Below are 143,001 nucleotides of genomic sequence, written 5' to 3' on the forward strand. Positions count from 1 at the left end.
TTTTTTTATCTGGGTGCTGGTTACAAGGGCGTGTTCTCTTGGAATAATCATCAAGCTGCACACTTGTGACTTGTGCACTTCTCGGTATGCATGTTATATTTCCATTTTTATTTATTATTTATTTATTTTTAAATAGGATCTCTCTCTCGCTCTCTCTCTTTCCCCCTCTCTCTCTGTCTGTCTCTCTCTTTTGCCCCTCCACGCAGCATACTGGATCTTAGTTCCCCCATCAGGAATCAACCCGAGCCCCCTGCAGCGGAAGTGGGGAGTCAACCACTTGACTGCCAGGGAAGTCCAGAATCTACCTCTTTTTTCAATTTATTTTGAAAAAATTCTTTCTTCCTTTCTTTGGTCGCGCCACTTGGCTTGTGGGATTTTAGTTCCCTGACCAGGGATGGAACCCAGACCCTCTGCAGGGGTAGCGTGGAGTCCGAACCACTGGACCACTAGGGAATTCCCTCCAGGCGCTGGGATTTTGTAGTGAATCTAGGCATCCCCGCCTCCCGTTCCTTCCTCGTGATTGGCTGCTCTTCCGGCCAATGGCGTGAGAGTTCACTCCTCTCTGACAGACCTATAGCCGCAGCATCAGCAAGCCGCTGCTTCCTCAGTTCGGTGTGTAGGCGGCGCTGTGAGCTCACCGACGCCTTGGTCAAGCTCAGACCTCGTCCCCACCCTCTGATTCTTTCTGACTGAGGAATGGAGAGAAAATAATGCCCCAGCACTTCCACTCTCCTTGCAAAACTCTTTTGTGGACTTTTCCGCCTGTGCATCTCCCGCGATGCGGGTCCAGATCCCCAGGTTCCGCCTCATACCTACTCCAGCTCCACGATTGGCGTGACCTCCAGTCTCAGCCATTCTGGCCTCTAGGGCCATGCTTAGGAAATCTTGACAGCGACCTAGGCCGGCAGTCGGCACTTCTCTCTGTGGGCTAGTTGTTTACTCGCTTGTCTATTTATCCTGGAGTGGAGGTTAGCCGGGTGCGCGGAGGCGGCTGCCCCCAGGGATGGCTGCTTCCTGTGGTTGGCTTACTCAGCTAACACCCGCCCTCTTGTGCACTTGAAAGAAATTCGGAGCTGGGAAGGCCCTCCTTGATGGTTTCCTTCGTTCATCCAGGGAGATACTGCCTGAGCCTCTGCCTTGTGCCTGGACCTGTGCTAGGAACATCGACGTTGATTGAGACAGTCCCCACCCTGTCCTTTAAGGGGCTCACAGTCTGGTGGGAGAGAAAGACCTATCGCTATACAGGAACAACCCAGGGTGGTTACGGCTTGGTTGGAGGACCCAAAGGCGCTGTGGAAGTCTAGCCGGGGCGTCTGATCCACCCTGGCAGATCAGGGAAGGCCTCCCAGAAGAAGGGACATATAAGCTAGTATCTGGAAGAGGGGTAGGAGTTAGTCATTAAACAAGGACTGTGTCTTAGCTACCATGCCCCCAGTGCCAGCCATCATTCCTTTTGTTTAGCATTGGAATCACTCATTTATGAGCAAGTTTTTTTTTTTAATACTTAAAAAAATTATTTATTACTTATTTTTTGGCTGCTTTGGGTCTTCATTGGTGCACGCAGGCTTTCTCTAGTTGCAGCGAGCAGGGGGCTACTCTTCGTTGCGGTGCGTGGGCTTCTCATTGCAGTGGCTTATTGTGGAGCACGGGCTCTAGACGTGTGGGCTTCAGTAGTTGCCGCACGCAGGCTCAGTAGTTGTGGCTCACGGGCTTAGTTGCTCCACAGCATGTGGGATCTTCCTGGATCAGGGCTCAAACCTGTCTCCTCTGCGTTGGCAGGTGGATTCTTAACCACTGCGCCACTTGGGAAGTCCAGCAAGTATTTATTGTGGGCCATTTTCCAGACTGAGGATGTAGCCAGAATTCCTGCCTTCAAAGGGCTCACACATAAAATGGTGATACCAGTGCAGAACTTCAACCTCTGATGTAGTGCTATCAAGTACCAGGTGTGCAGCTATCTGACCCCAGTTGTCTGGGTTTGAATTGCGCATCTGCCACTCACTAGCTGTGTAACCTCTCTATGCCTTAGTTTAGTAGAATAATAACAACTCTAACCTACTTGTAAGGTGTTATGAGGATTAAGTGAGTTAATGTTTAAAGTGCTTTAGAATGTTGCCTAGCATAAAGTGCCCAATTTTATCAGAATACGATGGTTAGGTCAAATCTGAGAGGCCACCCGGAGGAAGTGACTTTGAGTGAGACTTGAGTGATAAAGCAGAGTTGGTGGGTTCCAAAAGAAGGGGAGAGGGACATCTGGATCTAGAGTGACCCCAGGCTTCTCTCTTCTCTAGGTGCTGCCAGTTCAAAAACTTCCCAAGATTGGAAGGACCTAGAACACTGCATTGGAGTTATAAACACATATTAATTTGAGGTAGGGGAATCCGACATTCCTTCTCCCTAGTTTTTCTGATGCTCTCAAGTTCTGATGATCTCAAAATCACAAACCAAGGCTTGCAGTGGCACCTAAAGAAAATCTGGCCCATGCATTGGATTTGTTTAGATCACAGTGCTAAAAACAAACTTTAAAAAAAGTCATAAACAGGGACTTCCCTGGCAGTCCAGTGGTTAAGACTCCAAGCTTACACTGCAGGGGGCTCGGGATCCCTGAAGTAGGATCCTGCATGTCACGTGGGGCACGCCCCCCCCCCGCAAAAGTCATGAACATCTAAAAATCAAAACATGCATTAAAAGTGTTAAATTAAAAAAAGGGGGGGGAGGAATCAATGGAACTGACCCTCATCAGTAATCAGAAAACTTTCATTTATTGGGATGCTTTAAAACGAGCTCATCTAACACAACATTTTAAATCAACTATACTTCAAATTTTAAAAAAGCAATGAGATATGACCTCAAAAACAAAACAAAACTTGAGCGCATGTAATTTTGTTTATCAGCATTTATAGAGCAAGGCATGATTTTCAGCGCTTTACAAACAGAACTCATTTAATTCTCCCAGCAAACCTTACTAAAGAGCTAAGATTATCATTCCATTCTTTAGATGAGGAGACTGAGTAAAGAAACGAAAAATGCAATAAGAAGCATAGCCTTTCTTCATGCATTCCTTAAATATTGACTGGGCTCCCAGAACGCTCATTTTCCAAGATCCGTACTTCCGGAGGGGTCCCAGAGGAACCCCTCTCTTCAGTTCAGAGGAACTCAGGGGTTACAGCGGTGCCCCTTCCCATCACTATTTCCCCTCTGGGCGCCCGAACTGACAGTTGATTTGCAGTCATTTACACAATGCTGATTTGGAGGCCAGGGCTGCATGCGGGACCAGGCCCTCGCCCCTCTCCCGAGATCAGGCGATCACCGAACCCAAAGCAAATTGTAATAAGGCGCGGGTTGCCTGCAGATTTTCTTCTCTGCCAGGGAAAAGAGCACGCGCTCTTCAGCCCCGCCCCTTCTTCCGGAACGACGATTTGCGAGGCTAGTATTGGCCTGAGGCGGGCCACGCCTCCTCGCCTTCCCCAATCAGTTCTCCCACTGGGTGCGCTCCCTCCTCCTCAGCTCCGCCCCACCGCCCCACGTTACGTCGCTCCCTCTTTCCTCCTCCGTTATCCCGGGGGCTGCGCTCGCGCGGCAAACCCACCTCCCCTTGCCTCTCATTGGCTGGTCAGGTCCCGCGCGAGCGGGATCGCGCCCTTCACCCCCGCCCCCAAAGCTAGGCCATGCCTCTCCCCTCCCGCTTTCTCCGAGTCCGCGCGAGGAGGGCTTCGGCTGCTTCTGGCGCGCGCAAGGGTGCGCGCACCCCCCGAAGACCACTCCCTCCGCCTCGCGCGAGTAGCTGCGGCGCCTGGCAACCCCTTCCGCGCACGCGCACTTGCCCACCCTATTCCTCTGCCCGGTCGCTGGTTGCCTCGCGCTCTGTCTCGTGCCGCAGCCACTGCAGTAGCGGCATTTTCTCGGGCGCGCACGCGCACCGCGCCTTTCGCGCCCGTTCCCTGGACGCGGCCGATGCGGTGGCAGTGAGTCCCTCGGGCAGGCACGCGCTCTCGCTTCTCCGCACCACGCGCCGCTTATCCCCTCGTGGCGCGCGCTCAGGGGCCGTTATCCCCCTGCAACGGTCCCCGCGCCACGCACGCGCAGTAGCGAGGGGGAGCGCGCGCGGGAGCGGCGGCCGCAGGAAGGAGGCGCCGCCGCCGCCGCCGCCGCCGCCATTGCGAAGGAGGGAGGGAGGGAGCGAGTTGAGCGAGCCAGGCTGGTCCGCCCTCCCCCTGGTTCCCGCCCCTCCCCCCTTCCCCTCCCCGCCCCCCGCCCCGAGGGAGAGCAGCGGAGCGGCGGGAGGAGGAGGTGGAGGAGGCGGAGGAGGGAGCCCGCGAGGGAGGGTCCGCCCGGCCCCCCGCCGCCGGAGCTGCCGCCGCCGCCTCAGCCGCCGCTGGACGAGGAGCAGCAGAACATGGCGCCGGGGCCGCCGTCGCCACTGCCGGGATCCCCGAGGCCAGGGCCGCGCTGAGAGCGCCCAGCGGGTGAGTGCGCGAGCTCGCGGGCCCCGGCGGCGAGGCCGGGCGCCGCCCCGCTGCGGGGTCCAGGGGGAGGCGGGGACGGCGGGGCCAGGAGCCCGCGAACAATGGAGGAGCCGGAGGGGGAGGGGAGGGAGCGGCCCCCCAGCCCCCCGGGCCCCTTCGGCCCCGCCGCTTCGCGCTGCGGCTCGGCCCGCTGGGGCCCGCCTGCCCTTCGGACTTGCCCCTACCCGCCCCAGCCCTGTTGTCGCCGCGTCTGCCCCCACCCTCCAACCCACTGGGATCTCGGTGTCTGCCTCGGCCCTCCCCCTCCCCCCAGCTCGGTCTGCTCCCAATTCTGCGCCTCCCCCTTCAGCCCCTCAGTAATGCCCTTCGTCCCTCCTAGACTCTGCAGTGCTCCTGGGACTCTCCTCCTCAGTGACCCTTCCGCATCCCTTAATTCTGGACCCGCACTTTCAGAGTCGTGATCTTGCTCCCTTTTTCGATTCCGCTCTCACCACCCTAGTCTGTTCCCTTTCTTGATCCATCTGCTGTTACCCTCCGCTGTTCTACCCCCAGGAGCTGTCCCTCTACGACCTGCGGTTCCATCTCCTTGGTGATTCATCCGAGACCCTGTTTGTCTCGGCACTACTACCCCCCGGTCTTCTCCTTGGACTTAATTCCACGTCCTTCTTGGGCCCTACTGCCCACTGACAAAATCTACTGCCTCCCTCTCCCCCCCGCCCCCCGGGATATCCCTAGACTCTCTGACCCTTGCCTGCCTCAGTTCAGTTCAGTCCCCTGCCCCCTCTCGCACCGTGCTTGTCTCCTCCCCTACTCAGATCTTGCTCCAGTTTGCCATTGAGATCCTTTCCTCTCTTCCAGACCTTTCTGCCTCCCCACTCTGCCCCTCGTCCAATCTCAGATTTTGCTGTGCCCTCCAGCCTGCTTGCTTTCTGCCTTCGCCTGCCATGAAGCAGCCTCCTCCCTCTTCTCTGACCCTGCAGCTCTCTCGTTACTGCCATTCACTTCTCTGACCTTTCTCCCGAACTCTGCCTCCCCGCAGCTTCACGCCCTGCAGTCCCCAGTTCTGCCCCAGTGTTTGCCTGGCCGTTTCCTCTCTTCCCCACCTCCTTATGGGCCGTCATTTGAGCTGTTCCATTCATTTGCTCCCGCTTTCTCTGACCTGTCTCCCCTTCAGTTCTTCTCTGCTTAAGACTTGTTTCCAGCCTCTTTTCCCAAGTCCTTTCCTCTCCGTCTTGGCCCCTCTTAGTTAGCTTTGCCCTTTACCTCACTGAACCCTTGGTAACTTCTCTCTGATCCATCACCCCCTTCCCTTCCCGTTCTGCACCTCAGACCTGCTCCTAAATCCTTTTTGCACCTGCTCTTTCATTTGTTCACTTCTGCCCTATCCTTCCTATTTAATATTTTCCTCCCAGCTCTGCCCCTTTTGGAGCTGTCCACTCGTCCACCTCTTTTTTTTGGACCCATTTTCACTTTACTACTGCTGTCTCCTCTTGGAGTGGTCCCCTTTAATTCTGGTCATCTTGTGACTGCCTCGCACCTCTGTTGCCTCTCAGGTCGAAGTTTGCCACCTGATCTTCTCCCCCCCCACCATTTTGATTCAGCCCTCAGCCTCCACTCTCTCTTTTCTTGTATTTGTCCTCCCTTTTTTGCTCTGCCTTTTACCTCCTTTTTGAACCTCCTTCCCACTGCTTTGCCCACTATAGAGATGTTTCCCCAGCCATTCCTACCTGTCACTAGCCCCACCCCAGCTTCCCCTTGGAGCTATCTCAGTTCTTGGCTAGAGTCTCTCTCTCTTTTGTGATCCCTCTCCCAGTTCTGTTCTTCATTGCCTTGTTTTCTCCCTTTTCTTTCCCTTTATATCTTGCTAGGCTCCTTCTCTTCCCATTTAGTTCCTATCAGATTTGCTTCTTGCAGCCCCCCCTTGACCTGTCAGTTCCCCACTGGGTGCTTCACCTCTTCAGGCATGCCTTTTTCTGGTCTCCATGCCTCAGCTTTGCAGGGGAAGGGGCTGGGTTAGGCCTGTGCTTCTGCAGGCTCAGGTTTAGACTGCAGATTCTCTAGCGCTCTGACCCTAAGGGTTTTATCTCAAGGGATCCTGTGAGATCTGAGTAAATAGGTGGGGGTTGGTTGATTAGTTACTGCTCTCTGGAGTCTGGGAGTGTCTCCCCCGTTTACCCCACTTCTGCCAAGGTTAGAGGTGGTGGGGTAGATCTCTTTCCATTGCCTCACTTTCTTTCCCACTCCCACTTTGCTCCCCATCTCTTCAGGTCCCTGGGCTTCGCAGTTTTGTGTCCTTTGGAAAGGGAGAGTGCAGCTGCTCACAGGTCTGTCTTCTCTTTCTCACTTTCCCTCTCTCCTCTGAGCTATTGTAAAGAGAGTTGTACCCTCTCCTCCTTTCACCTCCAAGCCAGCACCCTTTGGGATAATTTAGGAGTATGTTTCTTTGTTTTTTTCCCAGCTGACGAATCATATTTTTGTTTTACCTTGGGCTGGGGAAATGCCAGTTCTCAAGTTCTCCCCAGTCCCACTGGGGGTTATGGCCATACTTGGTGTTTACTGCTCCAGGTCTGCAGAAGCTGCCAGTCTTGCCTTCCCTAACGACCTCTCGTTTGCTGTGTGACCTTTGGGAGGGGTGGTGGAAGGTGGGCTTATTTCTTTTTCACCTCTGCCCCAGGAAGGATTCAGCTTCCTGGTCTTCAAAATGGTGAGGACCTGGGTCTGGAAAGCTCTTTGCGGTTGTTTGTTGAAGCTGAGAGTGCCAAGTGTCACTCAGATTTCTGCCCTCTGGTATTGCAGGCACTCCTGGCCACATGAGCTGAATGCCTCTAGGTAGATCCTTGTTTAAGAAAGGGAGGGGGCTCATTGGTGTACCAGGAGTACATGGGTGGGCCCTGACACTCCCCAAGCCTTTTGACTGCCCTGATTTGGTAGAGTGAGAAATGGGTGCCAGGAACTGGCTGATATGATTGCGTTTTTGGTTTATTACTGGCAGAATGTACCTTTGCTACCTTTCCTTGAGCTTCAGTGATCTTATATTGGGGATGAGGTTTAGGAAACTCATTTAGAGGAAGAGGTGGTTTTTACAGAAAACCATCCAAGCATTTTCCTTCCTTAATTTGGTAGAAGGAACCTTTTGTATGTTCTAGGTTTATTTATTTTATTTCTTAAGTAAATCAAAAGCCTGATTTTTTCCCCCTGTGGCCTAGGGCAATTGCATATTAAAACAGCCATCCAGCTGTGAAGGAGCATTTACTGGAAGGACTTTATTTCTTAACTGAGCTATGATCAAACTTTGTTTACTTCAGCATTTATTTAGAAATAGTTCTGTGTGAATACATGTGAAATAAAAAACATTCACTGTCATCTACAGAGTTGGATGGTTGACTCATCAAATGTTAGAGCGTTTGTATATGAGACAGTGATGGGGGCTGGTTTGCAGACCCACATGGCTCCTGTAGCTTCTAAATTCTCAGTACTTTAAGTTTTGTGACAAGCAGAGTCTGGTAATTTTAATTATCTGTGGCATCTGTCTTCACCATTATTGAATTTAAGAATTTTGTTTCATTTATTTATTTTTTTAAGCTAAACGTATTTATTTATTTATTTTTAGCTGTGTTGGGTCTTCGTTGCTGTGCGAGTTGCAGAGAGTGGGGGCTACTCTTCACTGCTGTGTGCAGGCTTCTCAGTGCAGTGGCTTCTCTTGTGGAGCACGGGCTCTACGCGCATGGGCTTCAGTAGTTGTGGCACACAGGCTCAGTAGTTGTGGTGCACAGGCTTAGTTGCTCTGTGGCATATGGGATCTTCCCAGACCAGGGATCGAACCGGTGTCCCATGAATTGGCAGGCTGGATCCTTAACCACTGCGCCACCAGGGAAGTCCCAAGAATTTTGGTTCATTTCTGTTAGTTTCTGTTCATTTCTGAATTTTGGCCTTGTGAGTCATGATTAAATCTCTGAATTTATTTGAGTTTATGTTCCCCATGTTGGTATAGTTGTTTTTTATTCTTGATGTGGAAGTGACAGCTAATTAAGAATAAAAACAACTAAGTACCGCTTAAATTTCTGTCCCAGAGTTTTAACATCACTGGCAGTACAGAAAGTTTCTGCATGCCCAAAGCCTTCGTTTACATAATAGGAAGAGAGGAGACAGAAGAACAAAGAGCTGATTTTTCTTCTTAAACTGGTAACTGATGTTCCAAAGATTGTCAGATTTCTCTGATGGTAGCAGAGGGGCAACCCCTGTATCAGCATTTGCTTTCATGATGGAATTGGATGTTACAGAAATCTGAGGTGGGAGCCTTGGTCCTCTAGAACGCTTAATGTGCCATTTGGGAGTGGGGTGTGGAGTAAGGGACGGCTGTTTTCAACCTAGTAGTATGTCTTCAAGGGTTCTTGCCCTGCCTAGAAAATCTTTGCATTACTGCTCTGATTAAAGTTCCTATCTTCTTTTTTTATACTAGCCTTTCTTTTTTGGCTATGTCTTCCCTCCCTTACCCACCACCCCTTTTTCTTGCAATGATGAAGGCCAAAGACTTAGGACAGTGGAAAGATCAGAAAATAGTCATTCCCCTTGATACCGGACACATGGAGGTTGTCCATGTGCAGATCCATGGGCCTGATGGTGACTTTTGACAAAGGACAGTCTGGGAGGACTGAGGGTTGCCTAAACTACATAGTGACTGTAATCTACAGCCTCATAGGTGTTTGGTCAGTCTGTATGTGATGAGGAAACACATCAGGTCAATACAGTTGGAGACTGAAAAGGTGAGACTGGTTGTCTGTTTTCCTCTAGTCTTGTCTGCTTTCCTCTCTTCTGTTTGCTGTGGTGTTCTGAGAGGTGTTAGGCCTCTTATAGGGCCTTCCTGTGATCTGCTCTGACTATTGTCATTCACCAACTGGCAGTCTAAACAGTGTGTTAATATACCTAGTCACTGTGACATTTTATTGATCATCTAGTTCAGTCATTTAAAATTTCTTTTTCACATTATATGAAATAGATAAACTTGGGGATTCTCTGCTTGAAGAGGGAAAGTGACTGGCAGAAAACCCTTGGGTTTGGAACAGCAGTTTGAAGATCAGTGCCTAGTCTAGCCTTCTCATTTACAGCTGGGGAAATGGAAAGCTTGCACGGGGCATGATGAAGGCTTCCTGTCATGGTTGAAAGAGTACTGGGCTTACAGGTAGGAGACCTGCTGGTTTAGGCCATAACCTAATTAGATGGACACCTGGACAGAACGCTTTACCTCTCAGGCTGTCACATTCCTATAGCCTAAAGCCTTGTGTGCCTGGGCCCAGCTCTGGTTATAGATTCTTGTCCTGGATCACATCCCGCCTCAGAGCTGGGGTTGGGACTGGACTCCTGGTGCTACTCTTAACCACTGCACCCCCCACCCTGCCCCCGGCCCCCATCAAATCCTGTAACCCAGAATGGGCCAGGCAGCAGGGGTACTCTTTCCCTGGGGGATGCAGTAAAATGAATTGAATTACCTTTGTTGTATGCTTTTTCAAACATAAAATAAACACTTGCCTCCTTTTCAGACATTCACATGAAGATTAGTTTATAATTTGGGGAGAAAGGGGCATCCAGATTGTATTAACTGCATAACTAAAACCATATACCTCTTAAAAACAATATGGAATTTTTCAAGCTGAGTCATTGTTGACCTAGGCTCTCAAATAGCAGTGGTCTGAATAGTACTTGAATTGCTGGTATTAAGAAATGCAAACAAATCATTCATGTTCATCTTCCCGAAAGTTTATTTCTATTTAATTTTTGATACAGTGCTTTATCAGGCTTCATCTGTGAATTCTTGAAAATTGCATTTGGCATCTGTCAGTCTAACCTTCATTTATTTGCTTCGCTGATGTTAAGAGACACCATTAAGTTGATTATATTAACAGAGAACCAGCCATGAAGCATCCTCACAGGAAAGTAATATTTATTTTAGTCAAAAGTAGCCAGGCTTGCCTGTGTCCTTCATCTTCCTTTATTGAAATGAACATTTTCATTTTATGAAATTTGCAACAGTTGTGGTGTTGCGTTATGCACCTATAGGTATTTCATACTTTTTTTTAATGTATTTATTTTGGCCATGTTGTGCGACATGCAGGATCTTAGTTCCCCAACCAGGGATTGAACCTGCGCCCCTGCAGTGGAAGCTCGGAGTCTTAATCACTGGACTGCCAGGGAAGCCTTCATACTTTTTTTGCTCTTCTGGTGTCTGCATTCTTATTTGGACAGTGTTCTCTTGCTCGTCACTATTGTAATATTTGCACTTGGTAATCAAACTTGAACAATTGAGAGGCAGCTTCCTATGGCGTAAGAGTGTTGAATTGATGATGAATAACTGTGGGTGCCGGCCCTGACTCTGCCGCTTGCTAGCTGTGTGACTGGCCGGCTCATTTTCACTTCTCTGGGCTACAGTTTCTTCATTAGAAAAAGGAAGGGATTATGCTAGTTGGTTCCCATTATTTCCCATCATACCTAGAAATACCTTGTACATAGTAGGCCCCCACTGCATACATGCTGATTAAAGCCAGGCTGGTGCCAAAGACTTCTTTCTTTTTTGGAAGGGGGAGGTCAGGGAGATGTATACACTGACCATGATGGCCCATTTTTAGGCTTGAAACTCTTAGCATGCCCTCTTGGTCAGCATTTAATCCCCATACCACACATGCACACATATATCATAAGTGCCTTGACCAGGGCTACGCAGCTAGTAGGTGGTAAGGCTATGTTATGAATCCATGCCTGTCTGACTCTAAAATTTGTGTTTATTTTATTAGACTGCCTTGCCTCTCTGGGATATAAGAATAAGCTGTAGTTCAATCCCTTGAGGAATTTGTAGTCAGTTATAAACAATTAACTATGTATAATATGGGATGGGGTGAGGGAAGTAAATGTTGAATAGACTGTTATTAATTTCTAGCTGCTTTGGAGGCAGTCCCATATTAATTTTAAAGATTTTCATATTCAAGGCTCAGCACACATTAGGTTCCATATCACAGTATTTTAAAAGGAATCCACAGCCACAAGTACCAACTCGTTTTTCTAGTCAGCGTATTGAAAAAGTTGAGCATTTTATTTCTGACTTGGATTCACACCCACGCATAAGTAAATTTGTCTAATAGAAATAAGATAGAAGTGTTTGGTCATGTAATGACCTTAAATCTGTATTTTCTTTGGTAAATAGGAAAGTATCTGAATAGCTCCTAATTGAGAGATTTTCTTCTGAGAAAACTCTCTAGGCAACTTGGAATGTATAGATAAAAATATACTTGGCCCCTTATTTGTGTGGAGCTCCCTATAAGACTTTTTTAATTGCAATTTAAAAAGTTATTAAATAATGTTGGGGTGAAGGAATGTTTCCCAGCTATAGCTAATAGCCTCCTGAAGTGTAAAAAAAAAAAACTGTTGCATCGTATTTCTTCCCATCTCTATTTAAAACAAAGGTCAAAACCAAGGCTTCATCTATTGCAGCCTGCACTACTTAGGAATAAGACAAAAGAAAATGATTACTGTTAATTGCCATAGGCAATTAAAAAGCATTCTTTGTTCATTAACAAATTGTGTACAAATGGAAGTCAGCATTGCATTAATACAAGATTATTAGATTCTTGACATCAGCATCTTCAGCTAGAGTGGCTTTCACTTCAAGGGAATTGTTTCACTGGGAATAGTGTACCTAAATGCTTGGTGATTAAAAGTATCACTAGGTTTTTATTTTTCAAAAATGCTTATTAAGTTTTTAGGTGGAAGGTTGGTGGATAATGCTTTTGTAATATTTTTAGTGAACTGATATCATTGAATACTTTATTTTAATGCTGCTGACCTATAGGAAATTTCTTCCACTGATTGCTCAGTCAGTTGAGGAATGCAGATAAAACCTTTGATAAATGAGGAAAAAGGCCCCTGACTGCTACGGAAGTGGGTTGTTGGCACATGCCTAGTATTAGTCAGCAGCCACAAAGGCTTACAAGTGACCACTTCAGCTAAAGTAGTTGTGATTTGATGTTATGTGTGTATATAAGGAATACATATTTTCTTATGTACAGATCCCCATTTTCTTTGTTTACTTTTTTTTAAAATTAAGGAGCAACTTGTAGAAAAGTACATGAATATTAAGTGTATATTTCTGAATTTTCTACAGACCTCTTTTTCATATGATGGGGCATAATTTCCTTTTCCACACAATTCTTAAGTAGTGGAAACTATTTGAGAGTCTCTATCTGTAAGGCACTTCAGTCATGACTTCACTCTACAAATGTGAATGCGTAGGAGTGTGTGTATAACTTTTCCAGGTGTGTTCAAGGTCACATACCTGATGATGAACGGGGTAAAGTGATCTCGTACAAATCCCAAGTGTCGAAAGCATCTTGCCATGACAGGTCTTTCCTATTTGTGTTGCAATTCCAGATTTTTTGGGTCTCCGTTTACTTGGAATTAAAAGGAAATAGGTATGGTCACTGCAATGACATCGTGATTGCACTGTCAGGCACGCAGACTGGTGTGACCTTTCTGGAAAGCAGTTTGGCAGTGTTTTAAGAGACACACAATCCTTGATCTAGTTACAGGTATCTGTATGGATCAAAAACTAGAGATGAGGACCAAGATTGTATACAAAGATGTTAAATATAGTGATGTGTATTGCGAAGAAGAGAAACAATTTAAATGTTTTAACTTTAGGGGAATGGTCACATTGTGGAAAAAAGGATGTTTATGGAGAATTCTTGACATGGGAAAGTGCACAGAAAATAAAATTAAGTATGAGAAAAAGCAGGATATAGAACTATAAACAGTATGGTTCTAGTTATTTTAAAATATATATGGGAAAAAGTGGAAGCCATATGCCAAAGTGCCATTAGTGTTTATCTCTATGCTGCAGAATTTTGAGTGATTAAATTTTTTTCCTGAGTTTTCCCAAGTTTTCCACAATGATTTTACTATTTTTGATTCAGAGAAAAAAAAGGTTAAACAATTTTTTTTTTTTTGCAGTGTGGTTGTATTATGTTTGGTTTTTCTTGAAAACGTATGAAGGAAAAATTGAGCTAAAAAGCAAGAAACTAGTAATAGATCTGTTAGACTCTAGTACCTTTGAAGGTAAGGCAGTTACCCTTTCTTAGAACAGTAATTGAATTCATTATAGCAGTATTACCAGTTAATGACAACAGTATGCTTATGGAGTACCAGGAGACTCCTGCGTGTTCCCTCATATCCTCCTCCCCATAATCCTCAGCTCTGCGGTAGGTGGTATTTCATTTTCTAGTGGGGGAACTGAGGCTTTCTGAGGAACTTACCCAAGGCCAGCGGGCTGATAGGTCCCTGAGGCAGCCTGGTTCAGAGCCTTTGCTTGGAGCCCCTGCTTTCTACCACTTTCTCTGGTGTTCACTTTACAGAACTGATTTCACCCCAGAGATGAGGAGGATAAAAGTCTACTTCATGGCTGATAGCTGTAGCTATACCCTCCGTTCTCTTTTCAGCAAGGTATCTCCCACCCCCAACCATGCTTGTTTTAAGGGCACCATTAGTATATTACTTTTTCCTTTTCTTGGTCAAAATCAGGAATGGACATGGAACTAGTTATATCGTCCCTTTTATGGGCCCAAAAAATCTTTAAATAAGATTTAAATAATTTTATTTATTTAATATATTTGAGTAATTTTACTTAAATATTTAAATGACAATTAAGGACTATTAGGCAGAAGAGGGAACAAACCAGGTCTTTGCCGCTCCAGAGGATAGAGGCATAGGGAGACAAGTTTTATTTTCCCTTTTCATCCCTATTCTACCAGTGTTTGGGTGTCTACACTGTTTAGAGTACCAGTTGTACAAAACATGCCTCCTCTTCTTGAGAGTTTATATGCCATTTGTGAAACACACGCAATTCTTCCCTTATAGGTAACACAAGGAACACTCTGTTTCTGTACCAGAAGGTAAAAAGTTTAGGATGACAGTGGCCTGATTTTTTTTTTTCCCTGATCTTATCTTAAAGAATGAAGTGTGATTGAACATTTCAACACAAGAATGCATTGACTAGGAAGATAGATTTCATCTTATTATGAGAAAGAGTGGTCCAAGTTCTTGTTTTAACTTGAATAAGGAATAAGTTAGAAATTTAAGATTTTATCTTCTTTGTTTTTATTGTTGTTGTTAACAAGATATTTGCATACACATATATCTGTTCATTTCCTGGCCATTCTATCTTTCACGAGGGAGAGCACTGAAGACCTGATGTTCATTTGTAGTGTGAAGGGCTTACATTTAGACATCAGGAAGAAATTGCAAAATAGCTTGGAAGCTCCACAGGATTTTTTTGTTTTGTTTCCCCATTTATTCTGTGAACCCATCACATTTATCCTAGAACATGTCAATAGGAGCACAGTACTTGTTGAATTAAAGATACGAATATTTGAGAAAAAACAAGAAAAATAAAGTCTCTGGAATCTTTCAGTCGTTAGATTCTTGGGTTTCCTCAAGTGATGTAAAAACCCCTTTCTGCCATTAGTTTTCATTTTGCTTCTTACAAATTCTGTGACCTTGGACAAGTCATTTATCTTGAGTTCTTATCTATAAAGTGGGTCTAAAAACTTGTTCTGCCTGCTACAGAGGCTTTTTGTGTCCAGATTTTTTTTGGAGAACTAAATGCCAACAGTGCATGTGGACATTCTGTAACATTGGACAGCCTTTCAGTTTTCTGGGAGGATGAAAAAGAACAATTTGATTAATTGAACTGTTTAGGTAAGCCAGCATATTAAGAGTGCTACAGAGGAAGCCTGATGAAATTTTGAATCAGTGGAGCAGCACCTGTGATGATCTGTAATCTTGTAACTGGCCCCAGATAGCAGCCAGTTTTAGGGTCTTACCAGGGTCTCACACACCTAAATGTTGTAGGGCTGAGGCCAAGTAGCAGTTGTTGCAGTCTGTTTGGTATTCACAGTGTTAGGACTGAGGCCTCAGTTACTGTTTCTCCCATCATGACACATGGCCTCGGATTGAGTCCCAGTCCCACCTCTTGGCAGCTCTGCACCTCAGACAACACACTTAAACTTTGGTGCCTTCAGGCACTTCTTCTATAAAAAGGGGAATGTAATAGTGTCTACTCATAGGGTCACTGTGCAAATTAAAACAGATAGTGTGTTTAAGAAGCTTAAGATCATGCCTGGGTCATGGTAAATGCTCTGTAATGTTGTTATTTGTGCAGTGGTTCCAGACTTGGCTTTAACCAACCAGTTGACAGTACGGTGGTTGGGGAAAATATTAATTTACCAATTTTTAGTTTTGCCAAGGAGGACATTAAAAAAAAAGAAAGGGAAACTCTACTCACCATTATTTTGTTGAAGAAAAAGGATCCATTATCAGAATAAAAGATAGCCATTTTCTTTTTTTTTTTGGCTGCGTTGCTTGCAAGATCTTAGTTTCCAGCCCAGGGATCAAACCTGGGCCCCCTACAGTGGAAGCGCAGGGTCCTAACTACTGGACCACTAGGGAATTCCCAAAAGATAGCCATTTTCAAGAAAATTGGCAACTTTATGTGGACATATGTATATGCGTGTTTCTAATTCTTATTTTTATGTAGACTGGGGAAAACTGCCACAGGCCAGCACCAGTAGTATGTGGGTAGGTATTAAATAGACACATTCCTGTCCCAGTTCTTCCATTTGTTGTCACCTTTGTCTGTCTGTCTATCTATCTATCTCTCCTTTCCTCCCTCCTTCCTTCCTTATTTGGCTGCGTCGGGTCTTAGTTGCAGCACACAGGATCTTCGTTGCTGTGTGGCCTTCTCTCTAGTTGTGGCACACGGGCTTCATAGTTGCGGCACAAGGGCTCTCTAGTTGTGGCATGCAGGCTTAGTTACCCCTTGGCACGTGGGATCTTAGTTCCCTCTCAGCACATGGGATCTTAGTTCCCCAAACAGGGATAGAACCTGCATCCCCTGCATTGGAAGATGGATTCTTAACCACTGGACCATCAGGGAAGTCCCTATTCTGTCACCTTTAAACAAGCTCTTCTCTGAGCCTTAGTTTTCTCATGTGTAAAATAAAGATACTAATAGCTATCTCACAGGGTTGTTGTGAGAAACCAGGGTAATGTATGAAAAATGTTTGGTGTATAGTAAGTGTTCAGTTGATAGAGATTGTTATTCTCCAATGGTTAGTTAAGTATTAAGCCAGTTAAGCGAAATCCCCTGTGCTTTGTGCCACTGGGAGTTCTGAGAAGTGGGGTGTTGTGCTTGACTGCCGAAGTCTCCTACAAAGGTGTCCTTCTCTTCATTCTTTTCCTCTCTTGTTTATTCTCAACAAGTCACTAGAAGCACTAGACAAAAACCTGGCTGTTGCTCCCCTGCTTTAAAACCTTTAGTGCTTTTCTGTTGTCTATAAAGTTAAGTCTAGATCACTAGTGTGGTCTATGGATTCCTTTACACTTTGGCCCATCTTACCTTTCCAGCCTCATACTTCTTGGTCTCCAGAACATGCACTATTCTTTTTCTGTCTCTGTGTTTTTGATGAAGCTGGTTCCTCTTTAGAGCTCCTTTACCTATCCTCTGATTGGTGAATTTCCTGCTCATCTCTTAACATCCTCTGAAATGTCCACTATTCTGAGACCTTTCTTCCTGGGGTTTTTCCTCAGCTCTATTCCATTAGCACTTTGCTGGTGATGTTATACATATCACTTGTTTTTGTGTAGGGACATGTTTGTGTGGTTCTGAATCAGCAGTCACAAAACACTCATACTGTTCCCTTATCCCTGTCCCCCAGCCACCCATTTGTCCCCTTTGGAGACATCAGTGTTCTACCAGAGATATTTTTTTCCTTCCAGAGATACTTTATGCATGTATAAACAAGCAAATAGAAATATGTATGTGCTCCCCCGCCCCTTTACATGAATAGTAGCATACTGTGACTACTGTTCTGCAGCTTCTTTTTGTCCACTTAATATTTTGGGAGATGTTCGCTGTTAGCACAGAGGAAGCTTCCTTGTTCCTTTTTACAGCTTCCTTTTTACAGTTCCTTTTTACAGTGTTATTCCACTACATAGATGCACTGTAATTAGCCAGTCTCCTATTGATGGTCATTGGATTTGTTACCAGTTCTTTGCTTTTGCAATCAGTGCCGTAGGGGAAACTTGAATGTATGTCATTTTGCACGTGTGAGATTATATCTGGAGGAGAAATTCCTAGAAGTAGAATAGTTTTCTTCTTCTTCTTCTTCTTCTCCTTTTTTTTTGACCTTGCGGCTTGTGAGATCTTAGTTCCCTGACCAGGGATTGAACCTGGGCCACTGCAGTGAAAGTGCCGACTCCTAACACTAGACCACCAGGGAATTTCCGTCTTCTACTTCTTAAAGCTGGGAATTTGTTCTTTTTTGTTTTCTACTTTTCCTCATAAAGTGTCTGGTTTGTCTGTCATTGGTGCCTAATAAATGCCTGAATAAGGGATAGACTAGTCCAGCTGGTAAGCCAAATAGATTTTTGAAAAAAATTGGACTTTATATCCCAAGTCCTGATATCAGGGTTCCACAGCTAAATCCTAACGCTTACTAGGTTATGGGAGCTGTCACCCTGTGGCTTTGAGTGTTATAATAGCCCATAGGACATGGTTGGACGAGGTCTGTGTAGCTGGCTCAGCTTGGGACAGATTTGACTTTTCAAAACGTCCCTCCCAATATGACAGTCAGTACAGCATCCCTTTCCCCTGTGAGCTCACCCATAGGGGAATCCTTTTACTCTCCACCAAGTGAAACTAGGTCCTCAGAGACTCCTGCAGTAATAATAGCCAATACTTCTTTAGTCATTTCTATATGCTAGGCACTATTTTATGCACTTTACATGTTTTAACTCAGGGAATCCACATAACAGACCTCAGAAATAGGCTTTGGTACTATCCCTGTGCCCATTTTACAGATGAGGGAGCTGAGGCAGCGTGTGTTTAGGTAATATAGGTAGATTCAGAGAAAGGAGAGTAAGAAAAAAACACCTGCCCCTTAGAAAGTATCAAATTGTTATACCGTTTTACCAGGCTGGTTTTGTGTGTGTGCTCTCTTTATTTCCCTGTCTCTGCAATTTCACCTTGATTATTGACCTCAATTATTGGGAAATGTTTCTCCCCCTGAAGGGTATTTGGATGAGCATAGTGCGTTCTTTCGTTTGTCCCCTTGATCCCTGGTTTAACTTACCTGTTAAAGATTTCCAGAATGATCTTGCAGTTAATTCCAGTTCCATTTTCCTTTCCGCCTTTTTAGTGAGGCCCTAATTGGACTTTATAATCTTGTTTTTTCATCTGATCTTATCTTAGCAAAATGCAATCAAAGCCTGTTACCCAATTCTTTCTATAATGCCTCCTTGAAACATTTTGGTTTTTGGGGACTAGCCCTGGAAATTTTGGTATTGCATGATGTTCAAGGGGAGGGCCAGTGGCATGTGTTGTGTGTCATCAGCCAGCCTGGAATGCTCACTTTAATAACCATGTCAGGGCTTCCTAGGTAGCTCAGTGGTTAAGAATCTGCCTGCCAATTCAGGGGACGCGGGTTCGATCCCTGCTCCAGGAAGATCCCACATGCCGCGGAGCAACTAAGCCCGTGCGCCCCAACTACTGAGCCTGAGCTCTAGAGCCCACGAGCCACAACTATTGAGCCCACGCGCCTAGAGGCCGTGCTCTGCAACAAGAGAAGCCACGGCAATGAGGAGCCCGCGTACCACAACGAAGAATAGCCCCCACTCACTGCAACTAAAAGAAAGCCCACACACAGCAAAAAAGACCCAACATAGCCAATAAAATAATAACCATGTCAAATGCATGTCTTCCCAGAAGCCTTGCCCATATCCTTCCTCTATTTCCAAGATCAGAATTAGTATCAGGGCTTCTTTTAGATCAGCCCTGTCTAATCAGCACTGTCCTTTACAACAGCCACTAGCCACATGTTTCTACTTGAAATGTAGCTAGTGGGACTGAGAAACAGAATTTTAAATTTTATTTAATTTTGATTAAACTTTAAATGGGCAAAGTATTGGGGAGTGCAGATATCCTCCCCAGGGGAGAGATTTTTCTTTTCCCACCTCTCCAAACTCTGACTTAGGGCCATGCTTCTTATGTATTTGATGAATGTTTGATAATATATAACATGCAAGTGGCTGAAATATATAAGGGAAGTTAAAATATTCTTTAAATTCTCCTTCCTAGGGATAGCCGTTTTTAAGAGTTGTATTTTAGTTGTAGAAAAAATTGCCAGTTTTCATTGACATTTCAGTGATTTCTGCAAAGGATTCATCCTTGATTCTAGAAATTGACATTAATCAAGGTTGTTGTAAGTTTGGGAATTTTAGGAGATGGAGGCTTCGAATAAATGTAATAGGGTCATAAATTTAATAGAAGTATGACTAATATTGGTCAGGTGGCTTTATGAAGATTGTCGTGACATAATGGAATTCTGTCCTAATGATTAGAGTCCTTAGTGAAAATCTAAGAGGGTAAATCATCATTCTTTCCATTTCCATATCCCAGATGATTTTGCTGGCATTTTGTTTTGAGGGTGAGTCGGATGTTCAGGTGTTTTTGGCTTGATTCCTTCTTGGGGTGGTTGGGGTATTTGAAGAGAGAGAGATTAAAGGATTTATTACTTGCTAGGAAGACTAAAGAAGCAGAAATGGATCTTTTGGAATTTCTTTTCTCTTCAGTAGTGGAAGCAGCACCATAGGCCAAGTTCTTTTTGTAAAGGGAGAGGCTAAGGGTGGGTGGGTGGGTGGGTGTGCGCATGTGCACACGTGCCGTGCTCATGTGCATATGCTTCTTTCCCATGTAAAGATGTCACTGATTTAGTTTTTATTAAATTTCCTTGAATCCCTAATAGTTTTCCCTACTCTAAGTCATTTGTTTTGGGGAACTTTCATTCTGTTCCAAAATGATGTAGTATTTACATTCTGAGTGGGCTGGTGATATTGGGGCATAGTGAGGCATAGATAGAGTGATGAGAAATTATAAAACTGCAGTGCTCTGAAGTAAAGGAAGGAATTTTTAAAGTCTTTGAATTAAGTGGAATGTGGCATTGGATCCTGGAACAGAAAAGAGAATTAGTGGAAAAACTGAAATCCAAATAATGTCTGCAGTTTAGTTTTTTGTACCAAAGATAATTTCTTTGTTTGGACACATGTACCATGGTTATATTAACATTAGGGGAAGATGGGTAAGGGCATATGGGAACTCTCTGTAATATCTGCAACTTTTCTTTAAGTCTAAAATTATTCCAAAATAAAGTTAAAAAAACAAAACAAAGCAAAAGCAAGGAAGAGCGAAAGCATTTAAGGGCTGTGACTTTACTAAGGGGGGTGGGGTCTATATAAATTTGGATTATATAAGGGCCCTCAGGGAGCTCTCTCTCTGTCCACGTCCCTCCTTAAACTCAATGTTCCAGCCATGTTGGATGACTGTAGCTCTCCCAGAGAGCCTTGCTTCTGACTTTTTGCACATACTGTTTTCTTTTTTATGGTATATTTTCCTGCCACTCTCTATCCCCAACCAAATCAAACCAAAAACAAAACAAAAAAAAACCCCTAAAAACAAACCAAAAAACAAAACAAAACCACCTAACGTGACTAATTCCTTTTCATTCTTTAGGTCTGCCTTAGGTTTGTTTTTTTTAAATAAATTTATTTATTTATTTATTTATTTATCCATTGGCTGTGTTGGGTCTTTGCTGCTGCACATGGGCTTTCTCTAGCTTGGACAGGTGGGGGCAATTCTTCATTGTGGTGTGAGGGCTCATTGCTGTGGCTTCTCTTGTTGCGGAGCATGGGCTCCAGGTGTGTGGGCTTCAGTAGTTGCTGCACATGGGCTCAACAGTTGTGGCTCGCAGGCTCTAAAGCGCAGGCTCAATACTTGTGGCGCACGGACTTAGCCGCTCCGTGGCATGTGGGATCCTCCTGGAGCAGGGATCGAACCCGTGTACCCTGCATTGGCAGGCGGACTCCTAACCACTGCGCCACCTAGGAAGCCCTGCCTTAGATTTTATTTCCCTCAGAGAGCCGCCCCTGACTGCAGTGGTCAGCCCCTTGCCTGAGTTTATCCCTAATGTGGTCCTTATTACTCTGTGTTCTGATTGCCTGCTTTCTTTTCTCTTTATGCAGCCACACCTTAAACACCTTGAAGACAGGGGCTGTGCTTTTTCATCATTTTATCTGTAAGCATATAACCCAGGAATCATTGATGTTCAGGAAATGTTTCTTAAATAAATATCTTTACAACAAGAAGCAAGACTCCTGCTCACACCCCCTCATCCCCCTCAGACCCCACTGGCAGTTTCCCTCATTCCCTTAGGGAATGGTGGCTGTAGTTTGCTGTATAGTGGCATATATACCTTACATGGTCGAATCCCTGCCATAGGGAGAGAAATCAGGACTATAGAGATGAGAGAGCACATTTTAAACAACTTAGTCTTGTATTTCAAGCTCTCAGGGGTCCAATTTAGGACAATATATTTTTTAAAAATCTGCTAGTTGTGTACCAGATTATCTTTTCCTGTACTGCATTAATTTATATCTCACTTTGCAATAAGAGATAATGTCTAGGTTGTTTTAAATCTGTTCTTTAAGTAAACCGTTATCTAGATAACTAATATTGTCAGATATGACCCCTGCTTTTGAATTTCTTACATTCTATTTGGGGGAGAATGAACATGCTTATTACCCCACAGTTTATTACTGTGGCATAGTAACATGAGTCAGGTAGTGGGAGGAGCAGGGGCCCTTCATTGTGGTGGGCGGTGAGACGTTGCCAGTGCTAAAGCTATCACCCCTGTCTTCAATTTCTCGTATGTCGGCATGACCTCTAACGAACAAAAAGGTTGATGAATTTCGGTTGCTTCTAGTTAGATGGGGCTTAGAGATGCAGATTCTAAGGAAAAGTTATGAACTCAAGGGTCTAGGGATCCTTAAGGGATTGAGATGGGGGCGTGTCCATGGTGCTGTCAAGAGTATGTGCTGAATTTTGGTTCTGTTTATTTTCTGTGAAGAGAGGATCTAGAGGACCTGTAGCTTTCATTTAATTCTCAAAGGAATCCATGACCCAAAAAAGATTTGAACCACTGGTTTAGAGTAACACTGAGACCCATGGCCTCATTTTGTCTCCCTTTTATTTCACCGTTTTAGATTGGACACTGCATTTTGCTTTTCCCTGGTATTTATTTGGAGGCATCTACTGTTGAACATCTAAAGGAGGAGTGTATTAAGTTTCCTTTTTGGAAGCTTGGTTTATGGCTCTTAGAAGCCTTCATCTGTTCTCTCATTGTTTAGTAAAAATGTCTTTGTATTTGAAATATGATTACTACTTTCCTAGGTCTAAGTAGCTGAGCAGTGGTCATATAAAGATGAAAATGACTAGGTTCTGGCCTTAAATAGGCTTTCAGTGATATGCAGTGTTAAGTGCTCAGAAATGGTAGCTAATAGTCTCATGGGAACAGCTATCATGTAGTATCGTGGCTGCAGTCTTGGAAGATGTACAGGGTAGAATAGGAACATGAGGGGAAATTATCCAGGTTTATTTTATTGAAATTTCACTGTTGATTTATCTCATTACCTCATGGGTATTTTGCAGACCTTTGCATGCAAGGGTATAACATAGATGAGGTGATTAGGGTCATTGACAAGCTGGAGAGGCCCAGTTGGAAATACAGCAGTGACTGAGGTTCAAGCTGTGACACACACGTTTGCATGGAACTCTTTTAAAGACTGTTGGCACCGTTTCTCCCCTTCTGTGGACAAGGTTCTCTTTGCCCTTGCTCACTCAACAAGTATTTATTGGCCACCTGTAGGGTGTGTAATACTGGACTGGAACCTTGGACTGGACTCTTTACTTATTGGTAGATGGCAGTATCTTTTGAACGCTCCCCATAATCAATATGGTGACAAGGTCCTTTTTGCTGAGAGGCAGTATAGATGGGTTTTGGAAGTCAAAATGCCAGAGTTCTAAACCCAGCTCTGCCATTTTCCAGCTGAGTAGCCTTGAGTCAGGTCATGACCCGTCTGAGCTTCACTTTCCTCATGTGTGTAACAGAGATATAACTATTATATAAGACTTTTGCATTATATACTTCATATCCGCTGCTTTGCAGAGGGCCTATCATGTAGTCAGGCCCAGTAAGTAGAAACTGTTTTGTTACTAGCTGATGGGGATTATAAAACTTGGAGAAATTCCCTCATTTTATTCATTCACTAAGGATAATTACTGTGTCACTCAGAAGAGAGAGAGTCTACATATGTGATTGGGGGGAACTGGGTACTCCAGGTTAGTAGTAGAAACAGTGGTTGTTTCTTTTTTTTGGTTGGCCCTGTTTGTTACATAATTTTTACCAAGGAAATATTAATCTGGGTTCCTGAATTTTTTTGTGTAGTGCATTTTTGTGAGAGAGAGGGTCCATATTTTCATCAGATTGTCAAAGGGATCCTTAACTGGCAAATCATTAAGAATTGATTAATTGACCTGTTAGATCGGTATAGAGTCACAGTTAGTACCCCGATCTGAAATTACCCATTATAGTAGGATACTACTGAGAGAACTTTTCCAAATGAAAAGAATGTAATGAGGATATAGAGTGAATACTCAAAAGCTTCTGTGTGCTACCATTTATTTATTTATTTAATTTTTGGTTGTGTTGGGTCTTTGTTGCTGAGCACAGGCTTTCTCTAGCTGCAGCGAGTGGGGGCTACTCTTTGTTGTGGTGTGGGGGCTTCTTATCACGGTGGCTTCTCTTGTTGCAGAGCATGGGCTCTAGGCATGTGGGCTTCAGTAGTTGTGGCACTCAGACTCAGTAGTTGTGGCGCCCGGGCTTAGTCGCTCTGCGGCATGTGGGATACTCCCAGTCGAGGGCTCAAACCCATGTCCTCTATGTTGGCAGGTGGATTCTTAACCACTGCACCACCAAGGAAGTCCCTATTTATTTATTTTTTAAGCCGGGAGGAAGTGGGACTAGTGGGAAAGGAAGAGAGGTACAGAGGGAGTAAGAAACTCCCTGAAGAATTAAATGCCAGCTTCATGCCCACATATTCCACAGATTGATGCTAGGTTATCACACAACCTCCTCTTCCCTGTACTGCAACTGCCAATCAGACTGGATCACTTGTTTTCCTCTAAACATGTTTTAAGGTTTTATCAGCTCGTGTTGGTCCCTCTGCCTAGACTCTCCCTTCTCCCATAATTTGCAGGTCCCGTCCTGTGTGCTTCAGAGCTCCTTCCTGATGCTGCCTTTCTTAATTGTCATCAGCTTATAGATCCCTTGAAAGCACTCGCTCTCGTTCATCTTTTGTCCTCCAGAGGCACAGTCCTTTGTATAGAGTTAGGCACTGAATAAAGGGTTGTGGAACTAAAGTGAAGAATGATACGTAAGATGGGACTGAATATCTACTTAAGGAAGGAAAAGGATATAGGTTAAAATTATTGAAAACAGAAAAAAATGATCAGATGCTAGTGTGAGTTCTGAGTTCTGGAAGAGAGTTTGGGAGACCCTTTTATAGCCTCAGTGACAGCTTGGGGTAGGGAGAAGAGCCCACCCTGAATTAGGAAACAGGAGTGTGGGGAATAGGTAGCCAGCGTGATGGCCTTGGTGGGTCATATCACTTCTGGACTGGAGTTGTCTTCTCCGGAAAGTGGAGTGGACTTTGCGAATGTGTAATAGTGATGGTGTTGAGGAGCATCTGCTGTGTGCCAGGCGCTGTGAGAACATTACAGGGAACAACCAGACAAGGCCCTCGGCTTCTCTTCCCGTAGAATGTGTTGGGTGGGTTAGTCCCTTCACCAGCCTTACAGTTCTGTGTTCTGCAGGATGGGGCACCAGCCACTGCTTGGGATTGTTGTGAGGGTTAAATGAAAAAGTGCTTGGAAGATTATAAAGCGCTCTTTGTTTATTTATCAATATTTTGAGTACCTTCCACCCCCTTCTTTGACCTATAACTTAAGCAGATTAAAAATGTTTAAAATGTGTATGAAGGTCACTGCCAGCATTTTTACATTAGCCAATCCCCAGTGAGGTTTTCATGCCATATTGTAAGCACATTAGCATAGGAAGATTGGATAGAAGCTTTTTGCACCAGTAGGAGTATGAACTAATGATCCCAGGGTTTAGGTAGAGTCAGGCACTTAATTCTTTCCATTTTAAGTGAATCCCTTAACAGGATTGAGATATAGATTTGTAATACCATCTTGCCCAACTACAAATATATTTGAGGAGAGTGCGTTTACTTATGAATGTTTTTGAATTTTTTCTACATTGGATTTGTTTCTCCCTTTTAATTGAGTTCTTTCCTTTTCCCCCCTAAAGATTTCAGGCTATCTTTCTTCTTTTTTTAATTAATTAATTAATTTTTTTTTTAAATTTATTGGCTGCATTTGGTCTTCGTTGCTGCGCGCAGGCTTTCTGTAGTTGCAGAGAGTGGGGGCTACTCTTTATTGCAGTGCGCAGGCTTCTTATTGCCATGGCTTCTCTTGTTACGGAGCATGGGCTCTAGGTGCATGGGCTCAGTAGTTGTGGCTTGCAGGCTCTAGAGTGCAGGCCCAGTAGTTGTGGGGCACGGGCCTAATTGCTCTGCGGCGTGTGGAATCTTCCAGGTCTAGGGCTCAAACTCGTGACCCCTGAATAGGCAGATTCTTAACCACTGCACCACCAGGGAAGCCTGAGGCTGACTATCTCTTAAATTCTTAAATGCAATTTCATGCTGGTGAAAGCTGCATGTTGGGGAAAACCAAAACACTCTACAGATATGGGACTTTTTTGACCTTAAATTCAGGAGACAGTTGTTTTTCAAGTGCTTCCATTTTGTGATTAGGGTGAAAATGTTAAAGTACAACTCCCTTGTCCTTAAAATTGTACCCAGAACCCTCAAAACAAAGAGCAAATGATGCAATTAAGATGCAATCCTTTGCCTGTGGATTTCAAGGGAAATTATTTTCTACACAACTCGGAAGCTCATGGATAAAGTCAAGCTTCCTTTTAGGTCTGGTGAATATTGTCAAAAATGACTTGATACGGTGAGAGTCTTACCTTGAGGTTAGAGTTTTTGAGTGTTACACAGTGCTGTGAAATTTCTAAGATAGTGCTGATTTATGAATAAAATGTCAGTTCTGATTCATTCTTTGAACTGTTTTTAATCTTTTTTCCTTGAAACTTTAAATAGAATTGACTTTGTTTACACTGTATTCTGGTGTTTTTCACTTTAGGTGAAAGGAAAGACTTCAATCCTTTCCTGCTGGCTCCTGTGTTACGTCTACTCTACTGTTTTGTGAGTCCTCAGGATTGAGATAAAAGATGAATTTTTACCTACCCACTGATTTTTAGTATAGGTATTTTAGTTCCTTTAAATTTGAAACTGACTTTCTTTCCATAGAATTTAATTTTACGATTGTCCTTATTGGGGGCCAAACCCCTCAGGATTCATATGAACATTGCTGTCTGATCAGTAAGAGAGATACTTTTTCTGGAGCTTTGAAAGAGTATTTCTGTAATAGTGGAGTCACGTAATTGCTTTTTTGGGGGTGACTTTTCAGGTGTACTTTCTGTGTGAGTAGAAATGATTTTTGCTATGGGTTGAGAAAACAATGAGGTTAAAGTTAAGGGCAGAAACTTATAGCATCTTCTCCCATTGTTTGAGAACTGAAGGTGCAAGTTAGTGTTTTCTCACAATTTAATGCTCAGATGACACGTCACATTCTTAATTGCAAATTACTGAAGTTTAAAGACAACATTTTCCATCAAGTCTCATTTTGGAAATGGTCTTTGTGGTCAAAACCACGGGAGACATTCTGTTTCTTCTGAGTCTTGGGTGACATCAGTATGCCCATTGAGGAGATAGCATATTGAATCCTGACCGACCTTCCCTTCCCAAGTGGGTTTAAGAAGCTGTAAGACAAGGTATGTAATAGGACCTTGAGCAGCATAAGGTGCACGCACATTTTCATGGGGAGTGTATTATTAAAGTTTTTCCTCTAGGCAGATAGAAGACTGTCCCTCTTAGAGTGGAGAGCTCTGCTGAAATAGCAAATGGATTATAACCATAGTAGCTTCTGTTTTCTCCAGAAAGCTCAAGCTGCACAGCTGTTTTTGTCCATTCTGTCTTTGCAACACTGCAGTGTTGGGGTTAAGCCACGTGCAAAAGTTTCAGAAGCAGGCAGCTAGGGCCACATGAAGCTGGGTGATCTAGAATGAGTCACTTGACCTCTCTGAACCTATTTTCTCATTTGTAAAATGGGGATTATAATAGTACCTGACTTGTTGGGTTATTGTGAAAAATGAAATGAAATCACACGTGCATATTATGTATTTGGTACTGTGCCTGGCTCTTGAATATTTGCTATTATTACTTATATAAAAGAGAGATGACTAAATGGGAAAACAAGTAGTTTAGGCATGTGTATGTGTATTTAAAGCAAATTCTAGGGCATCTTTTTTTTTTATAAATATTTATTTATTTATTGGTCTTCATTGCTGCACACAGGCTTTGTGTAGTTGCTGCGAGCGGGGGCTGCTCTTCATTGTGGTGCTCGGGCTCCTCATTGTAGTGGCTTCTCTTGTTGTGGAGCATAGGCTCTAGGCGCGTGGGCTTCAATAGTTGTGGCTCACGGGCTCTAGAGCACAGGATCAATAGTTGTGGCACACAGGCTTAGTTGCTCCGTAGCATGTGGAATCTTCCCAGAGCAGGGCTTGAACCTGTGTCTCCTGCATTGGCAGGCAGATTCTTAACCACTGCGCCACCAGGGGAGTCCCTTTTTTTAAAAAATTAATTTATTGGCTGTGTTGGGTCTTCGTTGCTGCTCAGGGGGTTTTTCTAGTTGCGGTGAGCAGAAGCTACTCTTCGTTGTGGTGTGCGGGCTTCTCATCGCGATGGCTTCTCTTGTGGAGCACGGGCTCTAGGCACTCGGGCTTCAATGGTTTTAGCACACAGACTCAGTAGTTGTGGCTCGAGGGCTCTATAGAGCACAGGCTTAGTAGTTGTGGCGCATGGGCTTAGTTGCTCCACAACATGTGGGATCTTCCCAGCTCGAACCCGTGTCCCCTGCAGGCGGATTCTTAACCACTGTGCCACCAGGAAAGTACCTAGGGCATCTTCTGGTCCATCATTTACCACACTTACTGTGCAGTGGGAAGACTTCATGTTGACATGGGACTCCTGCTCAGATTGTCCTTTTATTTCTCATCTGGCCCCAAGAAGGCATTCAGTAAATGTTAAATAAGTGATGAACCTGAAGCCCCTCATTGTGAAGTGCTGGCTTGTCAGAGAAAGATGTGATTTTTTCTGTGGTAATTGCTAGATATATTTTTGTAGATTCCAGTTTGTTGAGAGTTGATTATCTATGAAGCATTCAGTAAATCGCATTTTATCAGACCTTTTCATTTTCCAGTCTCTGAAAGGAATTTATTGTGCCAAACACTTGAAAAATGCTTATATCGGGTTGTACAGCATGGTTTCCTGTGGTAAGATTGTGAGAAGTAATAATGGACTAACTAAAAATGTTCACGCATTTACCTGTTAGCATTATCTATTGTATGTTGGCAAATGAGGTGTGAAAATGACAACAACTGATGGCCCAGTTTCATCAGTCAGCCTGGAAATCAGCGAGAATCAAGCTTCTTTGTGCTCTGGTTGGAGGTTATATCTTCTCTAAGGTTTCCATTTCATGAAACTTTTTTTGTTAATGGAAAACTGGGTCAGCAGATGATGTGATGAAGGGCCATAGGTGTGGTTTTAGTAATTGTTAACCTCCAGAGTTACTGGGTTTTTATTTAGCTTTTTAAAAAATTTACACACTCTAGCACTTCTTACCCTTATCTAGGTTCAAAATAATACCTGAAATTGAATTTAAGACCTAGAGATGTCTAAAAGTGAGCTCTGAGCAGGTTGGAAACACACAGACTTTCAGGAGCTGGAGGTTTGCATCTGTTCTGGATTAAGTTCTTCATCCTTCTAAGAAAGGAAAACTGTGTTCTGGACAGTTTTTTGTAATGGGGTTTTCAGGCTAGATGTTTAACCAAAGAATAGAGACACTCATCAGAAGTACAGGTTCAAGGGTGGCTTTGACAAGGAGGAGGTGAAAATCTCCACCTCACGTGCCAATTGAAGTCCTTCGCCTTCCTTCTTTAGTGGCTGCATTTCAGGATTTGAAAGAGCTTTGGAATCCTTTGTTGGTTGCCTTGGATGAGATTTGTATTCAAGTTGCTTTTTAGAACTAGGTTGACTATTTGCTTGGCCTTCACCCCCAATCTCTATGAATTCCAAAGCTATATAACAGACATCAGTCAGACACCAGATACCTAAGAAGTACCTCCTGTGTGTGAGGTTCTGGGGAAACAGAAGGAAACACATAGAAGGATTCTCTCTATTCGCTAGAAGCTCAGTGAGTCAAAGAGAAAGGTGATACTGACTTCCTTTAAAAAAAATGTGCCGCTAAACTATGCTATACCTAAATAAATATACGGCTAAACTAACATTTTAATCTTTAGAACTCAAAAATGACATTGTAATATACCTAGGGAGACATTTTCTAGGATTTCATTTTATGAAATTAAAAAAAAATATGGTGGTCTTCATTCTTTTGCCATTCTGTGTTTTTTCATTTAGTTGATATTACTATTTGTATCTCTTCATTATCTGCTGTTGTATCAGTTATTGTCCAATCAGGAAAGTGGGAACCACTCTAGATGCTTCAAGCAGAGAGGGATTTAAATGCAAGGGATTTGTTACAGAGGTGGTGGAAGGGCTGGAGGAGCAGAAGGAGGAAAGGAGATGTGTGTGGAGGAGCACAAGGGAGAAGAGGGTTTTAGCCAAAGATCAGAAAGCTGCCTTTGGGCTGGAGCCCAGGAGTCTGCACTCACAGATGAACTTGAAGCCATATTGCCACAGTTCAGCAGGAACCCAGAAGCCAGTGCTCCGCTGATGCTGCTAGAGCCTGTGGTGTGTACAGTTGCCTGCAGTCCTCCACAGTTGCTCGCTGCTGCTGCAGATATACCAGAAGCAGGAAAAAAGTGTTGTATCCCTCTTCCAGCCATCCAGTCTCTAGCCTTTGGCAGAATCTTAGTTAGAAACCAGCTAGCAAAGGAGTCTGGGAAATGTAGCTTGCAGGCTTTCAGTTCTGGTGATACATAGAAGAGTATAGGAAGTGCAGGTGTGGCCAAATGAATGCTATCATTGCTTGGGGATGATGAATTTGTTACAGTGGGCCTGAGCAGAGAAGGGATTATTTTAAACCGATAACATTCAGATAGGTGGAGAGAGGAGAAAAAGATGGCTGCGAAGTAGAGGGATGTGGAATGCATCCCTCTCCACAGATGCATTGGGAATGCACCGAAGGACATAATAATTCCCACAGAGAACCAGCCGAACACCAGCAGACGGCCTCGGACACCAGAAAGGACCTCAAGGAGCCCGACATAACCGCTAGGGAGGCATCTACAACGGCAGATAGGTGGAAAAGTGTAATGGTGTTCCAAGTAAGGGATATAGCCTGGGTAGAGGTGTGAAAGCAGGAATGTACAAGGCATGTCAGGAAACAGTTTATCTAGAGTTTGGAATTCTTATTGAAAGCTGGAAATAAGGTTGGGAAGGTAGGTTGGAGTCAAATAGGGGTGGCAGTGTTGTGAGGAAACTGTTTTAAAATTAACCGAGCAATGATTTGGTGTGGGAGAGACCAGTGAGGAAATCCACATGATAGTCCAAGTTTTGGAATGAAAAGGACACAACTAAGGCCATGGTAGTGGAGTTGCAGAGGAAAATGCAATCCAGGATAAGCTTTTAACTGGTATATATCAGTGGGTCAGGGCAAGCCATTGGAATAAATAATGAATTCTCATTTTCTGTTAGTTTTTCCACATAAATGGATTGTTTCCTTTATGATCTTTGAAGTTCTCTGTTCTCTACTTTTTATGCTTTTCTCTCTCTCTGGGATGGTATCTTAGTAAGACATCATAATATTGGGTGGATCTCTCAAAGTGGCACTTACTTAATTCTGATCATAAACTTTAGTAGTAAAATCTGAAACCTGTGTAACCTTTGCAGTGGCCTTGATAACTTGAGGTGACATTTTTATTACCTCGGGACACCTTTTTGGCTTTTTCTTTAGACACAAGTTCACTTACCTATTCAGCAAGTAATTATCGAGCCAGGTGCTATGTGCAGTACTGAGGTTGAATGGGGAGCAGAATAGATATGACACTAGGTCCCCATCTAATTGGAGTCAATGATTTAACAAGAAACACATTAAAGGAAAATATTGCTTAGCCTTAGAGTCTTTGTAGTTGCTGTTTACTCTGCCTGGAACACTCTCCTCTCAGCCTCCCACGTTATTAACTCCCTTACTTTTTTGTTTTGTAATTGTCTGTTTCCCTTTGTTAGAATATGAGCTCCATGAGGGCAAGGGTCTTTGTCTCTTTTGTCCATTGCTGTATCCCCAGTGCCTAGTATAGCACCTGGCACAATAGTAGGTAATTTACAAAGGCTCAATGTTGTTTTGTTGAATGGTTAAATGAAAATAAATGAATGGGGGCATCCAGGGAACTGAATAAAGGCCACAATGGCTAGAGTCTAGCAAGAAAGAAGTAGAATGGTGGAGATGAGATCACATAAGGAGATATAAGAATTTGGGGTTTTATTAGAAGGGCAGAGGGAAGCTCTGAGGGGTTGTAGGCAGGAGATCAACAAGAACAGATCTGTACTTTCAAAAGAAAATTTGCTGCTCTACAGAGTATGGATTGCAGAGGGCAAGAGTAGAGTGGGAAGGAACACTTGAGGCTGTGGGATCTAGCTTCCGGGGCAGCAGACGCGTTTGCTCACTCAGCTGTTGAATTTGCGTGTCTGCTCCGGGGCGGGGGTTGATTGTTATCAGTTTGTGATAATCGCGCACAGGCACGTAGCTTATCATCAGCCCCAAGAGGCCTACCTGTCTCCTTGAAGAACATCATCGTCCAGTGATCCTGCTGACGGATGAAAGCTTGGCTCTGAGATGCCATTTAGCTAGTCTGTATCTGTGTGTGCCTCCCCTCCCCTCTGTGAGATTTAACGACCTAGTTAGGGAGAAAGTCCAGGCCTCTTGGCTACCCTCCAAGTGTTCTACCACTAAAATGTTGATATTACCTTTCTCAGAATTCTTCTGAATCATTCGCAGGCACTGTAAGTGGTTTTTAAAACTTTGATTTTGCCACTTTAAAGACTGTTTGTGCTGGTACTTTTCACTGTAGGAATTTGAGTTGCTTTGGTTACTTGCAGAAGGTCTTTTCACTTGCCTTTGCTTTTAAAAATGGAGTTGAGTAGCCTGTGATAGGTAGGAATATTTCTGCCTCCTGACATATTAGTTGGCAAAGTAGTAGAGGCAGCCCTTAATAAAGGTCACTTTGGAAGAATATTATTTAGGTACTTGGCATTCTTGGCATTCTTGTGGAATGATACAGGTTTATGGCCTTTTTATTAAGTTCTTAAAATCGAATGGTCTTTAATTAGAGGCAAGCACATATAAAACTTTGTGACTCCAGACAACACTGGCCTTACTGTATTAGATTATAGATTGTGGTTTGTGCCTGTAGGAATATGGGTTTGGGAGGAGGAATCAAGAAGGGGTTTGAAAAGTCTGTATCGAACACATTCGAGCCCGTCCAGGCCACTGGCTTACTCAGTCTTAGCTGTGTGGAATGTGGACATGCAGCTTTCAAGCTCAGTTGCCTTTTGATTGCTCCTGACTAGGCTTTTAGTTCTCATGATTCAACTGGTTGAGTTGAGCTTTTGTTAAATAGTCAGTATGGAAAATGGAGTTCAGTAGCTTAAGTTTTTTTTTAACTCATGTAAGTATAAGACTTGACAAGCCATGATTACGTAGATTTTGTCATCTTTGAAATGGTCGGCTCTAATGTTTTAAATAGGACAGTGGAGGAATATATAAAGACAGGTTACTACATTCCCCCCCCCCCCCGCCCCCAGACCAAACAAAAACAACCTGACAGTGAGAGAAATCTCACCATACTGTATGTATTGTGTAAGATTCTTCACTGGGCAAAAAGAGCTCAGGAGAGTATATATCATCTCTTCATCTGAGTGTAACTCAGGATGTCCTTAATGAGGAAGACTAAAGGGTTGGTGTGTTTGACAGAGCATTTTGGTATAAACAAGTTATATAAGTTTACAGGCTGACACCTGTGCTCTTTAGGGGAGTTGATAGCCACAGGGATCATCCTGTTATGGACAACGAAATTAAGCCCTGGGCAGGCTCTCTTACACAGTGGATTTTCTGAGCAGAAAGTTGAAATAACAGTTGGATTGCCGAAGCAAGTGAATGGTCTGTGTTGGGAAGATATGTGCAGAAAGTGAAGGAGCTGGGTTGAGTCACCCTCTGTTCATCACCAAATCCTCTCTTCTGCAGACTGTAGTAGTCACATGAGCCATGTTATAAAAGTTTTCATTTAAACATAGCTGATGCTGTAGGTAGGTAAAGTCAGTCTTCTGATGAGGTTTTAAAATGGTGGTGTATTTTTCTATTCCGTTCTTTCTAGTGTGAGGTGGAAATCAGTAGCTGTTTGTTGTACATTGATTTTAAGATTTTTTCCAAAGAAGGTAGCTGTGATATGTTCCCAGGGCCATGTGTAATGGGGCATGGGAGGTGAGGTCAGCGAGGGAAACAGTCAGTGGGTTTATGTTGGGATGAAACAGTGTGAGTGTTCTGTGCACAGGTAACTGAGAAAGGAGTGTTGTCACCTAATGTGAGTATATTTTTGATAATTTGAACTCAAGAGACATGGTTTTCTGAGTAGCAGTCAAATACATGAGGTCAAGGTGATTTCCTCTTGTAGGTGGGACAGCTGTCATGGGAGAGTAGGCTGGACCTGTTTTCCTTCTTAAGTCTGAGGGATGAAGTAGTGGTAAGAGATGACTCATTGGTTTTCATGAAAATTACTGGGCAAGGACTTTCAAGGAATGGTGGTTGACAAGGAGGAACTAGTTACTATTCTGGTCTGTTATCTAAGGGAAAATCATGAAGCTAACATTTTATAGAAAATGCCATTTATTAAATTCCTTAGATGACCACAAGTGTTTTCTTAGTTATTTTTGGACGCCCCAACAGGACATGTTACTTTTATAGTTTGAAATTTATCTTGAAGTAATGGGTAGTAGATAGGTGCTATATGGAACATATAGCAGAAGCTCATGAAAGTATGCATATGGTGAGGGACAGAGATGGTAGCTGTAATAAATGGTGCTAGTTGAAGCACACTCCTTTTTGTCCCCTTCCTGATCATTTTGATTCTAGGATTTGATTAACCTTATCATCAGTGCCACTCACCCGTGGCAGAGAGTGGTATGTGGACACAGCCCTGGGGTGGGGGTGGAGTGGGGAGAGGCCTTAGAGCACAGGTCTGATAGCAGCTTCTGTGACTTCCCTTTTCCTCTTCAGCCTCCAATTCTGTTACCTGAAGGAGCTGGCTGACAGCTTCCCACAGCTCTGCATTCAAGGGGCTTTCATTTGGAGAGACAACACATCAGTTCATCCAGAAGTCCTTTTCGTTGTTAATCCCAAGAAGAATCTTCGGAATTTTTTTTGGGCCAGTTTTCTTCAGATTTTGCTTCTTATTTATCTGCCCTTTCCTCTTGGCCGACTCCCTTGACAGTGAGACACAGGGTCATCGGTTTAAGTATGGGAAGGAAATTATGGCCTTGAGCACAGTCAGAAAGAATCTGGCTCTCAGGCACTTCCTGTGAGCCACCACTAAATTACAAGGACTGGGCCCTGACAAGGCTTTTCAAAGGGGCCTCTTACACCACCACTGTGTCAGCATTTCCATCATAAGCAGTTGTTTTTCATGGTGCTTATTATGACCAGGTTTGAAGTGGCCTTTACATGGAAAGCATTTACCCAGTGGGGTGAGGGTGAAATAGCAGAGAGATATGGAGGGAGGGGGAGAGTACAAAGCTTGTTTTCAGAATTCCCTCTTTCAGCCTAGGCTGACCATGCCATTCTTGCTCAGAATCCTGGGAGTTCTTCAGAGGATGAAGTCCAGACCCTCCTTATTGTGACAGGGCCCACCATAGAACCGGTTTGCCCCCCGACCTCTCCCACCATACATGCCTTATGCTCTCCATTCCAGTTCTCTGGCCAGGACAGCACGTTAAGAATGGGAAGACAGGCCTGGGGGGTGGGGATGTATCAGACCTGGGCCTGTGAGACCCGGCTCCATCCTTTGCTAACCAAGTTGTTTCCCTTCTCTCTGTCTCAGTAGTCACTAATCTTTGTAAGTTTCCTGAATGAGAGGAGAAGGGGGCCTTTGGGGGGCAGACAGGAGACTCTTTCTGACTCTCGTCTTTTGGCAAATCTTGGGAATTAGACCACCAAATGTATGCTTATTAAATTGGTTTTCGAACCATGCAGTTTTTTTGAGTTTTGTTAAAAAAAACTATAGAGTTTGAAAAAACTTTTTTCTTCTCATGTGGAATCCCAACATATAAAACAGGTCAAATGGAGTTGCTCTGTTTTAAGGCTGGAAGGTCTGATGTTCCACCTGTTCAGCCTTCTCCATATTCCTCAAGAACTACCCATTGCATCCGGGGCCCTCCAGGGCACTGCTCCTCAACTGTTCTTCTCATTGGTACTTGAGGATTAGAGTCACCTGTTTGACAGGACCTCAGGCAGAGGCCTAGTATAGAAGGGGGAGAATGTATCCCAGTTGTTGAGAGAGGGCCCTGTTCAAATCCCAGCTCTACTTGCTAGCTGTGTGAACCTCTTTCATTTCTCCGAATTGTATCCTTTTTTGAAACTATAGCGAGAAGTGTATAAAGCATGTACACTAGAACAATTATTAAGTGAATACCCAACTCAAGAAATAGAAGCTCTGCTCATGTCCTTTTTCTGTCACAGCTCCTTTCCCAGCCTCAAAGTAGCACCCTGAAGTATGCTTTTCAGATAGTGAGGTGATAAATATTTGAATAAGAAATGTTTTTCATAATACCTTTTTGCTAATAGTGCCTACATGTAACATCTTCTCATGCAGAAAATTCATTTTGTGTTAGACATATTAATTCATAAATCCATCACCTCTAGAAGATAGGGATAAACACCTTAATTGAGCAGATTTTCAAGTATGATGAATTGAGCCTATGACATGATTTTATGCTAATTCCAGGCTCCTTCGCATGTTCTGTCTTGTAACTGTTCATTTTCTATTTCTCTTTTAACTTTACTGGAAACAAGGTAAGTATATAAGTAAGCGTGGAGGGTAGAAAATGGAAAGGAGAAGTATAAGTATTGGTTTTGCTAGTGTGAGTCCTAAATAAATTCTTTAATCTGCGAGTTCAAGTTGTTCCCTACTAAAATTTGCTGGATTTAGAAGTTGTTCTGTTCTCTTTCTGTGTGGCTGTTGTTGTTATCTTCAGTACAGGTGAATTAAATAAAATAAAACCAGCCATTCTTATTTAAAAAGTTTATACATGTGGCATTACTTTTATTATTAGCAGTAGTCTGTTTTAGGACTGGCAGTATATAGAATAATGCAAATGAGTAGTGAGGAATAATTGGAAGTGAATGGGCTGAAAGCCTCATGTCATTTTAGACTGCCACCAGGGGAATAGAATAGTAAGGCTTACTGTTGGACTTGAAAACAAGCCGACCTGTTTTTCCCAAGTGACAGAAATGCCTGTTTCTTGCTCTGCAAGACACATTTGGCTGGATAGTGCCTCCACTCTTGCATATTCAGATAAATTTTTACGGAGAACATTCTTTGAAAAAACCTTTTTTTTCCCTGCTGAATTAAAAAAAAAAAATGCATAGATCCAGAAGTTCTCAGAAGCAACTGCTGAGATAATTTTATAGGTTTGCTTTACCATTTCAAAAATCAGTGATTGGCCTGAATGCCAGGAAATTTCAAAGGTAAGATGTGGCTGTGTTTTGTATCTTGGTTTGGCAAGAATCTCAGCTCACTCTGTTAATAGTAGATAGGCTGTGATAGCAAGGTGGATTCGAGTAACTTCAGTTTCCAGTTGGCCTTGGTGTTGCATTTCCTTTGGTGTGGAATATTTTTGCAGGTTATCAGAAATTATGTGGTGGTGTCGTTCTTCATACAGGTAACCCAGAGAAATTGTGCTGCATCAGTGAGAAAGATTTCTCAGCCTTCCGTTTTGTCTTTGTTTATAGTTGCTTTGATCAGATAGCCTGATCAGAACTCCAGAGTTACCTGAGAGAAAGCTGCTGAGGATAAAGTTTAAGGAAGTGCTTTTGCTGAAAGCAACTCCCTTCATTCATCAGGGGAATTTGATTTCATCCTGTGAATAACTTGGCTTAGAAATTGTGTTTCTTTGGGACCAGCTTGTAGAGTTCTGCATGAGAACTGTGTCGTAGTGAAAAATGGGGTATTTGCTTTATACTTTGTGGGCCGGCTACGATGGTAAGATAGCATAGCTATGTTTTTCTGCCCTGGAATTTGGGAGGTGCCTTTACCAGGCTTTGGGGGGGAAATGAATCAAGAGGAGCATTAAGAGATTTGTAAAAAGTATATATGTAATGTCAGAGTCTTTCATAGCTGTTCTTTAAAAAATTAACTGTGGGCCAGATTATTTTCAAAACAGACGTCTGAGTTATCAGTCCTTGAAAACTGTTTTTGATCCCTTTGTGTTGTCTTTATTTGGCACTCTGGAGAGAGTGCTTGCTCTCCATTGAGTTTGCATAGGGCATAGTACGAACTGAGTGCACGTACATGCCCCGTGTCCAGTATGAGATTACAGGTTTCAAGACCAGTTGGTTAAACACTTAAATCAGTCTTTCCAAAGATCCAGATGACCCATTTCAGAGATTTCCGGTACCCAAAGCCCTGGGGATATAGTGAGATTCTGTGGCTGTGAGGAAATCCTCCCTCCTACACCAAACAGGAGTAGGTGTATGTAGCCTGTGTTAGTGGGAGCAGCCACCAGTACTGTTCCGGCCAAATATTTGCTGTTCGCTTCCCTTGTCAGTCCGTGGCTTTCTGCCCCTTCCCTACCTTATTATTTTAATTTGTGTTGGACTGAACGGTAGATAATTGCCATATTCAAATGGTGTTTTTTTTCATGTAAGAGGATCAGCTCAGACTGCTAATTTGTTGGGTGAGGAGTTGAGGCAGTAGTTTATCAACAATAAAACACACTACCGGAATAAAAGATTATTTTCATATTAGATTCTCACAGGTGAAAAAATACAGTCTGTTCATAGTCTGCTCACTGCTGCTGTTCTCGTCTTCTACCTCCTATGCACGAAAACTCTGTGCCAGTCAGTGTGTCTCAAAACATAATTTGCTGCTTTTCCATTTTGGTCACCATTATTCATACCCTTTCATGTCTTTAAAATACCTGGGCCATCTCTCCAAGCCTTGTCAGTCTTTTATGTACCAATTTAGATTTTACTTCTGCTCTGACACCATTCCCAATCTACCCCCCATCTGAATGACCTCCTCTTCCTTTCTCAGGATCCCAGGAAATGGTCTATGCCATTTATTATCTGTGGTCTGATTTTTTTAAGTTAAAATATTGTATCTCTAGTAAATTCCCACCAGCAAGGACAGTGCCCTGTTTCTTCTTTGTTTCATCACATTGTCTTAGATATAAATATGTATTTGATTTGGTTGATGGACAGTTCAAAATGGTAATACAAAAACGGTTAACGTCTTTTGAAATATTATGAAGGAAGGAGAGAATTTAGCTGCTCTGTAACTGGGGCCATCAAATGGCTTACCTTTCTCTCTTATTCAGTGTTAGAGGCTATGTTGTGCTTGTTGAGTTTGATGTTATTTGAAAAGACACTTCTCATGTGGTAAGGAGATAAGCAGAACAAGGGCATTACCGCATGTTTCGACAGAAATCACTCCGAGGAAATGAAGACTTCCTCTGTATTTTGGTGTCAGGTTCATAAGGATGATAATTCTTATTTATAGCCAAGTAAATACATCATTTGTGCACATCACAAACTTTCAAGTTTCTGTAAATTTATCTGGATTTCATAGATGAATGAATTGGATAAGTGAGGACCTCGGACTCCACTTCCAACTTTTAATTTCTTTTTGTAAAGGAAAAACCAGCAAAAACCTCAGGAAATTTTAACATTTTATAATGTGAAAATAGAAACATTGGGTTTTTAAAGACTATTTTGTTTAAATTCAGTAGACCAGAGAGTAGTCTACTTCTCTTCTTACTGCAGCTTTTATATCGCATCCTTCCCAACCTGTTTGGAAAGTAAATTCTTCTGAAAAGTCCTCCTTAAGGAATTTCTCTTACAGGGAAAATGCTTCCTGGTTAGATCCCTTTCTTTTATTCTTCCCCTCCCCTCTGTAGAGCAGTGAGTCTTATCATGTGTCTACTTAATGCAGACATTTTAACCAGCTGTTGACGGTGATTCATAGCTTTGAAAATCCTTTCGGCAATTTCACATGTTGAGAAGTATGAGGTGTTAATTAGGGACATTCAGAAAATGCTCTGCTTTGTGTTAGATTACAGTGCATATTTCCACTCCTTTCTCCTATTGGAATGAAGAAAAATTATGGTAACAAGGATTTTGCTTCCTTTACTAGTGGCTCGCTATAAAATTATTTCCTTATATTATCATATAATATATAATTATTGTACAGTGTCAATTATTAGTTTGGTGTATGGTTGTTCAAAATGAAATGCATTTTCAGAATTTTCTCATAGGTAGAGAGAAAAGTTTTGATTATGAATAGCGGTGATAGATCTGTGTCTTACAGGGCGTTCCACATCACAGAGCCCAGAAACATTTCCTCTTGGTGGTGGGGGGGGCAGGGGGTGAGGTTGCGGATGGGAGGGTGAAACACACTGATAGAGCTGTTGACAGCATGAACTTGAGCAGTCATAGTAATGCTGGATCACAGCGACATTTCTGTGTCCTATGAAATGTGTACTGTCTTGGGAATGTTACCACTTCTTGCCCTGGGTGTTTTATAGAGGTGTTAAAAAAGAAAACACCCCTCCTCCTACCTTCCAGTTGAGGCGTTCTTTGGAGAGCTAGTGTCTTGGTTAAACAAGTCAAATAAACAACTCCAGAAGCTTGGTGACAGGTTCTAAAAAACTTCTCAGATGTTTGCATTATGTTTTAGTTCAGCATATATTTGTGACAAAGAATTGAAAATACTCCTGGAGTGTTTTCCTTTCTGAGGTAGTTGATTTAGGTCTTCAAATGTGAAGCTAAATGTTAGGTTCTGTGTTTTTATTTTTCTAATACAAGTAGCTCAGTAAAGCTTAAAGATAAAAGGAGTTACTGTTTTAAAGAATACTTTTTTCCCTCCTGTACTGTAACTCTTCAGTTTTAAAAGGATTATATTGGCAAATTATTAGAATGGGGGTTCAGATTTTGCTGCTTGAGTAGCTTAGTTGCCCACTAAGAACACCAGTTCCCGTCAGATTTAAACTCTAAAGACGTTGGGAAGTCTTGAACATGCCCTGTCTTCTACTTTCTCTTTCTTTGTGGCCTTCAGATCATTAAATTTAGTGACTCAGCTAATTTTTTTTACCCACCTCTTAGAAAAGTTGAACGTGTTTGTGACCAAGCACTTAAGGTTATTTCCTTTAAACCAAGTGTTTGAGACGTTTTTAGATTTATAACAGTCTTTGTTTACCGTGTAATTCAGTCCAATTGAGGAACTAGTAAAACTGCATTATCCAGACATCAAAGACAGATGTGTAAGAAGAGTATACTTATACTAGGGAAACTATTAGGTTTCTAATAAGTGGAAAGTTACCAGGTGTACAAAAATTAACCACTCCCATGCCAGCTAATTCTTATTTCTTGTAGCTTTTTTACTTTAGCCAGCAGCATTCTGGGTTAAAATATCAGTTACTACATTCTTGAGAGGTGAGAGTGTTTTCTTTTCTTTAGCATCCTTCAGGTAACTGAGACGTTGACTTGAATGGACTAAATAGAATATCTTGCCATAAAATAAATTGTGAGTAACAAGGTGTGGAATGGACTATACATTTTAGTTTAGTACAAAATTGAACCAATGTCTTTATTTCTTGTGGTTTAAGAGCAGGTTAGGGTTTTGTTTTCCTGAGACTTCTGTGAAGAGATAGATTATTCTGCCTACTTTACAGAGCGTAAGTGGGATGACTTGCCAGCTGCCTGCAGCAGTTGCTTGAAGTAGGACCTGTGTCGCCCAGTTGCATTTCCAGATTGGTCAAGTGGGTGGCTTTGAGTCCTGCCAGACTCTGGGATGAGGAATTGTAGAGATGGGCTGTGTTAGGTGAGCACCCTTGACTTCCTTAAGTCTTCATCAGCGTTCCTACCTGAGGCTCTGTTAAAGTCTAGTCTCCTCATTAAGACAAAATCGTATATGTGTACTACAGAGTAATGTGCAAAAAGCACTTTGATTTTGTAGAGATCATTCCTTTTCAGGTATTTCAGAGAATGTGTGTAAACATGCTTTAAATGTTCATAAGCATCTTATCATTTTACTTATGTAAGCAGTCACCTAGGGAAGTGGGGGATGGGGAAGGTTGGGTTTTTTTCTCTTTCGCATAGAAACCCCGCTTGCTCCTGCTGAAGTCTGGAGCTCGGCTTCTGTAGGAGCACACCATTAAGTTACCTGAAGGCGATCGCTTGTAGGCATTGAGATTTCTCTTTTGAAAATGGCCAATTTTTATATCCCATCTAGCCGCATTTGGTCTCCGTAGAGGGTTTGGCTTTCTGGATTATCAAAGGAAGATAGGGGTGTTTGGGAAAGGTCTTTGACCTTTCAAGGTCATCATCATGGGGGAGGGGACAACCGTGCTCTCCCATTCATTGCCCCCTTGTGTCGGTTAGAATGACGTGTGGTGAGCTGACTTCCTGTGGCATTTCTTGTGAGATAAGCTCACAAAAAAATATTAAGGTTGTAGAAATGCTGGGTTCCTACCAAGCATAAATGAGATTCAAAAGAAAATTGCTCTCTTTGTTTATTTTAAATTCTTCTCTTTGGGAGTGTCTCAGGAGACTGTTCGTTTGGCTGCAGGTTCAGCACTTGCACAGCCATATTTATGTGTAAGTAGACTGCAGTGCGGTATCAACTGTAGCAACCAGAAGCCCATTTATGTAGAGGCAGCCAAAGACTACATATTTTACTTACCTTAGCTGGAAAGTTGCTAGAGACTTTTTAAGATATCATCATGACATTTCATCACTTCAACTATTCAGACTTTAGATCCTTTAAGGTGCCGCATCTCAGCCAGTCTGTGGCTCCCCATAGCCGTTGGGGAAGAATCAAAGTTCTTTGAAAGGAGCTTAATCTGGTCCCTGTTTACTTGCTGATACAGCTCACCCATCTCCTCCCTACACACGCTTCAGTTCAGCTGGTTCTCCCATGGGCCACGCCCTTTTCTGGGAAGAGAGGAGTCTTAGCACATTTCATCCCCTCTACTTTAGGTCTCACCTGAGATGGAACTTCCTCCAACAAGGCTTTCTGAAATCTAAAAGGCTGGATCTGGGAACTTTTTAATATGCTCTAATAGTCATTCATTTATTCATTCCTTCAGTAAATAGCTGTGTTAAACGTGTCGTCATAGCGTGAGGACACAGAAGTGCACAAGGCAGGGGTGGGCCTTATCCTCAGAGAGTTGTGTTCTTGTCAGGGAAACCACCCCATATTCACACCCTTTAAAAAAAAAAACTTTCTATGTGGAAATAATTACAAACTTAGAGAAGTTGCGAAAATTAAAATAACACAAAGGAATATTGTGTGCATTTTACCCAGCTTCACCTATTGTTAATATTTTACCTCACTTGCATTGTTACTCTCTCCCTCAGTGTGTAGATGTAATTTTTTTTTGGACCAGTCACATAAATTATAGTCTTTTCCTTCTGAATACTTCAGTGTGTTTCCTAAGAGTAGGGCTATTCCCTCACATGAGAGCTATAAACTTCATAAATTTACATTGATAAAATACTTTTACCTAATTCCATTCATAGTCCAGTGTTATTAATTGATTTAATGATGTGCAGTATAGCCTTCCTCCTCCTGCCCCTCCATCCCCACCCCATACAGAATTCGGCCTAGGATCAGATAATTGCACTTAGTTATGATGTCTCTGTAACCTCCTTTAATCTGGAATGTTTATTTACAAAGCCATTGTTTGTCTATTATGACACAGATTTTTTTTTTTTTTAAGTACACCCCCCCCAACCCTCATAGTAAAATCTTGTTCATTTTGTGTTTGTCTGATGTTTTCTTGTGATTAGGTTGAGGTGATGCATTCTAGGCCATCATACTGCATAGTGATGTTGTATCCTCCTGGGGTATCACGTCAGGAGGCCCATGATGTCCTTCTGGCCCTCTTTGACAGTGATAATTTTCATTACCCAAAGTGTTGCCGGATATCTCCACTGTATAATTAGTGTTTGTTTGTTTGTATTTCTTCTTCCCTTTGCAACTAATAAATAGTCTATCAGGAGACACCTCATTTCCGCACAAAATCCTGCTCCTAATCACAATTTCCCCCCTAGATTAGCAACAAGTGATGATTCTTGTCTGATCCAGTATTATGAACTGAAGTTTCTATTTTTCTCAGTGGATTGTAATTCATTACTGTACTTAATTATTTTGATGTTCAGAGTGTCCCAGATTTGACTAGTGGGTGACCCTTCAAACTGGCTGCTATGTCCTTGTGAGGTGCCCTATCATTTTTTCAAGCATTTCCTTCCTTCCTTGTACAGCAGGGAATTCCAGGCTCATATTGTGCCAACTCTGCCCTAGCCCTGGAATCACTCATTTTTCTAAGGAGCTTGCAAACCCTTGTTTTAGCCTTTAGCACACTGCTTACTTATGTGTCTTCCTCCATTAGATGATATTGTACTTCTCTGAGGGTACACAGATGTCAGTCTTACTTATTCTTATATCTTTACCCAGTTTAAGGCCTGGTACATTTGATGTTTACTGTAATTGTTATTTTATATATATATGTTTAGTTGCACTGGGTCTTAGTGCAGCAAGCAGGCTCCTTAGTTGTGGCTTGAGGGCTCCTTAGTTGTGGCTCAACAGCTCCTCAGTTGCAGCTCACCAGCTCCTTAGTTATGGCAATGTGGGCTCTTTAGTTGTGGCAGGCAGCCTCCTTAGTTGTGGCATGCAAACTCTTAAGTTGCAGCATGCCTGTGGGATCTCAGTTCCCTGACCAGGGATCAAAGCTGGGCCCTCTGCGTTGGGAGCATGGAGTCTTAACCACTGCGCCACCAGGGAAGTCCCTACTATAATTATTTGTTGAATAATAAAATTGATTTTTGCTATTGTTCAGTGATTAAAATTAGAGTTCAAAATTATGATGCTGATTGGTTTTCTTTTTTCCTCCCCCGTCTAGGAAGAAATGTTGACTATTTGGCAATGAGAAGAGGCAAAAACTGACTTCGTACTGGTATACAAGCACGATGAAATCTGACACTTTCGCTTTGTGGGCGGCCGGCCCCCACTGATAATGTGGGGAAGCCACTGGGTCCACTGGAAAACACTAATCTGATCTTGGAAGTGGCTGATTGTGGCAGGATGTGTCGACGATGATGATGGCAAGAAAGCAAGATGTCCGCATTCCCACCTACAACATCAGTGTTGTGGGATTGTCTGGGACAGAGAAGGAGAAGGGCCAGTGCGGCATTGGGAAGTCTTGTTTGTGCAACCGCTTTGTGCGTCCAAGTGCTGACGAATTTCACTTGGACCATACCTCTGTCCTCAGCACCAGTGACTTTGGTGGGCGAGTGGTCAATAATGACCACTTTCTCTACTGGGGAGAAGTTAGCCGTTCCCTGGAGGATTGTGTGGAATGTAAGATGCATGTTGTGGAGCAGACTGAATTCATCGATGACCAGACTTTTCAGCCTCACCGGAGCACAGCCCTGCAGCCCTATATCAAGAGAGCTGCTGCAACCAAGCTCGCATCAGCTGAAAAACTCATGTACTTTTGCACTGACCAGCTGGGGCTGGAGCAGGACTTTGAGCAGAAACAAATGCCAGATGGAAAGCTGCTAATTGATGGTTTTCTCCTTGGTATTGATGTTAGCAGGGGCATGAATAGGAACTTTGATGACCAGCTCAAGTTTGTCTCTAATCTCTACAATCAGCTTGCAAAAACAAAAAAGCCCATAGTGGTGGTCCTGACTAAGTGTGATGAGGGTGTTGAGCGGTACATTAGAGATGCACATACTTTTGCCTTAAGCAAAAAGAACCTCCAGATTGTGGAGACCTCAGCAAGATCCAACGTAAATGTGGACTTAGCTTTCAGCACCTTAGTGCAACTCATTGATAAAAGTCGGGGAAAGACGAAAATCATTCCTTATTTTGAAGCGCTCAAGCAGCAGAGTCAGCAGATAGCTACAGCAAAGGACAAGTATGAGTGGCTGGTGAGTCGCATTGTGAAAAACCACAACGAGAGTTGGTTGAGTGTCAGCCGCAAGATGCAGGCCTCTCCTGAGTACCAGGACTACGTCTACCTGGAAGGGACTCAAAAAGCCAAGAAGCTATTTCTCCAGCACATCCATCGTCTCAAGCACGAGCATATTGAGCGCAGGAGGAAGCTGTACCTGGCAGCCCTGCCGTTAGCTTTTGAAGCTCTTATACCCAATCTAGATGAAATAGACCACCTAAGCTGCATAAAAGCCAAAAAGCTCTTGGAGGCCAAGCCAGAATTCTTGAAGTGGTTTGTTGTGCTCGAAGAGACACCGTGGGATGCCACTAGCCACATTGACAACATGGAGAATGAGCGGATTCCCTTTGACTTAATGGATACCGTCCCTGCAGAGCAGCTGTACGAGGCCCACTTAGAGAAGCTGCGCAACGAGAGGAAAAGAGCTGAGATGAGAAGGGCATTTAAAGAAAACTTGGAGACCTCTCCTTTCATAACTCCTGGAAAGCCTTGGGAAGAGGCCCGTAGTTTTATTATGAATGAAGATTTCTACCAGTGGCTAGAAGAATCTGTATACATGGATATTTATGGCAAACACCAAAAGCAAATTATAGACAAAGCAAAGGAAGAGTTTCAGGAGCTGCTTTTGGAATATTCGGAATTGTTTTATGAACTGGAGCTGGATGCTAAGCCCAGCAAGGAGAAGATGGGTGTCATCCAGGATGTTCTGGGGGAGGAACAGCGATTTAAAGCATTACAGAAGCTCCAAGCGGAGCGTGATGCCCTCATTCTGAAGCACATTCATTTTGTGTACCACCCCACAAAGGAGACGTGCCCTAGCTGCCCGGCCTGTGTGGATGCTAAGATCGAGCACTTGATTAGTTCTCGGTTTATTCGACCATCTGACCGGAATCAGAAAAATTCCCTCTCTGACCCCAACATTGATAGAATCAACTTGGTGATCTTGGGCAAGGATGGCCTTGCACGAGAGCTGGCCAATGAGATTCGAGCTCTGTGTACAAATGATGACAAGTATGTAATAGATGGTAAAATGTATGAGCTCTCCCTGAGGCCGATAGAGGGGAATGTCAGGCTTCCTGTGAACTCTTTCCAGACACCAACGTTTCAGCCCCATGGTTGCCTCTGCCTTTACAATTCAAAGGAGTCTCTATCCTATGTTGTGGAGAGTATAGAAAAGAGCAGAGAGTCCACACTTGGCAGGCGAGATAATCATTTAGTCCATCTCCCCCTGACCTTGATTTTGGTTAACAAAAGAGACACCAGTGGAGAGACCCTGCATAGCTTAATACAGCAAGGTCAGCAGATTGCCAGCAAACTTCAGTGTGTCTTTCTCGACCCAGCTTCTGCTGGCATCGGTTACGGACGCAACATTAACGAAAAGCAAATCAGCCAAGTTTTGAAAGGACTTCTGGACTCCAAGCGTAACTTAAACCTGGTCAGTTCTACTGCTAGCATCAAAGATCTGGCTGATGTTGACCTGCGAATTGTCATGTGTCTGATGTGTGGAGATCCTTTTAGTGCAGATGACATACTCTTTCCTGTCCTTCAGTCCCAAACCTGTAAGTCTTCCCATTGTGGAAGCAACAACTCTGTTTTACTTGAACTACCAATCGGACTACACAAGAAGCGCATTGAACTGTCTATTCTCTCATACCATTCCTCGTTTAGCATCAGAAAAAGCCGATTGGTCCATGGGTACATTGTTTTTTATTCAGCCAAACGTAAGGCTTCCTTGGCTATGTTACGTGCCTTTCTTTGTGAAGTGCAGGATATTATCCCCATTCAGCTGGTTGCACTCACTGACGGCGCTATAGATGTCCTGGACAATGACTTAAGTCGGGAACAGCTGACGGAGGGGGAGGAGATCGCTCAAGAAATTGACGGAAGGTTCATAAGTATCCCCTGTAGCCAACCCCAGCATAAACTTGAGATCTTCCACCCGTTTTTTAAAGACGTGGTGGACAAAAAGAACATCATCGAGGCCACTCATATGTACGACAATGCTGCCGAGGCCTGTAGCACCACAGAAGAGGTGTTTAACTCCCCCCGGGCAGGCTCCCCACTCTGCAACTCAAACCTGCAGGATTCAGAAGAAGACATCGAGCCCCCTTCTTACAGCATGTTTCGAGAAGACACATCACTGCCCCCTCTGTCCAAAGACCATTCTAAGCTCTCTATGGAACTGGAGGGAAATGATGGGCTGTCTTTCATCATGAGCAATTTTGAGAGTAAACTGAACAACAAAGTACCTCCACCAGTCAAACCAAAGCCTCCTGTCCATTTTGAAATTACAAAGGGTGATCTGTCTTATTTAGACCAAGGCCATAGAGATGGACAGAGGAAGTCTGTGTCTTCTAGCACCTGGCTACCTCCAGATGGCTTCGATCCTTCTGATTACGCCGAACCGATGGATGCTGTGGTCAAGCCAAGAAATGAAGAAGAAAACATATACTCAGTGCCCCACGACAGCACCCAAGGCAAGATCATCACCATTCGGAATATCAACAAAGCCCAGTCCAATGGCAGTGGGAATGGTTCTGACAGCGAAATGGACACCAGCTCTCTAGAGCGAGGCCGCAAGGTATCCATTGTGAGCAAGCCAGTGCTGTACAGGACGAGGTGCAGCCGGCTGGGGAGGTTCGCCAGTTACCGCACCAGCTTCAGTGTGGGGAGTGATGACGAGCTTGGGCCCATCCGAAAGAAAGAGGAGGATCAGGCATCCCAGGGTTATAAAGGGGACAGCGCCGTCATTCCATATGAGGCAGATGAAGACCCGAGGAGGAGGAATATTCTTCGCAGTCTAAGAAGGAACACTAAGGTAAGCCACAAACTTAGGAGTGAGTTGTAGGAGTGGCTTGCACAGTGTCTTGGTGAGAGTTCATGGATGATGATGAAGGTTTTCAAGGACAGCTTACCCTGGTACAAAACTGCTCTGGGTGTGGGTCTTTCCTCTTTGACTTAGCATTGAAAAGTAAGCAGTGTCTCAAATAGCTGCTGCCAGTAGCTCTCAAGTGGTAAGGACTTTGGATGGATAGCCCGAGTTGTCTTTGTCCAAAACAATAGTTAGGTAATTACCAGAACAAGCAGATCATGTCGAACTTGTCAGTGTCCTGACAAGTAGCCAAGCCAGTGACGATGTGCCTGGCCTTTCTTCGCTTAAACACCGGAATCCAGAATCATAGGCCTCAGTCTTTGACTGAGAAACATTTCATCCATACACCTCTTAAATGCTCCTGTTTCCCCTTGCTAATCTGTGAAGGTTGCTGCATTTTAGATTAGGACAAATTGGATGATTATTTTATTTGCACACATAAATCAGTGAAGGGTCTTCAGATACATAAATGAAAAACAATTTTGCCTTTGCGAGTTATAAACCTGTCCTGTGTTTGTAAAGTTGGAGTGCCCTCCAGCTCCTTCAGTGAGTTGCTGCTGCTGTCAGTGAGAGCTTCGGATTTGATTTGGGGACCACGAGTGGGGCAGGAAGGGGAAGGAGAGAAAGAGGAAGTAAACCGTGCGTGTTAGGAATGTCAGGCCTGCTGTCAGATATGGAGGAAACAGCCCCAAATGCAGCAGCAGATGAAGTCTCTTTATCTTTTTTTTTTTGGCGCACGGGCTTAGTTGCTCCACAGCATGTGGGATCTTCCTGGAGCAGGGATCAAACCCGTGTCCGCTGCATTGGCAGGCGGATTCTTAACCACTGCGCCACCTAGGAAGCCCTGGTCTCTTTATCTTGTATGGAGTGTCAGTGTTCAGGGCAGTGTACCTTGTCCTCTTGGACTTAGGCTTTGAGATGGAAAAGGTGTTTCCCAACTTTATTTTTTTCCCATTTAGAGTAGGGGAAATACTCTTTGTTTTTCAGAGAAAGACATCTTGGTGAGACACCACGACAGAACTCTGTTACACGGCGGCCCTCCCCCAGCATTGTGCATACTGGATGGTTTTTCTGCATTGAAAGCTTTTGCTCCTCTCCCTACCATGAAATGGCAGAGAACAAAGTCACTTGTCTGAAAGTGTTTGCGAGAACTTTGGAAGAAAGGTTGCCCAAAACTTATGTTATTATGAGACACACCAAATCAGAAGGATCTTGCTGTTTTGAGAGCTGACAGTTCTGTTGTAAAGTACTATCCGGAGGCCAGTTCTGCAGCTCATGTTGGTTAGGAGAGCCCTTGGAGATGGAGGGACGTGGTGCCATGGCCCTCACAGGGAAAACCTATTCACTTTGTGTTTCCTGATAGCATACAGCATGCTGCTCAATGACTACTGGCCAGAGCTTCCAGAATTTTCTTACATATGCAGTTTCAGAAAGGGCAGGGCAGTATCATCGTGTGTTCTGTTCCCCTCCCACTCTGAGCTGAATATTAATAAGTATCACAGGCAGTCTTCTGTTTGCTCTCCCTGTGGTTTGTTTTTACATTTGTCTACCTTCATCTGCCTTCAATATTTTGTTCTTCAAAAGTTAGTAGCGGGCAGACGAGTGGAAAGCAGTTCTTATTTAGGAAGTCAGAAAGTAGCCTGACCAGCCTGCCAGTGTTTCCCCAGAGCTCTCCTGCTTGATGATATTGGAATCCCAACATTTTGAACGTTTTGACTTTCTTCTCTTCCTCCTCCACTGCCAATGAAGACTGATGCCAGCACAGCTTATCTAAATGCTGACAGTCTTCTGATTGTGGGGGTGTTTGCACACCTGGGAATTAGGAAGGTGGCATAATATCACACTGTGAATCATAACTTTTTCTGACTTCTAGCTACATTTTTAATACTGTTGAAAATAATGCTTTTAAAACACATTCCCAAACAAGCTGTGCTTTAAAGGGTAGGCTCAGCAGAGAACGATGAGCCTCTGAGGCGCTGCCTCCACGCTGGTAATGAGTGCCTCCTAACCTAGAGCTGCCTCCTGCTGGGTTGCTGGGTCAGCATGCAAGACGTGATCAACTTCCTGTCTGTCTTGTTACGTGGGCCACACCTCTTCAAGTCAAATAAAAATGATACCTCTGGCCCAAGAGCAGTAGCGTGCCAGAAGTCATTTAGGAGTATCCTTTGGAAAGACTGAGCAAAAGGTGAAATTGTCTTTTCCTGCCTTGGAAAATGGTGCCTTAAAATGAGCATAGCTGCTTTGTCATCCTAGTGCAGCGATGAGTGTAAGTCTTCATTCTGTTCCTGGTTGGAGCAAACCTCCTATTAAAATTTGCTGCCGTTAAGAAATCCGACTGACACTTGTTTTACTGGAAAAGCAAGATACCATGAGGCAGAGAATGCCAAGCCAGCCCCTCCGTGGGGGATTTGGCCTTTGATTTTTACCGGCATGACAAAGCAATACAGTATTTATTTGAAGTGAGTAGAGAGCCAGTGGATAATGGAAAACACACTTAGTCCCTCCTGCATGCCAGACACCACTGGGGACATGGCACAGATCCTTCTTGCTCAGACCTTAGCACCCAGTTGAGGCAGCAAGACCTACACAGCTTCTGAAAATAGGTGGTCTGGCTAGAAGCGCGAGGGGAAGGGGTCTGTGTTGGGGTAGAGCAGATCTCTGGTGCTGCGGGCGGGGGTGGGTGGGAGGTGGTTAAAGTAGTGCAGTGTGTGGTGATCAGGAGCTCAGGCTCTGGGAATCAGGGGGCCTAAGTCAAAACCCAGCTCCTCCTCTTCCTTACTGGGCCTCTGGGCACGTGATTCACCTCTCCACGTCCCTCAGCAGAAGGGGCGAACGTGGTAGCACCTTTCTCATTCAGTGTGAGAGATGGAATGAGGTTGTGCATGTAAAACACGGAGCATACTGCATGCTGGGTAAGCGTTAGTTGTTATTATTTAACTTGACCTTGAAGAATGAGTAAAATTGAAGAAGTTGTGTGAGGTAAGGAAAGGCTTGAAGGTAAATACGCACGTTGTATTCAAGCACAGGAGAAAACTGGTCTGGTCTAGCTGAGAGCTTGAGGGACCCCCATTGTCCCTCCTTTTTGTACAGGTTGTAATCGTGTGTGTGACTTAGCTGCTTTCTCAGCCCTTACCCTAGCAATAGCCCTAACAACAACCAAAAAAGCTATGCTCCAGATACCTGTGTGATATGGAGAAAGAGAAATTGCCCAGTGCCCTTGGCTAATATGCTAGATTAGCTCCTTACTGTAAAATTGGAGTTGGGGTGAGGGAGTGGTTTTCATTTCTGCTAATGAAAGTGCAGACTGTAAAGCAGACTCCCATCCTGGATCCTTTTCCCAGCCGGGCCATTTAGCAACCCACCCTCATAGTGGGAGCCTTCCGCACTCAGCTGAGTGAAATCGAAAATCTCCGCTTGCACCTCAGTGGGGTCCATGAATAGATGCTTTGTCTGTAAAGAGTTTTCGTTGCACATGGTCTCTGTCTCCCAGTGCCATGCGTTTGCAAAGATGCGATCAGAACCAGCAGGGTCTTATTTTAAAGCCAAAAAACAGGCTGGGGTGCCTTGCTCCACAAAGTGTGCTGTTGGGCAAGCTCAAATTGCTGAATTCAGTGTGCTTGACCACAGATTTTAAAGAGAAGACATTATTGGCTATTTACCCTTCTATCTGATGTGCTCTTATTTTGTGTTTTTTAAAAAAAGACAAAACAGAATGATAAAGAAAATCTTTCACTCACTCTAGCTACCACATGACAAGACAACCTATTGAAAAGCAAACCAATTCAATCACGCATTGTTTGGTCTATAAGGCACCAAGTAACCAGTTTGACAGTTTGTGTGTCCCCCCCCCCAGTGAATTGGCTTATTTCATTGGATTCAGTGAATTGGCTGGTTGTTGTGGCTTTGTGTGGACACAGCTCTCATTTTGTGAGGCCTAGAACAGAGTTAAAGTTTCTAGTGTGAATAAAAACCAGCTGGGGAATTGGACTGCTGGCTCCACAAGGAGGGATGTTGCATTTTGACAAGTTGAATGGTTTGAAATATGAGCTCTTTGTAAGCTGCTGGGGAAAGACTCTCAGTGTGTGCTTCAGAAAAGGCTAGCCCTACTCCGTGAGCTCTAAGGCCAGATTAATACCTTGGTCTTGAAAATGGGGTAGGGGTGCCGACTTGATGTTGGATTTTCTGAGTCCCGGAAGGATTTTATCTTTTAAAAGAAGTACTCTTGCTCCAAAGCACATGTTCATTCATTCTTTTAGGAAGGAAACATTCAACTCCATGCACCGGCGTTTCCTGAGCACTTGTATGCCTGGCGTTGTGCTAAGTATCATACGTGTGGTAGTTGCGTTCATCTAGTTTATGGCAACAGAGAATGGTAGAATTTATACATGTATTTACGTGCATTTTGAATGTTGCCGGAGCGGAGGTACAGGATGCTAAGGAATTGTATAGCAAGGAGTTTTACCCTCAACTGGGATATCTGGAAAAGCTCCCGAAGGAAATGATGTATAAAGCTGAGACTTAAAGCGTGAAGCAGGTAAAGTCAGTGAAGATGGAGGCTTCCTGGGGTGAGCTTTTGAGAAAACAGCGTGGAACTTGGAGCTGAAAAAACGTGGCATGTGCAAAGACTTGAAAGAGACCTAGAGTGGCTACTGCAGAGAGGGAGGGGGAGCTGGGCAGGATACCAGCGGGCGGCGGATCCCGTGTGAAAGATTTGGTACTTTCCTTCATTTATTGAATACCTACTGTATGCCAGGTATAGTACCAGGCATTTTCACATCCATTTTTCATCTATTTCTCTCACCAGTCTTAAGGAGGTGATTTTTTAAAATCCTGGTTTTTAGAGATGAGGAAACTGAGGCTCAGTTAGTGCCCACAAGTTAGTGTAGTTACTGAGTTGGAGGAGTTGCGATTTTGGAACCCCAGTCTTCTGATTCCTGCTTCCAGTAGGTTTTTAGAGTCTAGTCTTCAAGAAAGATGGTAATATTCAATAGCCAGGCACACATCTGGAGCAATCCAGTCAATTTGTTCCTTTCAGGCAAAGGACTTTGGTTATCATCTAAAGACATCTATTTCTCCATACTGCCCCCTAAGAACAGCATGGTGCTGTTTGTTTCTAACTTCAGTATCTTCTTGAGTAGAGGACAAAATAGGCATGGAGACACTGAAATAGCAACTGGAACTTTGGGAAATTGTTTTGGACTGGTGTCACTCAGTTCTCAGTTTATTTTAAGCCCAAAGAACTGCTGTAGTTTGTTTTTGGTGACAAAAATAGGCTATCTTTAACTATATGCTTTAGCTTAGAGCACACCTGTTCTTTAAAAAAAAAAAAAGAAAAATTACAATAGGCAACCCAAATCTATTTTTCAAAGAACAGAGAATTGCTCTGACCTTCACTGGGCCAACTTGTTCTCCTCTACCACCTAGTGATACTGAAATATCTTTGTAGGAGCAGATAATTTCAGCTCGAGTCAGGGATCGCCTCTACTTCTATAGAGAAAGGCCTTCTGAATACTTTTTATCCAGTAACTGAGAGGAGGCTAGCAGGTAAAAACTGAACCTCACGTCTCTGGGAGGCGATACTCCCAGAGACCAGATTCAGTGAGTGTCAAAGCAGGCAGAAATGTTTATGAACATTTTCTGGAACTAGTGGACCCTCCTCTCTGCTTATTAGCCCCCTGTTGCATTGGCCATTCAGTCTGAGAAGGCAACAGGGATTGACCCAGATTGCTGCCTTTATAGAGCAAAAAGCTTTATTTCGGACCTATGCGGGGATGACATGCCTTTCTTTTCCCACCATGCAAGAGGGAGGGTTAGGGATACTAGGAGACTTCGTGCTACTTCCTGGTACATCCCTAAATAAAGATGCTCCAAGTTGGAGAGTGACCAGGTCATAGTACTAACTGCTAGCTTGAAGGAGACAAGGCTAAGCATTAGTGCTTTCATAATAGACTTTGCCAGTGATAACAGATCCATGCTCAGGTTTTCTCTTAAGGTTGGGCTTAGATTTTTTCAAAGCCAGAAGGGGGAGCACCAGTCAGCCAAGAATACATTTGGGACATGAGCAAGTAACTTAATTGAAAAGGTCCTTTTGAAGCTGTGTTGGAAATATGAGAGAATCATCACCAATCAGAAAGCTGTAATGTTGAATATAGAATGCAAGAAAACACTTAGGGGAAACCTAGAGTAATGTGGCTTTTCTAAGATTCCTACCAGTTACAGTTAGTTCAGGGTGTGCCGCTATACAACTTGGCAAACCACGTGTGTGACCCTCTAGGGCTTTGCTTATATCATTTTCACTCTCAAGAGGGAAAATTGCTCCATTCAGAGGACACTGTCCCTGTTCTAGACTACGTTCTGTATATGGCATTCCTCCTTACAAAACAAAAACACAGACTGGATTCTGTTTTGTATTTACTTGATTAGGTGTGTTACCAAGCATTTAAAAGACTGTGCTAGGTGGTACAACCCCAGTGACCATGTTTTCTGACCCTGAAGTCTGAATAAGTAGTTTGACATGGATAAGGGTATTTATGGAGATGAGGAGAGAATATTCAAAGTTGACAGTTTAGGATCACTAAATTGCTGTACTTGCTATTCCCATAGGAGATAGAATATGCTTTATCCAGAAAGGGTGGCTGACCTCTCCGCTGAAGCTACGGGAGACAGTTTTTCCCGTGTGACTTGCTGTTTGTCTGATATCTAGATCACCTTTGCTTGCTGTAGATGTGTAGCTTCTCTAATACCGATTAGAGTGTAAGTTCATCAAGGGCGAGAGGTGACTTTGGTCCTAGTATTAGTTCTGCTGCTAGTCTGTCATGTGACCTTGGGTATAATTCATTAAAAAGGAAAAAATGCCTAAATTTCCGCACACGGGAAGGTTAGCCCATTAGGAAAATTGTCATATGTGTAAGTAGATGACTCTCCCTTGTTCAGTGCTCACAGAGTGATAAAGGGAATTGATTACCTTATCTGTTTTTTTAAAACGGAGTCTGTGATATAGTACTGTCAGTATGAACAAGATGTTCTGAACCCTAACCCTAACCCTCCTCACATCCTAGTAAGAGCAGTACAGTGTTAGAAGAAGAAAAAAAATACTCTGCACCCACAGAGATGGTGATCATCTCAGCTAAATTTGAAAAAAATGTAAAGAAACATTGGCCTTGTACATTATTGGAAACTGTTTTTGTTCAAGAAATTTATTGAGTGTCAGTTGCACATCAGGCTTCGGAACCCAGTCATCTTACAGGCTGCTAGAAGGGGTCCTTCTTCTTTGGCTGGCATTCTAATCTTTTTCTTGCCCCTTGGACTTAGAGGAGCTGTGGAGTGGGCTTACTGCCAGGTAGACAGGAGTTTCCCCTTTATGCTGTTCTCTTGTTTCAGAAAGGCCAAGAGGCCAGAGGCAAATTCCAGTCACCATTTCTCTCCAGTGCAACACTGGCGTAAACTATTGGTTTGTTTCTTTGCTTCCTTTGCCACCTGGTTAGTATCAAGACTAAGAATCAGGCATGTTTTTAAGGAAACTGTGAAATAAAGAACAATAGAGTATGTTATTTATTCAAAAAATAGCTATCCAAAGGACAAGGTGAGGATGATTTGAGCTGACCCAGTCCTTTGTTTATGTCATTGGTATTTCATCATGGAGATAGTTCATGTACAGGGAAAGAACATGGGGCTTTGACATTCATAGATCACTGGCCTCTGAATCTGAATCGTGGCTCTCTCAGTGCTGGGAGTGAATCTCTCTGAGGCTTTGTTTTTGCATCTGTAAAATGGGATTAATAACTCTTATCTTGAAGGGTGGTTGTGAGGTTTCAGATAACTGTACAGAGCACGTAGCACAGTGTGTCTAGCACGTGGCCGCTCCTGATTAATCATTATTTTCCATTTTGGACCCAGTCAGACTCTAAACTCAGGCGTGCAGATGTGAAGCTTGTTCTCAGGGCTTGGTTTCCTCTGGCTAGATGCTTTTTTCAGTTCAGCCTGCTACTGAGTGAGCCCAAAAGAAGAGAGATGTTGGGATGGTGTTATTTTCTTCTCTCCAGGGACCTGCTGCTGAGAGTGCTCCACTGACTCGCTAATGAGTGGCACATGTCTGACCTGGGACTGAGACATCTGGCAGGCCACTCAGAAGAATGGCATTTCCATCTTGACATGTGCCCAGTAACCCTTCAGATGCCTGAGGTGTTGCTCGTTGTATCAACAATCCGGCCCAGCTCTTGGCATGCACCACAAAGTCTGATTTCCTTCCTAGGAAGGTTTAGAATTAGTTGTGCAAGAGTCCCTGCCTGATTTTGTGACACCCTGGAGAGTCTTCAGTTATTTCAAGGAAGATTTTGACATTCCGTAGAGCAGAGTTTGTTTAAACCTTAACAGAGAGAATGAGAATGAATATCCATGTCATTCAACAAGCGGAGTTGCTGCTGTTGCCAAAGCTCACTCTCTGTTTGGTAAGTTGAAGTGCTGAACTAGGTTAGATCTTATTAGGCTCTTTGAGGTAAGAGGGATAAGACCAGCTCTCTAATTTAGCCTTCTATCTGACAGCAGAATCTCTTTGACAGTGAGCATGGTAGGTAGGTTGCAGCCTCTTCTTTGAATACTTACAGAGCAGTCCTTTCATTTTAAACAGCTGGGTTTTTTTGTTTTGTTTTGTTTTTTAAATTTCTCTGGCCAAAATTGCCTCTTTGTCTTCCCCTTATCTCTCCCAACATGACTGTACAAAATAATCTGCTCTCTTTCCATGAGATAGTCCTAGAGCTATTTGAAATAGCTGTCATCGTGCCCCATTCTTCCCTTGCCCCGCTTACAGATCCCTGGTATTTTATGTGAGTCTTTACTATCTTTAAAATTTCTTCAGGTTGTCATTGTACCCTTAATCATTATTTAATCATCCATTTATTTATTCTGCATATCCCAAGAACTTTCAGAAGAAGGTAATGAACCATGGTGGTTAAGAGTGCAGGTTTTGTAGTCAGAACTGACTTGGCAAGTAACAGAATTTTTCTGGGATTCAGCTTCTTCCTCTGTAAAATGGAGTTTTAACACCCACACCCACAGATCTGTTGTGAATCTGGAATGAAATAATTACATATAAAGGATTTAAGCAAGGATCCGGTACTTAGTAAGTATTCAGTTGATGGAGGCTAAATTTTCTAGCTAACTCAGATTGTTAGAACACACCTCATTGTCTTGTTCTGGTATTGAGAGGGTGGAGGAAGTATGAGATTAAGATTTACTGTCTGTTTACTAGAACTATGGTCAGAAGGCCTTACAGTGATTAGAAATAGCTTCCTGGCAGCTCTCTTAAAGTTCCTTTTTTTTTTTTTTTTTTTAAATTCTTTAACAACAGTTTATTTGGAAGCCTCAAGGTTTTATTGAAGAACAATGCTATTGTTATGTTAGTTTTGACTGGCAAATTCTGCTGGGTTGGGGTTGGCCAAAAGAATGTCGCTTAAATCCAGATGGTCTTCCTTGTGTATTCAGATTCTACAGCTAATGATTTAAATGGTATGGCGTTTTTAAGGGAGAGCGCACTTGACTCATTGTTAGTTGTTACGGGTTGCTACACTGTGTAACAATGGAAAACACTCAGCCCTTCTCTTTCTTTTAGTAACAGCTCACATTATTGGGTGACTACTGTAGGCACTGAGCCGCTTCCAGTACATCGTTTCATTTCACCCTCAGGACCACCTTGTGAGGAGGGTACAGTCCCCAAGGTGCTAAGTTACTTGACCAAAGTCACAGAACTTGTCAGTCAGGATTCAACCCCAGGTCTGTTAGATTTGGAAGCTTAAATTCTTTATGCTGTATGTCATGTAAGTAGAAGATGCTAGGGAGAGTCTAGATTGGTTAGATTATTTCACGTAAAGATAAATTGTAAATCTTTAATTTGCTTTACCAAACTTCTTTGGTAAAAAGTGTGAAATCAGAGCTTGTTTGCCTCAGGCAGTCTATGCGGGAGAGATAGCAGCAGCCACTCCCTGCAGCCTGAGAGGCTGTGTCACTGGTTTTACCAGGAGCGGGCATATTGCAAAGACAGGGACAAGCAAGCTTTGTGGAGTGCGCGTTCTTCTCTGCGACCCTCGGATCCATTCACATTGCACTACCGTCCTCCACACCACCGTGTGAGTGGGCTGTGTGAGGACTGGATCTGCTCTGCCTTTGGGTTGTCGTTTCAGATAGTGTCAACCAGCAGCCCAGACATGGCCTTGTTCCTTCTTTCATGTACATTTTATTCTCAGCTGGGTTTTTGTTTTTGTTTTGCCACTTGTTTGCACAGGAAGTCCCCAGCTAATCTCAGACTAAACAGGAAGTGATTTGTTCCCATATAAAGGGGGTACCAAAAGGAGTGAGGATGAGTAGGATAAGGAAAGGGAATGGTTGACTGACCTAGAAGCTAGTTAGCTGTCCTCTTTTGTGGGTTTTATGCAAAGATCCCTAAATACTTTTAAGTTGGGCATATTTGCAAATAAACCTGCCCATCTAAATTAGTCTCATTAACTTGGAAATGAAACTGAATTGTTGGAGGTACACCTGGATCCATTTACCTTGATCCTATTTGGTTATCCTCCTCTTTAGTAAATGTTTTAATAAAAGACCAAAATTTTAGGTATATTTCTGTAGCTTTAGGAAATTTACCATTGATTTAGAGAATTTTTGCCCCCTCATGGGATCTTCAAAATAAAAGGATTGAATAATTTTGGAGCAAAATATCTCAATAATGCCTATGAGCATGGGCTTTGGAGACAGATTCTCCTGAGAGACAGATTCTTCAGCACTGTCACTAGTTGTGTCATGTGAGACGTTTTTCCTTGGTAAAATGGAATGCCATAAGATTTAATAGAAATCGTATCTGGGACTTGCCTGATACGTAGTAAGCGCTCCTGCTACTCCAACTACATGAGGAAGGTGACTGCTAGAAACGAAAAGACAAGGAATTATCTTATTTGTCATGTCTGATTAGTTGGTTTTACCCTTTCCTAAGGCAGAAGCCATTGGGAATTAACCCCAGGCTGATGTATCAAAGAAAATTCTTCCTTGGGGCTTTCAGCAGAATGCGTGCTCTCTTTTCTGGAATGAGGAAATTATAAAAAGATTTTAGCCATCTTTGAGTGTATAATATCTATTATCTGTATGGAATGTTTGGAAAGTTTCCTGTTTACTCCATTGCACCCCTGATAAAGGATGTTGGACAGTCATCTCATTGTTACGAAACAAACATGGCCTGCTTCTTATAAACACCTTTGTTCTGATAATGCGGTTTCACACTCAAGGTGTGACTACGTGGCAGCTTGCCTGCATCTTGTGTGATACTTGGAGGAATGAGATGAGTAAGTGGGTCTCTTTATCCTGCTTGGAAACTTTCTAAGAGTTTCCACACCACTATGAGTTCCCTTCTGGAAGCCTTACTGATGTTTGAGTTGTATGTTGAGATTCACTTTGTTTTTGTGCTTTCTCTTCTCTTTCCTGGACAGAAACCAAAGCCCAAACCCCGGCCATCCATCACGAAGGCAACCTGGGAGAGTAACTATTTTGGGGTGCCCTTAACAACCGTGGTAACTCCAGAGAAGCCGATTCCCGTATTTATTGAGCGATGTATTGAGTACATTGAAGCCACAGGTAAGTGTTACCTAAGAGCTGATTATAGCTTTCACTGTCTACAGGATGATTTCTAGAGAGCCAAGCCATCTGGAGATTCTGGAATCATTTCTTGTTTCCGTAAGATGCTTTCTGAGAAAGAACTAAGTAATCCCGACAGCTGTCAGACTTGTGGATCCTCCAGCTTCATGTAGTTTTGAGGCTGTCGTGCAGGATCTTTCAGTGTGTGGGGGCAGTCCTGTTGTCAGGACTGCAGTTGTGGCTGGGTAGAATACCTTCTCTGTGCTCCCCGAGCTCCCTGTCATAGCGAGCAGCCTGTTTGCCCCTGCAGGTCTCTCAGCAGGGACAGGGTTTTATGTACCAGTGACCTCAGCGCTATACTGGATGCAGATGGTAACACATTTGGTTTAATAAAAGGAATGTGTAGTTGGTCATTGATCAGGTGCCTGAAATTCATATATTGATAGAATTTTTTTCCTGCAGTAAAAAAACAGCTAGGATGCTTAGAGATATCATCTAGTCAAGCAGCTGCATTTCACTTCCATTGACAACTTGGGGTTATCACAAAGGCTTGACGGTCTTAAAATTTTCTGTATTATTGCTCTTGAAATGATAAAATTTTACCTGTGTTAAAAACATTTATTTTGTTCATTTAGAGATTCCATAATGTGTCTCCTTGGCATTGTCTTTTTTTTTTTTTTTTTTTTTTTTTTTTGACCGTGCCTCATGGCTTGTGGGATGTTAGTTCCTAGACCAGGGATTGAACCCAGGCCCCGGCAGTGGAAGCTCGGAGTCCTAACCACTGGACCGCCAGGGAATTCCCATGCTTGGCATTTCTTTTGTAAACCCTGGAGCTTCCAGTTTCATGTCATTGTTTCCCTTGATTTTCTCCTGGGTACTTTCAAAGCTGATGAGTTTTTTTGTTTGTTTGTTTTAAGAACTTTTATTGAGATACAATTGACATACAATAAACTGTGTATATTTAAAGTGTACAATTTGATATTTTTTTATTAGTAATGTGTATATGGCAATCACAATCTTCCAGTTCTTCCCCCCCCACTTTCCCCACTTGGTGTCCATATGTTTGTTCTCTACATCTATGTGTCTATTTCTGCCTTGCAAGCTGGTTGATTTGTACCAGTTTTCTATATTCCACATATATGTGTTAATATATGATATTTGTTTTTCTCTTTCTGACTCACTTCACTCTGTATGACAGTCTCTAGATCCATCCATGTTTCTACAAATGTCCCAGTTTCATTCCTTTTTATGGTTGAGTAATATTCCATTGTATATATGTACCACATCTTGTTTATCCATTCCTCTGTTGATGGACATTTAGGTTGCTTCCATGTCCTGGCTATTGTCAGTAGTGCTGCAATGGACAATGGGGTGCATGTGTCTTTTTGAATTATGGTGTTCTCTGGGTATATGCCCAGCAGTGGGATTGCTGGGTCATATGGTAACTCTATTTTTAGTTTTTCAAGGAACCTCCATGCTGTTCTCCACAGCGGCTGTATCAATTTACATTCCTACCAACAGTGCAAGAGGGTTCCCTTTTCTCCACACCCTCTCCAGCATTTACTGTTTGTAGATTTTCTGATGATGCCCATTCTAACCGCTGTGAGGTGATACCTCATTGTAGTTTTGATTTGCATTTCTCTAATAATTAGTGATGTTGAGCAGCTTTTCATGTGCCTCTTGGCCATCCGTATGTCTTCTTTGGAGAAATGTCTAATTAGGTCTTCTGCCCATTTTTTGATTGGGTTGTTTGTTTTTTTGATGTTGAGCTGGATAAACTGTGTATATATTTTGGAGATTAATCCTTTGTCTGTTGATTCGTTTGCAAATATTTTCTCTTATTCTGAGAGTTGTCTTTTCATCTTGTTTATGGTTTCCTTCCCTGTGCAGAAGCTTTGAAGTTTCATTAGGTCCCACTTATTTATTTTTGTTTTTATTTCCATTCCCCTAGGAGGTGGGTCAGAAAAGATCTTGCAGTGAGTTATGTCAAAGAGTGTTCTTCCTATGTTTTCCTCTAGGAGTTTGATAGTGTCTGGCCTTACATTTAGGTCTGTAATCCATTTTGAGTTTATTTTTGTGTACGTATGGTGTTAGGGAGTGTTCTAATTTCATTCTTTTACATGTAGCTGTCCAGTTTTCCCAGCACCACTTATTGAAGAGTCTGTGTTTTCTCCACTGTATATCCTTGCCTCCTTTGTCATAGATTAGTTGACCATAGTTTATCTCTGGGGCAAAGCTGATGAGCTTTGAGGAGGTGATATAGTGGGTACATGATTATGTGGATTCTTGAGCATTAAGAGTTGAGCTCAAGAATATAGGTTTATACTAATTTGAAACCAAGGTAGGGATTATAACCTCCCTATGTGTTCTAATTCCGGTATTACCTGTAATGATATTAAATGTTGTGTGGTGTGGACAGCCTACGGAGCTCTGCTAAGAATTTCAGCAGTGTCATATTAAACTGAGTGATGGTATTAATATTTACTCTGGATATGCCAAATCAGGGGAGATGGGTTTCAAATTGAAGCTCTCTAAAGGCTCTGTAGTTATTTCCAGGGTTTTCTCATCAGCACACCAGGACTGAATCACAGTAAGCACTTTGCATAATCATATCAGGTCTGTAGTTTGTTTAGTCCTTCTGTACCCGAAGTCTTTTGTCAGTGTCCATCTTGACCTTGGTTTTGTATCAGTTTCTTCCTGGCACCTCTGCCTTGGGCAAGGAGGAAACCTGCAGGAAGCAAGCTTGAGCCATTCAAGCTTCTTGTTGACCCAACACTTCAGAGAGATAGTTTGCATCATTTGGGGGGGCGGGGTGGGGGCTAACTTTATTTTGAAGTGATTTCAGATTTAGTAGGAAAGTTACCAAAATCTCAAGTTGTAAGAAGTTGAAAGTTACAATTCCTAGGTTCCTAATGTTAACATTTTACCACGTTCCCTGTATCCTCTGTGTGTGTGTGTGTGTGTGCACGCGCACACATGTGTTTTGTGTGTGTGTGTGTATCTTTTTTCTGAAATGTTTGGAAGTTGCAGATATGACGCACCTTTACTTCTAAATACTTCAGTGGGTATTTCCTAAAAACATTCTCTTCATGTAATCACCATGCAATTATCAAAATTAAGACATTAACATTGACCCGGTAGTAACCATCTAATCTGTAGATGTTTTCATTTCATCACTTGTCACATTGACATCCTTTGATAGCAAAAGACAATTTTTTGGTCCAGGAGCTAATCTCAGACCACATGGTACATTTAACAATCAAGTCTCTTTAGTCTCCCTCAGTCTAGAACAGTTCAGTTTATCTGTTTTTCAGTTTTAGAAAATACAGACCAGTTATTTTGTAGCAGTTTCCTCAACTTGGATTTTTTTTTTAATGTTTCCTCATGATTAGGTTCATATTTGCACTTTTTTTTTTAAAATATTTATTTATTCATTTGGCTCCGCCAGGTTTTAGTTGCAGTGTGCATGTGGGATCCATAGCTGCGGCATGCGAACTCTTAGTTGTGGCATGTGGGATCTAGTTCCCCGACCAGGGATTGAACCCAGGCCTCTTTGCACTGGGAGTGCGGAGCCCTAGCCACTGGACCACCAGGGAAGTCCCTTTTTTAGGGAGAAAAAAAAAAAATGTATTTATTTATTTATTTATTTATTTATTGGCTGCATTGGGTCTTCGTTGCTGCACCCGGGCTTCCTCTAGTTGCCTTGAGCAGCAGCTACTGTGTTGCAGTGTGCAGGCTCCTCATTTGAGTGGCTTCTGTTGTTGCGGAGCACGGCCTCTAGGCACACGGTCTTCAGCAGTTGTGGCGCATGGGCTTAGTTGCTCTGCGGCATGTGGGCACAGGGTCTTCAATAGTTGTGGCGCATGGGCTTAGTTGCTCTGCGGCATGTGGGATCTTCCTGGAGCAGGGATCGAACCTGTGTCCCCTACATTGGCAGACGGACTCCTAACCACTGCGCCACCAGGGCAGTCCCCATATTTGCACTTTTGGCGGAAACAGTAGGGAAGCGAGGCTGTGTCCTTCTTGGTGCATCATACCAAGTGGCATATGTTGTAATTTGTCCCCTCGCTGGAGATTTTCTCTTTGATCCCTTGATTAAGATAGTGGTGTCTGCCAAGCTTCTCCACTGTAAAGCTACTCTTTCCCGCATTGTATGAGTAAGTATTTTGCAGGGAGGTGCTTTGATACTGTGTGTCTGTTTTCGCCTAATATTTTCCCTGACTAGTTTTAGCATCCATTGATGCTTCTTCCCTGAGACAGTGATCACCCTAATTCCTTCCTCATTTATTAGTTAAGCTTCTCCTCCTGTCAGAGTGTGCTTCCCTTTTTTAGTGGGAGCCTTTTATGAGTGGGCTCACATGTGGTAGCACCAAATGCCTGAATTTTACCTACATGCCCTCTTGCTGAGCACATCAGTGGGCTTGATCTTTCATACCCACCTTGCTTCTCTGACTCTTAGACTGATTAGCTTTTTTTTTTTTTTTTTTAACATGCACTACCTCTCTTCTATCTGTGCTTCTACAGGTGCTCTTCTACCTGTGAATCATTTCTTCAACCCTGTCCCCAATTCCCCACCAGCTACTACTGAGCTGCTGCTTCTGTGTTAGACTGCACCTCTGCTCACCCTGACACCCAAAAGCTTGGAACTTCAGGGTCCTCTCTGACTTATCTAATCAGTTCCCAAGTGTGTCGCTCTCCTTTGTCATCTCTTGGCTCTGTCTCCTTCACTTCATTTCCACTGCCGCACTGTTACCCTCCTTCTCAGTCCATCCTGATTACGTGACATTTCCTCTACTATAAACCTCTTCTTGCTTCTTCTTTGCTTACCAGACGCCGGCACACTCTTGACTCCTCCCTCCTGCACGCAGTACTGTAGTACTGTTATGCTGTGATTGTCTACCTGTCTTCTTTCCTCTGTCCTTTCCTCTTTCCCTCTCTCCTTCCCCTCCTTCTTTCTGTTTTATACTACTGCATGCATTAATTTTAAGATTGTTTTACAAGAAAATACACAGTGTATTAGAAGGATATGGCCAGAGCAGAATTTCTTTGTTTCTCTGCTTTGCATATACCCTTCGTGTGGTTTGAAATGTGTCCCACATTCCTCCTTGCCTCTGGAACTTGTCCTCATTCTTCAAGGCTCTTCCACCCCCAGTAGCACTTTGAATGTAACCTTCCTGGTAGTTCTTCCCAGCACATTTCAGTCCTGAGAACAGGATTCTCTGTTCCCCTTTGTCTCTGAGAGCCTGGCACACAGTATATATTAGCTGTTGATGGAATGATCGGTTTTCAACCTGGAATACCTTAATTCCATTGTTTTCTTTTTCTTTCTTTCCTTCCCCTTTTAAATTCTGGTCATATGCTTTCCCTCATTGGCATTAGTTTGTACTTTTACAGAATTTCAGGAAAATAATTAGATGTGGTATCTGTAAACTTAACATGTATGTTGGGGGCAGTTGTCTTTTGTGTACTCAGTTTCCTAAAAGAACTTGTTTTCCTCTTCATAAAATTAAAACATGTTCATCGTAGAAATTCAACAAAAGGCCAAAACTGTGGAAAAGAATTTAAATATTCATTGGTCTTCCACTTAATGAAAACCACTGTTGGTATTTTGAGCCCTGAGTTTACCAGCTTACCTACTCCTGTTTTCCTGCAGAAAAAAGAACTCAGTAACTAACAGTTATGTTGGAGGATCATTTTTTGAGAACCATTGCTTTTCTTTTTTTCTTTTTTCTTTTTTTTTTTTTTTGAAATGCATCGTTTATACCTTCTCTCTCTCTCTTTTAAGCTTTTATTGGAGTATAATTGCTTTACACTGTTGTGCCAGTTTCTGCTGTACAACAGAGTGAATCAGCTGTATTTATACATATATCCCCATATCCCCTCCCTCCCGCGACTCCCTCCCACCCTCCCTGTCCTGGCCCTCTAAGGCATCACCCATCATCGCGTTGATCTCCTTGTGTTATGCAGCAGCTTCCCACTAGCTATCTGTTTTACATTTGGTAGTGTATATGTGTCAGTGCTACTCTCTCACTTCATCCCAGCTTCCCTTTCGCTACCCCCACCCCATGTCCTCAAATCTGTTCTCTACATCTGCATCTTTATTCTTGCCCTGCCACTGGGTTCATCGGTACCATTTTTTTTTAGGTTCCGTATATATGAGTTAGCATACAGTATTTATTTTTCTCTTCCTGGCTTACTTCACTCTGTGTGACAGACTCTGGGTCCATCTACCTCACTACAGATAACTCCATTTCCCTCCTTTTTTTGGCTGAGTAGCATTCCATTGTATATATGTGCCACGTCTTTATCCATTGATCTGTTGATGGGCATTTAGGTTGCTTCCATGTCCTGGCTACTGTGACTAGCACTGCAGTGAACATTATGGTACATGTTTCTTCTTGGATTATGGCTTTCTCAGGGTATATGCCCAGTAGTGGGATTGCTGGATCATGTGGTAGTTCTATTTTTAGTTTTTTAAGGAACCTCTGTACTGTTTTCCATAGTGGATGTACCAATTTACTTTCCCACCAACAGCGCAGGAGGAGAACCATTGCTTTTTAAACCAGACATTATTTTGTTGAGCATGTTCCCCTGTCATGTGAAAATATGACTTTTAATTACTGTACAGTGTTCCATTAAATGTCTGCATCACAGATTATTTAACCGTTCCCCTGTTGTTGAGCCCCTGTAGCATTTTCTCCTGATGTACTTAAAACAGATTCACTAGGAGAAGCGTGTGGAAAGAGTGATACAGAGCTTCAGATCTGCAGTTAGATGTATTTAGAATCTTTGTTCTGCCATTTGCTCATCTGTAAACTGAGGGTGATGACAAGACCTGCCTACTTGGGCCGCCGGGGCTCAGGGGAACTTGCACGTTGGGCGCCGAGTGTGGTGCCTGGCATAGGGAAGTGCTCAGCGCGTGCTGGTCGTCGTGGTTAGCTTCACCTGTGGTACATTTGGTCTTCCTGTTGTTGGTCAGACTTCACCGAGTTATGACCTTTTTCTTTTCTCCCGAACTTTTAAATTTGAAAATGATAAAATCCATTGAAAGAGTAGTACATTAATCACCCGGTATTCACCAGTGGTTAACGTTTTGCCATATTTGCCCTTTCTCCCCACGATTTGTATTGCTGTTAAACCATTCAAAAGTGAGCTGCGGACACCATGTCACTTTACTCCTAAAAATCTTAGCATATATCCCTAAGCTTAAGATCTTTTTCCTCCATAACTACAATAGCATCATCACTTTTAAGAATATTAGCATTAATTCAAGAGCATATCATATATACATCTATGTTTACATGTACTCCGTTGACTTCAAACTGTCTCTTACAGCTGAGTTTTTTGTTCTAGGATCCAGTCAATATTCACAGTGCATTTAGCTATTGCCTCCTTAGTCCCTTTCAGTAGAGAACAGTTCTCTCTGCCTTTTCTTTTTTCCCCAATAATGACCTTTTTTGAAGAGTCTAGACGGTTGTCATGTAGACTGTACCCTTGTGTGGTGTGCTGTCTGTACCTCTCCAGTGTCCTCAGCCCCCTTCTGACACCACCCATAGCCACCTCATCATGCTGCTCCTGTCTGAGCAGAGGGCTGGGACTGCAGACACGGATGGGGCAGCAGGAGCACTGCCTCCTTCCCTGGACAGAGCACATCAGTGCATTGGGCATAGGGACTCTCTGAGAGTCCGGTGAATGATTGAATGAATTATGGGTCAGGTTTTTTCCTCAGCTCCGACTGACTTATACTGAACTTGTACTTTTCCCAGGGGAAAGCCTATGCTACTACCTGACCACCCATTCCATTTCTCCTTCTCTTACTCACGGTAGAAATTGCCACACGACTCAGTTTCCACGTGGTAGTCCGGGCCGTCACTTCTAGCCGATTAGAGATGATGTTCCAAATGAAACTTGTTTGTCAGGACTGCCCCCACGCAGTTCAGAGTTGGAAGTCATTGTGTCCCTGTTCTTGTGTCCATTGCATGCGCCTTGGCACTGAGCTGATCCTGGTAAATAGAATATTGCATCATCACTTTCAGGGTTGGGAGTTCGCATTCCTGCCAGCCATCATGAGGCCTCTCGTGCCTCAGGGCCTGCGTTGCTGCCCACCTGCCACTTCACAGCCAGTGTCGCAGTAGAAGCCAAACCAGAACCTTGCAGTAGAGAGGAAATGGTGTGACCGTTGTGAGTTGGGATGACTTAAACTATCCCATCACCTTAAAAATATTTTTTCTGGGCCTTCCCTGGCAGTCCAGTGGTTAAGACTCCATGCTTCCAATGTAGGGGGTGCAGGTTCGATCCCTGGTCAGGAGACTTGAGATCCTGCATGCTGAGCTGCATGGCCAAAAATTAAAAAAAAAAAAAAAAATCTTACTATAAGAGTAATATACTTGCTCCCTAAAAAATTTGATCATTATAAACATAGGTAGGTGTTCTGTAGGTATATAACAGAAAGTGAACGTCCCTCATAATCCCAAGTCTCCAGAAGTGATCTGCGTTAATGGTTGGATTATGTTTTTCTGCTAATGTTGTCCTCCCAAAATATTTAAAAACATGAGATCGTGTACCTACTGTTCCACAGCTTGTTTTTTATTTTAATATAACACTATGTATCTTTTGCATTATCTTTTAAAATTTCACCTCCAAACCAACTGCATTTTAACCTTTGACCTGAGGAGGGTGGCAAGAGTTGGGCTCAAAGGGGATCTACTGGGAATATGGGGAGAGAAGCTCTGTTTACAGCCAGTTCCGCCTTCCAAGGGTGGCAGGTTCCTGTGACTGCCGAGTCCCAGTCCCAGTCCCATGTTTTGTGAGTAAATTGCTGACTCCTCCTAAACAGGAAAGGATCGCTGCTGTCTCACCTCAAAATGTGCTGCTCCTGCTGTTGCCAGGACTCTGTTGGAGCTCCCTCCCCCATATTCTTAGGTTAGCTCATAACATTGAGGCTGGAGATTGGTTCTGGTTTGCACCTGTTTTGTTTTGTTTTTTTCCCCTGAGCTTTCTGACCAGTTCATGTATCCTTTTTCCATATTTTCTAAAATTGGAATGTGTTCAAGAAATGGCCAGTAGGTAGAACAGCTTTCAGATTGATTTGCAGATGCTTTTAGCCCAGCCCAGGGACAGCCTCTGTGCTTGCTGTGCTAATAGGATATTAGATTTTCACTCTTAGCTCTGGTTACATGGGAGGGCTGGAAAAGGGCATGTAGCTACTGCAGCTGCTCTGGGGTCACCATGACTGTGGGGTGGAGGGACTGGGGGTCAGACTGACTTTATATTTCTGGTTAGAAAGCTTTTTCTTCCAGTTTTCATCCACGTGGAAAATTGGTCAGGGCAGTGGAGTCACTGCTCCCCTTTGATAGCACTGTGACTCCTCAGTGAAGGAGAACAGTGGCCAAGCTAATCTGAGATCTCTGATGCGTGGCAGGAAGTAGGAATATTCAATTCTGGACAGTTTATCTTGCTGGAGTTGGGCTAAGGACTTACATTTAGAGCCTGCTCACAATCCTCCTGAGAATAATGTCTCGGGATAAGTATACTGTCTTTACACCTCACTGTGGTCACAGAACTAAGGTTTTTAAACTCCAAGTCTCTGGGCCAGTTTGAGTCAAGGCTTCCTTCCCACAGTTGGCTAGAAGTATCCTCGTCCTACACTTCTCCCCACCCCAGAAGGTCTGGTATCCTGGAGGCTGAATGCCTAGGGTCCTGCTCATCTGGGCTCTGCTGCGTGTATTCCCCAGGCCCGCAGCCTCCCATGTCAGCCATTTCACTAAAAATAGAGTTCTGTAGGAATGAGTTCTTTGAATAATGTGTGAGACCAAACCTCCTTGCTCCCTCTTCCTGTGATTTTTTTAACCTTTTTCTTTTGGCAGTAGGAGGGGGCAGGGTGACAGTGCCAAAAATTATTTCGCGTCCAGCCATCCTTTTCTTAATTACTTTGCTTACTGAGAGGTGACCGGTCCCCAGCACCTCTAGCAAGTGCTGCAGAAGGCTGAGAATAGGAATTATTCCCAGGGAGAAGCATTTTCATTTGGACAGATGGGCCCCTCTTTTGCATCTTAAATTATGATGTGTTCAGACTGTATCATATAAATAATTGGTAGGCCATGGTTTTGTTAGTGCATCTTAATTCCTGTTGGTCCCTGCAGAGTGAAAAACTCTCTGTAGTCCAGGAAGCCTGCAGCTGTTTAAAATAATAATGCCAAAGATGGTCTGCCGTCACGTTAACACTCCCGTTGTCTATTCCTGACACACTTATTGAGTGCTCGCTGTGGTCCAGGCATTGTACTGGGCACTTGGCATATGTACCAAACAGTCTCTTCACAGGGGATTGTTTTGTTGCTATAAGAACCCAGATGTGGGAAGGTGGCCGTTGGGAGGCGGTCAGGGTACATCACAGTCTTTTATCACTGTAGGAAGGACCTCGGTGTCAATAAAGTGCAGGGTTAGCTTGGCTGGAGAGAAGGCTGCAGCATTTATATTCTCTTTCCCTGCTCTCTGGGAGGAATCCTACCCCAAAATTTGGTAACAAAACCAGGACTCTGCCTTCAAGGCAACGCCTACCTGGGCACAACCTTACTCTTGAAGTTCTCACTTGTTTTCAAAAGCCCTTTGCTGGAGGGCCTGGAATCGAGCCACACTACCCTGCATTGAGGTTTGAGTGCCTGCCCTTAGTAGGCCATGTATCTCAAGAGGGGCTTTTTCTTTTTCTTTTCTTTTTTTAAGATTTCCTTTTTTTGATGACCATTTTTAAAGCCTTTATTGAATTTGTTACAGTATTGCTTCTGTTTTATGTTTTGTATTTTTGGCCACAAGCATGTAGGATCTTAGCTCAGAGCTTCCCTGACCAGGGATTGAATCCACACCTTCTGCATTGGAAGGCGAATTCGTAACCACTGGGCCACCAGAGAGGTCCCAAGAGGGACTTTTTCTGTTTGCCTTCCAGGGGCACTCCTTGATGGGCAGCAGAATCAGGTCAAGCTTGACCTCTCATCCCTGATGGAGTGGGAAAATCCAGATACAACACCAAGTGGTTGTAGAAAGATAGAAATGTCCTGATAAGTCATTAGTAGGTTTAGAAATATTTAGCTTACCATCTTTGGTGGGGTGGATGGATGGATGGATGGATGGCAGATTCCACCCATTCAGCAGATATTTATTAGATTAATTTATCAATGTACTAATTAATGCTAGGCATTGTGTTGAACTTCAGTTGCCCTCATGATGTCCAGGGGTGGGGGAGATAGACATAATCACATGAATGAATAATTAATTCAAGCAAGGAACGCTGTTGGGTTTTAAAATCACTGGAGAATAAATGACTGACAGGACCAAGTGACGATATGGAGCAGTTAGAACCCTCACTGCTGCTGCTGTTCTGGTGAATAAACAAACTGGTCCATCCATCCCCTGGAATACTACTCAGGGACCAAAAGGAGTGAATTACTGCTACACACAGCAACATTGTCAGGTCTCAGAATCATTATATGCTGAGAGAGATTGAAGCTGGACACAAGAGACTGCAAATTATGAGTCCGTTTATATATGGCTCTGGAAAATGCAAACTAATCTATAGTGACAGGAAGCAGATCAGTGGTTGCCTGGGAGCTGGGATTGGCAAGAAGAATTGATTGCAGAGGGGCATGGGAAAACTTTTGGGGGTGATGGAAACATTCCATATCTTCATTGTGGTGATAATTTTATGTATGTATACATATTTCAGAATTATCAAACAGTACACTTTTAATGGATACAGTTTATTGTATATAAATTATGCCTCTGGTTGATTTTTTTTTTTTTTAAAATCACTGAGGAAAGGTGTTGAGGGAACTTGATATTTACATGGTCTCAAAATACCACCCAACACATTAATTACTAATTACAAAGGAGAAATGTACCTTTATAATGGAGAGATATGGGGGTTACCACCTTAACAGAAGGTGATCAGGACTGGCACCCCCAGTAACAGTTCAGCCCAACATTATGTGCCTTGTTGCCAAAAATATTTAATCTTAATATTATCATGAGGAAATAATCAGACAAATCCAGAACATGATACATTTTACAAGACAACTGGCCTGGACTCAATAAAAAGGTTAGTGTCATTGAAAAGAAAAAAGTTTGGGGGCCTAGTACAACTTCGGTTTATAACCTGAACCCCTTTCCCATTCAAGTAGCCAAGTGTTAAGCCCATGAGCTTTTGAGTCACCTCTGGTGTCCTTACTTTCCCATGCGGTAGCTGGCATTAAATTGTCTAAGCCTCATTTTCCTGTTCCTTCAAATTGGGAGTAAAAACAATAGCTCTTGGGACTTCCCTGGTGGCGCAGTGGGTAAGAATCTGCCTGCCAATGCAGGAGACACAGGCTTGATCCCTGCTCCAGGAAGATCCCACATGCTGCGGAGCAACTAAGCCTGTGCACCACAACTACGGAGCCCATGTGCTGTAGCTACTGAAGCCCGCGTGCCTAGTGTCCCAGCTCCCCAGCGAGAAGCCCACACACCACAATGAAGAGTAAAGAGCCTGTGTGCAGCAACAAAGACCCAGTGCAGCCAATTAATTAATTAATTAAAAAATATTAGCTCTTTCAAAGGGAATTTCTTTAAAACTAAATGAACTCCTGTTTGTAATGTTCTTAGCATAATGCCTGCTACATAGTAATCACTCAGTCCATGTTGGCCACCATTTGGGTGGCTCCTATTACTGTTACACTGTGGTTGTGGAAACCCAGCAGGACATTTCCCCAAAACAGTAATGGATGAGATTAGACAATGTCTGTAGGCAGGTATTTTTTTTGTTTTTGTTTTTGTTTTAATGGAGTGGGAGAGGGGGCGGCAGAATCAAGTGTTTTATTTTTTTTTTTTGGCCACACGGCTTGCGGGATCTTAGTTCCCCAACCAGGGGTTGAACCCATGACCTTGGCACTGGAAGCACAGAGTTCTAACCACTAGACCGCCAGGGAATTCCTTCTGAGCTGTTTTCCAAATCTTCACATTGAAGTAGAGTGTCCATTAAGGAAAGTGTACTCATCATAAGTACAGCTCAATGAATAGCCACTGATGGAATACACCTGTGTAACCAGTACCCAGACCAAGAAACAGAAGATGACCAGCTCCGTGCAAAACTTACCAGGGGTAGCCACTGCCCTGGCTTCTGTCCCTGGCTGCTGACAGTTACCGCACGGTTCTGCCTGCTTTTGTACCGTAGTGATGCGTAGTTGTGGTCTAGCCCCTGTCGCTCGGCATTGTGTCTGTGAGATTCATCTGCAGGTGGGTCTGTAAACTCACTCGTGGTTGTATGACTCATTCATTCTCATTGCTGTATACTGTTCCATCATGTGGCTGGCCCACAGTGTATTCAGTCTGCTCTTCGTACATATTTGGGCACTTCTCAGTTTGGGGCTGTTGTGAATGGTGCTGCTGTGAACATTCTGGTACGTGAATTTGGGTGCATATATATGCGCTCATCTACTTTGGGTATGTACCCAGGAGTGAGGCGGTTTTTAATAATTAATTTTAGCATGTTGAACATGTTGGTTTAAAAGATGTCTTGAAGCACATATTTCCTGAAGGGGCAATAAGTCTGTGAGGCTGAGAGCTAAAGCAATAAGAGGATCTCTGCTGCCTATGTATAGCTCTGTGTTTCCTGTCTTTTAAGGGTAGGGGTGGTTCTGGCAGGGACCTGTGTGGGCGCACAGAGCTGTGTCATACATTATTTTAGCAGCTAGATCGTTCCCATTTGCAAAGTGTGCTTGGCTGGAAGAATCTTGAATTCTTCCAATACCTAGTGGTGTCGCCCTTTTCTTTGCTGGGGCTCTCCTTGTGGTTCCAAGTTGAGACTGTGGTTAGCACAGATCTTGATAACCCCATGGTTTTTACTTGGCGGGCCATCACAGGGCATTGCTCCCTGATTCAGTTTTGGCATTTGTAGCACAGGTGAGTAGATGTTCTTTTTGACACCTACCAGTGAGACTCTAAAATGAAAGGTTCAGCCCTGCGGGCAGTTTGTGAAGGGAGGAAGGATGAGGCAGAGTCTGGAAGTGAGGCTCTTCCCCCAGTGTCTCTGAGGGTGAGCGTGGAGCCCTGCAGCCATGACTGGAGATCAACTTGTCTTCTTTGTTCACGGGTCAGAGGTGGCCCATGGCTCCTCTGCGCAAATGGAAGCCCTCTGTAAAAATGCTCTTTGACAGAATACTTAGAGCTGTGACCTTCCTCCTGATTGAGCTCGTTTGCCTGGGTAAATGAGCAGAGTGCTTTCTGCATGGCAGATTTAAATTTCACCACTAATTGAGGGTAGCATCTTTGGGGAGAAACGCTTGCCATTAGATCAGAGGCCTTTGGGAGACAGCCTGGCAACAAGCACATCAGGACAGATGAAGGCAGGGGATGGAGATGGGGAGAGGACAGAGTGCAACTGTTATTAATAACTGGGGGACAGTCCACAGAGAAGCCAAGTGAGAACTTTTGCCATGTGCCTGTGGGGACTGTGTGCATGTGCACATGTGTCACATATGTTTTGGTGGCCTTTCCCCCCCTTTTTTTCTTGCTACTGACTAATCTGTACAGGATGAACCTGGAGCCAGACTGCCTGGATTCAAATCTCTGTTCTGCTGCTTGTGAACAAACGTTTAACCTCTCTGTGACTCCGTTTCCTTGACTGTGAGATGAGGATAATGATAGGGCTTTGAATCACTGAGGTGATTCAGTGTGTTAAAAACCTTGTAACAGTGCCTGGCAGGTTGTAAGTGATCAATTCGCATTTGTTACTGCTGCTTTTAGCACTGACACTGACATGCATCTTCCACTCTACTTGGGCCTTTCAGCTTGCTGGAGCCCTCATTTGCCAAGCCCTGCTGTCTGCTGGGCTTTGTCCCGCCCCGGTGCAGAGGCCCCTCACCTTCCAGGCTTCTCCCTCCAGGAAGAGTGGCCCTTTGACTCATTCCGCTTTCTGAGTTTCAAAGGGCTTGATAGCCAGGCAGGTCAAGCATAGACTTTGGAACTAGTCACACCGGGTTCAAAAACCCAGCTCTGTTACTTTTCTTAAACTGCTTCACTCTCTGAGCTCTGTGCTTCCTCTGTAAAATGCAGCTAATGATAATACCCACCTTATTAGGGCTGTGAGGATTGAATGAGTTCATGTGTATGAGATACTTGGCCTGGCACATACTAAACATTTAGGAAAGGGGAGACCTTGTCATTGTGTGGTGAAATTTTCAGTGTTAACTTCTTGCTTGTCCTCTGATTATTTCATGGGTTGGTTTTGATTCCCTGTTTAGATGTTCACCCTTTACACTCAGGGATGTTTGTTACATGTTTTAGACCTCCTGGGTGCTCACTTGACCTGTGATAAATACTTGGGAATCTTTTTTTTCCACAGAGCCATCTTCACCTGCATATTACCTCACTCTTTAGATGACTCTTTGCATTTATTTCTCTGCCTGGTTCCAGAGTGCCAGAGGACCGGAGTGCATCCAACTGTGAGGATCCTGTCCTTGTCTCATTCATTCAGCACATAGATACCGAGCATCTTCTATACTGTTCAAGATGCTGAGGATACAATATTGGACAAAAGAAAGAAAAACCCTTGCCCTCATGCAGCGTTCATTGCAGTCTAGTGGGGGAGACAGTGACAAGCAAAATAGAGAGAATCTTAGTGCTTGAGAGGAGGAAACGAAGTGGGAGAGTGGTATGCAAGCTTTCTGGGATGAGTGTTCACATTTTAGATACGGAGAGCTTGGGGAGAGCGCCTTTAGATGAGGGCCTGAAGTAAATGGGGGAGGGAGCCATGTGATTACCTGGGGAAGAACCTTCCAGACCAAACAGGAAGTGTAAAATTCCTGAGACTGGACCATTCCTGGTAAGGACCTTGGCTTTTTCTCTGAGTGAGGTAAGAAGCCATTAGAGGGCCTTTGTTTAATACAGTAACTCTGGCCACTGTGTAGAGAACAGTTCTGACCCTTGAGGACTTAAGTGCGCTTGATCTAGCTGCCTTTCTGCACATCTTCGTCCGTTCTGCCTTTCCTTTCTCTGCATGTGTACCCAGCCCCCCATGATGCTGGCATGGGTTCACCTAGACCCTTAGTTTAGACCCCAAAACGTGGAGGTATATAACTCAGCCAAGGGGGCGGAGGGCAGCCTGGATTAGAGCCAACACTGGACGAATGCAGGAAGTGGTAAACAGGTCGCTTCCTGACCCTGACTGGCCATTCCCACCTCATCTTCCTTTCCACCTTCCGGTTCCGCCTCCGTGTCTCTGCTCAGTGCTGCTCTCACTGCCTCGTGTGTCGTTTCCCCTCCCGCCTGACAATCCCCACTCTTCCTAAACCTTTCCTCTCTAGACATGCTTCTGTCACAGCAGGGTTTCCCTTGAATTAGGGTTAATTGAAGTCATAAGGGTAGGGCCCTGGTCTAATTGGACTAGTGTCCTTATAAGAGGTGACATGAGAGAGCTCTCACCAGAAACCAGATTGGCCAGCACCTTGATCTTGGACTAGCCAGTCTATGGTTTTTTGTCATGGTGACCCAAACAGAGGAATACAGATGGCACAGTGATTGACGCAGGCATCAAAACTCCTGAGATCCTTAAGGTATGGGCTAATCCTTTCTTCATTTATGCATCCCCATGGGGCCTAGCTCTCCAGAGACCTCAGTCGGGGATCTTTGTGTTCACATGACCAGAACAGAGCAATTGGGTCAGTAGGAATGGGAATTGAGGCAACAGAAAGTAAGAAGGACTGAAGCTGGTGGAAGAAGACGTGGAAGACTATCACTTGAGAATCCTGGTCAAAAAAGATAAGCTCACTCTTTTGTGTTGTACCTGGCTCCCAGGTGGTTTATTTGTTTGAAATGTAAGATGACTTGGGTATCAGACAATTGAATCCCACTTTTTCAAACAGAGGTGGTGCAGGGCCTTGTGATTTCACCCCCGTTTACGTTCTTTCACTCTTGGCTGGAATCTTTGTCTATTTAAATTTGGTGGCCTCCTAACAGTTTAAAAACAAACTCACACAATTTATCTTTTCAGGTAAGCTGCAATTTGGTTGAAACAAGACCTTTCTAGTATGTAGCTCCTGATAACTGCAACTACAGTCAGTGTTTCTGTTTTGTCATCTATTTTTTGTGTTTCAAAAGCCACAACAGAAAGCTCTTTCTTCTTTTGTGGTTGTCAGGAGCCAGCATTTGGGTTGTGGCTGCAAAGAGTGGTTTTGTGGAAACTTAATCTGTAATGAGGTGTTTCACTTCCTGACCTGGGCTCTCTACGAAGAACATGTATTCCTTTATAACCCATGAAGGGAGTGAAGGGTCCCAAATGTTGGTAAATTCAGAATTCTTCAGAGCCTTGAAAAATGTAGGTTATGTAGTTGTTGTTGTTTTAGTATCACTAAGACTAAATGAAGAAAAACAAGGTGAAAATACCAATCTGAATTGAATTAAATACAACTATTGGTTCTAAGAACCCCCTTGGTTCTGAGCTGTCCCCATCCGTGTGGTAACAGCTACTGGGGGAAGGATTGTGGGGCAGTACACTAAGTGTGGGTATTAATGGTACGTTAACCTAGTGTGGAAAACATGAAAATGGGCCGAGAGACACATCATCGGAGGGAAGGAATGTGGTAGTGGCTGCTCGAACAATAGTAGCAACAGCAACGAGGATGATTAACATTAAGGAGGCCCGGTCCTAAGCTCTTTATAAGCCTCATTTCATTCCTTCCTCACGGTGCGGAGTTGTCCCTTGCCCACGCACAGCTAGCCTTTCAACAGCCTTCTTGGCAGCAATTATGTAAGGTCGACAACATCTTCCTAATCTGAACATCACCGTCGCGTATTTCCTGTGTTTTGGGTAAGGAAAGCTCTATCTTCAGAGTGATCTTTGAAGGGAAGGGCTTACGCAGCATTTAAATAATATAAGCAAGATTATAGGGGAACCCCTTAAACCATTTAGAAAAAACTGGTTGTCTTTTTTTACAAAATGGAAATTGCTTTATTATTGTCATACTTTTCTTCTTGAAAGATGTAAAGAAGAAAGTAAAAATGAGCCTTAATGCTGTCACCCAGTTATAACCATCGTTTAACAGGAGAGATAATACAACAAAGTGGTTAAGTACAACCCCCTGGAGCCAGTCTGCTTGGATGCCAGGCTTATTAGTCCTGCCACCTCATTACACCTGTGATCTGGGGCAGGTTACTTACCCTGTCTAAGCTTTAGTTTCCTCATCTGTTAAATGGGGGTGCTGATAAAAACAATATTTTGATATACCCAAATGTTCTTTTAGATTTAACCAACTATTTCTGAGCATTTGAGAAGTACTTATTTATAGCTGTACTTTATACTAATTTATACTAATCACAGATGACCTTTAGCTGTTCTTAAAACAGACCTTCTAACACTGCTATTCAGATGGTACCATCCTTCATCTTTTTTTCCCCAAAAGTCTGATTTAAACTATTAAATATGTAGCTTAGATATTTTATTCATCCAAATAGACTTTCTCAGTTACTTCAAATATACAAAGTTGGGCATAGTAATCATTTTGGTACAATGGCACAATGATAGATGGCAGGCATCAGAACATCTAACTTCTGGATCTGTTGCTCACTCATTCAGGCCGTGAGGATGTTGAATGAGCATCCTCAGTAATCCAGAAGATGATGACTAGAACATGGCCCCTGCCCTCAGGACTTAGGGAATGAGAATGGGGGAGGGATATGCCTGGGTTCAAGACTGTGAGAGCCCATCAGGGGAGCTGGAGTCACCTTCTCTCTCTTATCCTTGATTTCTTCAGTGCAGAATGGAGGAAATATCTGCCTTACCTGTGCTACATGGTGTGTGATATTGAAGATCAAAGAAGAGACACATAAAAGTGTTTTTAAATTATGAAACTTTGCGACTGCTCTTGTCTTGAGGTGTGTTGGTCTCATAATTTGAAAGGTAGACGTAAGGGCTTCCGTTATGTGTATGTGTAAGGTGCTGCATCATGTATGTGTAAGGTGCTGTATCTCATCTAATCTTTACAGCAGCCTTGTGAGGTGGCCCATCTAATAATGCCATAGAGATTAGAGGTGACTGGCAGCTGTGCCTTCCCAGGGAGGGAGCGGGGTTATCACAACTTTGGTCTTAACATCTTGCATATCTTGCCTATTAAGAGGTTGTCAGTTTAATCGTGGCCGGTACTGCAGCAGCTCCCAGACTTTGTGATTTGGTGAGCTAGTACTGTTACCCTCAGCATTTTGGGGGTGACAGGGTTGCCAGCTTTTTGTTCTGCCAAGCAAGGATGTTATGGTTTTTAAAAACATCTTTCATGACTGTTATTTCATAAAAGAGAGAATACTTTATCAACCTCAAAGTAGTAAGAAAGATGATTTCCAAATATGTTAGCCCTCCATTCATTTTTTTTTCTCGTGTGTTTGGTGTGAAATGCAGGACAGTACGCAGTGAAAAGTAAGTCTCCCTCTTAGCCTTCTAGCCCAGCTCCCCTAAACTAGGAAGCTCCCTTTGTCTGTATGTGAGCTGCAGTTATCTCAGTTGTTTGATTTATCTATAATCTTTGTTCTTTATAGAATTTACTCATTTGTTTGTTTTTACAGTTGAAATTTTTATTGTTTCTTTTGCCTTCCGGGCTTTTGATATACGTAGTTAGAAAGGGTTATTACCCCACTCCAGGATTATTTTCGAAAGAATACCATAGCTTTTTCCTAGTGTGTTTTGGTTTTATTTTTATCTGAAATTTATTTTGTGGAAGATGCAACATTATCTCAGATGTGACAACATTATTTATTGCATCTTCTGTCTTCTACTGATTTGAAAGCCACTTGTATATATTACAATATACACTACTGAATTCCAGTGTGTATTGGGGTGTCTTTTTTTTTTTTTAATATTTATTTATTTGGCTGTACTGTGTCTTAGTCACGGCACTTGGGATCTTCATTGCCTGTGTGTGGGATCTTCGTTGCCACATGCTGGATCTTTTAGTTGCGGCATGAGAACTCTTGGTTGTGACATGTGAGATTTAATTCCCTGACCAGGGATGGAACCTGGGCCCCCTGCATTGGGAGCGTGGCGTCTTAGTTTCTGGACAACCAGGGAAGTCCCTGGGGTGTCTTTCTGAACCCTCTCATCTCATTGATCTAGCTAGAACTACAGTTTTAATGACTGAGTTTTATAGGTAGCCACTTTGGAATTATCTTGACTTTTCTTGCTTGTTTAATTTTCTGTATGAACTTTAGAATCTGTTTAATTTTTAGAATAAGTCTTTTGTAATCCTGCTGGGATCATGTTAAACCATACATTAACTGTTGATATCTTTATGATGTTTTCTTTTTGTCTCTCAGTAGCGTTTTAAACTTTTCTTCACGTAGCTCTTGGCCTTTTTTTTTTGATGCATGTATAAAAGGAACTAACAGATGTGTGTTTATATAGATGAAGGCTTTTAATTTCTGTATATTAACTTTGTATCCAGACTCCTTACTGAATATTTTATTGCTTGTAATAGTTTTTCAAATGATTCAGTTGGGTTTATTGAAATATAATTTACATATAATAAAACTCACCAATTTATTTTATTTATTTGTTTACTTGTTTATTTATTTAGTCCCCCCCAAAACATGTCTTAGAACTGATAAAATACAGCAAGTGAAGAGATTGAAGCAGTATAGCAGGGAAAAGGAAGCACAGAGGACAACGGCAGTGACAAAAGCTTGATTGGACAAGGAGGATTTGCTCTGATATTACAGGCATGAGCAAGGTAAACATTCGGAGGCCAGGTGCCCTTGTAGTCGAGCATCCTGCCTTTGGACACGTAGAGCCAAGGAGACGGGCACGTCTTCCCTGCTTAGGCTGTGCAGCTTGACCCACCTCTGCCCCGCTACGCAGACTGTAGCAAGCTTCTCATGAACCCCTAACGAGGGAGAGGCGGGAAGCTCAGCAGCACTGCCTGCTGTCTTCTCTGGAGCAGACGGCCTTGGCCCTGTTGATACACTGAGAGAAAGAGGGCTGGCCTGTTAGGCTGGCCTGTTCCATTATCTACAGCCTATGGAGACTGAAAATTCACCAATTTTAAATTTACCCAGTGAGTTTTGACAAATGTGTATCCTTTTGTAATCATTGTCACAGTCAAGATACAGAGCTTCTTGGGGTTTTTTAGGTAAAGAAGTAATAATACCTGTAAATAATTATCATTTAACTTCTTTTCCTCATGTTTATTCCTGATTTTTTTTCTCCCTTTGGATTAATTATATTGGCCAATAGTACCTCCAGGACAATATTATATAATGCTAGTGATAGTGGATATTCCTATCTTGTTCCTTGTTGGATTTGGGATGAGATAAAAAAAATTTTTTTTTTCCATTTTTAAGGACTTATCCATTCAGTCTTTTTTACTAAGAGTTTTTTGGTTTATCGAGTGGAGTTAAATTATATCAAACATCCTTTGAGCTTTTATAAAGATGCAGTCGTTATAATTTTTCTCTTGATCTATTTGGGAATACATTGAAATTAATAAGTTTCTACTGTTGACCCACTCTAGCAGTCCTAGAGTAAATCATACCTGGTGTGATATACTGGGAAATAGATTATTTGGTCTTCGTCCCCAGGTTCTGGCACATAGCTCCTCAAACCCCTGGAATCTCTGGACTGGTGAATGTCATTTGTAGGCTAATGGGATCACTGGTGACTTAGGGCCCCTAGATAGCTTCAAGATGGGGCTGGTCACCAGAAAGACAATGCACAATTAGAGGGTTGGAATTTTTAGCCCCACCTCCTAACCTATGGGGAGAGGCAAGTGGCTGGAGACTGAGTTCAATCACCAGTGGCCATGCGTTTAACCAGTCATACCCATGTAATGAAGCCTCCATAAAAACCCCCAAATGATGGAGTTCAAAGAGGTTTCTGGTTGAGGTGCTGGGAGGGTGCTCAAAGAGGGCATAAAAGTTCCACGCCTCTTTCCCCACCCCTTGCCCTATGCATCTTCCATTTGCCTGCTCCTGAGTTGTCTCCTTTATAATAAACCAGTAATGTTAAGTAAAATGTGTTCTTGAGTTTGCAAGCTGTTTCCACAAATTATCAAACCTGAGGAGGGGGTCGTGGGAACTCCTGATTTATAGCCTGTCAGTCAGAAGTACAGGAGGCTTGGGACTTGGGACTCGTGCCCAAAGTGGGGGCCAGTCTAGTGGGATTGAACCCTTAACCTGGGGGTCTGCACTGACTGCAGGTGTAGTTAGTGTCAGAATTGAATTGAATTGTTGGACATCCAGCTGGTGTCCAGAGAGTTGGAGAATTGGTTGGTGTGAGAAAAAACCCACACACATTTGGTGTCAGAAGTGTTGTGAGTAAAAACAGATCCCTTGGTTATAGAATATGATTTTTAAACGTGCTGCTGAATGCTATTTGCTAATAGTTTTTGCATCAGTGTTCATAAATGCAGATATTCTTTAGAGATTTTTTTTCCTCTTGAATGTTCAAAAATGTTTATTGTCTTTATATTCAAATGGCAGTTTTGCTGTATATAAAATTGGGCTAGCCCTTCTTTCCTCAAGGACTTTAAAGGCACAGTTCTGCTATCTTCTAGTGTGGGCATGCATTAGAGAAATCTGAGGCCAGCCTGGGTTTTGCCTAAATGCCTTTAAGATTCCCCTCCCTCCCTCTCTATTTTTAATGTTTAATAAGTTTACCAGGACATACCTTGTTAGTTGAATTAAGTCAGTTTTTCCTGGAACATAGTGAGCCCTTTTAATCTGTAGATTGAAGTCATCCTAACTTCTGTTCTACGAGTCCCTTACAGGGTTTTCAGCAATGCTGTTTCTTTTCTATGTGTTTTTGGTTTCTGTGATGGAAAACGATTTCTTTTTCTCTTCTGCTTCCCTGGCTCTGCCCTTAAATGTTTTATCTACTTTTGTTGTCTCTTATCTTTTGTAAGTGTATCTCTGCTTTACACATTGTTTTGTAAAGGAGATTGTGTTGTTCATTTATTTTTTATTTCATGGGAATATATTTTTATTTACTAATGGCAACATTTTCAGATGAATAGTCTTTGCAATTGGTTTTTCTTGTGAGTTTTTTGTTTTGGGTTTTTTTTTTTTTGTTTTTGCTGGTAGTCTTGTGCTGGTTCCTTTTTTTTTTTTTAAATTGTGATAAAATATACATAACATAAAGTTTACCATCAACCATTTTTTAAATGTACAGTTCAGTATGTGCTAAAGCCTTTTATAAAATTGTCATTCATCTTTGAATGAGGTGATTCCGAGCAATGTGTAGGAAATTCTTTTGGAAAGGGGGTAGCTTATCAGAGGTTTTTCTTGAATATTCTTCTAGCCTTTCTTGCCCTCAGACATCTGGAAATGGCAGTTGTGATGCCCCAGGCAGTCTCTGTCACCCTACCTCCTTGACAGACTGCTTCCTGTAGGTTTGGCTTGTGCATGTGATTCTTCAAGCCAGACTGGGTCTGAGGAAGCCTCAGTCACCAGTCCCTGAGCCAGTTTCCACTGTTGGAAACAATGGATTGCTGGTTTTGCCCCCTTAGAATAAAGCATTTACTTTTTAGAAATGGACTTGCACACTTTGTCCGACATCTGTAACAACAGGCGTTCTCTCTCATCACTTTCCCACGCCCTTATTTGACCTTTACAGCATTTGGTGGTTCTTATTCATATATTGGGGTTTGGGGTCACAGATGTCTCTGGTTTTGTCAAAGACGTGATGTTTCTGTTTCTTATTCTCCTGGTTGCTTTTGTGTGGTTCTCTAGTGGAGAAGGGGTAAAGTCTTTATTCTGCCATTTTAAAACGAAGTACAATCTTCTAACTTTAATAAATTTAGCATTCTGAAAAAGTCGTTTTCTTTATAGTCCTTATTTTTTGCCTGCTGATGAGAACTTCCTCACTACCATTGGTTGGGAAATTGCTCCTTTTGTAATCTGATCTTATTGAGGGAGTGGCTTGACAAGGGTTTAGTAAGAGGGATGTTTAGAGCCTTTCCTGCGTTCTCTCCATTAGCCTATTTCTGTCTCCCGCTGATTTTATTAGCATTTCAGTTAGATCTCTTCCTTGTTTACCCATCTTTGTGCACGCGCACGTGTGTGTGTGTGTGTGTGTGTGTGTGTGTGTGTGTCCTTGCTGAGAAGCTTGAGAAAGAGATGTCTCCTTTATGATCAGGCAGTGTGTGCAGCAAGAGTAAATGCAGACCTGTCCAATCATCAAAACAGGTGGCTCTTTGAGTTTGTAGGTTACAGACCTGCATAAACCCCTGTGGCTTCCTTAGGTCTTGCAGTATGGAGAATTTCATAGGTGTTCATTCTTTGGTCTACATAAAGGAAAATCCTTTTTAGAGAATAGATTTTATTTTTCACCCCAGCCTTAATTATTACTGTCATTTCTTGACCTCAATTTTTTTTTCCAGCTAGCCATGGTGTATCAGTCAGATGAGGTCAGGTTAAAATTTCAGTGGCTTCAAAGAGCAAAGTTTTCCTTTTTTCCTCATTCATGCTATTTGTTTTGGCAGCTGTGCTGTGCATTGTCCTCACTCAGGGCCTCAGCTGATGGAGTAGCCACCTTCTTGAATGACGCTCGGTGTGCAAAGGGAGAGAAACTTCTGGAGGATCTCATTCCAGCAATTAAATGTTTCAACCTCACCTCACTTCTACTCACAAGTCATTGGTCAGAACTGGTCACATGGCTTTACCCAACTACTGTGGGAGCAAAGGCGTTTATTCTTCCTTGTTCCCAGGAAAGGAGAGTGGGACACTGGGAGGAGCACTAAGGACAGCCATGGCTACCTGTCAGTTGTTTGGGCAGAGTTGGCCAGTGTTCTGTTTAGAAGATTTCTGGTGTTTGTATTGGTATGTTTTTGTTTTCGCATACCAGTGGATTGGAATGTCTGTGCCCAGCTCTGCATAGAACTTCCTGAGTGATTTTGCAGAGGGAAAAGGTTCTGAGTTTTTCTCTCTTCTGCATGATCTTACTTAATCCCCATACAGTCTTAGGAGGCAGAGACTATTATTTTCCTATTTTAATGATGAGCTAGTATTGAGAAAAATTAAGTCATTTGCCCCAAAGGGGCTTACCTCATAAGTAGCAGATTCAGCTCAAATGTTGATCTATCTAATTCCAGAACTCACGCTCTTAATCTTCTTTATTTGTACCTTAAGGCCTGAGTGTCCCCAACTTTTAAATGGGAGGCTTATTAGAATATCTTGTTAGTCTTACTGACTTAAAAATCTGCCTACCTTCCTATAACTAGCATAACAGCCCTGGTCGTCTATGCTTTGAAATGCTAGCCCTTAAAATTTTGGTGTTTTCCTAGAAGCCGGGAACCAAAGCCTGAATAATTTTACAGTGGAAGTTTTGATATGGCAGAGAAACACAATTAGTGGCAACACAAACTGTACTTCTCTTGCTTGATTGTAGCGTGGACCTTGGCAGCCAACAGTCACGGTGGCTTGATAGTTTCTGATCAAAATATCGAGAGCCAGCATTCTTTGTTGGTGGGGATATATACATAGCAGTAAGTCAGGTGCTTTCTTTGGCCTGCTAAGTAAATCTGGCAGCTGGGAGACCAGCTTTTAAAATAGATTAAAAGTGGGGAGAGTGGGGAGGGTTGGAGAGGAATGAATTGGGAGATTGGGATACCAAATTGTACACTCTAAGTATATGCAGTTTATTGTCATTAACTGTATCTCAGTAAAAGTTCTTAAAAAAAAAAAGAATACATACTGTATGATTCTATTTATATAAAGAAGAAAAACAGGAAAACCATACCTATGCTATTATAAATCAGGACAGTGGTTATCCTTGGTGAGGAATAGAAACTAGAAGGGGACTTCTGGAATGCCGGAAATGTTCTGTATCTTGGTCTGGATGCTGTTTACATGGTGTGTTCAGTGTGTGGAAATTTATCCTTGTACACTTCTCTCTAAACTTATAAGTGTGTATTATACTTCAGTGAGAGTTTTTGTTTTTTAAAGCATCTAGTCCAATTCTTTGGTCGTATAGATTAAGACCCCAAGAGTTGAAGGGCTTCCTCCCTCTCCTGCCAGATGCAGCGGAGGTTTCCTGAGAGCTTCATGCTGGAAGCTGGAGCCCCGGCCTGTCTTGTCAAGATTGGACTAGTGATGCTGTTGGCACTCGGAAAGGCTGTGAATGTGTGACAGTGTTTCTCACCTTGAGGCCCTTCAAAAATAATGGTGTGTCTGAGAGCCAGCTGATGTGTCAAATGGAGTTTCTGGTTTTATAGCTCACACCGGTGTGTTTGGGAAAACCCTAGCACAGGCCTCACACACCCAGTCGATAAGACAAGCTCAGATTTATAGCTGAGGAAAAATCAGTGCCCTGTCATTCCAGCCTGCCTCTCACTCATAATTTCTTTTCCTTGAACCTTCTTCTCACTGTATCCTAATCTATACTTTCTACTGCTTATTTCTGATTGTTTTCAGGCCAGTCCCTATTTCGGATAATTGTGCCTTTTTCAGGAAAATTGTTCAAAGTTAAAAAAAAAAAAAAACAGGTTTCTGTTTTATCCTTCCTGGCCTGCTTCAGGAGGGTGGTGGAGTGGTGGATTCCAAGGAATTGTTTTGCGTGGTGCGTGACTCCAAGATGGGTGATTTTCAGCATCCAACATTCCTTTATTTTGCTGTGGAGATTCTATCTGGAAACTTTCAGTAAGTCAAAGCATAGTTGGTTGTTTGAGCATTTCCTGTGGTTGAAAATTTTCCTTATGGTCAAAAACTTGATTGGAGATTAAGATGTATTCTGAGCATTTGCTGGCAAGCACACATCTACTGACTTTGCTAGTGCTAGTAGCACATCTGTGAGGTGTGTCCCATTTGATCATGAGTTAGAAATAATGGCTAAATTACAAGAGCCAGCCCTCTTGATATAAGACAGTCTTATTATCATGGCGTAGTCCATGTCCTGACGATACCAAGAGATTTGTGCAAACTTTAGGTAAGTATGTAAAGGCCAGACTGGCTGCCTCTTAAATCTTAAACATCCATGACACGTAGAGGAAATGTTAGAAATAGTTACTGATCTATTCTAAAGGGGGACTGGTAAATACAGGGCTGGGGGAAGACATTCCAGATAGGATATTGAAGAGACACCAAATTGGTAAGTCCTTATTTTGTACCATATGGGGCCTTCTGTAAGTGGGCACTCTCAGTAGAAAATTCCCATGTTAGACTTCACAAGAAACCCTTAGACCACCTCCCTCCTTTCTCCCCTTTTGTTTCCCTCCATCCCTCTACTTCCCCTCCTCCACTCCGGCCTCAGCAAATCCATTTGTTATCGAAGATCCAGCTTGAATCATGCCTTCTCACTAATTGGCCATCCTCACTTCTATTCACCTCACCCTCCCTCTTCTGGACTTCTGTGCCAGTATTGTCTGTGTACTCTACTTAGCAGTCACCATGTTCTACCTTATAGCTTATCTTTTATCATCTTTAATTTGATTACACTTTTTACATCTTTACCTTATCTCCCTAAATTGTTACCTCCTGAAAGGGTACGACAGTGTTGGTGGTTTTTGTATCCCTACTGTACATGGGATTTAGTGTAGTGTCACCCATGTAGTATACTTTCAATAAGGGTTTATTGCTGTGATACCCTGTTGCCCAAATACCACCATGTGTCATTTCATCAGAGATGCGATTACTATAAATAGAAAATTCAAAGACAGGTGGCATCTTTGTCTTCCTTTACACCATAGGTCAACCTCCATTGAAAAACTATGTGGCAGAATTATTTTCAAGTTCTGACTGACTCAACTGACCCTCTAGGTTTAGGGTAGTATTTGCTTGTCAGGGCAGTTTCAATTCAGCAGAATAGTTGATGTGGCTTATTGGAGCTTAGTGGAAGAAGATGTTATCTGGGTTTTAAGATCAATATGAGAATTCTTTGAAAAGAAAGAATAGGCATAAGCCAGCATGAACCCAGGGTGAGACTATAAAAGTCTCAACAACTTGCAGAAATGAATAGTCCTGATAAGTCTTTGGTAGCCTGTCCAAGTATGAAGCATGGATCTAAATTTTTATTCCATTATCATAGTACTACCTTTTGTATCATTCCCCTGTGTCTTGTGACAATTACTTTATCAAGTATTAAATCCTAAAAATTGGGTCTTTTCTAAGATGTTTGTTTTACAGATTTTATAATGCATTCTAGTAACTGGTAGAATTAATCATGTTCAGCTCTTTACCAGAATATTCTATAGCCTCACACTATCATAAAAGAATAACTAAAGACCTGTTGTGTGCCAGTTCCCCTTAGCTACTGGAGGTTCATGTTGCGGTAGCAGGGCTCTCAGTCTAGTGAAGATAATTGTCAAGACCAAGTTAGTAGAAGTAGTTGGCGGAAGACCTTCCATTTTTCTACAGCCCCGTTGCCTAGCTTCATCTATACACCCAGCAGCCACTGAGGTCCACAGGGCAGCCTTCCAGCCTGCCTCTGTGTGATATTTTCTGTTGGATCTTTTAAAGATAGTTTTGCTATTTTTTTCTTTTTGGCAAAGTATCTTATGTAACTTATTGAATTATTTTCTTTAGTGCATTTAACCATTCCATTGAGATTTTTATTTGGTTTATGTTTAAAATGCAGTTGAACATCTTTGTGTAGTGTATGGTCTTTCAATCCAAGATCATGATATCTCTCTGTATTTTTTCTCTTCATTTTTCTCATAATTAGTCATTGCAGTTGTTTGTCTTTACTTTGTAAGGTTGATGAGGTGGGTTGTGTGTAATAAATTAGTTTGTCAGTCTGTAACTATCTGGGCCTATTGAGTACAAGGTGTTTTCAGTGCTGAGGAGATCCTGAGCCTAAGGTCAGGTCCTGTTGGAAAGAGAGCTACATGGAAGAGGAAATTAATAGTTAGTAGTTCAACGGCAGTGAGTTTGCCTCAAGTCTGTGAGGCTGAAGTGTCACGTGGAAGTCAGGGAAGGAAGGAAATCCTTTGAGCTGGCTTGGTACATGTCTGGGCTGGGGGCTTTGCCTGAAAGATAGGTTGGATTCTGTAACAAAGAAGGGGTGGGGAAGAATCTTCTAGGCAGGGAAGGTGGACTGAACGAGTTTCAGTTGTAGAGGTGAGAGGTGCTGTTGACCACATAGCTGTGTTGCTCTAGAATCCTTTGTAGGGTTCTGGCATTTAGACTTAGCCAGGAGTTGTCACACTGTCTGTCTCAGATCCCTAGGATTCTAAGAAAGTGCTTCTGTGTGGAAACGGGGAAGGCAGGCCACTAGGACTCTGGGTCCTTCACCCTTAAGGTTCAGTTTGATTTTATTTGGAAAAAGGATTTTGGTGCTCCTGAGAAAGCTTAGCAACCCTTGTTATCGTCATTGGGAAGGTAGTTTGAAGGTTTTTATCTGAGAGAATTCACTGAAGCTCTCGGAGCACACTCCTTTGTTACCTTCCCACATCAGTCAACCTAATCAATCGATCCTGTTGTTCCTACCACTTAAGTGAGTCTTGAATCTGGCCCCTGCCGCTGCAATTAGTCTCACTCTCTTCCTGGTTTATGATCATAGCCTCTTGGTAATTGGTCTTTCTCCATCTGGTCTCATGTCCGTTTAGTCCTTTAGCCACACTACTGCAAATATCTTTCTAAAATAAATGAGATCACATCACTTGCCCATGTTTAAAATTCCTCAGTGTGGGCTTCCTAGGTGGCGCAGTGGTTAAGAATCCGCCTGCCAATGCAGGGGACACAGGTTCGATCCCTGCTCCAGGAAGATCCCACATGCCACGGAGCAACTAAGCCCATGTGCCAAAAAAACAACAAAAACAAACAAACAAAAAAATTCCTCAGTGGCTCTCCGTTACCTCCAGGATAAAGTTTAATGCTGTTACCAGCAGAATCGGACCCTGTCCGTCATCTAGCCTCAGCTCTTGCCGTGTTCATCCACGGCGATAAACTTCAGCCATACAGATTAGAACTGCATACCGCTTCTTAAGCTTTTATGGTGTTTCTTATCCGCAGTGCCTTTACTTGCTGCTCCCTTTCAAGAGTCCCCTCCTGGAGTCCTTCTCTGGCCTACCCTGTGAGCCCGTGCCCACCGCCTGTGTTCTGTAGTGCTCTGTGCACTGCTCTGGGGACACTTTACACACTGGACTCTGGTTGTCCTCCTTCCTCAATAGATCCTAAGTTCCTTGAGGGAAGGGACTGGGTCTTCATCATTGTATCCTCCAAGCCCAGGACACAGGGCTCTAATAAATGCTTATGAATGAATGAGTGGTATAGAGACGTTCAGAAGACTTTTCCTCAAAAGTGCCATTTAGTGGAATCGTGGAATTGTATCTAAAGAAGGGGAGAAGTAAAAAGATACCTATGATACTAAGGTCTTGAACAAGGTTGCAGCATCTGAGTGAGAACTAATTTCCCTTTGTTCTTAGTGTGAGGGGTAGAGGGTGTATTGCTAACAGTCCAGGGAGCGTGTGAAACTTTTAAGGTAGGCTATTTAAATAGAAAGGCTCAGAAGGAAGGGAGCGGCGAGTCAGCAGAGCAGGAGGGAAAGAAAGTGAGTGAATCAGGCTGCCAGGGCTAATGGGAGACTTGGTATCCCGAGGGAGCGGCTGGCCATGAAGATTCAGATGCACCTTTCCTGAGTTGGGGGAAATGTCTATAAATCACTTTAGAATTTACAGTTCAAAAATAAAAGGGAATTCCCTGGCAGTCCAGTGGTTAGGACTCAGCGCTTTCACCCCGTGACCTGGGTTCAATCCTTGGTCGGGGAGTTAAGATCCCGCAAGCCACTTGGCACAGCCAAAAAAAAAAAGAAAAAGAAAACTGTTATAGTAATAATGATGATGATAATAAACGGAGGGTAGGTGGATAGACGTTTTACTCCAGGGGATTTGGCATGGCAGATTTCTCAGGGCACCGCGGCCTGTATCAGTTCAGAGGTCCTTAGAGCAGAGACCTGCTCTGACAGAGAGTCCTCTTTCCCTGGTGATTTCTCGTCCTCCTGATGCACCTGGGGCTGCTCCAGGTACTGTTCAGCCGTCAGGAGCAAGCAGAGGCGGGCAGAGGCAGCGTTGGAGCCTCTGACTCTACACGAACGTTTACATCCACGCTAATCTAAGCGGCAGCGGGCAGTCCATTCGCAGTGTGTGCGCGTGTGTGTGTGCGCGCGCGCGTGCATGTGCGTGTGTGTGGTGGTTGGGTGTGTGTGCACGTGCATGCACAATGTGGATGCACCAGAATCTACAGCCTTCATTAGGTTATCAAAGTAAGAGGAGTCTCCTCCTCTCAAAAGGTTAAAGACTACTGTGCAGTCAAGTGTTTGTGGAATACCTACCGTGTGATCCAGAGCTAGCAGGGATGAGGGCACACCTTTGTCCTCAAGAAGTTTATGATCCAATAAAGGTAAAAAGATTCGACCTTAAAACTCTTAGAGCTGGCCAAAGAGAGATCAGCGAGGGCTGGGAGATAGATTTGTTAGGACTTAAAAGATGAGTAGCATTGAAGGGATGGAGACTAGATAGATGGTGTGCTCTTCACAGCTCTCCAAGACAGGAGGCCTCATAGTTTCCCAGTGATTCCATGCGACTTGGTGGCCCAAATTGGTTACAGTCCACCTCCAGTTTTACTGTGTGCCCATCCCCTCCCACTGGATCCTTTCCAAAATGGAGAGTCACCAATCCCATATACTCATGACAAACAGCAGTAATAGCAGCTAATAAAACTTTTAATGTGGTGACATTAGCTCCTGGCTTTATTTTCAGTATCTCACCTCCATAGTACAGATTGAAAATAGACAAGTCTCTCGGGTTCTGGAGTTTAATAACTCCCTTGGTTTTATCCCTCCCCACAGAAAGATGGCTTTGCACACATCTGTCTCCCTTGTGTGTTCATGGTGACCGCGAGAAAGCGACGCCCAGTGTCAGCAAGCACTGTGATGGGTGGTGTACAATTCCTCATCGACCCAGTCTTTCCTGGAACTGCCTTCCAAAAAACCCCACCAAACTAGTAAATGGAAAATGGCTGCTAAGTGTTTGAAATAAGTAATATGCGTATATTTTCAGCCTTGGTAACGAACCGAGAGCAAATTACAGTGCTGCCCTGATGGGAGACAACAGGACAAAAGGCCAAACTCTTTCTTGAGCTGATTTCCTACAGCTGTCGGTGAACTCCCAGGTTGCCTAATCTGATTGGGAAATGGTCTTTGTTTAGCCCTAGCGTGCAGCACAGAGCCTTTCACAGAGAGGTGCCAAAGCAGCACCTGTGGGCAGCGTGGCAGGTGTAACCCTGAGTACACGCCTTACCTTCTCCGAGTCTCTGTTTCCTTGGCTGTAAAATGAAGATGAAGATAGATAGCTTCCTTGAAGGGTAGTTGTGTGTATTAAGAGAGAACATGTACCAAGTGCCAATTTGGAGTTTACATTGCCAGGCCCAGTGCTGAGTGTTTCCATGGGACTCACCTCCTCATAGCAGTCTTCTGAAAAAGGCATCATTTCCAGTTTTCTGATAAGGAAAAGGGGATTCAGAAAGATGGAGATAGGAGCTGGGACTCTAACCCAGAGCCATTACCCTTTTGGCCACATTGCCTCCCTTCACTGGGCTGATTTGAAGCCCCAAGAAGACAGATCACTTGGGTCCTGGCAACTAATGGAGCAGTGGGATCAGGCATCAATATCCTCTCTCTCTAAATGCATGGGAGGGTTTCTTTCCCTCCTGACACCAACTGTGTAGGGTCTTTTCCAACACCATGTTCAATTCTCCGACACCAGCCAGGCGTCCTGCAACCCGGTTCTGGCACCAGCCACCCAGAGTCATCACCAGGCTCTGCGGGTTTTGGGCCATCCCAGAGGACCACTCCCCCTTCACCAGGCCGGTTGCAAGTCCCTAGGCTGTGCACACTCTGTCTGACTTGGCGACAAAGTCGGGGCTTCCCACAGCCTCCCCCCAGGTTCAGTGATTTGTTAGAATGACTCGCCGAACTCAGGAAAATGCTAAGCAGTTGATCCTCGAACAACACAGATTTGAACTGCGCGGGTCCACGTATACGCGAATTTTTTTCAATAGTAAGTACAACAGTTCTCCCCAGTCTGCTGGGTGAATCTGTGGATGTGGGACCACTGACAGGGAAGAACTGAAGATCCAGAGAGTCGACTATACGTTACAGGCAGATTTTCAACTGTGTGGAGATTCAGCACCCCTGACTCCCACAGTGTTCAGGGTTCGACTGTGGTTTCTATTACAGTTTATTATGAAGGATATAACTCCAGAACAGCCAAATGGAAGAGCTGCCTAGGGCAAAATATAGGTAAGGGGCACAGAGCTTCCATGTCCTCTCTGGGCACACCACCCTCCCAGCACCTCGATGTGTTCACCAGCCTGGAAGCTCTTCAGACCCTGTTTAGGGTTTTTATATAGAAGTTCCATTACAGAGGCATGATCGAGTAATCATTGACCATTGACGACTGAGTTCAATCTCCAGCCCTTCTATCCTCCCTGGAGGTGGGGGGTGGGGCTGAAAGTTCTAACTCTTTAATCAGAGCTTGGTCTTTCTGGTGACTAGCCCCCCTCGTGAAGCTTATATAGGATCCCCCAAGAGTCCTATCAGCTAACAAGAGACTTGTGATGAATAACAAAAGATGCTGCTATCACTCACGAAATTCCAAGGGTTTTAGGGGCTCTGTACCAAGAACTGGGGACAAAGATCAAATATATGTTTCCTTTATACCACACTGCCCCTGCCCTCCCCACAGGGTTCCTACATTTAAGACCTTGCCCGTGGACTTCCACTGCCCCTCTGTGGACACCTAGGGCTGAATTGGCCAGTGACCTCTGAGGCTGGGAAGGAGCAGCAGGAAGAGCCCAGCCCTGGGCCAGTGTGCCTCTTTGTCAGTGCTGGGAGGACTCTGCTCATGCAGGGCTTTTTCTTCCTAGAGCACCTTACACGCTTTCTTAGCTACTCTGCCGTGACTTAGAGGGCAGTATTAATCTCAAAGCGGCACTAATCCCTTTTTATAAGAGAGGAAACAGAAATCCTGGAGTCCTTTGGGCAGAGGCCATTCACAGCCGTCAGAATGGAAAGGACCCACATTCCAGCCCTTTCTTCTGTGCTTCAGGCTGGTGAAGCTGTGAGCTTTAGAGCATCAGAATGAACAGATTCAGAATTTTAAGTTCCTTTCCACTTGGGAAACAGCTGCCCTTAAAAAGCCTCCATATTTCCATCCACGTTAATCAGAGCCACTTTCTCCAGCTATCGTGGCAGGAAACTGGTGGGACTAGAGCTGTTAAATCTAGTCAGTTATTTCCCTGCAGTCAGCCTAGATAGATCTCTGTAAGTCTGTCTTTCAGAAGAGGCAGCTAATTTCAGTAGAGAGACTCCCATCTATCACTATAACAGTTTAGTAGGTGCAGTTACAGCTTGAATACACCAACAGGCTTTATGTGAGTAATTGCCATATTTATGCTGCTTTGAATTGATGATAAAGTGCTAAAATATGAGGTATATGGTTTCATATGCTGTGATTTTATGGGGGTTCTGTGTTGCTTACTCGTTCCCTCCCCCTATAATTCTAGGTTTGTTAGTTGCTCTCTCATTATCCAGTTTTAGAACAAAGCTTTCTCCACTTTTTTTGACTACTTCCCATGTGCCCATTTCTCACCACCCTCCTGTATTCTGCTTGCCTGTAAGTTAAACACACGTCACTTGCATTCCAAAGATGCCTCCTTGCCATAAAAGCAGGCAGTCAGCTCCACTTTTGGCTCTTCCAGATAAGCAGAGTTCCTGTAGCTTGTGACTCTGCAGTGCTCGTGGATTTCCTCGGGACCCAGTGCCCTGATCGGAACAGCATGCCCTGGCAGGCTGCCTGGAGAGCCCAGCAGCCACAGCCAAGTAGAGCCTCTTTCACAGAGTCATCCTGCCCTTCCATTGAAGAAGAAATCGTCCGGGTGGAAGCCCGAGACGGTTCCGACAGGCCTGCCTTGCTCGGCTGTTCCCGTTGCACTTTCCCTCTCTGCAGCGGTGAGCTTCCGTGGACTCACCGCTCTGCCCTTCGCCAGACGAAGACTGTGTTTGCCCCGACGGGCGTGCAGCAGGCTGGCCTGTAAGAGCAGCCCCAGGAGCAGCAGCTGCTCTCAACGGAGGGCCCTCACTCTCTCGCTCCCTCTCTCTCCCTCTTGCGGGGGGGGGGTTGTTTCTGTCCAGCTGCTGGGAAGGGGTTCAACCCTCCTGTGGGGGATCCCAGCCAAAGCCAAGCCATTGGCCTGCTCTGTAAAAGGGAGCAGTCCAGATCAGGAGACCACACATAGAACGGCAGATGGCTTACCCTGGTGAGAGCAGGAGTTCACTCAGTCCCCGTGACTTCTCTAGGGAGTAGCGGAGGCAGGGAAACCAGTCCATAAAGGAAGGTAGGAGTTGGGTGCACGTGTTTATGACGCATCTTCTTTGTGCTGGCTAGGCCTGAGGCTTTCTCTCGCCTATATTCCGTAGGCTGAAAGGCCTGCCAGTATGCCTTGAGGCACAAGGCTGGTTGAGAACAGACTACTTCAGTCCCCATCCTTCTGCTCTCCAGCCAGAGAAACTGCACTTTTATTTGCAGGCATTTATCCCTCCTTCTCTCCTTTCTGCGGATAGTTACTGAATGCCTTCTCCAGGCACAAGTTACTCTGCCAGGTCCAAGTACCTAGAACGGTAATCGGAAAATATGCCAGTTCTGTCCTGGGGGACCATTCAGCAGATAATCACACAGCTGTACAGTGACTTGCAAGTTCTGCCCAGTGCTCTATAGGGGAAGTATGGGGGTAGAGGGGTGCAGTGGTTAGACACAGGCTCTGGAGTCCGTATGGGAATAGTCATAACAGTGGTATACAGCCCATAGGGCTGTCGGGAGGGTTGCGGAGATAATGCGTGTAAAATGCTTATCCCTGTGCCTGGCCCACAAGATGAGCATTGCATAAATGTAAGCAGTTTTTATTATGACTGACTTAATTTAGATCTGGGGGTCAGTGGAGACCTCTGAGGGAGCAGTGCTTAGCCAGCCAAAAAACGGGAGGTAGAAGTAGAAGGAACAACCTGTAGGAGTGCTCGGAGGCAGGAGGGGGTCCTGCTTTGAGGCCCTGGAAAGCCAGCATGATTGGAGTGAAGTGGGTGAGGGGAGCACAGCAGGGTCAGGCACTGATGCAGGCTGCCCAGGCCACGTGGGGACCACTTTGTCTCGTGTCCTGAACACAGAGTGCCGAGACTGCAGGCTGGCAGGGACCGTGCTCAGATGTTCTGCCAGAGTGTCACAGGCTTCTAACCTATGGCGTGTTCTTTCTTAGTGAGGAAAGAGGGGCCAGGAAAGGAGGGACACTGGGTTGTGATTGATGACATCTTTGAACCTCTCGTGGTTCATTGGGAGTCAAGAACCTGAAAGAAGTTAACCTCTGCCTCATGCATGCTTGAGAGGAATCTGCCTGTGACCTCAAGAGGCTTTTCTACTTGGGGGCCTGCTGTGGAAGGGAAGTTGGCATTGTACGCGTAGAGGTGGTGGAGGTGAAGGTGGTGGTGTGGTGTACCTGTGTGTTAGTGCGACTGCTTCTTTGTTGGTAGCTCTTTGTTTAGTCAGTGAGACCCCCCCACCCCCACCCCGCATGCAGTGGCACGAGCTCGCCTCACAGTCACACTGCCATCACCCCCGTGCCACTGGGCTTGAGTGCGCTGGTGAAGTCACACGTGGAGCCTGAAAGACGCTCCCATTCTTGGCAGTAAGGTCTCCCAGCTGCTCCTGGCTTTGAACATTCGTTGCTGCTTTGTAAAGTACAGTCTGCTCACCTCCGTTACAGGTCACACTCCTCTCACCTCCATCCCGTGCTGCCCAGAACGAGCAATAATAACTCTGGGGTGGCCTGAGGTTCACTTTGTCATTGTGGTTTTCTTAAACACGTATATTGGGGTATGCATTTTCTCGAAAGTCAGGAGAAAAACAGAGCCCCTTGTTTGGTTTAGAGCAGAGTCCAGAAGCCCTCTTTCACAGCTACTAACAGTAAATACATGGGTAGCTTATAAAGGATCAGCCAGATGCTAGAGCCATATGATGCCCCAGACCTGGTGTGATAGTCTCATCTCTTCCCCTTCGGGTCTCTTCTCTCCCTTCCTCTTCAGCCTTGAGATTTATGACATGGCTGTGTGTACATACAATGGCGTTGGAAATTTATAAAGCCACAATGCCTAGTTGTGGGGCTAACACCCGGTCAAGCAGTCATAATAGAGTGTTAGTGGCATTCTGTGGTGGGGAGAAAGGAGGTCTGGCATTGCCAGAAACAGATCTTGATTGACGAGGGAATTACCAAGGAAGACAGCTAACAAAGGGGCACTGGAGGGGCCAAAGCGACCCTAGTGTTCAAGTAATAGAAGAGCCAGAAAATCATTCCAAGCACATCCAAAACAGGAAGGCAACAGGGGGATCTAGTGGGGATTCTTTAATGTTATCAATAGCAGAACTTCATCATAGGAATAAAGCGCGGACACTGTCCCTTGGCCGCTGTCCGTCGAGAGAGGAGGCAGCATTTTTTTCTCTGGCTCTCCCTGCTTATCCTCCACCTGACACATGAGGACATTGAGTAGGAGGTGAAAGAAGAGATGAATGCACGTGTGTAAACAAGGGAGGCATGGAAAAGCCGTCTAACCCCTAATGAATCTGGCATTCATAGGATAGAGCCTACATGTAATCGCTGAAGGATGAGGGAACAGGGAGTTAACATCGGAGGGAATAGCATAACAGTTAAATGCACAGTCATCCGAGACAGACTCGAGTGAGCCAGCTCAGCTCCTGCACCCCCACCCTCGCCCCGCACCACATACCCAGCTCTGGGGCCTTGGGCTTAGCCTCTCTGAGCCTCTATTTGCTCTCTGTAGAATGGGAATAAAAATAATAATGTCTGTCTCAAGGCATTATTGGGTGCATTCACTGTGATAATTCTAGTGATGAGCGTGGGAAAGCGCCTGGCATATCGTAAGCCCTCGGCAGAAGTTAACTGTTATTATTATTGTTTTATCATTATTTCAGTGTCAGGCACTTGTGTTACTTGCCTTCACATGTGTGATCTCAGTATTCACAACACCTCGATAGTCATTAATAAACAACCCTGTATTTAATGAGGAACCCAGGGCTTTGAGAGGTGGAGTGATTTGTCCTCAGTCACCCAGCAGCTATAAGACAGATCCAGGATCAAAACGGAGGTTACTTTGGGGTCAAAGCCCATGCGTGTTTTTTAATATTTTTCTGCCAACTGTCCTGTTTTGGCTGAGCCTTCAGAGCAGGCCGTGCCTGTGGGCCGGCGCTGCTGTTGAAGCTTGTTTAAATGTAGAGAAAAGAAAAGGAAAAGAAAAGAAAGGCAGGCATTATGCTGTGGGCTTTACATAGGTTATCGCATTTATTCCTTGCAGTAGTCTAAGCAGGTGGGGCTTGATCTGCTGTTGAGTCAGCTGAGCGGAAGTTAGAGTCAGGATCGGAACCGAATCTCCCTGACAGCAAAACTCAGGTGCGCCTTCACTTGCCTACTTGCTTTCCTCTTAGGATAATAGCTGCTCCCTTAACCCTGTGCTGAGACCTCATTAAGTGCACTCCCCCACCCCCCGGGGTGTATGGTGGGAACTGTTCTGTGTTGTGCAGAAAAGGAAATGGAAGCACAGTTGCCCAGGATCTTACAGCCAGTAAGTGGCTTCTGACTCCAAATAAATGCGCAGCCACACCCTAGCCCTCTCACCTTCCATCGCGGTGGGGGTGCTGCAGTGTGACCCTCAAAAGGAGCTGGACTGTAGTGACACTGTGGGCACTTGACCCGAAAGGGAGGGCCTCTTACCCTTTTCGAGAGGTTGGCCCCCTTCAAGACAGTTTGGACTTTATACTCAAGGGGGTATATTTTTCTCCGCAAGTTCTCAGCACCCCTCTGGTCTGCCTGAGACTTGCCTCTTGAACATATGAAAGAAAAGGAGAATGATCTATTGGATGCATTTCCTTAAAAGTCGACAGAAGCAGTTTAGTAGTTAAAGCCTGTCTGGTGTGGGGCATTTTAGAACACTGGCGGCACCAATTAAATTTTTTTTTAAGGACTAAAGTGCTGAGTTTTATATCTAAATATAGAACATGAAAAATAAACAAGTCAGAGTTTGTCTTGGAGGAAGTATTGATTTGTTGCTAGGAAGGAAACTTAGGAGGAACGAAGTCCTGATGTGGGTGAGCAGGGGTGCAGCCTGGCCCATGTGGAAGGACTTCAGGCCAAGAGCACCAGTGTTGAGAAGTGGTGCTTGGGATCCAGGAATAAAAACCTGTTTGGATATTTCAGAAAATCAGACACATACCAGAGCAGAAGGTGGTTCTCTCCTCCGGTTTCCAAGCCCCTGTGGTCAGCTGTCCATTTTTCTGGTGCCCCTAGTGTGCCAAGTGCCACAGGCATCTCTCAGCCGCTGTGACAGGGCCGTCAGGGGTGAAATATGCCAGTTCTTAGCCGATGGGGAATACCTCGTGGCTGGCATTGGCAGGTTGTCCAGCCTTTCGTCACCAGAGTAGTTTTGAGGAAGACTATGGCTAAAAGCTCTGTAAAGGATCTTATCTGCCATGTTGGGTGCTCAGTAAATATTTATTGAAAGAAAAAATAAGGCCTCTTTGCTTTTCTCTTCACTTTTTTAATGTCCTTTTGAAAATCACACGTGGCTGTGGTTTAAATAACGTGTAAAGGCTTGCTTACAAATAAAAAGCACCAATTTTAATACTTTTTGAACATGCTTTGTTCCTAAAGTATCTGGTGTTTATTTTTCCTTGTGTTATCGCCTCCCAATTTTGTTGAATCATGGATTTTAAGAGTCAGAAGGACCTTAGAGTCCTGGGCCATCCTCTGGAGTGGTGACGGTTCTCCAAGTGTGGTTCCCAGACCACCAGCATCAGCGTCACCTGGAACTGTGTTGGAAATGCAGATTCTTGGGCCCCACTCCCAGCCAACAGAGTCAGAAACCCTACAGGTGCCGTCCGGTAACCTATATTATAACCAGCCCTCCAGGTGATTCTGCTGCATGCTCAAGTTTGAAAACTAGTGATTTAAAACACAGTAGTAATAAAAGAACACAGGCTCTGGAAGCAGATGGGGTTCAGATTGCAATTCACTAGCTCTCTGACCTTGTATGTGTTACTTTACCTCTTAGGCTCTGCATTCCCATCTGTAAAATGAGATTAGTAAGAACCTCCCTGAAGGGGCTCTTGTGAGAACTGCGGTAAAAATGCACGGTAGGGACTTAGCATTATGTGCCTCACACATAGGAAGCATTCAGTAAATGGTTTACTGCTGTTATTAACTGTCGTCTTAGACCAGGTATTAATCTTTTTAAACAGCGTCCCAGACAGGTGGCTATCCAGTGAGAAGGGGGTTCCAAAGCTCTGGTGCTTTATACTGAGTGACAGCTGTAGCTGCTGTTATTTTATATACTGAGAGAATATTTGCCTTCCTGTCGTTCCCATTCTAGTCGTAGCTCTGTTCTCTAGAGCCATTGGAACAAGACGGTTCTACATAGAAATTGTAGAGATTTTTGAAGATAGCGACCTCCGCTATTCTGAACTTTCTCTTGTTCAATTCCCAAAGATAAAAGATTCCCAAAGAAACCAGTAGGGAGTAGGGCTCTGTAAAAAAAAGAAAGAGGAAAGGTCTGTTGCCGAGATTCTGCTGTGATAATGGGTCTTTGGAGATTCCTGGTGTGTAGAGATGCCTCAGAGCTTAAGGTTGAAGCTTTCTCAGTTGGACCTCTAGCCATGAAACAGACCTTGTGGCCAGGGGGTACTGCTTTCTGCTGGCAGGTGTGAGCCGGAATCAGCCTCGGAGTGTTTCTGTGTGGGTCTGTGGGTCCCAGAATGCTCAACCCCTTGGAATCCAATGTCTCTGCCTAGGGGCCTGCTCCAGGCCCCCAGCCCTTTTCCTGCTCTGGTCTCGGCGTACCTTGCTCTGTCAGGCGTCCTAGTTCTCACCTGTGTGGCCAGCTCTCTGTTTCACCAGCGGCCTGCAGTTTGCAGTCTGCTCTAAGGTTTTTGTTTTTATTTAATTGATGTCTAATTAATAGTGGTGAAAAATTATACTGGCCAAGCAAATGATACCTTTCTTAAATTAGGCCATGTTGTTGTGTAGAGCAGTGACAGAATTGCTATTTTAAAGTGGGATTTCGTAATATAAACACGCGTCCAGATTACAGGAAATACTAAGTTGATGATTAATGGATGCTGTGGAGCTGGCCTTGTGCTTTCCAATGCTTCCATTTTTTGTGATGATCCATCGAGTGAGGTTTCAGCAGGCCCGCACCTCGGATCACGTCCAGATAGCTAATTTGCAGTTTGTTTCCTGCGCTGTGATACCGGGGCAGGTGGTTATTAGGAGACAGTGCAGAGGACTTCTCTGACTGTGCTGAAGGTCAGGGTTGCCAAAAGGTGGAGAATGGCCTGAGGCTGTCAGGATCTTCTCCAGTTCAGAGAGTGCCTCTCCACCCCGAGGCTCAGGAACTGTGGACATTGCTACTTCATCTAGGACTTTTTAAGCTCCTGCCGTTTGTACCATTGTTTTCTTTGTATTAGAGAGGGCTGGTATTCGGGTAAAGAGAAGAGTGTAGTGATTTCTGTTTTCACCCTAGGGGGTGAAGATTTGAATCTGTTGACACCCGGGGCTTGTGGAAACGTGGGCGATTTCACTTGTAAGCATGTGATGTGTGTTAACCGAGATGTGAGATAGGTAGAAAAGTTTAAATATGTCTGAGAATAGTTTAGAAAAGTCACTGAGGAAAGAGACCACTGTAAAATTACTGACTAGGGGTGGTGAACAGGGGTCATCCTGACCTCTGACTTCTGAAGGTTGACAGCAACAGAAGGGATGGACTGTCTCAAAAGCTACCCAAAATGCTGAGGGCCAGTGGGCTTCACTCAAATGTGGTGTTTTCTTTGGGGGATTGGGAGGGGGTGGAGACTGTGGTCTGGACCGCAGCCTGATGGTGGATAAATGTCAAGCATCTTTTGGAACAGTATGGAGGCAGAAGAGTGGCAGAGGCCCTGGATTAGACCACTCTACCTCTTACCAGCTGTGCAGTTTAGGGCGAGGACGTCACTTTTCTGAATCTCACTTTTCTCATCTGTATTCTCTCTCCGTCCTGTAGCTCTCACCGTAAGGGGTTGAGGATTCGATGGCATCATCATTCATGTCATAAATGAGTGGGGGATGTGGGAAAGCATGTAGCCCAGTGCACACACAACATGGTGACCGTGCAGGAAGTGTTAACTCCAAAAGGGAGGGCAGTGGGAAAGGTCACCACTGGGCTGGCGTGTGTCCGGGGCCTCAGGTTTGGACAGTGTCTGCACTTCTTGTTCCGGGTGAAGTGATGGCAGCTCCTTTGTAGCTAGGCATTGCACAGTAGGCTGTCCTTGAGGCTGGTCCATTAATCCCTTTTTCTCTGGGGTGAAAGGGCCCATGTGTGTTTGACAGCTTTTAGGCCAGGGAATTGATGACTTTAGCTTTGATATTCTTCAGAGTTCACCTGCCACCAATCTGGGGCCCCAGAAACAGGCTGACTGCTTTTATCTCGCCTGATGGGTGCCTTTCCAGAGGCGTCAATTACAGTGATAACTGGCATTGAGACACTTGGCTCTCAGGAGCCTCCTAATTGACTTCAGGGCCTAGTCCTCTCTCCACTGCCCGCACTGCCTTCTGGTGTTCAGTGGTGGCTCCAGGGTGCTTCCTCAGTGCCCCTTTAGCTGGTTAGAGTTGCTCAAAACCATGATCTTCAGAAGGGAAACAGGCCGTGAGATCTCATCTTGGTTTTCACAGTGACTTCACTGTCCTTTAGATCCGTGGTCTTAGATGTGCAACCGTGGACTTTCTTTCCTGGAGAGAGGGAGAACCAAGTTGATAGACAGTGCTTGGAGTCCACTCCAAGCTGCACAATGTGCTTCCTTTGCGGAGGGGCGGGGAGTGAAGGGTGGAGGGAGTCAGAGTCTCACTTGATACTTTACATCCTCCTATATTGTTCTTTAATTGAATTTTAGTATTCCATTAACTTTTTTTTTCCTTACCTAGCAACACCAAGTTAAATTCCAAAAGAATCGCAAAGTTAAATATGAAAACAAAACAAAGCAAAAAAACCAAGAGGGAAGAAATAGAGAACATCTGATCTAGGAACAGGAAAATCCACTCTAACCATAAAAACAAATGAAGACATCATAAAGAAACTGATTGGTCTTGAAAACCTAAATTTTTTGAATTACGTACTTCAAAAAAATTCAGTACACAAAATTAGAAGGCAGATAACAAAAGGGAAAAAATTTAAAGATATATAACAATAACATAGTTATTATCCAAGTACAGAATGAGAACAAGTCCTATGGGAAAATGAACAAGAACATGGATAGGAAATTCACAAAGTGAGAAATACACACTGCCAAGAATCTGTTAAACTTACTAGCTATCAAAAATATAATTGTGGGTTATTTTTTTTCTTTCTTTATTTTTATAAATTTATTTTATTTATTTATTGGCTGCATTGGTCTTTGTTGCTGCACATGGGCTTTCTCTAGTTGCTGCATGCGGGGGCTACTCTTCATTGTGGTGCGTGGGCTCCTCATTGTAGTGGCTTCTCTTGTTGTGGAGCACGGGGTCTAGGCGCGTGGGCTTCAGTAGTTGCGGAACACGGGCTCCGTAGTTGTGGCTCACGGGCTTAGTTGCTCCGTGGCATGTGGAATCTTCCCAGAGCAGGGCTCGAACCCATGTCCCCTGCATTGGCAGGCGGTTTCTTAACCACTGCGCCTCCTAGGAAGTAAAAAAACATGATTGTGGGTTATTTCTAAGTGAAAACTTGGAAAAACCTAAATGATTAACAGTAGATTATTTTAAAGTCATTGTATACTTTGATGTCTTGGAAATCATGTTGTAAAAGAGTATTTAATGATTAGAATAACTTCACAACATACTTTGTAAGTGAAATGGGTGGGTTAAAACAGCATTATGTCCATTTTGTTAAAAAAAATTAAAATTCCAGAGTATACATCAAACTGTGGGCAGATGTTATCTTTGTCTGATGTACTTCTGTATTATTTTAATTTTTACAAAAAACAAATATTTTTAAATTTTTAAGTGAAAAAATGGGCAGACGTGCGTTGAAGCATCTAGGCAAGTCAGGAGTGCGTTAGCCCCATTCCTCTCCCCCAGTGGCTGCCTCATGGACTCTTCCCTTCTTTCCTCAAGTCCAGTCCTCCTCGTTCTCTGCTCTCCACTGCCTCTTCTAAGACGTCTGCTTGTCTCTCCTCAGGACTGAGCACTGAAGGCATCTACCGGGTCAGCGGGAACAAGTCAGAGATGGAGAGTCTGCAAAGACAATTTGATCAAGGTAAGGCCACAGCCCAGCCGAGCATCGGAGGCTGTAGCCAGTCAAGGCAGACGCAACTGCCAAACTGCCAGTGGAGCCCCTCGGGGGTGCTCCTGCCACACAGCCCCAAAGCCAAGAGGTACTGGCTTGGTGACTGAAAAGGAGAAAGTATTTGGCCCCTGTCAGCAAACAAGCATCATCCCTGCCAAACCTGCTTCAGCCGGGTTGCTGCCCCCGTCATCATCCACAGACACTGTTCCAGCTCGCCCCGGCCGGTGCCTCATTCACCAGGAAAGCGCCTTGCTTCCTTGGACCGGGCCATGCAGGGGTAATTGCGGGCACATGATGCAAAGCTTGGGTTGAGATGACAGTCCTGTTTTGCCAGGGCCGTAGGAGTATCCTCAACCATGACTGCCCTCCTCGCAGAGTCCCTGCAGGAGAGAAACAAAGCAAGGGAGCATGTTGTGATTAGCTGAGCCTCAGGCCCCAGGCTCCCGAAGCTGAACTCTCATGAGTTAGACTGGCTCTTGGCAGGTACTTCTGTCTCCTAAGCTAGGTCAGGTCTGAGAGGCCTAGAGCCAGATGGCCAAAACTGTTTCACCCTAACCCAGCAGCTAAACTCTTAACTCTTGAAACTGAATACACCGTGGGATGAGAAGTCACACTCACCAGAACCAGAAGCAAATGAACCAAAGCAATAAAAATTCACAGATGTCACTGGCCAAAGAGGCAGGTAAGCTGAGGATCGAAGTAGGGTCCAAGTTAGCATGTGACTGGGCCTCAGGAGACCAAGTCGGGCAGGCCTGCAGGACCCAGCAGCTAACCAGTGCCCGCGGGGAGCAGGCACCCCACCCCAGCACGCAGGGGCCCACAGCACTTCGCAGCACCACAGTCAGTCTCTGCTAGCGGCAGTGGGAGGAGGCGACCCATGAGAGAAGGGCAGCGGGATAGGAAGCGTGAGGCCAAAAGGAGGGTGAGGCCACACACGGGCATAAGCTTATATGTATGCCAGAATCTGCAACATGGGTTACAGACCCCGAATGGGAACAGCTGATAGCGGTCAGTAGATGGTTTGTTACAATCAGAAATGCAATAAAGTATGTAAAGAAGAGTTGGAGACAGAAGTCAGTAGTATCATAAGCTGCAAGGGAGCAGCAGGAGGAAGGTGAGCCTCATCACCCGACCACTAGGAGGAGCAGGGACCCAGACAGCAGTCCAGGTTGTCGCTAACATTTTTGTAACCTTCCAGGAGAGTAAGCTAGCCTTTTGGGAAAGCCTCCTCCTGTTCTCCCTGAGTGGGAGGGCGTAAGGAAAAGGTAACAGTACCTCCAGGCCAGACGAGGGAAGTTGGATGGCACAGAATAGGCGGTGCAGCTCCTCTACCGAAAGGCTGACCTTGGAAGGCTGGGTGTCAGCCTCTGTCTGTGAATCTCAGAATTTTTTTTTAGCAGCACCCAGGGGTGCCACCTTCTGTCTAGTCTGTGATGATCCCGAGTCCCTGCCCAGGCTCCAGGCCTGCCCTAGGCAGCATCCCTGGGTCCTCCAAGTTTCTCTGCTTATCCCCAGCGCTGGAGGTTCCTTGCTTCTGCCTAGCTTAGATTGGTCTGGCCTCACTCTCCCTTCTTCCTTTCAGATCACAACCTGGATTTGGCAGAGAAGGACTTTACAGTGAACACCGTGGCAGGGGCCATGAAGAGCTTTTTCTCAGAACTGCCAGACCCCCTGGTCCCATACAGCATGCAGATTGATCTGGTGGAGGCACACAGTGAGTACTGGCAACCACATGTGGCTTGTGGGCCCCTGGCAGTGCCCCCGGCCGACTCTGGGTTGCGCCAGTTGAGGGAGGGGGTGCAGCACCATAAGAATGGGTCCTGCCCTCAGAGAGCTGGCACTCTGACCTTTAGACCTGAGATTTGAAGGACAGAAGGAAAGGGAACTAGCAAGATGACACCAAAAGGGCTTGTAAGTTAGGCCCCTGCCTTTGTCAACCAGAGGTGCTTCTCTGAGGGTTCTGTCAAGAAAGTTGCAGGTTGCCCCAAAACTCCATGAGTTGAGAGCCTGGTTTGATGTCAGACTCAGGGTACATCCTGCTCCTTTGTTTGTTGGCAGTGTAAGGCCAGCGCACCCTTCCCTGGCCCTTCATTTCCTCTGTTCCTATCCCTTCTCGTATTTAGTAAATGAGATTAGGGGAGGCCTGGAGGCCAGGCTGTGTTGCAGGACTGTTAAGTGGTAGGTATTTCTTTCCTTTGCCCTCCTCTCACCCCTCTTCTCCCAGCTCTCACAGAAGGAAGTTAACATGTGGTCCGGGGCCAGATAGCCTGTGAGGAAGCATCCTCTTGAGAGAAGGGGACAGCTGCAGTGGCCCTGACCAGATGATCGCTTGAGGCTGCAGCACATTAGCACCTCTGGTTTTAATGGTCTCCTTACTCACCATCCTGCCCGCCCCAAGAGCTGTTTCTGCCCTGGCCTGCCTCTCTCCAGAGGCATTTGTCCACCGTGTGGGAACCTTCCCACTGGGCAGCCTCTCCTGGACTTCATGTCGTGCTGCAGAGGGTGCCTGGCCTCTCAGAGCTTCCCACAGAATGGTGCTTCCGAACTTGTGTGGCCAGAGGCAGCCTTCTGCCCTGCCCCTCTGGTGGGCCAAGACCCCAGGAGCAGCCGCTGCTGTGCAGCTACAGAAGGAAGTGTCTTTGCCAGCGACCAGGGGGTGGGGAAGTGGAAAGGGAGCTGGGTTCCTCGGACCCAGAATGTTAGTCTTGTCTTGCCACTGCCTGACTCAAATGAGGGAGTTTTAAGCAAACAGGATATTTACTCACGAAGCTTGATGGTGTGGGCAAACATTGTGGGGAGATCACAGATTCATAGGACTTTAAGATGTGGGTCATAGACTCCTAGTGGCTTTGGGAAATAGAGGTGCTGACAGAAGCCTGACCCTGAACTGTGGAGAGATGTCCCTGTCAGAACCTGACTGTTCTCAGGGCTGTGGGGCCCCCAGAGTCACTGTTCTATAGTCTGCCTTTCCCGTGATGTTTGTTTACACAATCTAGGTGCCGCCGCCACCATATTTTATGCACACCGTCTTAAGCTGATTGAAATCGTTCACACCCCCAATCTTCTCCAAGCCCGCAGCGATGGGGCAGAAACACTGGCAGCTTCTGGGACTGTCATAGGGTTCCCTGGCTTTCTTTCCCATCTGCCTTCTCAGGACAGGAGTCTGAGTTTCTCCGGATGAGTTAGAGGGTGGGGACGGGTGCCAGCTTCTGCTCTGGTCCTACCATTCCAAAGATAGAGGTCCTCCCAGCAGTCACTTCTCTAGCAGGCTCCAGGCTGGCTCAGATGTGAAACACATGGGAAATCTCCCTCCAGAGCCAGCTTTCTTTCCACCTAAGCTAATCTTGTCTCTGGGCAGAAATTAGGAAGAGAAGGTGTGGGCTGGTACCCAGTTTGCTGGAAGCCCAGGGATTCCCAAGAGCGTTTATCTTGACTTGGCGCCATCTAGAGGCGTGTAGAGTCCTGGCACCTGCAGAAGGAATCCCATTGTTTCTGCGGGAATTGCTGACATAGCATCTTTTTGTTTTTGGAGGGTCATGGGGGGCAGGAGAGGAAGGTGTTATTGATAGGGAATCAGCTGCCTTCCTACAGCAGCTTCCGCCGGCTTCCACTGCTGAGGAAGGGAGCTTCTTGCTGCTACGGCAGCCTGGAAAAGGGTGGAGATTTTCCGCTTCCTCTTCCCATTGTGTGTTTCCTGTGCCCCAAGCTAGTCAGCTGGAGCTCCGTTGTCTTAAACCTGGTGGAGAGGAGTGTATCTCACTGACATGGCACCTCTCACAGCCAAAGCAGCTGAGTGAAGAGTGGGGCTGTGTGTGTCAGAGCCTAACTGAGCCCCAGAAACACCAACCAGGCAGTGCCAAAGTTAGCGTTAAGGGATGTGATGGAACAAAGGTTCTCATGCCCCAAAGTAGCTATTCTCAGCCTGGCTGGGTTTCCATGGCAACATCAACTTGACCAGCTCTTTCCACTTAATACCTAAGAGCTGTTGCATCTGTGTGTTCACGGCTTGGAAATGGTTTCCAATCCCATCACAACAAATATCAAGGTTACTATCAGATCGTTTTGTAAGCTCCAGAATTTCTCAATATTGAACGCTGCTGAAATTGTGCCTACAAATAGAGATTTTTGTGATGATTCACCAGTTATTTTCCTACCACATTCAAGGTGATGTGTGGGAGATTGAGAAATGAATAGCAGCAGCTGCCCGCACTGCTAGGGAGTGGCGATCTGGGTGCAGCCTTCTATGCTGAGACATTGTTCCTGTCCTCCTCCCCGGGTGCGCGTTTAAGTTCTCAGCCAGGCAGCAGGAAGCAAGCTGAGCTGAAAGTACACAAAACGCAGCGAGGAGAGAGGAAGGTAGAAGGCCTCGTGGAAGAGATGGCACCTGAGCTTGGCTACAGAGAGGACGAGGATTTCAGGAGACAGCAAAAGGGGCCTTGAATTCCCTGTTCTGTCTTGTCCTCACATTCCACCCCAGCCTTCAAGAAACAGTATCATTTATTCTTGGCCCACATCTTCTCCTTTTCCTCTCATGACCACCCTCACAACCCCACCACCACCTATGTGGAATCCCTCCAGTCCAACCAGTCCCCACCCACCCTGTCCCTTGTCTTTTGGGCCGGAAAAGGCCCTACAGCTGGCTCTGTCTTGGTCCAGAGGCTCTGAGCCTAAGGACCTTTGGCCTCAGGGCCCCACTAGCCCCCATAACTACTTGTGAGTTCTGTGTGCGCATTTAAGTCTACGGAGAAGACCAGTATCTTTCCTCAGATTGTCGAAGGGATGGGAATTCCCTGGTGGTCCAAGTGGTTAGGACTCCGAGCTTTCACTGCCGAGGGCCCGGGTTTGATCCCTGGTCGGGGAACTAAGATCCCACACGCTGCGCAGCACAGCCAAAAAAAAAAAGATTGTCAAAGGGATATATGACCCCAGATGGTTCAGGATGCCGGCTTATCATCTCACCCTTTCCATCTACAGATGAGACAACATAGGGCTAGAGATTAATGACTGAATTGCAAGGTCACTAGGCGGACCAGTCTTGCTGTTCATTGGGAGCTGGTTCACGTGCTGCCTTATGATGTTGCTAATTCTGGGATCCTGCTTCCTCTTGTCTGTCCAGATAGCTGCCTAAAAGCACGGGGGTGTTCCTCACCTCCCAGCATGTGCCAGGCCCTGTGTGGGACGGGGACAGATGGCAGCAGACAGGCAAGTGTGCAGTCCCTGCCTTCGTCTAGTGACTAGGAGACATTGGACAGGTTACTGCAAAGTCATACCTCCAGGAGGACAGCGTGAAGCCAGCAGAGTGAAAGTTAAGCCTTGGAGTCGTTTCCCACCAGAAGGAGAGGTGGGGATTGCATGCCATGTGTGCCAGTGTGCGTCACCGAGGGGGTGTGACCTGAGCTGGTGTTTCCCTTTTTTGGTGGTGTAGGTGTGCAAAGTGGTCAAAATCCATCAGGGGTTTTCCTCTCGGCACTTAGTTGAGTGGTAGCAGATCCAGGCCTAGAGCCTGGTTGACAGTCTAGGTACCAAAGATGGCAGCAAAGTGACACAGCCGGGGCCAGAACAATGTTTGGGATCAGGGCCCCTGACACCAATTTTCTGTGACCTTGGACCAATGTTCTTACTTCTTTGAGCCTTGGTTTACCTGTATACTGTGAGGGGTGTGGCAGGCTAGCCTCTAAGGTCCCTAGTGGCCTCTACTGTCCTCTTCACTTGCTCCTGAATTCTCGGGGTCTCAGTTCAACGTTTCCTGGTCTGTATCCAGACTTCGTCTTGATTCAGCTGACCTCAAAATGCCTCTCCTGAACCTATATTGATGTCTCAGTTGACAGACACATAATTTCAAAAGTCTGGTTTGTTAGCTGAGGAGGCCTGAGCTCTGTGGAGTTCCTCACCCCTTTCAAAGAGGAGTACTGACGCTGGCGGGAGCTCTGAGCGTGGTGGCAGGCACGTGGTCCACAACAGGCGTGCTGAACTTGGAGGCAGAGCTTGGTGCCCACCCCGCCTTCCCCTCACCTCTTGAGCGAGGTTTTCACAGCCAGCATGTGGGATGAACCAGCCCCACCTTCCCGCGGGTGGTGGGAGGGCCGCACAGAGAGCAACCGTGACGTCGCCCCGCCCACATTCCTGCACTTTCCAGAGGTAAGAAATCACTGGTGTCGTGACTACCATGAAAAGACTGCCAGTTTGAGCCTGGAACAGGTCCCCCAACACTGGTGGGTGTTTGCTTGCTTGAGGGGAGTCAAGTCAGAAGGACAGGTCAGGTCAGAAGGACATCTGCGAGGTGGACCTTGATTTTCACAGAACAGACACTGGGAGGCTTCCTATCACTCCCCTTGCCGTCCTGCCCTCCTCCTACCTGTCTCTCCATGCTCCCCGGCACTCACGAGCACCTGCCCCATGCAGCTAGAGGGGGAGAGGGAGATGAACCCCAGGGAGCTTGGCCAGCTAGGTCCTTGTTGGGCACCTTGCTGGTGCGCTACACCAGGAGGGGGAGGGCGGCTGGCATTCCTGAGGATGGTCTTTGAATCGCTGTCCAAGCAGGTTTTGTAATTGCCGTCCTCCTCCCCCGCCCCCAAGGAAGAGAGAGAAGGAGCAGCCGTCCTTGTTACCCAGCAGATAGGAAGGAGAGGGGACATCCCAGACAGGCGGTGGCATTATCAGCCCCATTTCCTGCCTCCAGCCAGGAAGACCGGTGAGCTGGGCTCTTCCATGAAGGTACTGCCGGTCGCGCGCTTAATTAAAACAAACACAGCTGTGTGTTTATCATGCAGGCACCTAGGAGAGGCCTGTGCCAAGTTTGCATCTGGAAGGGGGCACGGTTATTTTATTAAGTGAGACTCCGAGCCATTCACGTGCTTCTTGTGTTTTCCAGGACAGTTGTTCATCCCCCCCACCCCTACCCCTATCCTGAGCAGTTTACTTCTTTTTTTTTTTTAACAAACCATAAACAGCATATATTTAGAGTGTACAATTTGGTATCCCAATCTCCCAGTTGATTCCCCCCAACCCTCCCCGCTTTCCTCACTTGGTGTCCATATGTTTGTTCTCTACATCTGTGTCTCTATTTCTGCCTTGCAAATTGGTTGGTTTGTACCATTTTTCTATCATCCACTTATGTGTTAATATACGATATTTGTTTTTCTCTTTCTGACTCATTTCACTCTGTATGACAGTCTCTAGGACCATCCATGTCTCTACAAATGTCCCAGTTTGTCTACTAACTTTGGGTTTTGTTTGCTCTTCTTTCTCTAGTTTCTTTAGGTGTAAGTTTAGATTGTTTATTTGGGATTTTTCTTGTTTCTTGAGGTAGGATTGCATTGCTATAAACTTCCCTCTTAGAACTGCCTTTGCTGTATCCCAGAGGTTTTGGATCGTTGTGTTCTCATTGTCATTTGTCTCTAGGTATTTTTTGATTTCCTCTTTGATTTCTTCAGTGATCTGTTGGTTATTTAGTAGCATATTGTTTAGCCTAAATGTGTTTGTGTTTTTTATGGTTTTTTTCCAGTAACTGATTTCTGATCTCATAGCGTTGTGGTCGGAAAAGATGCTTGACAACGATTTCAATTTTCTTGAATTTACCAACGCTTGATTTGTGACCCAAAATGTGATCTATCCTGGAGAATGTTCCATGTGTCCTTGAAAACATGTAATCTGCTGTTTTTGGATGTAATGTCCTATAGATATCTATTAAATCAAGCTGATTTATTGTGTCATTTAAAGCTTGTGTTTCCTTATTAATTTTCTGTGTGGATGATCTGTCCATTGGTGTAAGCGGGGTGTTAAAGTCCCCCACTATTATCGTGTTACTGTCGATTTCCCCTTTCATAGTTGTTAGCATTTGCCTTATGTGTTGAGGTGCTCCTATATTGGGTGCATATATCATTATAATTGTTATCTCCCCTTCTTGGATTGATCCCTTGATCTTTATGTAGTGTCCTTTCTTGTCTCTTGTAACATTTTTTATTTTAAAGTCTATTTTATCTGATATGAGTATCGCTACTCCAGCTTTCTTTTGATTTCCATTTGCATGGAATATCTTTTTCCATCCCCTCACTTTCAGTCTGTATGTGTGCCTAGGTCTGAAGTGGGCCTCTTGTAGACAGCATATATATGGGTCTTGTTTTTGTATCCATTCAGCCAGTCTGCGTCTTTTGGTTGGTGCATTTAGTCCATTTACATTCAAGGTAATTATCGATATGTATGTTCCTATTACCATTTTCTTAATTGTTTTGTTGTTGTTTTTGTAGGTCCTTTTCTTCTCTTATGTTTCCCGGTTAGAGAAGTTCCTTTAGCATTTGTTGTAGGGCTGGTTTGGCGGTGCTGAATTCTCTGAGCTGTTGCTTGTCTGTTAAGCTTTTTATTTCTCCCTCGAATCTGAATGAGATCCTTGCTGGGTAGAGTATTCTTGGTTGTAGGTTCTTCCCTTTCATCACTTTAAATATATCATGCCACTCCCTTCTGGCTTGCAGAGTTTCTGCTGAGAAATCAGCTGTTAACCTTATGGGAGTTCCCTTGTATCTTATTTGTTGTTTTTCCCTTGTTGCTTTTAATAACTTTTCTCTGTCTTTAATTATTGTCAGTTTGACTACTGTATGTCTTGGCGTGTTTCTCCTTGGTTTTATCCTGCCTGGGACTCTCTGTGCTTCCTGGACTTGGGTAGCTATTTCCTTTCCCATGTTAAGGAAGTTTTCAACTATAATCTCTTCCAGTATTTTTTCGGGTCCTTTCTCTCTCTCTTCTTCTGGGACCCCTATAATGCGAATGTTGGTGCGTTTAACATTGTCCCAGAGGTCTCTTAGGCTGTCTTCAGTTCTTTTCATTCTTTTTTCTTTATTCTTTTCCACATCAGTGATTATCATCTTTCTGTCTTCCAGGTCACTTATTCGCCCTTTTGCCTCCATTAATCTGCTATTGGTTCCTTCTAGTGTTGTTCATTTCAGTTATTGTGTTGCATATCTCTGTTTGTTTGCTCTTTAATTCTTCTAGGTCTTTGGTAAACTTTTCGATCTTTGCATCCAGTTTTTTTCAAAGTCCTGGATCATCTTCACCATCATTATTCTGAATTCTTTTTCTGTAAGGGTGCCTATGTCTCCTCTTCATTTAGTTTTTCTGGGTTTTTATCCTGTCCCTTCATCTGGTACAAAGTCCTGCTTTTTCATTTTCTCTGTCTTCATTTTCTCTATCTTTCTGTGGCTGTGGTTTTCAGTTCCACAGGACAAAATACTGCTGATACTGCTTGATCCTGCTGTCTGCCCTCTTGTGGAAGCTGTCTAGGAGTCCCTGATGGGAGGGACTGATGGTGGGGAGGGACTGATGGTGGGTAGGGCTGGGTGGGCAGAGCTCAGTAAGACTTTAATCTGCTTGTCTGCCAGTGGGTGGGGCTGTGTTCCCACCCTGTTGGTCGTTTGGCCTGAGGCCACCTAGCACTGGAGCCCACAGGCTCTTTGGCAGGGTAATGGCGGACTCTGGGAGGGCTCAGGCCAATGAGCACTTCCCAGAACCCCTGCCACCACTGCCCACCCCCACCCCTACCTCCTCAGTGACCCACAGCCGCCCCTCACCTCTGCAGGGAAACCCCCAACACCAGCAGGTAGGTCTGCTTCAGTCTCCTATGGGGTCACTGCTCCTTCCCCCTGTGTCCTGGTGAGCACACTTTTTTGTGTGCTCCTCCAAGAGTGGAGTCTCCGTTTCCCCCAGTCCTGTGGAGGTCCTGCAATCAAATCCCGCTGGCTTTCAAAGTCTGATTCCCTGGGGATTCCTCCTCCCATTGCTAGACCCCCAGGTTGGGAAGCCTGACATGGGGCTCAGAACCCTCACTTTAGTGGGTGGACTTCTGCAGTATAACTGTTCTCTAGTTTGTGAGTCACCCACCCAGCATTTATGGGATTTGATTTTAACGCGGTTGCACCCCTCCTGCCATCTCATTGCGGTTTCTCCTGTGTCTCTGGATGTGGGGTGTTTTTTTTTTGGTGAGTTCCAGTGTCTTTCTGTCGATGATTGTTCAGCAGTTAGTTGTAATTCCAGTGCTCTTGCAAGAGGGAGTGAGCGCATGTCCTCCTACTCCGCCATCTTGATCCTATCTCAAGCAGTTTAATTCTTTTAAGTAAACTTTTTATTGAAACTTAACAGTAAAGGATTTTGAAACTCAAGGTCAGACAAAAAGTGTGCCCTTGAAGTTGAACCCTTAAAATAAATCTTGGATGCAGAGAAATGAAGCTGTTAATGGCTCCACATAATTAGTTCCTGTGGGCTTTTTTTAGTCATTTTCTAACTGGACAAATGTTACCAAAACGTTTTTTTTATCTAGCCATGCTCTCAAGTCAAAACATTTGCCCTGTTTCATGCTCATTAGCCTGCCAGCCAACCCTCTCAATAGCTCCATCCCTGCCATCTTTGCAGCCTCCTCTTCCACTGGTTCCCTGAAACTCAGGCTTGCTCCCAGGTGCTTATTGTGTGTCTGGCTGTGCGCTCTTCATTTCATGGTGTGGTGTTGCCACGTACAAGAGGCACTGCCATGAGCCTCTCTTGTAGACAAGGGGATTGCTGCTCAGACCTGTCACTTCCCTGAGATCACACAGCTGGTTGGTGTCAGAGAGAGGATCTAGATGACCACACGACCCTTCTTCCCTGCACCCCCCCCCCCACACCTTCTCGCCAGCCGTTTATGTTCCGTCTGTCCTTCCAAGTCTAGCTTGAGACTCCTCGTGCCTGCTTCCCCATACTGACCCTCTAGGCACATGACCTTCTACAGAAGTTCTTAATTAGGAGGCTGCAGGCTTCCTTAAAGGATACATGGGTTTGGAGAGTCTGTGAAACTCTAGGAATTGTAGGCAGACCTATACACAGTTTATTTTGGCAGAAGGTCCAGAGCTTTCATCTATCCCAAAGGAGCCGATGTCGCCAAGCCAGTTAGGAACCATCGTATTTTTTAATGAGCTCCCTGTCCACCCACCCCACAGCCGTCAGTTGTGGGAGCGCTGCTACCTCTTCGTGGGCTTCTCCTGTAGTTGTCGTGAGCCCCGGAGTTCTAGAGAGAGCCTTCAGTTCCAGCAAGTGGCCATAGGGATACCTTTCTATGCTGAGAGAGCTTCTCGGCCAACTGATTCCAAGTGGGCTCTGGACCATGTTTGTCTCACTAGCCCAGGCCGGCTCTCCCAGCCAAGGCAGGCCAGGTCCACTCAGGGAGGGGCACCGGGAGCCCAGGGAGCACAGTGGTGCCCACTCAGATTCTGCAGCCATTTGGATAGGGTTTGATTCTTGGACCAAGAGGCTGATTTCTGCAACCTCTCTGGGCCTCAGATTCCTCATCCTTGAAGTGGGGGTGATAACAGCCCCAACCTCATAGGATTGTGAGGACCCGCTGAACCAGGCCTGGCATAGATTAAGCGTTTCATTTGGGTTAGCTGGTTTTTACTTTCTCAGTGCATAAGGATTCCATGGTGGGCAAGCTGTGGGGCGGTGGCGGGGGGGGGACGTAGTGCCTTTGATGAACTGCATAAGAACTCCCCCCACTGTTTCCATCAGCTCCTCCAATAGGGAGATATGTGGAGGGTCCCTGTGACTCTAGGAAAAGGACAGAGCCCTGGTCTTGTGACAAAGTCCCTCCCTAGACCGTCTGTTGGCGTGGGCGGGTGGCAGCGCTCACCCGTCTGGTCAGGAAGCAGGCAGGCTTTCTGCATGGGGATGCCCGTCGCCAGGGGCAACCGCATGAGCAAAGAATGGTGCTCTTTATGGTGGGTCTCTCTGGGCCGTGGGGTCTCCGGTGGCGGAGGCCAGGAAGCCCCAGGCATACAGTGCTCCCCTTCAGCAGGGGCCTGGGACACGAGGTAGGTCTGGCCCTGGCCCCATGCCACTGCCAGGTGTGCCAGCCTTTGGGCACCAGCTTGTGGGGAGAGGATGGGGGTGGAGGCTGCCCTCAGAGAAGGTACAGTACATAGCGTACCCTCCACTGGCCACCAGCCCGCCAGTTTCTCCAGCTGCCTGGGACCACTGTCTGCTTTGAGCCCCAGGCCCACCAGCCTTGGCCTTGGTTTTCTCTTTCCTCAGAAATCAATGACCGGGAGCAGAAGTTACATGCCCTTAAGGAGGTACTCAAGAAATTCCCAAAGGAAAATCATGAAGTCTTCAAATACGTCATCTCTCACCTGAACAAGTACGTTTCAGGGCTTGCTGTTTGGTCTTCCCTCCTTCGAAAACCTCCAGTCAGGGCCAGTCAGCTGCAGGACGAGGCTGAGCGAGGCTCCGTCCTCAGCCTGTCAGGGTGCAGGCTCACCAAGGAGCTTCCTAGGCGCCTGGCTCCTCCACCTCAGGTGTTTGTCCTGGTTCTGTCTGAGAGAGGCCTGCGTGGCCCCCAGCACACCTGAAGTCCTTTCTCCAGGATTCGTGTTTCCTGACTGGTGGGACAAAACGCTGGGCCGAGACAGGTGTGCTGTGTAAAAGAGCGAGCGCCAGTCAAGCGAGTGCAGGCGGCCACGCTCAGGAAACCTGTTAACTGGATGCTCCTGCATTTATTCACACACAGAATAGGGTTGTTTTCCAGCCAGACCGATTCCTCTCTCGACAGAGTGGTGCTTCATGAACCCTGGCTTGGGACACACACGCTCCCTCTCTGCACACCTAGAGCATTGTCCCCCACTGTGGGGACCTGGGGGAGAGTCCCTGAGGCATTCTGCCCACCCACGGGGCTGGTGGAGGGCCTCCCAGGCCAGGGCCCTGGAGAGCTGCGCTGGGGCCTTTTCTGTTCTTGGGCTGCAGGTGGGCGGGCCAGGAGAGCAGCCAGGGTGGCCGTGACCGTGAGCATAGGTGATCAGGAGCCTCCACCAGGCCCGCTGCTGAGCTCTGACCTTGAGTTTGGTGTCGCCTGCAGAGTCAGCCACAACAACAAGGTGAATCTCATGACCAGCGAGAACCTGTCCATCTGCTTCTGGCCCACCTTGATGAGACCCGACTTCAGCACCATGGACGCCCTCACGGCCACGCGGACCTACCAGACAATCATCGAGCTCTTCATCCAGCAGTGCCCCTTCTTCTTCCATAACCGGCCCATCAGTGAGCCTCCCGGTGCCACGCCCAGCTCCCCCTCTGCCCTGGCTTCCCCTGTCCCCTTCCTCACCTCCACACCTGTCACAAGTCAGCCGTCCCCGCCCCAGTCACCTCCACCCACCCCGCAGTCCCCGGTGCAGCCGCTGCTCCCCTCCCAGCTTCAAGCCGAACACACGCTGTGAGCCCCTGAGGCCCAGGGCAAGAGGAGACAAGGTCTTCTTTCTCTGATGGGGCGGCATGTGGCCTTGGACAAAACCAGGTCTGTTGGGGCAGGGGCGGGGAGAGGGTCCCCTCTCTCTCACCTTCTGAAGACCTCAGCGGGAGCACCAGCCAACAGTCCACCACAGGCTGGCCGTCCGTGCCCTGAAGTCAGCACTGCAGACCCGGGGCTGGCTGCAGGCCGGGGCCGGGGCCCTGCCCTTTGACGTGGACCCTTCTGAGGACTGAACTAGCCAGGCAGCGAGCGGCCCTGTGGCCCTCCGCACGCGTACTGCTCCCCAGGCCCCCTCCCCCACCTATCTGCGCACACCAGCCTCAGGGCATCCGCCCACTGGACAGAGCCCTGGCCTTGGCAGGGGGAGGAGGAGATTCTGGATTCGGGCCACCCCAGGGCAGGGCCAGCAACCCCTAAAGAGAACACTTCCCGTCTGTTGCGCCTGTCTCTTCTCACCTTCCATATCTGCACCTCCACCCCCAGTTGGCCGTGCAGCCTGTCTAGCAGCCTCCTTGGGAATGTGTGGGCCATGGCTCTGCCACCCCCAGGTACAATGCTGAGGGCATCTGCCCAGCCGATCAGAACAGAGGGAGGGTAGCTTTGTGCCTGGACCAAGAGAGTGTGCAGCTTCCATGCCCCATGCACCCCCTTCCTCACTTCACAGGTTTCGGGGGTACATTCCCTTTAAAACAAAGGAACACTGGAAGAAAAATGGAAAGACTCCCCCGCCCCCAATTTTTAAAAAGAAAAGGAAAAAACTACAAGAAGAAAACTACAGACCTCAGGATTTACTTCCCTCCGCTGCCAAAAGGCAGACAAATAGAGGGTGACCCTTGTCTTTGTGACAGGAAAACAAGGATGCCCAGGGGTGGTTGCCTGAGAGCCTGTTGGGCTCCCACTTATGTCACTACATCCCCCCACCCCACCCCAAGAATATGGTTTGAGTCCTTGGTGGGAAGAGCTGGGGAGACCAGCCTGGATCCTGGTCTGCCTTGGAACGCACTACGTTGCCACGGAAACGCTGCCACGTGCATACGTGCACGAGGTTTGGGGGGGTGGGGGGGCGCAGCCGGAAGGTGCCAGGGTGCACTTGGGGTTTGGTTTAGTGTGTTTGGTGTTGAAGTGGAATCATTTTCATCGTGGGCCAGCAGGGGTATTTGTGGGAAGTGGGCGTGTGGGGGGAGTTTAAAGTATGGTGGTCTGCTGGTGTCCCATGGGGCCATCCTTCCTGCTCCCAGGCCGTCAGAGCCCAGAGGAGCGAAAGGTACAAAGGCCGTCACAGTCATGAGGAGGGCATCGTACCTGCCTGTCACCATCCTCCTCCCATGGCTTTCCCCCCGCCCTTCCTGGCCTTTCCACTGGCCCCTGGGAGAACCCTTCTCATGCCCACCTCTGCCCCCCACACACAGCAGCCCTGCTAAGGCTGCTGCAGATACGGCTGCCCCCACTCCCCGCGGCTGGGCCGTGGCCTCTGCAGTGGAGAAGCCTGACGTAAGGTACCCTGGGCGTGGTGGGGAGGCCCACACGCTGCATCGTCCCCTGGGGTCTCGTTGCACTTTAAGAAGCAGCACCTGTGGTGTGTTCGAGGATGCCCTGGTTCGCCTCAGCCAGGTGGCCTGACAAAGTAAAAGATGCCTCAGAACAATCTCAGCGACTCCCAGCCCCAAACACTTCCTGTTGTTTGTTGGAGGGTGGGGTAGGCCCTTTGCTTCCTGACTTCTTCCTCTGGATAAGCTGGATATCTCACTTTCTAGTTCTTGTTCGGCAGAATAAGGTGCTTGGAAACACTAAATTATCCCTGCAAGTTTTACTGCCTCCTTATGGATACAAGTCAAAAAACAAATCCAAGGTACATGAATGTTTTAAATGTTGGATGCCGGCTTTTTTCTCCCCTGGTGGATCTGTGCCTGATGCTTTATGGGTCAGGGCTTGGCTGGAAGGTGATGTTTGTGTTTAGTGTTGACTGAGGTTGGCAGACTTGTGCTTCTCTGGCCCTCCAGCTCCCCCAGCTCTGAGCCCCACGCAGGTGAGGAAATTACTGCATGGAGTTCATCTCTGCCTTTTTCTAGGTCATGCTCACCTACTCCCTGTCAGCCCCAGTATTGGGTAGGGGTGGAATGGAAGCCATGGGGGTGGCCTGGGGCCACTGTCCCATGTGTGAACTAAAACAGAAGTGGCCCAGGTCCCTCCCACTGCCCCGTCTACACTGCCACCTCCTTTGTGCTGGCACACTGCGCCACACCACCACCTGCAACCTTGGCTCTGCACCAGGAACTTCATGAGCCCACAGCCATCCCGCCTGCCCAAGCCAGCCCCATCCCCGTAAATGCGTAGGTGATTTTTCTGGAAGGGGAAGGGGCATGATAAGGCAGAACACCTGTGTTTTGCACCCTTACCCATGTGGGAGTATTGAAGACCAGGCTTCCACAGGTTAGCCTCTGGTCCCGCAGCGCCCCCTGCCAGCCAACCTGCGCAGCTGCAGGGACCCCCTCATGTGCCCGGCCCCAGTGTCCTGCCAGGGCTTTAACTGTGCATGTGGGGACTGGTGGCTGGCACCCCGAAGAGCCACGGTTGGACAGGAAGCTCCAGGATTCCTCTTTGTTTCCTCTGCCAGCTCTAACTTACCATTTTCTGCTTCTTGGGCTGGAGGACATTTCTGGTCATTCTGAGTTGGCATTGCCACCCGTAGCAGTACTGGGCCCTGGGCTTTGGCCTCGGGGTGGGGGTGGTGTCAGCATTTGGACCACAGGCACTTGGAGGGAACACACGAAGGAGAGTGTGGGCATGTGTTGGGGCAGGCTAACCTTAACTGGAGCGCTGCCCACTCCTCCCATTCATCCAGTGTGCTGAGCTCTGGAAAGTTCTGTCACAAATTATTCTCATGTGAGCTGCACCACAGCTCTAGGAATTGAGGGAGTGGCAGGTGTTAATTAGTCTTGGTCAAAATGGGTAAGCACGTCAGTGGAGGTATGGGACTTGTCCCATGCCCCACAGCAGAATAGCGGGGCGCCTGGAAGCTCTCTTCCTGTCCAGTGTTCTTTATGCATGAGAGTGTAGACAACCAAGTGCTGGAAATGAACAGCCCTCGCCTGTAAGTGTAAGGCTGGTTGTGGATCTGTGACACTGATGCTTCCACAGGGAAATGGTCTGCGGTGAGGAGGCGTGGCTTGTGGAGGTGCCCCCATTTCTTGGCTGTGATGCATGTGGGTATCACAGAGCATCTATTCCTGCATTCCGTCAGGTTTGTCCCATCACTTGACATTTTGAAGGAGGAATGCTGAAATAGTACTCTTCCCTGGATCTTCCTGCTTAAAGGCAGAATGTGTGCTGCAGGTAAGATTCTCATAGCAGAACGTGTTTGTCTTTGCCAGGGTGGACGGAGGGTGACATCATAGGAGGAGCCCACTAGCCAGAAGGAGCTGGGAGAGCATGCCTTCCCTCGTCCCTGCGCCTTGGCTCCTGCAGGGGAAACGGGGTGGAGGGGACCTGGAGGGATGACTTCTAAGCCGTGGGTGTTCCAGCCTCAGACCTGAAACTCGGGAACCAGCCAGCTGCATGCAGCATTTGTAATCCAAGGCCATCTCCATCTGGGCCCTCCCCAACCCTCTCCTGTGAGGAGAGCCACACTGCTGGAGGAAATGTTGGCGCCACCGCTGAGGGTCTGCTTTTCCGAGAGAAGGAAGTTCCAGGGACTTGGGGGGTTGCTGTGGACCAGGTTCCCTTGATCCACCTTCCTCGTGTGCGGTGGGCCTGGTGTACCGTGGGGCCTGGGAACAGGCCCGGCTTGCTGGGGACAGTCACAGCGCTCACTCCCAGGCGCCTCTGGTTTCTGCAGACAGTGGATGGCGGAGTTGCCCTCGCTCCTGTTGCTTGGCAGGTTCAAGCCGCTCATTTCGTGCTTAGGTGAGAGGACGACAGTCGTGTATGCCAGAAGCCTAGGTCACGTCCGTGACTGCTGGTGATCGCACCAGAGAAGGCCTGGTGGGAGGGGAAGGGCCACTCTCATCTCCCAAGATCCTGGGCCTGCCGCCACTGTCTTAGAAGGGAAGGATTCTTCTCACCTCCTCCAGGAGCCGTCTTTCACCCAGCCGCCCACCTGCAGACTCCTTGAGGGTCAGCGGTGACCGCGCGCAGCCCCCTTGGCAAGCTCCAACAGCGGCGCTGTTATGTTTATAGTGGAGACAGGGCATAAGTTATTGTTCACATAAAAAAGAATCATGTTCCCTGTGTACAGTTAAAAAAAAAATAAATTGGGAATAAAACGTTTGAAAATTTGGAATAGTGCTGCTGCCAGCTTATTTTTCTGGTACTTGTATTTTCACATGTGAAATGATCTTTATATATGTTGAATTAACAAATATTTTGAGTTTCCTGAGAAAAACATGAATGGTATTGAAATGTGTTAGTAGTCTGGCTGTGTGCCCAAAATTCTGTCTCGCAGCAAACGTGAAGAACTGTATGTAAAGAAAGTATAACAATTATTTCTTTGTATTTTAGGGGCTTTAACCAGGACATCCTCTAGTTGGTGTTAGGAATGTTTGCTTAATTTCCAGAGTTGTTTTTTTGGTTGTTGTTTTTTGTTTTTTTAAACACATCGTGGGTTTTTTGAGGCTCCGACCTGATGAGCGCATGGTCAGCCATCAGCTGCGGGCTGAGGCATCTCTGACGGAGGTGCTTTTGTTTGGTTTTGTTTTTTAAAATCATGTATTTGCTACAAAGTATTGTACTTGTCTCAATGGGAATGGTGTAAAAAACGGAAAGGCCTTATGTGATATGTATCATAGTTAATAAATCAATCTTGTAAAAAACCAAACCTGAGCGAGCTGAAGGTGGCCCCTCCTCCCTGGGCCCTGAGCACGACCCCGCCGGGCAGCCCAGCAGGCCGGGCTCCTGCCCCCTGAGGCCCCACGGGGACGCTGGCTGCAGCCTCGGACCATCAGGAGGAGCTCAGTGAGGGGAGAGGGTCCCGCAGCCCCCCTGGGAGCAGGTGTTGTCCAGCGGAGCCGGGCCCCATGGGGAGCTGCTGGCCCCTTCCCCCGCCGTTCCCAGCACTGCTGCCAGGAGCCCCGCCTGGGCAGGGCCAGCCCTGGCCCCTGTCCTCTCTGGCAGAGTGGCCTGCTTCCCCCATGGCCGTGGTCCCTCCTGCAGTTTATGTTAGATCATCATACAGAGCACCACCCACAGACCCAGCAGGCCAAGGAGACACCAGAGTCGGCAGCTCCTGTCCTTCCCTGTCACTCCCTGTTGTCTGAGCGGAGGCCACACCAGTGGCTCTGGGGTCAGATGCCAGGGTTTACTCCTGGGTGACCCAGAGAGTCACCCTCTCAGAACAGCAGCTCCAGGGATGGAGGTTGGCTGCCCCTCAAAGACATCTCAGCCACTCGGGCTCGGTCTGTCCTATCCCTGTTCCCTCCTCTCACCTCCTTCCTTCTAGGTACCCTAGGTTACCTCCCAGATGCCACCTGCAGCCATGACCTCTGTTCCCATCCCATCGCCTGTGTTCTGGCCCAGGTCCTAATTCTGGTTCACTGGACTCTGATGGACACTCCCACACCTTACATGGCCTCCCTGCCCTCACGCTTGGTACCCCAAAGTTATTCCAGAAGGAAGACCTGACTTTTTGTTACTGCAGCAGGAGTGGGGACTGGTCACCCTACAAGGTGCCTCTCTCCCCTCCTGTGCCTGTGGCAGGCTCGGGCCCTACGCGCCCCTCCAGGCAGTTGCTGCCCATCAAGAGGAGCCGCCAGTCACAGGTCTGCTGTGGGCCAGCCGGGCCCTCCCTCTGGACCCAGCCTGCCCCTCTCTCCCAGTCCTCCAGTCAGACCTGAGCATCTGTCAAAGTCATTCGCACTCTCTGAATGCACTTGCTTGCTTCCGGCTTCCAAGCTTTTGCTTGTGCTGTTCTGTCTGCCTGGAATTCCTTCCATCCACACACCCCCACACTTCAGCTCTGCCCACCAGATCCTCGCTTGTTCTTCAAAGCCAATCTTCCTCTGGAAATGCCTCCCAGACCCTTTGACACATCGATTTGCCCAGCAACTCTCTGACCCCTATGGGGGTTTATGTGACGCCCATAAATGCTTCAGCATTTGTCCTTTAAAAAAAAACATTCTACAGTATACAGTTGGCGCTCATTATGTGTGCCTACATAAGCCTGTTTTTGTCTCTAGTTCTTGATGTTCAAGTTATGTGCACTTGTATACTTGCACCTCTTGGCCACCACCACCCACATGGAGAGCTTTGGGGGCGCAGGGTCTGTGGCTCTCCCGAATGTCCTCTCAGAATGCCCAACCAGGTGCCTTGAACACAGCAGGTCCTCGATTTGTAGAACACGATGGTCAGTCTCACCCTTGCCCTTGACTTGAGTCTCCATCTATAAACCGACCTCTCCCACATGACTCCAGCCCAGCCCTCCGCTCCAAGGGCCACGTTCCCACCCACCTGCCTGTGACGCTCTGCTTGCTGTGATACCCACAGCCAAACTCTGGACCCGTTTCTCCAAATCTGTTCATCCCCCATGCTCCTCCACAAGCCAGAGACCCCAGAGACCTCCTCAGGGTGTTACTCTCTCTTTCCCATCAACCCAGCCCACCTCCATTTTACCTTCCATTTTACCTCTCAGGTCCCACCATTTTCCTCCGCATTTCCTGCCACCATCCTGATTGAATCTCACCAGCTTCCTCCTTGGCCTCCTCCCCAGTCTCCCAGGCTCCAGTCTCACCCCCTCCCTTCCCTCTCCCTGTGGCAGCCAGAGCAAGCTTTTCAAAACAGATCTGGCCATGCCACCCCTCAACACCTTCTGGGGCTCCCCAGTGCCCTCAGAGGCAAACTCTTCAGCAGGTCCTGTGAGGCCCCTGCCGACCTCCCAGGGAGTCTTACTTTGTGCCCTGCGGTCCAGCCGTCACTCCTCAAGGGCCTGCCCACCTAAGGCCTTTTGCACGTGCTGTTCTGTCTTGGAACACCATCCTTCCCTCCAGCCACCCCTCCTTGCTAACTCCTTCCTTAACCTTTAGATTTCAGCTCCACGGACTCTTCCTTGGGAAAGTCACCCCCTCCCCACAGACCAAGATGAACTCCTTTGCTTTCAAAGAAAAAAAAAAGTTCCCTTCTTCAGCAGCATTTTTCTGTTACTCGTTCAGATTGTGTTTGCCCATTTAACGCATATTTTCTGAGCGTTTACTCTGTGCAAGGCCCCTGGGACACAGCAGGGAGCTGACCACAGTAAACAGGCAAAGGTATGAATATATGCTGTAATGTCGGGCGGATAAGGTATTAAGGAGGATGTGGATTGGGGTTAGCAGGGATGTTATTTGGGAAGATCAGGAAGACCTCCCTGGGGACGTGATATCATTGCACCAGGCAGGGACCAGGATGACTCGCCTCGGATACAAAACTTAAAGGAACACAAACTCAGCGCTCAAGATAAAAACTATTTCAATGCATGTTTTAAAAAATCAAAGTCAGCCCCCCCAAAATCCATGATGATCAAAATTTTAGGTAAAAAACAGATTCAATAACAGTGCTGTGAAGCCCGAGGCAAAAGGAGAAATCCATCAGACAGCCTGGCCTGCAGAGGAAAGTGATGGTGGATGAGACCAAAGCCAGGAACAGTGAACGTGGAAAGAGGAAGTGGGAGTCCGGATATCTTAAAGGTCAGGGCGACAGCATCTGCTCAAGACTGCACGTGGCTGTGAGAGAGAGGCGATGGGATGACTTCAGGGTTGACACAAAGTGTATCTAATCACCGTCTGTTCCCCAAGCTGCAGTCAGCACCAAGCACGTACTAGGCGCTCACGAGCGGAAGTGGAGAATGCAGCGTGTTACTCCATGTGGCCACCAGGGGCCGGCAGAGCGCCGCCCCGCCCAGCCGTGCTCGGGCCTGGGAAGTGGTGGCAGCCCGGCCGGTGACGTTTTAAGGGAGAGTGAGAACCGGCCTGGAAGTGTCCCAGGAGCAGGCTGAGAAGCGGCGGGGCGAGCTACTCTTCCTGGCATTTCATCCCACCATCCCTCCATCCATTTATTCAGTTACTTGGGGGCCAGGCCCCACAGAGCCTCATAGGGCGATGTACTAAGCTCAAAGTTTGTCCTGAGGGCACTGGGGAGCCATGGGGGTGGTTTGAGCATGGGAGAGACTGGGTCCGATTTGCAGGAGCTGAGGAGGAGGGAAAAGAAAGTGGGAATGTGAGAGACACTGCTCATGGGAGCTCTGCCTCCTAGGTGGGGATTAAGGAGCATGCAGTTGCCATAAATGTTAGCAAGACAAATCATATTAATAAAAGCTAACGGGCTTCCCTGGTGGCGCAGTTAAGAATGGCCTGCCAATGCAGGGAACGTGGATTCGAGCCCTGGTCCAGGAAGACCCAATTCCAAGGAGCAACTAAGCCTGTGGCCACAACTACTGAGCCTGCGCTCTAGAGCCCGTGAGCCACAACTGCTGAGCCCACATGCTGCAACTACTGAAGCCCATGTGCCTAGAGCCCACGCTCCACAAGGGAAGCCACCCCAAAGAGAAGCCTGCACACCACAATGAAGACTAGCCACCGCCCTCTGCAACTACAGAAAGCCCACTCAAAGCAAAGAAGACCCAACACAGCCAATAAATTAAATAAGATTTATAAATAAATAAATAAATAAATAAATAAAATAAAAGCTAACAGGGAGTTTGGAATTTACATGTACACAACGCTATATTTAAAATAGATAACCAACAAGGACCTACTGTAAAATATTTAATTAAAAAATAACAGCTAACAGTAAATCCACTATACTTCAATTTTTTTAAATTGATTAAAAAAAAGAAACTATCTTTTTTAAAAAAAAGCTAACAGTACTTCCCTGGTGGTGCCGTGGTTAAGAATCCACCTGCCACTTCATGGGACACGGGTTTGATCCCTGGTCCGGGAAGATCCCACATGCCTCGGAGCAACTAAGCTCGCGAGCCACAAGTACTGAGCCCTTGTGCTGTAGCTACTGAAGCTCGCACACCTTGAGCCCATGCTCCATGACAAGAAAAGCCACCGCAATGAGAAGCCCGTGCACCACAATGAAGAGTAGCCCCCACTCGCCACAACTAGAGAAAGCCTGCACAGCAACAAAGATCCAATGCAGCCAAAAATAAATAAAATGTTTTAAAAAGAGGAAAATTTTTTTAAAAAAGAAAAAATTCAAAAAAATTTAAAAAGCTAACAATTTTTGCACACTTACCATGTATCAGGCCCTGTTTTCATAATTTTTCAGGTATCAACTCAATTTTCATACATACTCTATGTAGTAGGCAATATGCTTATCCCCACTTCCCAGATGAGGAAATCGAGGCACAAAAGGGCCAAGTGATTTATCCAATACCACAAGCTAGTAAGTGGGAGCCAGCATTTTAAACCCAAAACCCATGGCTCTTCCTGCAGCTGCTGTAACAAGTGACCACAGACTGGCTGGCTTACAACAACAGAAATGCATTCTCTCACAATTCTGCCAGCCAGAAGCCCCAAATCAATGTGTCATCAGGGCCGTGCTTCTCTGAAGGCTCTAGAGGAGACGTGTGCCTCACTCTTCCAGCCTTTACTGGCTCCAGATGTTCCTTGGCATCCCTCCAATCTCTGCCTCAATCTTCCCATGGCCTCCTCTTCTTTCTCCCTGTGTATTTCTATGTTTCTCCTGTCTTTTTTTTTTTTAATGTGAGCCATGGATCTAATGTAAATATTTTTAAATTTTATTTTATTTTATTTTTTGGCTGTGTTGGGTCTTCATTGCCGCACACGTGTGTGGGGAGCTTTTTCTACTTGTGGTGGCTTCTCGTTGTGGAGCATGGGCTCTAGAGCGCAGGCTCAGTAGTTGGCACGGGCTTAGCTGCTCCATGGCATGTGGGGATCTGCCCTGGCCAGGGATCGAACCTGTGTCCCCTGCATTGGCAGGCAGATTCCTAACCACTGCACCACCAGGGAAGTCCTTTTTCTCTTTTTTCCCCATATGGAAGCTTGTGGAATCTTAGTTCTCCAAGCAGGGATCGAACCTGAGCCCTTGACAGTGAAAGTGAGGGAGTCCCAATCCCACTGGACTGCCAGGGAATTCTCTCCTTTTCTGTCTCTTATAAGGACACTTGTCGCTAGAGTTAGGACCCATCCAGATAATCCAGGATGATCTCATCTCAAGATCCTTAATTACATCTGCAGGGACTTCCCTGGTGGCACAGTGGTTAAGAATCCGCCTGCCAATGCAGGGGACACAGGTTTGAGCTCTGGTCTGCGAAGATCCCACATGCCGTGGAGCAACAGAGCCCGTGCACCACAACTACTGAGCCTGCTCTCTGGAGCCCACGAGACTGAACTATTGAGCCCATGTGCCACAGCTACTGAAGCCCATGTGCCTAGAGCCCGTGCTCCGTAACAAGAAAAGCCACCGCAAGGAGAAGCCTGCACACCGCAACAAAGAGTAGTCCCTGCTCGCCACAACTAGAGAAAGCCCACGGGCAGCAATGAAGACCCAATGCATCCAATAAACTAAATAAAAATAAATTTATATAAAAAATTACATCTGGGCTTCCCTGGTGGCGCAGTGGTTAAGAATCTGCCTGCCATTGCAGGGGAAACGGGCTCGAGCCCTGGTCCGGAAAGATCCCACACGCCGCGGAGCAACTAAGCCCGTGCACCACAACTACTGAAGCTTGTGTGCCTAGAGCCCATGCTCCACAGCAAGAGAAGCCGCTGCAATGAGAAACCCACACACCGCAACCAAGAGTATCCCCTGCTCTCCGCAACTAGAGAAAGCCCGCGTGAACCAACGAAGACCCAACGCAGCCAATAAAGAAAGAAATAAATTTATTTTTTTAAAAATCACATCTGCAAAGACCCTTTTGCCAAATAAGGTCATGTTCACAAGTCCCAGGGTTAGGACATGGACATACCTCTTGGAGTCGGGGGAGGGCACTACTCAACCCCTTACCACTCTTCCCCATAATACTATTATTCTTATTGCTGTCATCGGTATTATGCTTACGACCTTGAAGGGCAGCCTGGGGCTGGAATAAAGTCAGAGATGCCCAAGTGAGCAGTTGGGAAGGAAGGGATACTTAATAATTGCAGGGACTTCCCTGGTGGTCCATTGGTTAGAGCTCCGTGCTTCCACTGCAGGGGGCGCAGGTTCGATCCCTGGTCAGGCAACTAAGATCCTACCTGCCAGGCAGCACAGCCAAAAATGATGAAGATGCTGATATTTGCAGAGGTACCTCATCACTGCCCCACCTTCACCCTGCTGCCTCCGCAGCTGCTGCTCAGCCTCTGGTCCCTTCTGCAGGCAGACGCTGCAGGCTCCGTCGTGGAGAGAGTCCCTTTCTCTATGGTAGGAGCAGCCGTTGAGTTGGGAGAGCAGTCTGCCGTGCTCCCTGGGCGTCCCTCCATGTCCCTCCTGGGTAGGCAGGCCCACAGGCCCACCGTCCCCGACCCTGAGCCCTCTGTCTCTGTAGCTGGTCCCCTAAGAAGTGAGTCAAGGCTGGCGACAAGAGTGACCACCAGGCACTGGCCCCTCCCTCGGGGAGCACACTGGCTAGTTTGCAGCTTGCTACTCAGTGCTGTAGCCTCCATCTGGGCCCATAGTCTCGCCAGGTGTCCCTGGGAGGCAGGGCACCAGCCCAGCACTGCTGACACCCCCGCTGTGGGCCGTGCTGTAACGCGCATCTCTCTCTGTTCTCTGAGGCTTGCTGTCCTCTTTCGGCACCTATGGACAGGGGACAGGTAGGCCTTGATGTCCTCTGTGAGGTTAGAGTTCTTCCCTGACACCTTGGGTGGCCTGAAGAGGACAAGATGCGGCTGGAAGGTGGGCAACGCCTGGGACAACACCCAAATGTCAGGCCAAGTGACACTTAGATGTGGGGCCATGTATCGAGTTGGTGGGTGGTGTTTTCTCTCATTTCCCCACTTCCTTTATTCTTCTCAGTAATTCTCAGTACTTTACTAGCCTACCTAAAATTGCGCGTGTGTACCTATGCGCACACACACCCTTGCTTTATTTTTCCCTAGCACTGAGCTTCATCTGATGTATATGTTTTCTTGTTTTATCTACTGTCTGACACCCCACCTGCATGTGAGTTCCAGTGACAGGAATCTCTACCTATTTCTTCCCTGCGGGATCCTTGGAGCTTCTGGCACACAGTAGGTGCTCAATAAATGTTTGCTGGCTAGCTGGATCAAAACCCAAAATGGGACAACTCTGGGGCCACATTGGGATGCCCAGGTCTCAAATGACCCTTTATCGTCCATTTAATGCACTTTAAACAAAAACAGGGACTTCCCTGGTGGCGCAGTGGTTAAGAATTTTCCTGCCAATGCAGGGGACACGGGTTTGAGTCCTGTGCCAGGAAGATCCCACATGCCGCTGAGCAACTAAGCTCATGCGCCACAACTACTGATCCCATGTGCCACAACTACTGAAGCCCGCGTGCCTAGAGCCCATGTTCCACAAGAGAAAGCACCACACTGAGAAGCCTGCACACTGCAATGAAGAGTAGCCCCGGCTCGCCACAACTAGAGAAAGCCCGTGCGCAGCAGCGAAGACCCAACGCAGCCAGAAATAAATAATAAAAAATTTAAAAAACAAAACAAAAACAGTTTTTACTCTCTGACCTGAACACGAGCTTGTGCACTCAGGAAATACATTCCTGCAGTGCTGTAACCCATTCGCACCCCTGGTGGTCAGGGAAGATAGCACCTTGACAACCTGACTCTCAGAACCCTGGCCTTGAACAAGGCCTGGCTCCAGGAACTTTCATTAAAAGCTTGCAAAGTGCAGGAGTGAAAGCAGGAAACATGAAGATCAGATGCATGGTAGGACTTCCCAGGAAGTGAAAGCCTGGGGTATGTTGGAGACTCAGGGAACCACAGGTCTGTCCCAGGAGGTCTCAAGAATAATGAGACTCAGCTCTGAGGGATTTCATTCGCTCTTGGGACAAATACCCCCTTGCGAGCTCAGACCCAACACCTGCTCCCCCAGTAGTTTCCGCCTCATCTCATTCAAGGGCAGCTCCATCCTCCAGGCACTGAAGCAGAAACCTCCACTTCTCCTTGACTCCTCCTCTCTTTCTGTCACCCCCACATCCAGTCGCCAGCCAATCCCATCAGCCCTGCCTTTGAAATATCTCCAGAATCCAACCACTTCTCCCCATCCTCACTGCCTCCCGGTCGGGCCACCATCATCTCCTGTCTGGACTTTTCCAGTTGCCTCCTCAGCTGGGTTCCCAGCTTCTGCTCTCACCCCTTTCACTTCCTTCTCCACCCAGCCGCCCAAATTGTCTTCAGAAATAGGAATCAGATCAGACCCCTCCCCAACCTAACACCCTCCAGTCCCAGTGAAAACCAAACCTCTCCCCACAAGTCCCTGCCCACTGCGGCTGGCCCAGCCCACTCTCTGCCAGACACATGCAGGCTTTTTTTTTCTCCCTAGTTCCTCCATCCTACCTCAGGAACTTTGCACTTGCCATTCCTTCTGCCTGGAGCACTTTTCCCAGAGATTCATCTAATACCCCAGGTTTCCCAGCAAATGTCACCTCCCTTGAGAAGGCTTCCTGCCACCATAACTACCCTCCAGTCACTCTCTCGCCTCACCCGGTTTTATTTCCTTCACAGCACTCAGTATGAGCAGAAATCATCTTTTGTTATTTATTTGTTTGTTTACTTATTCCCTCCCTCCACACACGCACACATATAAGGACCATGTCTGATTCGTTCACTGACGCCTCCCCAGCCCCTGGCATGTGCTAGGTAGTCATACATTTTTTAGAATTGAGGAATTGCATTATGTTTGTTTATATATTCTTTTATATATATATATATTCTTTTTAAATGCATACATGGTTTAAAAAATTAAAGAATTCTGAAGGCTATAAGATGCAAAATAAATCTCCCCTTGCCGATACCAAGCTGCCTTCTTTAAAAAGGACCCATTTCCTCACATTTTCACTACATCTGCAGACTATCAGTGTTTTGTTTTTGTAAGTCATGCAAGAATGGAAAATGTGTTGCCTTTTTTATTTCAATTTTTTGATTGCTATCACAGTTTAGCACCTTCTCATGCACTTATTTGTCATCCACACGTATTTTGTGATTTGCCTTTGTGTGTATTCACCATTTTCCCCACTGAGTTATCTGTATTGGGTCATTGCCTTTTTCTTATTGATTGGTAGGAGCTCTTTATTTATGATGTATGTCAATCCATTATCTCTTATATAGTTTGTATATTTTTTCCCATCCTGGTACTAATCTTTTAACATTGTTTACAGTATCTTTGCTAGTCCAGGGTCAGTCATTTGCCCTGGACTAGCACGATACAACCCATAACACTTCCTTTCCCCATCTTCTATTATTTTTTTATTGTGAACTAGATGGTACAAACAAAAGATTCCACAAAGCACATCTGCCTAGTTTAAATAATAATGATAATTAAGTGGGCATCTGGGCACCCAACATCCACATTAAGACTTCTGCTACTGGCCCTTGCCTCCCACCCCTCTTCCTCTTGCCCCAGACTCAACCTTTCTCCTAAACCTCACATTACTCACTCTCTTGATTTATTATTTATTATTCACTATTCTTGCATCACCCAGGGTCACATCCCTAAGCAATAGATTGTTTATTGTGCCTGGGTTTGGACTTTAGAAAAATAGGCTCTTTCTGTACGCATTCTTCTAGTACTTATTTCTGTCACAAATGTTCTATTTGGGGGATGCATGTGGATGTGGGGAGCAGTTGTTCATTTATTTGGGGAGTACTGAGTACCCCCATTTTACAGATGGGGAGAATGAGACACAGAGAGGTCAAGGAAACTGCCCAGGCTCACACAAGTGGAGCCAGAATTAGAACTTGAGACCACTGAGTCACCTTATTAAAACTATACTCCTTTTTTTAAAATTAATTAATTTATTTATTTATTTATTGGCTGTGTTGGGTCTTTGTTGCTGCACGGGCTTTCTCTAGGTGCGGAGAGTGGGGGCTACTCTTCGTTGCGGTGCACACCTCATTGTGGTGGCTTCTCTTGTTATGGAGCATGGGCTCTAGGTACACAGTCTTCAGTAGTTGTGGCACGTGGGCTCAATAGTTGTGGCTTGCAAGCTCTAGAGCTCAGGCTCAGTAGCTGTGGCACATGGGCTTAGTTGCTCTGTGGCATGTGGGATCTTCCTGGACCAGGGCTCGAACCCATGTCCCCTGCATTGGCAGACAGATTCTTAACCACTGCACCACCAGAGAAGCCCAAAACTATACTCTCTTAATAGTGAAGAGTGAGATTGTTTAAGGAGAAGTCACTGGAACCTTCCAAATACACACACATGCACACACACACACACATCCATATTCTTTTTGCCTACTAAAATCCTTGTCCCTCTCCTTGATTTCCTTTGGTTACAGGGAGCTCACCACCTCTCAAAGACATACACTGTCCTTCCTCATCTATTCCACCCAGGCGGCTTTGGGAGTGGTGGGGTCTCCGTGCTTTGATGGGAAATGTCTCCAAAGCTGAGGAAGGCCAAGGAGAGCTGAATGCAGCTGAGAAGCCAGGCTAGGGCAGGAGGTGTCGGATATGAGACCATGAAAGTCTCGACTGCCACAGTCCAGGATCCCCTAACAGCCTCCTCCCTACCCCTTCAGGCCCCAGCTGAGAACACCAGCCCTCCTAGATTTCCCCCAAACCTTTCAAGAGTCCTTTTTGAAACGCCCCTCAGTTTCCAGAGGGCCCCAGCTTTCTTCTCCCGGGGCCCCACCTGATGCACACCCTGACCCAGAAGAGGTCCTATTTCTTCCCAACTGTATTACCAGAGCTGCAGAGGGGCACAGACTTCACAGAGCAGCCCACCCATTTCACAGACGGGAAACTGAGACCTCAAATAGTGTGTGTTTTTCAGTGACTCCGTGAGTGTGTAAGAGGTAAGGTGATTTGCATCTGGGTATATGAGGGCAGATGTGTCTTTGAATGTGCATATCACATCCAGCATATTTTATGCCTGGCTCTATTCTCAGCTTTAAATGGCTTAACTCAGCTGTTCTCAGACTTTTTTGGTCTCTTTATAATCTTAGGGAAAACCAAAGAGCTTTTATTTCTGTTTCATAAGCCACATCAGAAATTAAAACGGGAAATTCTTGAAGATGATTCAAAATTCATTTTTAAATAGCAATAATAAACGCATTACAGGCTAACATAAATAAGGAATAACATGTTTTATGAAACATTTTAGGGACTTCCTTGGCAGTCCAGTTAAGACTCCATGCTTCCACTGCAGGCGGCCCAGGTTTGTTCCCTGGTCCAGGAACTAGGATCCTGGGTGCCATGCACAGCTTGGCAAAAAAAAAAAAAAAGAAAGAAAATTAGTGAGAAGAATATCATTATTTTACACTTTTGCAGACTTCCTCAAAGTCCAAAGCCCAGCATCACAGAAGACAGCTGGATCCTCCGGGCTGCTTCTGCATGCAGTCTGCAGTGATATCACATGCCATGCAGCTCCTGCAAAACCCCCCTGGACAGTCGTGGGATAATGAAGTGAAAAAGGCAGAAAATGTCTCAGTAGGAAACTTTGACCTCGCAGGCCCCCTGAGATGTCTCAGGAACGAGTGCCCAGGTCACACGTTGAGAACTGCTGGCTGAACTTATTTAATGCTCACAGTGGGTGGGTGGGTATGAGGCGGCTACTAAAATGAAATTATCCTCATTTTGAGGCCCAAAACTGAGGCCCAGAGTGGTGAAGTTACTTGTCCAAAGTCACACAGCAGTAAGTGGCAAAGCTGGGGTCTGAACGCCAGCAATTAGGCTCTTAACCTCAACAAGACCAGTGTGCGTGTGTGCATGCATGTGCGTGCATGCGTGTCCATGTGTGTATGTGCGTGTGCGTGCGTGCTGTGCATGCGTGTGTGCGTGCGTGTGTGGTGTGAGTCCATTGCGTGCTGTGTGCGTGTGCAAGTGTGTGTGCGTGTGCACGCATGTGCATGTGCATGTGTGCACGCATGTGTGTCCGTATGCATGTGTGCGTGTGATCATAAATAAATTGTATAGTATGAGTGCACTTCTCAAGGCCTGGCATGACACCTGCCCAGGTCACACAGCCAGGAAGTAGCAGTTAAGAACCAGTGATCTGGGGACTTCCCTGGTAGTGCAGTGGTTAAGAATCCACCTGCCAATTCAGGGGACACAGGTTTGAGCCCTGGTCTGGGAAGATCCCACATGCCCTGGAGCAACTAAGCCGGCACGCTGCAATTTATATATGGAGACCTCATGCCACAACTACTGAAGCACATGTGCCTAGAGCCCATGCTCCTCCACAAGAGAAGCCACCGCAATGAGAAGCCTGCGCACTGCAAAGAAGAGTAGCACCTGCTCGCCACAACTAGAGAAAGCCCGAGTGCAGCAACAAAGACCCAATGCAGCCAATTAAAAAAACAAACAGAAAACAACAGCGACCTGGACTTCCCTGGTGGCACAGTGCCTTAGAATCCGCCTGCAAATGCAGGGGACAAGAGTTCGAGCCCTGGTCCGGGAAGATCCCACATGCCGCGGAGCAGGTAAGCTTGTGCGCCACAACTACTGAGCCTGCACTTTAGGGCCCGTGAGCCACAACTACTGAAGCCCTTGCGCCTAGAAGCCTGTGCCTCGCAACAAGAGAAGCCACCTCAATGAGAAGCCTGCACACCACCACAAGAGTAGCCCCCGCTTGCCGCAACTAGAGAAAGCCTGCACAGCAACGAAGACCCAATGCAGCTAATAAATACATAAATACATATATTTAAAAAAAAAAGAACCAGTGATCTGAGCTTGAATCTGTACCCTGACACCTTAACATGTCTCTCTGGGGAAAAACAGGAAAATGTTATTGGCTGACAGACCATCACCAACTGGATTTAGTCTCTCTATGCCTCAGTTTCCCTAGCTATAAAATGGGCTTAGTAATAGAGCCCAGCTCAGAACCTTGCTGTGGGGAAAAAGATTAGCAGAACATAAAAGATTAGCTCCCAAGTTGTTCAGTGTGGTTACCCGGAGCCACTTTGAGTGTTCCCATCAGCCAGTGTGCATGAGCGTTCAGAGGTGTGTGCCAAGGTTGGTTCTTCTGTCCAACTGGAGGCGGGCCCTTGCTCTCTGCCAGCCCCTGCCCATCTGCCTCTCCTAAGACTCCTGCCCCACCTTCATTAGTTACATTGTGATCTCCTAGGAGCACTTAAGCACCTGGAAACCCCCAGGACAGGTTGCTGTAAGGGCTTGGGAGGGAGGGCTGTAGTATCTCCTACCAGAGTGGGAAAGGCCTGGCTCGGTCATCTGGGTCCCCAGTTCTCTGTGGGAGGTGCTCTAATTCCTTAGTTCCCATTTATGGTCTAATGGGAAGCTCCGATGTCGGGGTTCCCGTGGGAGCAGTGGTGGAGGTAAGAACCCAGGATCCTGGTCTCTGAAGTTTCTCAGATTCCTGTGTCCCAGTCCACGGGAGGTTCGGATGTCAAATCCTGGTCTTAAGGAGGGGAGGGTGGGCTTGAGCGTAAAGTCCCCTTCTTGTCCAGGGGGTCGTGCTGACACCCTTAAGTTCTCTCCTGGAAAATGAAGGTCTCCAACGCCTGGATTTGCGTCCCTGGAGGGGGCATTGGCGTCTGGGTCACCCCTACAGGAGACTCGGGTGCAAGGTGCCCGCCTTGTTCCGAGGGGCTGTTGGGGTGCCAGGTTCTCTTGAGGAGTTCCTCCCAGTGAGGTATAGAGCTAGTGCCTGGACTCCTGTGTTCTCTCGGGGTGGGGGTGGGGGATGGGGGGGAGCTGACTTCCAGGTTCTCTTCTGGTGGGGTGAGGGGACTCGGACACTTGAGCAGCCCGGGACTCCCTTGTTTGGAAGCCCCTACCACGGAAAAGGCCAGAGTGGCTGGCGCTGGGGTGGACCGAAGGGCGGAGACTGTGTGGGCGGGGCTCCATCAGACCCCGCCCCCTCCCGCCAGCCCTGTCCCCGCTTATCGAAGTCTGCGAGGCCTCGGTGGGCGCGGAGAGCCTAGCGCCACAGCCCGCGCGCCCCGCCGAGCCCGGCCCGCCCCGGGGTCTATGGGGCCGCTCCTCGGCGCCGCCCGGCCGGCCCCACGCCGCGCCCGGAGCCTGCCCCGCGGCCAGGTAACGAGGCTGTGTGTCCTGCGGGTAGGGGACGCCTGGGCGCTGGTATGAGAGGACAGGGAACTCCTGGGTCCTGGAGGAAAAGGGGACAGGAACTCTAGTCTCCGGGGGGCTAGGGCATCGGAACGCCTGTATTCCGAGGCTGAGGGAAGGGGCGCACGGATGTTGGGTCCTTGAGAAATAGGTGGCTGGGGGATCTGGAAGCCAAGGTCTAGGGCATCAGGACACCTGGTTGAGGAGGCTTGGGGGCGGCGTGGATGTGAGGAGCGAGGGTGGATCCTGAATGCCTAGTCCTGGAGGAACGAAGACCTAACTGAACGCATTCCTGGTTGGGTGGGGGGGGATCTGGATACCAGGACACCTGGGCTCCTAGTGTCGGGTTCATCCTGGGGGCGTCTTCGGGCTGAAGCTCTGGCCACTGCATCAGGGGTTGAGGCTGGCTTGTCCGGGTCTTCAGGGAGGAAGTTGTGGTTGAGGGAATTTGGCGGTCCGGACACGTGGCATGACCCGGAGGGGCTGGGGGTGGTCCCTGGGCAGAGCATGGGGTGGGGTCCCTGGCCTCTGTCCTCCCTGTCTCCTTAGCCCAGCCCGGGAAATAGGCGCACCGCAGATGCCAGGAACCGGACTCCTGGGATGGGCTTGTGGGGGGCGGATCCCCGGGGCAGAGGGCTCTGGGGGCTGGAGCCGGGCGCGCCTGGGCCCCGGCGAGGCGCCCGCCCCCCGCCCGGCTTGGGCATGCTTGGCACGCAGCGCGCGGGCCGGTCGGATCCGTATGCGCGCCGCGTGCGCCTATTGGTATGCGGGAGCCGGCCCGGCGCGGGCGTGAGGCGGGCGCGCTGGCGGGCGGCGCGGGGGAGGCGGCGGCGGGGCACGTCCTCGCCCTGAGCTTCGCCCGGAGCCCGGCGCGGTGAGAGCTGCGGACGGCGTCGCGGGGCCCCTCGGGAGGGGAAACTGAGGCAGCGTCGGGCCGCCGCTCCTCGCTGGGCCCCTGCGCCCCACGCGGGCCTCGGTTTCCCTAGCGGGTGTCCCACGGGCCCGCCTCGGGCGCTGAGCGCAGCCGCGGGTTCCTTCCCGCTGCAGGAGACGCGGCTCTCGAGGCCCGCAGGCTGCTCCGAGCCCGCCTGAGCGGGTCCGCGCGGAGATGGCGGCCCCCTACCCCGGCAGCGGCGGCGGCGGAGGCGAGGTCAGGTGCGGGGGAGGGCGAGGCGGCAGCGTCCCTTGGGACTTCTTGCCCGGGTTCGTGGTCAAGGCCCCGCCCGGACCCTGGTGAGCCAAGCCCCGCCCCTCGGGCCGTGGCCCCGCCCCCGAGGCGGTGTCCGGGACGAATTCACACTCACCTTCCGCCCCGCCCCCTCGGGCTAGACTTCTCACCCGGAGTTGCTCAACTGTTGTTCTGTAACGCCGACCCCGCACACCGGGCGTTCTGTTCCTCGCCCCCTTCCTTGGAATTCCTGCCCAACATTTTTCTCTCTCCCCAATTCCTCCTCCTCCACCCCCCGCCCCAGAATGTACACCCCAGGTTCTGCCCCACCGCCGGGTGCAGAAGTCACACTCAGGCTCTGCCCCGCCTCCGGAGTGCTGAATCCCCTATCAACGTCCCGTCCCGTTCCCGAGGTCCCAGGAGGCGGGGCTCTTCCCCCGACCCCGGATCCCTGAGTTCCCGGGCCCCGCTGACGCCCCCTCCGCGCCGCCCGCCCAGCCTGCAGGCGCAGCGCAAGGAGAAGTCCCGTAACGCGGCGCGCTCGCGGCGAGGAAAGGAGAACCTGGAGTTCTTCGAGCTGGCCAAGCTACTCCCGCTGCCCGGAGCCATCTCCAGCCAGCTGGACAAGGCGTCCATCGTGCGCCTCAGCGTCACCTACCTCCGCCTGCGCCGCTTCGCCGCGCTCGGGGCGCCGCCCTGGGGGCTGAGGTCCGCGGGGCCGCCGGCTGGTCTAGGTGAGTGCGCATGCGCGTGGGCGGGGGGTCCGGGCGCGCTCCCCCCCCATCCCCCCGCCCCCGGCAGGGGAGCCCGGGTCTAAGGTGCCCGCCAGCTCTCGCCCGACTCCTGCACCCGGAGTGAGTACAGGCTTTGGAGTCAGACCTTTTGTGTGTCCCTAATTGGAGGCTTCTACTGCCCAAGCCTCAGTTTATTCATCCGTTAAAATGGGCTCACCAGGTAGGGACGATTTCATGAACTCTGGCCTAATCAAGGGCCTGGCCACACCAGAGATCACAGCACCAGTAAATGCTATTATTGTTATTAGGGAAAATGAATTGTTATTATCACAGCGAAGACTCGCAGCTCCATGGGCAGGACAGAGGGGACCCAGCCTGGGCCTCCCATCCACTAATGGGAAAGAAAGCCCTGAACTCAGACCTGAGAGTCTGCAGAGGGAACACAAGGACCCTAGAGTCTGAATTCCCAGTTTGGGATGCGATGCGGGAGGGAGATAGGATAATATGGCAGGTAAGATGGCGAGCTTCAGAAAGACAGGGGTCCCTGTCCCCATTCGGCCACCCCCCAGCGTTGTGACCCTGCGCAGGTCGCCTTGCCTCTCTGTGCCTCATTTGTGAAATGGAAATCATGATGAAACCCCTCCCCCACCCCCAGGGCTGAGAAGAGAAGATCTACACTAAACACACCTGGCACAGAGTAAACAGTCAATGTGTAGCAAGTACTGTTATCAATGGTTACCCGCAGGTTTAATGAGCATGTACTGTGTGCCTGCTACGGTCCTGAGCCCTCAGTATCCAGCAGGAAACAAACTGGATAAAAGTCCCTGCCCTGGACAGGCTGACATCCTACTGCCCAAGACACAATAAAGAAATGCAATCGATACTATGTTAAAATATAGAATATGTAAAACACAGATATATATAGAGATAGATATCTACTTTCAGTATTATTCAGACTTCATTACATAGAAGTGTTATTGTTATTACTTCTATTTTATGTTTTATTGCTTTACTCATTACTAGAAGAGAGCGAATCGTGTTACTCTGAGGTCGCAGGTGACAGGGACAGGGCACCCTAAGCGACTCCCCCTGCCCCCCCAAGAAGGATTGTCCTTAAGGTGGGGTTGGAGGCGCTCCAATTCCCCTCCTGCCCGGGTCTCAGGGGGGAAGGGGGAGAGAAAATAGCATTGATTAAGCTCGCAATAAATCACCATTTAAATTTAAATAATCCGGCTTCCCAGGCGGTAATTAGGCGAATTGACTGGCGCGGAGAGAATGCGGCATTAGCGCCTCTGATTACTGTCATTACCGCGAACAACATGTGCGCCGGCAGGGGATAAACATCTTGTCTATTGTCCCCGAGCCCCGGGGAGAGAAAGGGGGGGGGGACGCTGAGAGAGCCCCACAGGCGTCCGGCTTCCCCCTCCGTGTTTGCCGGGATGGGTGATTCGAAGGGGCAGGGGCTCGCTGAGGTCAAGACCATCGACCTCAGTAACGCCCCCTGCCTGTATGTGGGAAGGGGCGGGGCAGGACAGTGTGCTGGGGAGGAACTGCGTGGACTCCCCCTGTGCCCCCAAAATTAAGAAATTGGGGGCATCTCCTGCTCTCCCGGTCCCCAACAAGAGACTGCGCACTTGCTTCAACAGTTCAGCTGGAAAAAATGAGGACAGTGGCTTAGCTGTGGTCAGAGAGCAAAGCACTGTGTGCCCCCCCCCCCCCGTAAAGAAAGGGGGACTCCCGAGTTCGCCTCAAAAATAATAGCAGTAATAGACACATCAGACACCGTGCTGAGCGCTGTATCCAAATTCACTTGCTTAATCCTCTTAAAAATTTTCAGAGGGAGGCAATGCTATGTTCTCATTTTATAGAAGTGGAAAACTGAGACCCAGAGAAGTGAAGCTGTTTGCCCAAGGCCACACAGCCGAGAAGGGACCCAGCTGTGATTCAAACTCAAGTGGCCTGGCTCCAGAGCCCACCTTCTCAACCACCATACTTGGCATGTTTCTGGGTCTCCAGGGATGGGTCCTACCTAGCAGGTCTCAGCCTCTCTCTGGGCCTCACTCTACCACCTGTAAAATGGGATGACAGATGTTGAAGTCTAGCCAGGGGGCTCTAAGTCTGAGGAGGAGACAGCCTTGATCTCCTATCAGTGTTTGTCATTCATTCAACAAATGCCCAATGAATACCTTCCCTGTGCCAGGCACTGTTCTAGGTGCTGGGGACACAGAAGGGAACAGGACAAAGTCCCTGCCCTTGAAGGTGGGCCTCCACACCTGGCATGGTAGGTCTCCTGCCCCCCACCTCCCTGATATTACCTTTCTACCCCTCCGACCTCTTCAACCCCCTCCCCCATAAGAGCCACCTTGCTGTCCTGAGAAGCCTGTTCCCACCTCAGGGCCTTTGCACTTGCTGGGCTTCCACCAGGAACCCCCTTCCTTTAGAATGTGGGCTCTTTGGTCAAGCCCTCTCTGACCACTCTATTAAAAATGACACCCCCGGGACTTCCGTGGTGGTCCAGTGGTTAAGACTTCACTGTCCAGCACAAAGGGTGCAGGTTTGATCCCTGGTCGATCCCTGGTCGGGGAGCTAAGATCCCACATGTCCGACGCCAAAAAAGCAAAACATAAAGCAGAAGTAATATTGTGGAAAATTCAATAAAGAGAGAGAGAGAGAGTGAAAAGCACATGGCATATAGTAGGTGCTAATGAAAATTTTTTAAAAAATGACAACCCCCTACTCCCAGCACAACCTATCTTCCTTTCCTGCCTTATTTCTTCTCATAGTACTAATCATCATCTGATACTATATATTTCTTATTTCTCTTGTTTATTGTGTTTCTCCCCAATGGCACCTTGTGTGCTGACCCTAGAATAGTGCCTGGGTCACAGTAAGGGGCCACTAAATATTGATCTGGTGACTATAAAGCTGGGTGAGGGGAGGGGGGACATCTCAACTCACAGGTCACGCACATCCTCTCTGAGGAAGTGACCTTTGAGCTGAGACTGGAAGGAGGTGAGGGAGCAAGCTACGAAGAAAGCTGGAAGGAGAGTGTTCCAGGCAGAGGGAATAGCACATGCAAAGGCCCTGAGGCAGGCAGCAATCAGCTTGCTGGGTGCAGGCCACAGCTGAGAGGTCAGGGGCTCCAAAGAGGAATGAGGCAGGGAGTGGTTAGCGGGTCAGAGGCCAGGTCCTGCAGGCCCTCTTGGGCCGTGGTGAGGACTTTGGCTGATACCCCGAGTAAGATGGGAGCCACAGAGTTGGTGAATGTGAGGGCAGAAGCTGGGAGCCCAGTGAGGAGACAAGTGCAGTGGTCCAGGCAAGAGGTGAGGCAGCTGGACCAGGGTGGGGGCCATGGGCTGAGAGGTGGTCGGATTCAGGTGATGCCTCAGGACTTGGAGAATATGGGTGTGGGAGAAAGAGAGGTCAAGGTGGACAGTAAGGAACCCCCCAGAAGGATAGAGGTGCTCACAGCACAGCTTACCTGCAGTAATACCTAGAAGAATAATGCAGGACTCACCTCCTGTGTATCTGGCTGTGTGACATTTGTGGGCATGAACCCATTCAGCTCCAGCCCTAGATCCATTTCACAGATGCAGCTGAGGAAAGTACAGGCAGAAATGCACCTGCTCCAGCCCTCAGGCCTGCTCTTGGGGAGCAAGGCACTCTGACCATGGCAGGGGGCTCCCTCCCCCAGACTTCCAAAGGCTCCTGAAGTCCTGGTCCTTCATTAGCTGCCTTAGCCAGGGGGCAGCAAATTCGTCAGGGCAGCTGAGAATGGCAGGTGGAGGGGAGCCCCTGGGAGAAGCCTTGGCTTCTTTCCTGGGCCCCTCAGCGCACCCTCTATGTGGGGGGAAGAGGACAACTGGGACAGTTTTGTTCCAGCAGAGGCAGGCTCCGATGAGAAACTCAGCAAATGTTTGTTGAATGAACGAATGATGGCTGGGGTCTGGACAGATCTGGGGTGGGGAAGAGCCATCCTCTGAATTTGGGGGACACAGGAGTTGAGGTATTTGTGGGAGGGAGGAGGCGGGGAGTTGGTGGATTTGGGGCGGGGAGGGGG

At 46.1% G+C, this 143,001-nt stretch overlaps 2 protein-coding genes across 9 annotated transcripts in view; both read left to right on the forward strand.

Moving 5' to 3' along the window:
• Positions 1–4,128: 4,128 nt before the first annotated feature.
• ARHGAP35 (Rho GTPase activating protein 35) lies at positions 4,129–117,931 on the forward strand. Its single transcript, XM_057713599.1, has 7 exons — positions 4,129–4,466; positions 44,769–48,642; positions 60,168–60,312; positions 104,540–104,617; positions 106,230–106,361; positions 116,693–116,798; positions 117,513–117,931. Exons 2-7 carry the CDS (start codon positions 44,962–44,964, stop codon positions 117,868–117,870), a joined length of 4,500 nt encoding a protein of 1,499 aa, XP_057569582.1. The 5' UTR covers positions 4,129–4,466; positions 44,769–44,961; the 3' UTR covers positions 117,871–117,931.
• An 18,215-nt stretch (positions 117,932–136,146) lies between these two features.
• Positions 136,147–143,001, forward strand: part of NPAS1 (neuronal PAS domain protein 1) — a 16,894-nt gene continuing 10,039 nt past the window's right edge. For 3 of the 8 annotated variants that reach the window (XM_057712936.1, XM_057712941.1, XM_057712943.1), the window contains exons 1-4: positions 136,147–136,285; positions 138,087–138,272; positions 138,706–138,941; positions 141,142–141,222. In XM_057712936.1, the coding sequence (XP_057568919.1) occupies positions 136,254–136,285; positions 138,087–138,272; positions 138,706–138,941; positions 141,142–141,222 (535 nt within the window). In that variant the 5' untranslated portion in view covers positions 136,147–136,253. The other 5 variants (XM_057712942.1, XM_057712940.1, XM_057712937.1 and 2 more) reach the window with 5 other exon arrangements.

Source organism: Hippopotamus amphibius, chromosome 16 (assembly GCF_030028045.1).
Source record: "Hippopotamus amphibius kiboko isolate mHipAmp2 chromosome 16, mHipAmp2.hap2, whole genome shotgun sequence".
Taxonomy (NCBI): domain Eukaryota; kingdom Metazoa; phylum Chordata; class Mammalia; order Artiodactyla; family Hippopotamidae; genus Hippopotamus; species Hippopotamus amphibius.

Bases quoted from the DNA above. Each gene is read 5' to 3' on its own strand.
- ARHGAP35 (XM_057713599.1), top strand. From the start codon at position 44,962: ATGATGATGGCAAGAAAGCAAGATGTCCGCATTCCCACCTACAACATC. The intron at 48,643-60,167 runs GTAAGCCACAAA...TTTCCTGGACAG, and splicing joins GTCTAAGAAGGAACACTAAG to AAACCAAAGCCCAAACCCCG. The intron at 60,313-104,539 runs GTAAGTGTTACC...GTCTCTCCTCAG, and splicing joins TGAGTACATTGAAGCCACAG to GACTGAGCACTGAAGGCATC.